Here is a 144,179-nt window from a genome sequence, read left to right as displayed (position 1 = left end):
TGATCAAAAGCACAAGTGGTTCTGAGATGTCAGTTATCGACCCACGATGAAATACTCATATTGGTACGTAGTGTAGCTTCCACTGGCGACAATGCAGGCATCGACTCTGGCAAGCAGTCGATAGTGGGATACGTTATGCCACGCCTGCCCGATCTGTTTACGTAGTTCTGTAAGAGTTGTTGACTGACGAGTTGGACGAGTCACTTCTCGTCTCATCATACCTCACACGTGCTCGATTGGAGGAAAGTCCAGAGACTGTGCTGAACACGAAGGTTGCTGCACCTATTGCAGAGCGTGCTGAATTTCACGCGAAGTGTGCGGGTGAGCATTATCCTGTTGGAGCAACCCATCACCATCCTGTAGCAAGAACGGCAAAAGAACATTCTGCACATACCGAGCGCTGGTTATTCCTTCCAGAAACACCAAAGGTGAACGAGAAGTCCTGGGATGGGGACGAGTGTTTCTTGGACGAAAGCACTTTACGAGGCAGCGCTCACAAGGTCTACGTCACACGCGCGAACGACCATTACTTGTGTGCAGGCAGAATTTGTTTTCATTGATGAAGACTACGGCGCGCCTTTCCATCTTCCAAGTGGTCCTCTTACGGCACCACGCGATCCAAGAACGTCGGCGCTGCGTCCTGAGTGGAAGACGGACTAAAGGTGTATGTGCCCGTAGTCCCTCTGTTAATAACTTGCTCGCAACAGTTCGTTATGACAAGTCTGGGCTCACAAGCGCTCTTATCTGTGCTGGGGTTGGTGTAAGATCTGCCACTGCGGCCCTTACAATACAATGATCCTGTCGGCCGTCTGTGCTATGTGGACATCCAGAACCTCATCTACGGGTCTGAGAACGTTCAGGTGACCTCTGATACCAGCGTCGTTGCACAACTGACGCAGTACGTCCAGATTATATGGCAATTCTCTGAAAGGGCCATACCGCCACTCGGAAGGCCATAATTTGACCCGTTTCAAACTGGCTCAGTTGGCTGAAGGAAACAGTTGCGTCTGCGTTGGGTGGTTACCTGATTGCTTCAAACGTTTGCAACACACTTAGCCCTCTAGCTGTGGAATTTCTCTAGTAAAAGGTAGACAGAGAAGGCACTCTGGTGGCTATGCCAGTACGCTATCTGCTGGCGGACGATGTTGAAACCATTATCATTACATCTACTGTCCCCCAAGTGGCATACGCCGTCATCGGATCAAAATCGACGTCATCTTTGGAGATGTAGTCTTGGTTTTCTCTCCAGATTTGCCTTGTTTAAGTTTCCTTTAATTTACGTCTATGGTCACAATCTTTTCTGTTTAACAGATTACCGGTTTCGGTCTTTAATGACCATCATCAGATCTGTCTCATAAAAAAAAAGTCCTAATGCAGTGCAGCCATAGTGGCATAATCAACTGTTAAATGCAGAATCAGCACCTTGTTTACTTTCATTCCTACTTTGTGGCTAGGCAATGGCCTTGCCACAGTGGATACACCGGTTCCCGAGAGATCACCGAAGCTACGCGCTGTCGGGCGCGGCCGGCATTTGGATGGGTGACCATCCAGCCGCCATGCGCTGTTGCCATTTTTCGGGGTGCACTCAGCCTCGTGATGCCAATTGAGGCACTACTCGACCGAATAGTAGCGGCTCCGGTCAAAGAAAACCATCATAACGACCCAGAGAGCGGTGTGCTAACCACACGCCCCTCCTATCCGCATCCTCAACTGAGGTTGACACGTCGGTCGGATGGTCCCGATGGGTCACTTGCGGCCTGAAGACGGAGTGCTATTTGGTGGCTACGGGGAGTTCCACACGGAGCCCTCGGCTGGGCCCCAGGCGGAGCGTCCGGCGTCGCGGCTGCTGGAGGCCGGGCAGGCCAGCTGCGGTGGTGCCGCCGCCACAGCTGGTGCGCCTCGCAGTCAGTGGGCCATCGAGCCCCAGCTGGGCCGGCGCGCCTGGCCCACGGCGCCGCCTCTTGCCCCAGGTCAGCGCAGACACGGCCGCGCCGCGCGCATGCTCGCGCCAGACTGCCGCCGCGGCCCCGGGCGCAACGACCCCACCAACCAGCCAGCGGCAGGGGCGCCCGGGGCTCACACACATTCTGACGGAATGTCATGCTCAATAGAACAGTGATGATAAAATAAAAGTAACTCTGGTCAAAACTGCACTTTCAGGCCCAGAAGAAGATCACTACAACCATGGAGGAAATATTGGTTTCATCAGTGTTAGTTATTTACAATATGACACGGTACCATACCCAGAAAACGTTTGTGGTAACTGACTCTGACCGCGTTGGGCTACGCAGTTACAAGATCATATGGAATGTCTACAACCTCAGGAACTTTCTAAAATTATATAAAGGGTCAAAGATTTCGTTTACTTCACATAAATGTTCATTGTGTCCTTGAGCGGACGTGCGGCAAACATCCAGACTATAGTTAAGCTCGTCCCATTTTTTGCGAGAATTCCTGGAGTACTGCACACAAGTACCAGAGTCATTCCGAAAATTATGCCTCTTTCACTACTGGCCATTAAAATTGCTACACCACGCAGATGACGTGCTACAGACGCGAAATTTAACCGACAGGAAGACGTTGCTGTGATATGCTTATGATTAGCTTTTCAGAGCATTCACACAAAGTTGGCGCCGGTGGCGACACCTACAACGTGCTGACATGAGGAAAGTTTCCAACCGATTTCTCATACACAAACAGCAGTTGACCGGCGTTGCCTGCTGAAACGTTGTTGTGATGACTCGTGTAAGGAGGAGAAATGCGTACCATCACGTTTCCGACTTTGATTAAAGCTTATCGCGATTGCGGTTTATCGTATCGCGACATTGCTGCTCGCGTTGGTCGTGATCCAATGACTGTTAGCAGAATATGGAATCGGTGGGTTCAGGAGGGTAATACGGAACGTCGTGCTGGATCCCAACGGCCTCGTATAACTAGCAGTCGAGATGACAGGCATCTTATCCGCATGGCTGTAACGGATCGTGCAGCCACGTCTCGATCTCTGAGTCAACAGATTGGGACGTTTGAAAGACAACAACCATCTGCACTAACAGTTCGACGACGTTTGCAGCAGCATGGACTATCAGCTCGGAGATCATGGCTGCGGTTACCCTTGACGCTGCATCACAGACAGGATCGCCTGCCATGGTGTACTCAACGACGAACCTGGGTGCACGAATGGCAAAAGTAATTTTTTCGGATGAATCCAGGTTCTGTTTACAGCATCATGATGGTCGCATCCGTGTTTGGCGACATCGCGGTGAACGCACCTTAGAAGCGTGTAATCGTCATCGCCATACTGGCGTATCACCCGGCGTGATGGTATGGGGTGCAATTGGTTACACGTCTCGGTCACCTCTTGTTCGCATTGACGGCACATTGAACAGTGGACGTTATTTCAGATGTGTTACGACCCGTGGCTCCACCCTTCATTCGATCCCAGCGAAACCCTACATTTCAGCAGGATAATGCACGACTGCATGTTGCAGGTCCTGTACGGGCCTTTCTGGATACAGAAAATGTTCGACTATTGCACTGGCCAGCACATTCTCCAGATCTCTCACCAACTGAAAACGTCTGGTCAATGGTGGCCGAGCAACTGGCTCGTCACAATACGCCAGTCACTTCTCTTGATGAAATGTGGTATCGTTTGAAGCTACACGGGCAGCTGTACGTGTACACGCCATCCAAGATCTGTTTGACTCAATGCCCAGGCGTATCAAGGCCGTTATTACGGCCAGAGGTGGTTGTTCTGGGTACTGATATTTCAGGATCTATGCACCCAAATTGCGTGAAAATGTAATCACATGTCACTTCTAGTATAATACCTTTGTCCAATGAATACCCGTTTATCATCTGCATTTCTTCGTGGTGTAGCAATTTTAATGGCCGGTAGTGTACTACTTTTTTTTTTAAAAAAGAAATAGTGTTATTTACCAAAATATTAGGGCATGTAGCATACACTACCTTACGAACGTATCCAGACACCCCTGTCTCGTGCGAATTGACCACCAGACAGTTAAAAGGAGGCGGAGAATATTGTGCTGTCACTAAAGTAGCAGTAAAAAGTGTCAGTCAGGATAGCTCAGTGATTTCGAAAGTGGACTAGTAGTTGAATGTCACCTGAGTAAACATCTCCATAAGGGATATTTCAACGGTTCTAAAGCGCCCGAGCAGACTGTTGGATACGTGACTGTCAAGTGGACAGAGGTAGGAAGAACCACACAGGAAGTCAAGACTAGGCAGGCTTCATGTAGTGACTGACAGATAAGCGCAGAAGGAGGTTGTAAAAAATTGCATGAAATCAGCTACCAGCAGTGCAGCTGTACTAAGTTCATCATAAGAATAAACCTGATTTAAACAAACACAGAAGCCGTAGCACACGTACACTGGTGTTACACTCTTGGAAACAGTTCCTACTTATGTATTAGATGTATTATTACTATGTTACGTTAAATGAAACTTTATGATATTGAAATGTATTAACAGTCATCAACTTCTTTTCTTAATCACGCTTTAGCTGTGCAGTTTTTATTTCAAAGATCGTGTTCAGTCACAGCCTCTGCACTGTTGCGCTCTGATGTACGAGCTGTTGATGTGCAGTATGATAGCCGGCCGAAGTGGCCGTGCGGTTAAAGGCGCTGCAGTCTGGAACCGCAAGACCGCTACGGTCGCAGGTTCGAATCCTGCCTAGGGCATGGATGTTTGTGATGTCCTTAGCTTAGTTAGGTTTAACTAGTTCTAAGTTATAGGGGACTAATGACCTCAGCAGTTGAGTCCCATAGTGCTCAGAGCCATTTGAGCCATTTTGCAGTATGATAATGGCTTATGCTTCTTCCTGTTCCGCAGCGAAACACGCATGTGGAACACGGTTAACAAGTTCCGAGAAATAGGTTGTTCTTAATGTCTTTCATAAATTTACAGAGACAGTCGGCTTTATAGTTTTCCGAGGGACTGTATTAGACAGAGTTGAGACCCAAATACATAGTTCATGGTTCGGCGGTTCAAGTCTCGTTTGAGTTATTGTCTTTCCTCCTTCAAATGGAAATACCTACATATCATAATTGTAAAATTCATCATAATTTTTTGTGAATAATGCACGTCTTCTAGTTTCTAATTAAGTATTCCACGTGAAATTCCTGTTTTCATTTGACAAATAAATTCTTAATCAAAATATCCACGGGTGTACTGCCGGTCTACAGTGTCCAACGGGCACAATATTTCGGCGATCATACCATGAACCATGGACCTTGCCGTTGGTGGGGAGGCTTGCGTGCCTCAGCGATACAGATGGCCGTACCGTAGGTGCAACCACAACGGAGGGGTATCTGTTGAGAGGCCAGACAAACATGTGGTTCCTGAAGAGGGGCAGCAGCCTTTTCAGTAGTTGCAGGGGCAACAGTCTGGATGATTGACTGATCTGGCCTTGTAACATTAACCAAAACGGCCTTGCTGTGCTGGTACTGCGAACGGCTGAAAGCAAGGGGAAACTACAGCCGTAATTTTTCCCGAGGACATGCAGCTCTACTGTATGATTAAATGATGATGGCGTCCTCTTGGGTAAAATATTCCGGAGGTAAAATAGTCCCCCATTCGGATCTCCGGGCGGGGACTACTCAAGAGGACGTCGTTATCAGGAGAAAGAAAACTGGCGTTCTACGGATCGGAGCGTGGAATGTCAGATCACCTAATCGGGCAGGTAGGTTAGAAAATTTGAAAAGGGAAATGGATAGGTTAAAGTTAGATATAGTGGGAATTAGTGAAGTTCGGTGGCAGGAGGAACAAGACTTTTGGTCAGGTGATTACAGGGTTATAAATACAAAATCAAATAGGGGTAATGCAGGAGTAGGTTTAATAATGAATAAAAAAATAGGAGTGCGGGTTAGCTACTACAAACAGCATAGTGAACGCATTATTGTGGCCAAGATAGACACAAAGCCCATGCCTACTACAGTAGTACAAGTTTATATGCCAACTAGCTCTGCAGATGATGAAGAAATAGATGAAATGTATGACGAGATAAAAGAAATTATTCAGGTAGTGAAGGGAGACGAAAATTTAATAGTCATGGGTGACTGGAATTCATCAGTAGGAAAAGGGAGAGAAGGAAACATAGTAGGTGAATATGGATTGGGGGGAAGGAATGAAAGAGGAAGCCGCCTTGTAGAATTTTGCACAGAGCATAGCTTAATCATAGCTAACACTTGGTTCAAGAATCATGAAAGGAGGCTGTATACATGGAAGAAGCCTGGAGATACTGACAGGTTTCAGATAGATTATATAATGGTAAGACAGAGATTTAGGAACCAGGTTTTAAATTGTAAGACATTTCCTGGGGCAGATGTGGATTCTGACCACAATCTATTGGTTATGAACTGCAGATTGAAACTGAAGAAACTGCAAAAAGGAGGGAATTTAAGGAGATGGGACCTGGATAAACTGAAAGAACCAGAGGTTGTAGAGAGTTTCAGGGAGAGCATAAGGGAACAATTGACAGGAATGGGGGAAAGAAATACAGTAGAAGAAGAATGGGTAGCTCTGAGGGATGAAGTGGTGAAGGCAGCAGATGATCAAGTAGGTAAAAAGACGAGGGCTAATAGAAATCCTTGGGTAACAGAAGAAATATTGAATTTAATTGATGAAAGGAGAAAATATAAAAATGCAGTAAATGAAGCAGGCAAAAAGGAATACAAACGTATCAAAAATGAAATCGACAGGAAGTGCAAAATGGCTAAGCAGGGATGGCTTGAGGACAAATGTAAGGATGTAGAGGCTTGTCTCACTAGGGGTAAGATAGATACTGCCTACAGGAAAATTAAAGAGACCTTTGGAGAGAAGAGAACCACTTGTATGAATATCAAGAGCTCAGATGGCAACCCAGTTCTAAGCAAAGAAGGGAAGGCAGAAAGGTGGAAGGAGTATATAGAGGGTTTATACAAGGGCGATGTACTTGAGGACAATATTATGGAAATGGAAGAGGATGTAGATGAAGACGAAATGGGAGATAAGATACTGCGTGAAGTGTTTGACAGAGCACTGAAAGACCTGAGTCGAAACAAGGCCCCGGGAGTAGACAACATTCCATTAGAACTACTGATAGCCTCCGGAGAGCCAGTCATGACAAAACTTTACCATCTGGTGAGCACGATGTATGAGACAGGCGAAATACCCTCAGACTTCAAGAAGAATATAATAATTCCAATCCCAAAGAAAGCAGGTGTTGACAGATGTGAAAATTACCGAACTATCAGTTTAATAAGTCACAGCTGCAAAATACTAACGCGAATTCTTTACAGACGAATGGAAAAACTGGTAGAAGCGGACCTCGGGGAAGATCAGTTTGGATTCCATAGAAATGTTGGAACACGTGAGGCAATACTGACCTTACGACTTATCTTGGAAGAAAGATTAAGAAAAGGCAAACCTACGTTTCTAGCATTTGTAGACTTAGAGAAAGCTTTTGACAATGTTGACTGGAATACTCTCTTTCAAATTCTGAAGGTGGCAGGGGTAAAATACAGGGAGCGAAAGGCTATTTACAATTTGTACAGAAACCAGATGGCAGTTATAAGAGTCGAGGGGCATGAAAGGGAAGCAGTGGTTGGGAAAGGAGTGAGACAGGGTTGTAGCCTCTCCCCGATGTTATTCAATCTGTATATTGAGCAAGCAGTAAAGGAAACAAAAGAAAAATTCGGAGTAGGTATTAAAATTCATGGAGAAGAAGTAAAAACTTTGAGGTTCGCCGATGACATTGTAATTCTGTCAGAGACAGCAAAGGACTTGGAAGAGCAGTTGAACGGAATGGACAGTGTCTTGAAAGGAGGATATAAGATGAACATCAACAAAAGCAAAACAAGGATAATGGAATGTGGTCGAATTAAGTCGGGTGATGCTGAGGGAATTAGATTAGGAAATGAGACACTTAAAGTAGAAAGGAGTTTTGCTATTTAGGGAGTAAAATAACCGATGATGGTCGAAGTAGGGAGGATATAAAATGTAGACTGGCAATGGCAAGAAAAGCGTTTCTGAAGAAGAGAAATTTGTTAACATCGAGTATAGATTTAGGTGTCAGGAAGTCGTTTCTGAAAGTATTTGTATGGAGTGTAGCCATGTATGGAAGTGAGACATGGACGATAACTAGTTTGGACAAGAAGAGAATAGAAGCTTTCGAAATGTGGTGCTACAGAAGAATGCTGAAGATAAGATGGGTAGATCACGTAACTAATGAGGAGGTATTGAATAGGATTGGGGAGAAGAGAAGTTTGTGGCACAACTTGACTAGAAGAAGGGATCGGTTGGTAGGACATGTTTTGAGGCATCAAGGGATCACAAATTTAGCATTGGAGGGCAGCGTGGAGGGTAAAAATCGTAGAGGGAGACCAAGAGATGAATACACTAAGCAGATTCAGAAGGATGTAGGTTGCAGTAGGTACTGGGAGATGAAGAAGCTTGCACAGGATAGAGTAGCATGGAGAGCTGCATCAAACCAGTCTCAGGACTGAAGACCACAACAACAACAACAACATGTCGCAATCATCAGGCGATGATGGCGACATGTATGATCGCCGAAATATTGTGCCCGTTGGACACTGTAGACCGGCAGTACACCCGTGGATATTTTGATTATCAAATACGCCGGGAGAAACTCAAGAATCACAAATAAATTCTTAACTATCGATATTTTATGAAAGACTTAATAAAAGTTGCTTAAATGAAGGAAATATGACGATTTAATTTTTAAGGCAAAAATGAAGAACCAAATACTCTTTTTTGGGCTATGTCCACCGTTTTATACCATAGATGTAGATAAGTGTCGTAGAAACATGAAAAACTATCAGGTTACCTTCCATTCAGACGGCTGTTGCACGCAGCGACTGTTATATTGACTTGTAAATAATAGATTTCAGCTATCAGTCGTCATTTTTAAATTTTATTGGCAGATCTAGATTTCAGCTAGAATTTAGCCATTCTCAATGCACTATCATATTTGATAAATGCATGTAATTCCTATTGGTCGAGGCTTCATCTACAGTTCATTGAAGACATTGAGTATTCAATGAACTGTGGATGAAGCCCGACCAACAGGCATTACATGCATTGATAAAAAATGATAGTGCATTGAGAATGGCTAGTTTCTAGCAGAAATCTAGATCTGCCAATAAAATTTAAAAAGGACGACTGATAGCTGAAATCTATTATTTACATGAAAAACAATCATTTTCACAGCATTGAGCACACCATACAAATGCTGCATTTTTCATTTGTCTCTATACCATTACAATATGAACCTAACAGCGCTGATCTGGAGCCAAGATACGTGATTTGGGCCGAGAAGTAACAAGACTGCTTAGCTGCCAGACGTACTGGAACTAAAGCACGAAGGTTTTTCACGTGTCACTGTCGAACCCTGGCAGGATACAGAACGGCTCATCATAAAAGAAGAGGATAAAATGCGGCGCCTGGGTGGCTTCGTGGATTCTACTGTTGACCGATTCGTTATCAACGTAGCAGGTGACAGTTCCAGTACTGAAATGTATCTCTCCGATTCAGATAATGAAGGAGCTAAGAAATTACCAGACGACTGACTAATTGATACCTTCAGTGGCTTGAGTATGCACCAGTACAATTAAATTCCTGCAGTATGCTTTTGCATCACACACAGCTCACTCAGAAAAATTACCACGTGTTCAAATTAGAAATTTTCATCACTCTTGTTTGTAGTTAGAATACTACGTCAGGTGAGAACGAGAGCATTTTATGCTTTCCGTCTAGTCATCTAAGAAGCGCGCGGTAATATCGGAGTTTTGCCAAATATTATTTCATTCTCTTTAAAAATTAAATGACATTCGAAGCTATATTGTTTCTTTGCTCGTCTCTTTCTACCTTTGAACTGCAACTGCTTACGTCATAACAGGTCAGATGGACCGCTGGCTGCGCAGTGCTGTTCAAGTTTAATACGCCGGTAAAGCTGTTGTCCCGCATTATCGCTCTGTCTGTGTGCACGTAACGCCGCATAAAACGTATCCTTATGATCATACTTGACTGTCTGGTCACAGCTTCGCTTCCACTCCACGTGAAACGAAACCCAATGAGACTCAAGCAAACTCGGAAGAATACATGGCGTAATGGTTACATCAGGTTTATTCTTACGATGAACAGAGTGTAGCACAGTGACTGCGGGTAACGAGTTGAAAAGGATTTTGTGCGTCGGTCGAGCAGCTCCTGATAAGCCACTACTCAGTACCAAGCGGCGCCTGATTTGGTGTAAACAGGGACACTACTGGACAGCGGACGACCGGAAACAGGTGATTCGGAATGATGAATCACAGTTTGTCCTGCGGCAATCCTATGGAGCGGTTTGGTTTTGCCGAATGCTGGAAAACGTTAGCTGTCACCTTGTACAGTGCCTACAGTGACTGCAGAGGAGTTACGGTGTGAGGGTGTTCCTCCTGATTCGGGTGTAGTCGCATTATTGCACTTAGGAAAACTCTATTGCACAAGCATGTGAACACATATTACGACATTGTGTATTGAGTAGAGCAGAGGAACAGTTCGGAGACGATGACTGTTTGTGTCAGCGTGATAATGCACCTATTGTAAAGAAGGCAGTCTTTCCTCCACAGACTTTAAGGTTAGATTAGATTAGATTTGTTTATCGTTCCATGGATCCGTGCTGAGAAGATCCTCGTGGATGTGGAATATAACAATTTTTTTTAGCTGAAATAGCAATACTAATAGTATGAATATATACAATACATCATTTGATTATATAAAAAATTCGTCAATGGAGTAGAAGGAGTTGGCCACTAGTAAGTCTTTCAGGCTCCTTTTAAACTGATCTTTATTTGTAACTAAATTTTTTATGTTTGCTGGCAAATTATTGAAGATGAGTGTTCCTGAGTAGTGGACCCCTTTTTGAACTAAAGTAAGTGCTTTTAAGTCCTTGTGCAGATCATTTTTTTTCCTGGTATTGTATGTATGAACTGAGCTGTTTGTTGGAAAAAGAGATATATTATTTTGGACAAATTTCATTAAGGAGTAAATATACTGAGAGGCAGTAGTTAGTATACGCAGTTCTTTGAAGAGGTTTCTACAGGACGTCCGTGAATTTACTCCACAAATAATACGTATTACACGCTTTTGGACTCTGAAAACTTTTGTTTGACTTGAAGAGTTACGCCAAAATATTATACCATATGACATTATGGAATGAAAGTAGGCAATATGCAAGCTTTTTCATTTTTATGTCGCCTATGTCTGCTAACACTCGAATGGCAAATACGGATTTGTTAAGGCGTTTCTGCAGTTCTGTGGTGTGCTCCTCCCAACTGAATTTATTATTAAGTTGTAATCCCAGAAATTTAAGATTGTCAACCTCTTCTATATGCTCTTCTTCATACTTTATGCATATGCTGGGTGGAAACCTCTTACAGATTCTGAATTGCAGATAGTGAGTCTTTTCGAAGTTTAATGTCAGTGAGTTGCCTTTAAACCATTTATTAATATCCATGAAAATATAATTAGCAGATCTTTCTAGAACTACACTCGACACACTATTTATTGCAATACTTGTGTCATCAGCAAACAAAACGAACTCTGCTTCTGGCAGTGTAACTGATGAGAGATCATAAATGTACACAAGAAAAAGCAATGGCCCTAAGATGGATCCTTGTGGGACGCCACATGTAATTTGTTCCCATTCTGATGATGACTGATGACTTCATTCACTAGTCCCTTGAATTGACACCCTTTGTTTCCTGTTAGCGAGGTATGATTTGAACCATTTTGCAGCACTGCCCGTGACACCATAGAATTCTAATTTATTTAAAAGGATGTTGTCGTTCACACAGTCTAATGCCCACAGCAGACGTCAAGCTGTCATAAACACGAAGGGTGGAACATCTCATATTAATGTCCGCTAATGCTTTTGATCAGATCGTGCCTAAGCTGCATGAGACCTCAAATGCTTTTTCTAAACGAGTAATACAATGTTTTCAGCGATTGCCCCAACGAATTTTATTTATAATTGATGACAGAAATATATCAAATATATATCTCTAAGTACTAATGAAACGTTTTTGTGTTACTGTACGAGAAAGGGTGTCTCCGTAAGAGCGTGCCAAAATTTAACAGGACATAGAGGATGCTACACTGAACAATTTGAGATAGGAAACCTGGGGTAGTATAAGTCAACTTAAAAAGATAATAGGAATAAATCCACATTACCGTGTACTTTTTTATTTACATTAACTACAGTTAGCTGCAAATACCATCACTGACACAGTGAACATACCATTTGTACTGTATCTTATAAAATTTGCTGAAACTAATGGCCATCAACCTCGATGCAAGCATGACATCGGCGAGCAACATTCTGAGGCACCCTGAGAAATATCCTTCGTGTGTTTCAAATCGCATCACAGACAGCTACAATTGTGGCAACTGATTCCACCCCCGTATCCACTGGGGTCTCATACAAAACTGACTTTAGATATCCCATAGGAAATAACCAAGGGGATTCAGGTCAGGTGACCTCGCAGGCCATGGAATAGGACCTCGCCTTCCAATCCAGCGACGAGGAAATACTGTACTGGTACTGCTCCATCGTCTGGCGTTGTACATCTCTGAAAATCCCTGAGTAATGAATGGGTCTGCCGTTGATTTGTAGCACGTTCTACCACAGGACAATGTTACAACAAAGCCATCTTATGGACAAGTAAAGTAAAAAAAAAACCTGTATCATGACTTCATGGTAATCAGGCCTGTCCTCATTTTTTCGTTGCACGAAATAAAGAATGTACATGTACATAAACAGCCCAATACGTGTAAAATTGTACCCATGTTATTTGAAAATAAGGTGGAAAACAGTAATACTAGACAAAGCGGTAGACTAGTATACTTCCAATCTTCCTAGGCTGGCCTCTTCGACCCCAGATTCTCTGCCTCAAACTGTTCAGTGGAGCACTCTCTATTTTCTGTTACATTTTACACGCACTTACAAAAACACCCTGCATAATGCATTTAGTGCTGTGCGCGAATGTGAAACTCTTACACCCAGGCAACCTAAATCTGCAACGAAGTTTCTGGTTTTTATTCATCATTTCGGGTAGATGCAAGGCATAAAACTTGCTTGTTGTTGGTGATGACACAGACTTTCGTGTTCCACGAGCTTCCTTATCGATAGTGCATTTTGTCATCAAATTCCTTCTCTTTTTCTTCACTGTCTTTTTCCTCTTCCACTCCCTCTTATCACTATGAAAGTATAGGTCATTTCTGAATGTAGACCCAGTGCTACATCGGAGAAAAAAATATCACCGCATTTTTATGATGAAATAAACCATCACTTGATCTATCCCACTCTTATTGAAAATTACTAGAAACAAACAGAAGTTACGTAAATTTCTAAAAGCCTTACTAACATTGCGGTAAACTGCTTTCTTTAACTAGATGCTGCTAGATACTGGGAGCTTGTAGAAACGAAAACAAGTGACGCTCAGACAGAACATGGTGTAAAGTATACGCTAGAATCGGGGACAGGAGGTTTAGTTAATTCTCGAGCTACAAAGAAAAAAAAAGTTGGATGAGTAGCTTATATTGGTGTTGTACTATCTTAAAATTTTCCAGCTGATATCCTGTTGTTTTCGTTGTCCTGCGACAGACGGCACTAGCATAGGAGCGTTTCCAAATCGTCCCTGACGCCGAGTTCCTCCAGTAACACAGATACGACAGTTGAATTCCTAACTGTGTTTAAGATGTTTGTGTAATCGGCCCTACACAGAAATCTGCCAAGTAGTATATGTTATGTTCGCTTAGTGGGAGAGAGTTACTGCAGCCAAATAAGGCACTGTATGGAAACCGTAATGTGCAATATGGGATATAGCTGGCTGCAATACGTAGTTTCATGATCACGCTTTGGTTGTATGGTCGAGTGGTCGATCACTTGAAATGACTCATGAAAAAGTTTTCCTGTATCCAATCGGCTGTCCAGAGCACGTCCTTATAAGTGAGTGTTGCCTTTTTCTCCCCTCAGATACGATCGATTTTGAAAACAGAGATAAAAATGTACGTAGCCAGAGAACCGATTCGTGGAGGTAGCATCTTAGCTCTCTTGGTGAAAAACGCACCCGAACTTCTCGATTTATATGCGCAAAACAGAGAATTAGCGATCACAATGCCGTTATAGCATCACTGAATACAGCTGTAAATAGGAAGGTCTTTCTCCTTGGCAAGCAACTAGACAATGATTTCAGATTACCTACGTGGTCAAAATGAAAATGTCATCTCCAGATCTAACATTGTTAAGCAGCAATGATCAAAGGTTAACAGTACTCTTTAGACCAGTGATTCCCAACTTTTCTGAAACTACTCCTGAGTGTAATCAGATGTTTGCTGGTACCCCCCACCTACCGTCACCATCATCAACATCAGCAGCAAACTGAACTTGGGAGTGAAAAAAGATTACTTTGAATCCTTTTATTTTTAAAGATTTTAAAGATAAATGATATTCAGTGGTTGGAAGTATTTTATTAAAGCACGAACTAGATTAATGAGACAGTTGATAGTGCTTATTTGTAACAACTTTTGTTTAAAGGATGATGAAACAGGTCTGAACGCATCGCGAGTGCTACCTACAACTCCTTCTCAGCAAAGAAAGCTAACAATCCACAGTGAGAATAGAGACTTACTTTCCTCTGCACTACTCGCCTCCCTGCTGGCACTTGCTTCATCTGCACCCCCATTTAAAATTGACCAAGTTGAATTGGATGCACTATATTTACATATTGTAAATCTCTTGATTGCTGGACTCCTTACTTCAGAACTTCGGAAATTGAGAGATTGCTGGCTGCCAGTGCTTTTTGTCTGGTCACTGCCGCCAATAATAATAATCATAATAATAACAATAATAATAATAAACCCCGTGGAGGCCCGGAAAAAGAATAGGCCTCCGATATGTTCTACAAGTCGTAAAAGTCGACGAAAAGAACAAAACACTAATAGGGCTAACCCCCTTTTTAGAGTGATCATTTGGTTCAGGAGAGAACTAATGAAGCCTCGGACAAGCGCCGCCATGGTCGGGGACGAGGCTGGAACCCTATGCCCGTCCACAATGGTAACGACACTGCTAGCCACATGGAAAATGATTTAAATCCATGGAGAGGTGTTTTGCAGGATATGCTTCCTGCAACCACCCTAGAAGGAAAACAAAGACAGAGGATGAGATGGTCAGATGAAGTTAACCGACACCTCATGTTCTGTTATTACCAAGCAACAAACTTAGGAACCAACACAACTGGATACAGATCACAAGTATAGACAACATTTATCACCAGATACCCAGAATTAAAATTTTTAACAGAACAACGACTGGCTGATCAGATCCGTGTAATAATAAAAAATAACAGGATACCCAAGTCAGAATTAGAAAACATCAAACAACAAGTACAACAAATGCTGGAACAAAATAATGGGCAATCACAAGAAAAAGAAAATACGGTAATGGACTCAAACAACCCAGAGCAAACGAACAAAGAACAACACGCATCAATTAAACAATCAGAGGAAAACAAAATCTTAGGACAGCCACCAGAACAAGCACACATAGAACACGAAGTCACACACATGTTAGATATAGAAGAAAAATTTCAGCTGACATATATAGAATACAAAGATACAAATACAGACATTAGACCATTCTTGCATAGACCACCAAACAACCCACAAGTCTAAACAACAATAACAACTATCAACACAATCATACACAACAAAATAACTGAAAATACAACTATGGAAGAGTTACAACTACTGATTTAGATAGGAGCACTCACTACACTAAATATACACACTAGGCAGAGATCAGAACAAACCAACACACATAAGAAACCCACAAAACCAGCATGGCAACGCAGGCTACAGTTCAGAATAGAAAAACTTAGAAAAGACATTGGACAGCTAACACAATTTATAAGAAATGAAATATCAGACAAAAAACAAAAAAGGTTAGGTAAAATCTCAGAACAAGAAGCGATAGAGCCATTAGATGAAAAGAAGCAGAAATTACAAGCATTGGCCAAACGACTTAGAAGATACAAAAAAAGTGAAAATAGAAGGAAACAAAACCAAACATTCAACACATACCAAAAGAAATTTTACCAGACAATAGATAACACAGCCGGCCGCGGTGGTCTAGCGGTTCTAGGCGCGCAGTCCGGAACCGCGCGACTGCTACGGTCGCAGGTTCGAATCCTGCCTCGGGCATGGATGTGTGTGATGTCCTTAGGTTAGTTAGGTTTAAGTAGTTCTAAGTCTAGGGGACTGATGACCACAGATGTTAAGTCCCATAGTGCTCAGAACCATTTGAACCATTTTGAACCATAGATAACACACACATTAAAATAGACAATCCACCAAACATAACAGACATGGAACACTTCTGGAGCAACATATGGTCAAACCTGGTACAAAATAACAGACATGCACGGTGGATACATGCAGAAACAGACAAATACAAGATGATACCACAAATGCCTGATGTGATAATTTTGCAACATTAAGTCACCCAAGCAATTAATTCTACGCACAATTGGAAATCCCCTGGAAACGATAACATAGCGAATTTCTGGCTAAAGAAGTTCACCTCAACACATTCACATCTAACCAAACTATTTAACAGTTACATTGCAGACCCATGAACAGTCCTTAATACACTTACACAAGGAATAACTTACCTGAAACCTAAAGATCAAGCGGACACAGCAAACCCAGCAAAATATCACCCCATAACATGCCTACCAACAATATACAAAATATTGACTCCGGCCATTACACAGAAATTAACGACACATACAACACAGAACAAAATTATAAATCAAGGACAAAAAGGCTGCTGCAAAGGAGCAAGAGGATGCAAAGAGCAACTGATAATAGATGCAGAGGTGACATATTAAGCTAAAACTAAACAAGGGTCACTACACTATGCATACATTGATTACCGAAAAGCTTTTGATAGTGTACCCCACTCATTGTTACTACAGATATTGGAAATATACAAAGTAGATCCTACATTGATACAGCTCCTAAACATAGTAATGAAAAATTGGAAAACCACACTTAATATCCAAACAAATTCAAATAACATCACATCACAGCCAATACAGATTAAGCGTGGAATATACCAAGGAAACTCATTAATTAAGTCCTTTCTGGTTCTGCCTTGCTCTGAACCCACTATCCAACATGCTAAATAATACAAATTATGGATCTAATATTACTGGAACATATCAACACAAAATCACACATTTGCTATACATGGAATATCTAAAACTACTGGCAGCAACAAATCAACAACTTAACCAATTACTAAAGATAACAGAAGTATTCAACAATGATATAAATATGGCTTTTGTAACAGACAAATGTAAGAAAAATAGCATAGTCAAGGGAAAACACACTAAACAAGAAGATTACATATTGAATAACCACAGCGACTGCATAGAAGCGATGGAAAAAAACAGATGCCTATAAATATCTAGGTTACAGCCAAAAAATAGGAATAGATAATACAAATATTAAAGAAGAACTAAAAGAAAAATATAGACAAAGACTAACAAAAATACTGAAAACAGAATTGACAGCAAGAAACAAGACAAAAGCTATAAATACCTATGCTACACCAATATTGACCTATTCATTTGGAGTAGTGAAATGGAGTAACACAGAACTAGAAGCACTCAATACACTCATACGATCACAATGCCACAAATATAGAATACATCACATACATTCAGCAACAGAAAGATTCACATTAAGCAGAAAGGAAGGAGGAAGGGGATTTATCGACATAAAAAATCTACATTATGGACAGGTAGACAATCTAAGAAAATTCTTTATAGAACGAGCAGAAACTAGCAAAATACACAAAACAATCACTCATATAAATACAACAGCTACACCATTTCAATTTCATAACCACTTCTACAACCCTTTAGATCACATAACATCAACAGATACAAAGAAAGTAAATTCGAAAAAGAAAACACTACATGTCAAGCACCTGTATCATCTAACACAGCCACACATCGATCAAGACGCATCCAACACATGGCTAAGAAAAAGGCAATATATACAGTGAGATGGAAGGATTCATGATTGCAATACAGGATCAAACAATAAACACCAGATATTACAGCAAGCATATTATTAAAGATCTCAATACCACAACAGATAAATGCAGACTTTGCAAACAACAAATAGAAACAGTAGATCACATCACAAGCGTATGTACAATACTAGCAAATACAGATTACCCCAGAAGACATGACAATGCAGCAAAAATAATACATCAACAACTTGCCATATAACATAAACTAATAAAACAACACGTTCCAACATACAAGTATGCACCACAAAATGTACTGGAGAATGATGAATACATATTATACTGGAACAGAACCATTACAACAGATAAAACAACACCACGTAACAAACCTGACATCATACTCACCAATAAAAAGAAGTAATTAACACAACTAATCGAAATATCCATACCCAATACAACAAATATACAGAAGAAAACAGGAGAAAAAATTGAAAAATACATCCAACTGGCTGAGGAAGTCAAGGACATGTGGCATCAGGATAAAGTTGACATTATACCAATTATACTATCAACTACATGAGTCATACCACACAATTTCCACCAGTACATCAACACAATACAGCTACATCCAAACTTATACACTCCTGGAAATTGAAATAAGAACACCGTGAATTCATTGTCCCAGGAAGGGGAAACTTTATTGACACATTCCTGGGGTCAGATACATCACATGATCACACTGACAGAACCACAGGCACATAGACACAGGCAACAGAGCATGCACAATGTCGGCACTAGTACAGTGTATATCCACCTTTCGCAGCAATGCAGGCTGCTGTTCTCCCATGGAGACGATCGTAGAGATGCTGGATGTAGTCCTGTGGAACGGCTTGCCATGCCATTTCCACCTGGCGCCTCAGTTGGACCAGCATTCGTGCTGGACATGCAGACCGCGTGAGACGACGCTTCATCCAGTCCCAAACATGCTCAATGGGGGACAGATCCGGAGATCTTGCTGGCCAGGGTAGTTGACTTACACCTTCTAGAGCACGTTGGGTGGCACGGGATACATGCGGACGTGCATTGTCCTGTTGGAACAGCAAGTTCCCTTGCCGGTCTAGGAATGGTAGAACGATGGGTTCGATGACGGTTTGGATGTACCGCGCACTATTCAGTGTCCCCTCGACGATCACCAGTGGTGTACGGTCAGTGTAGGAGATTGCTCCCCACACCATGATGCCGGGTGTTGGCCCTGTGTGCCTCGGTCGTATGCAGTCCTGATTGTGGCGCTCACCTGCACGGCGCCAAACACGCATACGACCATCATTGGCACCAAGGAAGAAGCGACTCTCATCGCTGAAGACGACACGTCTCCATTCGTCCCTCCATTCACGCCTGTCGCGACACCACCGGAGGCGGGCTGCACGATGTTGGGGCGTGAGCGGAAGACGGCCTAACGGTGTGCGGGACCGTAGCCCAGCTTCATGGAGACGGTTGCGAATGGTCCTCGCCGATACCCCAAGAGCAACAGTGTCCCTAATTTGCTGGGAAGTGGCGGTGTGGTCCCCTACGGCACTGCGTAGGATCCTACGGTCTTGGCGTGCATCGGTGCGTCGCTGCGGTCCGGTCCCAGGTCGACGGGCACGTGCACCTTCCGACGACACTGGCGACAACATCGATGTACTGTGGAGACCTCACGCCCCACGTGTTGAGCAATTCGGCGGTACGTCCACCCGGCCTCCCGCATGCCCACTATACGCCCTCGCTCAAAGTCCGTCAACTGCACATACGGTTCACGTCCACGCTGTCGCGGCATGCTACCAGTGTTAAAGACTGTGATGGAGCTCCGTATGCCACGGCAAACTGGCTGACACTGACGGTGGCGGTGCACAAATGCTGCGCAGCTAGCGCCATTCGACGGCCAACACCGCGGTTCCTGGTGTGTCCGCTGTGCCGTGCGTGTGATCATTGCTTGTACAGCCCTCTCGCAGTGTCCGGAGCAAGTATGGTGGGTCTGACACACCGGTGTCAATGTGTTCTTTTTTCCATTTCCAGGAGTGTATATACAACTACAGAAATCTGTAATTATTTTACATGTTCAATTACCCAAATGTTCCTAAATGCAGTTTAACATATACCGTACAGTTAAAAGGAAGTCATGCTTGATCAAGGTCCTCATCACTTTCCATTTTTAACCAGACGCAACGTCTGAGAAAGGAAAGAGGAAATAATAATAATAATAATAATAACATTCAAACAGATGTGAGACAAGGTGATGGACTCTGTCCTAATCTGTTCAACGTAGTTCTAGACAAAGTTATGGAAGAATGGGAAAAAGAACTCAAGAAATGTGGGGTTTGTAAGCCAATGTGATTGGCCATTGCCAAAAACAACCTCTACATACCATACCTTGCATTTTCGGACGATCTGGCGATACTAACAGAGGATGAGCAGATTGCAATAAAACAGTTGGAATTACTCAAAGAATGTGCAGGAAAAGTAGGTTTACAAATTTCATTTGAGAAAACTGAATTCTTTTGTTCAAAAACAGAAATTACAAGCTTGAAAACAAAATGTGGTAAAACTAAAAGCGTCCCATACTTTAAATACCTTGGAGAATTCATCGAACCGACAGGTACTGAAAAACTCTCACAGCAACATCACCTCCAAAAAATTAAAAAAGGATTAGGGTTAACTTAAAACCTCTATAACAAACAATCAATGTCGAGAGGGGCAAAACTTCGACACTACAATACTGTCATAAAACCATCAATCCTCTACGCAAGTGAAACACTAATCCTTAACAGAAAACAACAACTTGAAGGCACCAAAGAAGAGAGAAAGATCATCAGAAAAATTCTAGGAGAAAGACATACCCAAGACGGTTATAGACTACAATCAATCAAAACAACAGAAAAGCTTTTGAACATCGAAATTGATATTAGGAAAAAGAGAATGAAATTCCTTGGCCATCTAAGCCGAGTACCAGAAAATCGATGGTCAGAGAGAATAGTAGATTATTTAACATCACTTAAGAATTCCACACCTTGGCTTGTTGAAACTCTGAGAACCTAAATAATGCAAACATAACACCAGCCAACATTCTAGAAACAGACACCTTCAGACACAAAGCAGAGAAATGGGAAGTTATATCAGAGCAACCAAAAGAAAAACAATACAGAACAAAGTGGTCAGATTAGTGTAAACAAGCCGTTTCGGAAAAAAAAATGATAGCCTATTGGAAGAACAAGAAGAAATCAAAGAAAATTTGATCGATTTATTTGCTTAACGCCTTCATTTTCTGGAGGGAATTCGCCAATAATAATAATAATAATAATAATTTGTATACCCTGCAGTACTGTAGGCCTACTAGCCATTACATAATTAGTATTGTGTTTAACGGTCAATCAGTTCAAAAAAATGGTTCAAATGGCTCTTAGCACTATGGGACTTTACAGCTTAGGTCATCAGTCCCCTAGAATTTAGAACTACTTAAACCTAACTAACCTAAGGACATCACACACATCCATGCCTGAGGCAGGACTCGAACCTGCGAGGGTAGCCGTCGCGCGGTTCCAGACTGTAGCGCCTAGAACCTCTCGGCCACACCGGCCGGCCTCAATTTGTTCATTTGTTGTTGCGAAGTGAATAATGAAGCAATTTCTGGACAATTATTGGAACTATCTACAATTATGAAAAGGCATTTTCACGAGAAAATGAAGCGTATGCGATGCATGTCTCAGTTTCACTATCGTAGAGTCATGGTAGAAACTACAAGTGTGTATGTATTGCACAAGGGTGCTGTCACCGATATCCTTACCAGCGATCTACCTAGCAGCATGTCTTAGCTGGCGAACTTTTACTTCTACCACTTTCTGTCGTTTCGCGCCTTTTCTGGTTGCGTTACGCCGATAACGCTAGTTAATAGCGACCGCGGAAGTGCGGTAGGGTAGTAATATAGAATCTGTCAGGTGAACATCCATTGACTAAGTCAAGAGACAGGAATACTCAAAATTGAGACAGGAAGTGTATAACAGCATTTCAATGAAATGCGAATCTCAAACGGTGTGCGACTTTCCGGGTTAATTATTTTTGAAATTTTTAGTTTCATCAAAATGAATGTGTGAAATTTGGTAGGCATGTTTCCATTGCTGGAAGTTAAATAAAGTTTTTTAAATGATATCATCTTTAATTCCTGAAGAACATTACCGTCTTTTGTGATTAATTTTGTAGTAGACGATGAGAGACACTTCATGGACAGTTAGGCTGCACTTTAGTTTCCGTTGTCGGTCGCGGTCTCCCTTAAACTTTCGATAGAAAATCCTTAAGAACAGCTTAGTTAAAATTATGGGACGAGAGCTTAAAAGTGGGAGCACTATTTGAAGAAGATGATGTTTTTCCATTAGTTTCACAAGCTGTAACCTCCATCACATTGTGTCGCTTGTTTGAGAAAAACGTAATTATTTTTAACTTGTGTAATCGGTACTACAGACTTACGAGATAGTGATAACAGTAATGATATTTTAAAAATAATTTATTTTCGTGATCGAAACAATTACATTTAGTTTTTAACCATCAAGGAATTTAATTTCACCCCTCAGGAATTAATTACTCCCATGTAGGGAACTAGTGCTTTGAGCAGTTATGTGTCTTGAAAAGATGTGAGGGATCACAAAATCGTAAGCAGAAAGAAATAGCAATTTAACCTAACGAAATCTGCACTCCAAATGTTGATTTTTACGTAACGAGAGACTAACAAGAACTGTAATATAATAACCTATCTGGAACCACTATATTACACAATTATTATAAAGTAAAACTACCGGTACAAATTGTTATAGTATGGTAAGGAGATAAAAATTGGCCAAGTGGGAGCAGTACTCGAACACTGAAGGTTCTGTACAAACTTAATTGTGTATATGCGTAGTTCATACATGTCCAGTGGCCTTGCCACAGTGGTAACACCAGTTCGCGCCAGATCACCGAAGTTCATCATGTCGGGCTTGGCTAGCAGTTGGATGGGGTACAGTCCGGGTCTGCCGAGTGCTGTTGGTAAGTGTGGTGCATTCAGCACTTGTGAGCTCCGTTGAGGAGCTACTTAATTGAGGACAAGCAGCACCAGTCACGAAAACTGACAAGCCGGCCGAAGTGGCCGTGCGGTTAAAGGCGCTGCAGTCTGGAACCGCAAGACCGCTACGGTCGCAGGTTCGAATCCTGCCTCGGGCATGGATGTTTGTGATGTCCTTAGGTTAGTTAGGTTTAACTAGTTCTAAGTTATAGGGGACTAATGACCTCAGCAGTTGAGTCCCATAGTGCTCAGAGCCATTTGAACCATTTGAAAACTGACAAAGGCCGGGAAAACGTTGTGCTGACCACATGCTCTTCCATATCCGCTAACGATGACGCTTACGGGCTGAGGATGACATGGTGGCCGGTGGTTACCGTCGGGCTTTCAAGGGCTGTTCAGACTTTTTTTTTTTTTGTTTTTTATAGTTCATACATGCCGGAAATCGATCATGTCGACGATTTTTGCCTGTTATCGGTTGTGGGAATTCCAAAAACGTATCAAAATCTCTACAGTCGTTCCTAAGATTAGACGGAACATACAAAAGAAACGTACAAGGGACTTCAGTTTATATATGTAGAGAGAGAAGATATAATAAAATATTTTCAGTTGCGTACCAAAACATCACTACAATATACGGTACATTTCATGTTTCCCTGCAGTTCTAATTTTCTATTATGCTTTCGACAGATGCTGAATGCAATGGGATATTTTTATACTATATAATTACTGTCAGAGACAGCAAAGGACTTGGAAGAGCAGTTGAACGGAATGGAGACTGTCTTGAAAGGAGGGTATAAGATGAACATCAACAAAAGCAAAACGAGGATAATGGAATGTAGTCGAATTAAGTCAGGTGATGCTGAGGGAATTAGATTAGGAAATGAGACACTTAACGTAGTAAAGGAGTTTTGCTATTTGGGGAGCAAAATAACTGATGATGGTCGAAGTAGAGAGGATATAAAATGTAGACTGGCAATGGCAAGGAAAGCGTTTCTGTAGAAGAGAAATTTGCTAATATCGAGTATTGATTTAAGTGTCAGGAAGTCGTTTCTGAAAGTATTTGTATAGAGTGTAGCCATGTATGGAAGTGAAACATGGACGATAAATAGTTTAGACGAGAAGAGAATAGAAGCTTTCGAAATGTGGTGTTACAGAAGAATGCTGAAGATTAGATGGGTAGATCACATAACTAATGAGGAGGTATTGAATGGAATTGGGGAGAAGAAGGAGTTTGTGGCACAGCTTGACTAGAAGAAGGGATCGGTTGGTATGACATGTTCTGAGGCATCAAGGGATCACCAATTTAGTACTGGAGCGCAGCGTGGAGGGTAAAAATCGCAGAGGGATACCAAGAGATGAATACACTAAGCAGATTCAGAAGGATGTAGGCTGCAGAAGGTACTGGGAGATGAAGAAGCTTGCACAAGATAGAGTAGCATGGAGAGCTACACCAAACCAGTCTCAGGACTGAAGACCACAACAACAACAACACAATTACAGTTAAACAATTTTCTGCTTTTTGCCTTTTCTTGTACTGTGAAGTCTTGCTTCTTGCCAAATTTTATGATTCTAGGTCAATGGAAAGTACACTATAAGCTATTATGAGTGAGTTTGCCAGTATCGAAATATGTGACATAAATGGCGATATCTGTTGAATGCAATGACTTAGAAGCTTAACGTTTTTGCACCTCCAAGAGACCGGAGACCTTAGTATGTGACATTAATATCAACTTGATGTGTCTACCCGTTTCTAAGTAAGAGTGGTCTTATAAGGCAGTCAGACAAATAGACAGACGGACGGACGGGCAATGAACTGATCCTATAACAGTTATGTGTTTAGCGATTGAGGTACGGTATCATAACAAACATAGATTACAGGTTACTGAACATATTTCACAGATAAAAAGAAGGGAAACGTTCATGGCACAAGGCATACCGCCTTTAATTTAGTCTCATATAAAATTACATTTCCAAAAAATGTGTGTTTATTGGTGGTTGACACCTCCGGATTGTTACCCTCTAGAGTGGTAGCTGGTCCAGAATCTGAACCAAGCTTCAGTATTTCCACAAAATTGCTGCAGTTTGATGATTAGCAGCCTGACGTACATGCTCAAGTGGGCTTGGTATTCCCTGTAACAACACCATTTGCTGGTCTTGTGAATAGATCGCTTGCAAGTATGATTTTACTTTCCACAGGCTACATTTTCGTGTCACATTCTGTAAGTCCCATTTTTGATCGTCTAACGTACTTACATTTACTAGACTCAAACGCAAACGTGTCTGAGTGTTCTCACTTTCGCCATTTGCCGAGGAAACATACGTACAAAGCATTTAATTGGTAAATGAAGTGGACAGCACTTGGGCGTTGTGTGGTTCGTGTGCGTGTTAATTTTAATAGAATCTGCGCTGTGTCAGTTATTGTGTGGTATGTTTCGGCATACAGACTTGAGTTCTGCAGTCTTTCATTTCTCCTACACGATGCGCCACGTTACACCAAACAGCAGAATAACAAACACTGTGCAATGTTCCAACATCTGGTCTGCTTCAATATTTTAGATTTAATTCAATGAATTTATGAAAGAAGTGCGCTTCCTGTATCGTCTGTTATTATCATTTTATTTTTACTTTGTGTATTACGACATTTCGACCATGCAGCCACTCTCAAGTAACTACATACATACAAGAAAAACAATAGTTGGAATGAAATTACAAAGCAGTCATTGATGACAGCCAGCTGAATAAAATGGCTCTGAGCACTATGGGACTTAACATCTGAGGTCATAAGTCCCCTAGAACTTAGAACTACTTAAACCTAACTAACCTAAGGACATCACACACATCCATGCCCGAGGCAGAATTCGAACCTGCGACCGTAGCGGTCGCGCAGTTCCACACTTAAGCGCCTAGAACCGCTCGGCCACACCCGCCGGCTAGCCAGCTGAATAAATGAGGCTAAAAGCTAATACAAAATCTTTTACAATTCTTATACCATTAACTGCATATGGTTCAGGTTAGAGTCACATAGTTATTTCATGGGCTGTCCGTAGTTGACTTCATATGCAGTAAAGTAAAATAAAAATAAAATTCAGTTTCCAGTGTAATTTCTATTCTTACTATGTTTCCTTTTGTATATGCAGTTACCTGAGAATGACTACTACGTCGTAATACATAAAATAAAAATAAAATGGAAATGAATAAAAGCTGATGCAGGTAACATATTTCTTTTTAGAAGTTTATCACGGCTGTGCACCCTGTCGCAAATAAATAAATAAATTCAGATCGGCAGCACGAGTCCGATTTTATGCTGTGCTCAGTTGTTTCGTAACTGCTGACACTTTGCGTGCACAACTAAATTACTAGCTGTTATCTCTTGCGTTCTCTCGCAATGTCAACAAGCTACCAGTAAGCATGGCGTAGCGGTCACTTACTGCGTGCGTCTTGGGAATGGCGCTACTGCAAGATTTATGGTGCTTCACGTATCTCCGTCAACATGTAAATCCTGTTCCGTACCCTTGTGATCTAATTGCCTTCTTGGTTTTGACATCACATGTTGTGGAAGATTAATAAAGAAAAAGTTTTCTAGCATACCACTAGAAACGACGCTTCACTCCAGTTGCAGCAAAGCATACAAAACAACTGAGATGCAATGTCAGAGAGATTCCGTCTTCAGCGATATTGTTGCGTTTCGCAGACATGGGCAAACTCCCATAGTTATAGAGATATCAGAGACTAAACAGACATACAGTCGGCGTAAAACTCCATCTTTTTACATCTCCTTAGTCGCGTCATGACCTCGTCCCTATCGTGGCAGTTTGTATGCGGCATTTGCTTGCTGAGTCAGACGTACTCAACGCTTGGCTTAACGTCATTTGGTATGTGTATTTTCGTTCATTATGAAGCCACTGACAGGAAAATAATTGTTAAATTTCACATAAGGACTGACAACATATACAAGAAGTGAATGCAGCTCAGGCTGGAAGGTTATTATTATTATTATTATTATTTATTTGTCACAGTTACGATTCAAAATAGCCCTACATTAAATCACAACAGGACTGATTAGGTAAAGAATGAGCAGATCCTCCGCAGAATCGGTGAAGAAAGTAATGTGTGGAAAACACAGACAACGAGGAGGGACATGATGATAGGACTATGTTAAGATACCAGGGTACAGTTTCCATGGTATTAGAGGAATCTGTAGAAGATAAATACTGTAGGGAAGAATATTGGAATACGTCCAACAAATAAACGAGGACGCAGGGTGCATAGGCTACTCTGAGTGAAGAAGTTGACACAAAAGAGGAATTCTTAGTGGGCTGAATTAGTCAGAAGAAAGGAAGTCAACTGTTACTCATAAAATATTCGTTAACAATCGCGTTACACAACAAGTCCGAACAACTAAAAACGGAGGATGCAGATGAATGGTTGTATGAAAGATAAACTCATGAATTCAGATGTGTTTTATCTAGAATATGACTTATCAAACGCGACATATGTGACACGTAAAGGTGATGAGACTAGAAAGAGAAGGAGGCATGCCAATAATCAAGTTTTCAAACACTGAAGTCATTAACATTGTTATAACCTATCTAAATCTGGTTTTAAGGAACAGAGTGCATCTTTATTTTGTCGAACTAGTTTGAAACATGTAAGGTAAAGTATTACACATTGGAAATGAAAATGACATGAAAAATTGCAAAATTTTATATCTACTTAATCGTAGAAAAAGGTTAAAAGTATGCATACAGATATGAAAGGCCAATTGCCCTCTAAGTTATGGGGCCGTCGTGTAGAGCTTTGCACATCTATGACGGTCTGCCGAAACCCTGCGCTCACTGTGGTTCTATGGATCATTTAAGTCCAGCGAGCAGAAAGTAAGGTAACATACAGAACTTTTCAAACCGAAACTACCTTACCACATGAGGACATACTGCTCAGAAAAATTCGAGAACAAAAATTCTCAGGTAGTTCCGCAAAGTGGGTGGAAAGCTGCTTGAGAAGCAAACAGCAGCATGTTGTGTATGGAAATGAAAAGTCGTCCAGGAAGTAGCACGGTGTCTCAGGAATGCCGAAGGGCTGAGTGTGGGGCCCATTTTTGTTTCATTGTGTGTCGCACGCTCTGTTCTCCTGTAAATATCGTCTGTATTTTGGAGAATTCCAGCTTTACGCAAGTGCCAGACGTGAAGTTATTAACCCTCCCCTCCACATGAATTATAATCTGTATACAATACTTAGGTAGGAGCAAAACCTTATTCTTTAACCAAATGTGAAAAGTGTCAAGGAATTTTGGTACTCTATTAGAAATTAATTAGTTCTGAGTATAACAACCGTCGTATGGTCTTCTCGACGGTATCCCTATATGTAACAGGAAACAACGATGAACCAGAGTATAACTGTGCCTCAAATAAGCAGAAATGCTGTCGCTGTATGCAAGTAGCGTCCACCCACCTCTGTGACGTCCGGAAGTTTCGGAACGTATTTACACAAGATGTACTCGTAAAACGTAAATTTATGTAATCACTCATTCTGTTGAACCTCCGCTATTGCGATGTAATCCTACACAGCGCGAGTAGTTACAATATCAGATGATTAGAATTAACCATGAATGCTCATGTGGTCTATTTGGCTGAATTTCAGTGCTACATCCACGCAGTAAAGTTGGTTGCAGCTTCTCAAGTTGCTTAACCACCATACGATAGGTTTACTTCACCAGCTTGTTAATGTGCATGTACCCCAATACCTTACATCGGAAGTCAAGTACCTGTTATCTCATCATAATCGCACAATGCCTCACTTATCTTGTATCATAGCCGCACACATCCACAAAAAAAAAAAAAAAAGACATTCTCAAACCCCTCCGTCGCTGCTGAATCACGCTTCTGTGCATAGCATAGTTTGCAGGATTAGAGGGCCTGTTGCATCAAGAAAGAGCCACGGCACTTTTTTCTGTCAGTTTTAATAATGTTTCACCAAGAAGAGTGATGTATGTTGTCAGTCTCCCTCAGACCACTGTTGCTCACTTCAGCAGGAATTACCTCTCCATTACCCTGAGGTTCGAATCCTGCCTCGGGCATGGATGTGTGTGATGTCCTTAGGTTAGTTAGGTTTAAGTAGTTCTAAGTTCTAAGGGACTGATGACGTCAGCAGTTAAGTCCTATAGTGCTCAGAGCCATTTGAACCATCCATTACCCTGCAAGTTTCCTCCTAGTGGTACTAATCGAGCAGCAATTGTTAAAGTGATGGTGATCTGCCTTAAACAACCTGTCGGTCAGAGAATAGGAAGGAAATATACATGAAGAGGCCATTCTCAGTGCCCTCAGTTCGTAATATTTGACCTTCAGTATCAACTCTTCAAAATGTTAAAAAATGTGCAAATGTGTGTAAAATCTTATGGGATTTAAATGCTAAGGTCATCAGTCCCTAAGCTTACACACTACTTAATCTAAATTATCCTAAGCACAAACACACACACCCATGCCCGAGGTAGGACTCGAATCCCTGCCGGGACCAGCCGTACAGTCCATGACTGCAGCGCCTCAGATAGCTCGGCTAATCCCGCGCGGCTCATTTTTTCAGCTGAAGATACAAGAAGATAAGCAGAGCAATGAGCGATTGTTCATATCGACCACTGAAAGAACGTTAAATTGACATTGCCTCAATACGAGAAATCCTTATATATCGCAAAATACAACTTCACAGCAGGCTTCCAGGCTTAAAGTTGGTAACTGCTAAGTATTACCCTAAATATTTATTAGCGATTTATATAAGAAGCAATATCATTAACTCTGAAGTCTTGCCATCTACTTCAGATGACAACTTCCTTACAGTCACAGTTACAGCGGACAACTTGACGATACTCAGCCTGTGAAAACCACCACGATGCAGCTGGCCTTCTCCAACGCTGCCTTCACTACAACACCCAGGTATCATCGCTCTCGACTTAAACAGCTACCATATACTCTTATACTCTGTGGATATCAAGAATGCGACGAGAATGAGCAAAACTTGTTGACTGGATGGAATCAGAAAAACCTCAGACTCACATACAACGCAAAAGACAAGACTACCTTCTTTTCCAGTCGATGGAATAAGGACTACACGCCTGACCATTACTTCATCACCCAGTGTCCAAACGTGCCCAAGGAGATGCTGTGCAGAGTCCTAACCGATTCCCCGAAAGCCAGCAGCATCGTGTAATAATTCTCCGGACAGGATTGTGCATACTCAACCGAAGAGGAACTTCAGAATTAAAAAAAAAAGTAAACTAGGCGGAATTTTTCCAACAAACAGAAGCCAACAACTACAACAGATTAAATAGAGTAGAGAAAAACGATGGATATGATGAGGTTACGGCATTCTTTGCGGTAACCTCCTGGCTGGAATGAAGGCGGTGGTGATCTTGCTGCTGCATCCGATCGCCTACAGTCACTAAATGAGGGCAGACAAAACAGTCTGAAAGAACCAGTAGCTTCATTGGAATATACTTGCTACAGTAGGAAGGCCTGGGTCTTAGAAAGCTGGGTACAGTAACACCATCAAACGACAAAAGTGTAACATTAATATAGATGATATGGCCCATTACATGATTCCTCCCCCAAGTCAACACGAGATAAACAAACCAAAAGAGAATTTAGATATGTCTATAAATTAAAGAAACCGTTAGCTCTGCAAACACTTAATTACTCCTTCCCACTTTAGATACAAGAGGCCATAGAAGATATATAGTAACATGGAACCTAGAAAGACAACAGGCGTTGATGGCATTTGTTCCGAGTTTCTGATGCACTGTGGTCTACGTCAGAATGGTAGAACACCTTCTTTTCAAACGTCTTAGAGACAGATAGTCTGCCACCCCTCTTCAAGGAAAGAAAGATCAAAGATCATTGCTGTACCAGGAAAAAAAAAGAACCTTCTCAAAAGATGGAACCTAATGACTCATTGCTCTCCTTAGTGTCATTTCAAGCTTCTGGGGAGGCTCATTAATAACAGAATCTGCTTGGCCATTAACAAAACCGTCCCAGTTGAGCAAGCTGCATTTAAACTAGGAACAAGACGTGAGGAACAGGTAGTAACAGTAGCAACACATATTCTCTTCTCTATTCAAAGCTATAATCAATGAATTTCATATATCAAAAATGTATTACGTTATTTAAGGAATAATGCATTCAAGTAGCAATGAACTATATTCTACTTCAACTAACAAGTTACAAACATAAGTGTATTTCTCATGTGAAGCTAAAAGTCATGTATTACATGTATGAAGTGCTCAAACAGCATTTGATCTGTATAATCTGTCTAAACATACTTTAGCGCAAACCATTTCAGATGAGAATAGCTCGAAGTTGTACCAAGACCTTCTCATCTGAAATAGAAATAGGCCATTACTAACCAACATGCTCTCTCTATATTACAAATAATTCTTAACCATGCTCATTGTGTTATATTTTCTTTTTTCTTCTTTTTTTGGCATTTGCATTGTATAAATTTTATTCTCATCAACTAGATAGTAACAAATTATATGGAAACATTTTAACAATTGTTAAGCATTCAGTTCACTGTAACTTCAGAGAAATCTTTATGTTCTTCATATTATTTTTTTTAAAAGCATTAACAACTGTATACCTATAAGAGTGTAAAAGTGAGAAGTCTTTGCTATTAGATTCAGAAGCATCCGAACCTCATTACATTTCAAGGCGGTTGGTTACTCTGTACTGTTAATGAAATAAATAAATAAATAAATCGAAATTCGGATTTGAGAAGCAGAACGTAAAACTGGGGGTCTTCTTTGGTAAATCAAAGATACCGTCTGGCATGACAGACTCCTACTTAAATTCGTTAGTGTCATTCCGTCTCGGAAACTAACCACTCTAATTGGCAACATGCGGAGAAACAGATGACTCCAGGTGTTTCCAGAGAGCTGTAAAAGTAGAATTCATAAAATACTTAATTGATGGTATACCACGAGGCTCTGTTTTGGCCCCATTTCTTTTTATGTTCTATACGTATGACCTCCCTGAAACAAAGTCAAGGAAATTTATTTACGCTGATGACATCGCTTTGATTGGTCAAGATCAAAGCTTTATGAAAGCTGAAACACCACTGACATCATGCCTGAAGACGTTGGATGAGTAGTTAAAACATAACTATTCCGACAGCATCATCAAAAGACTGTTGTATCAACTTTCTACCTAAAGAATAAACAAGGAAACTACAAATCTAACATCACATTTTGAGATCAGTCTTTCCAGTATTGCAGCACTCCAAAAAGCCCAGTTGCGACCCTACACATTTCTTTGATATACAAAATCTATCTCCAGTATGTGACAACTAAAATAAGAATTTGGAACGATATACTCCTGAAATTAACAGGAACAGCCTGTGGTGCTATTGCAACAGTCCTCAGATCATCAGCTTTACTTCTTCCATACTCAGCCGTTGAGTACTGCTGTTCCATCTGCATAAACAGTGCTCATACTAAAACAATTGACACACAGCGCATTCGAGCAATGCTCCTCATCACAGGGTGTATTATTCCCACAAACACACACTGAATACCGGTGCTTAGTAATATTTCACCGCCATCCATAAAACGATCACAGACATTGTTGACTATATTGACAAGAATAGAAAACGATCCAGAATTACCAGTTCATTCAGAAATTTCATTATCAGTTCCTCAGCGACTGAGGACAAGAAAACCATCGTGTAGTACTGCAATCAGCCTTTGGGACACTAAATTTCAACATAAAAGATGCCCAGAACAATCAAATGCAGTAGCAAACGCGCATGAAGCGTCAGCAAGTAATTAAAACTCACCGGGAGCGACCAGCAGGTTTTCATCTAACCAGACTATATTCCCACGTACTGAATTGGATCAAAATTGACCGAGGCTGATATGGAGCATTGCTGCACCAGTGTGGAAGGAAGTCCTTCCTGCCCTGCATGTGACTGCAGCGAAGAGGAGAAAACAGTACATCACGTAAGGTTTGAATGTTCTCTCAGAGTGTTGAAGGGGACGATGGAGCACCTTCACGACTTGTCTGGAGTATCTTCTGACTGGATTTCCAGTCTAGACTTTGTGCTATGAACCCATTTACGAAATTGAGATTGTGAGTATCTGTGTAGAAATGTGAATGATTGTTATAAACAGCTGTCTAGTATTTTCTCCAGTCACCAACGACAAATAAATAAATAGTTTCCCTCTGTTAAATACTAAATCAAATGCTTCTATCTTATGGTTCTTTCTCTTTTCGTTTCTCAACCGCTCACGCAAACTTCTGTTCCTCCACCTTCATTAATCACGCTTTATCGAGTTCTGTCAACACCCGCTCTTCGTACCCTCCTCTTATGTCCAATGCTGCTAGCACTCACACATAAATTGTCTTTGATGTTCTACTTCTTCATGAATATAAAGCGTGTTTCTCTCTGCTGTAACTGCTATTGTTTCCGATATTTATGTCAGATTTATTTCTAAATGTTGGATCTATAATGGACGTAGGAGTTCTTACGACATTTGTAGTAATAATTCAAAGTAAAATATGCAGAATACCTGTTTTGATCCTCTTAACTGGAAAAGAACACTAATAAAATTAACAATAAGCACTTACGCACGCATGTATAGGCAAGAGAGGCAAACCAAGATAAATAGAAACGCGAATATCTACGTTTTCAACCTTTTCAAAGGAGATAAAGTTCACAAACGCCATACAGATATAGAAATCTGTACTGATGAAATACGTAGTGTAAACAGCAATAGGGGGCACAAACAACCAACACGGTACTATCAGACGACGTGATACCCGCAACAAGTAAAAGGGGAAGCAGGATAAAATAAAGCCCAAGAGAAACAAAACTTTAAGCACCAGCGCATTGCGGGGCGAAAGAATACCGGTGCAGGTGGAATGCGTAAGTGGATTACTTCCTGAAGAAAGTTCTTTCATTCAGTCCGAACGAGGCAACATCCGGAAACTCTAGAATTACGAATAAGACTCATAAAATAGAAGAAGGGGACGGAAATATGAGGAAGTGCGCGATTTAAGAACAGCAGAGGTTTTTAAATAAGATAAAATCATAGTACACAAAAATAACAAAAATGCAATAGAAAGGAGAGCACTGTGTAGGTGAAAAGACAGCAAGATCCACTCAGACTGGGTCGTTTCATTTCGAAGAAAAAAACAGAAACGGAAGGTACTCAACGCACGGAGATATGTGTAAGATAGGAGAGTGAATCAGAGATTAATGGTACAAACTATTTAAGACTAGAAAATGACAACCTTCATAATAAATATCATGCAGACCGGTGAGTAACTAAAACCTTTTAAAGAATATATTTTAGCGGTGGATCTTGATTTGGTGTCACTGTAAGAATGTGTTCCCACGAAGACGAATACCCGATTAAAACGTGATTTTTCATGTTGGTAGTGGATTTATGAGAGAACTACAGTAGTAAAATGAATCGGTGTCACTTCCAGAACAGCGACTGTGCACGTAAGTGGTTGAGCTACGTCCTCGCCTAGGTATAAGAACTGCACTTAATTAACAGCCAAGTGTTCTAGAACAAGTAACAGATTACATAGCAGACTGTTATTCAGAATATAGATCCTAATTCTGCTAATGGGTGTTAGCATATAATATCTGGTACAGACTCTAGTTATATGCTTAAGAAAGAAGATGCTAAAAATGAATCTCCACAGAATCGGCGAGGAAAGTACTGTATTAAAAACACTGTCTAGAAGAGAGGAAGGGGGATAGCTAGTGTGTTAAGACTTAATGGGATGATGTCGATGGTACTAAATGGTACAAAAACTACGAGGGAAGCCAAAGACTGGAATCAGTCCAACAAATAATTAAGGATGTTGACTGTACTACTCTAAAATGAAAAGGTTAATTCAAGATAGGACATTTTGGCACGACGCAACAAAATTTATCTTAAAAGGATGTTATGCATGTTTGCATTGAGACTTATGCCAGTATTATTGGATCTGTCTTCGTGAACACCATAGCTACATGTGGACGAGATTTAAAGCAATCAGAGCCTGTTTAAGATACACTCACGATGAAGAAATAGGCCACGTCAGTTTCTTGGAAGAAAATGTGTACACAGTATTTGGGTGTGGCTCACACCCTATAAATGTACCGTCACATAGGACGTTGTCAGGCAAGTGGTACACTTAGTAGGGAACATGTAATAACGCAAGCACTTCTAGACCAGCAAATTACATGTGATACTTTATGCTAAGAACAAGGACTAAGAGGTGTGGTGTACTGTGACACCACACAAGAAGAGTTTGTGACAGTTGGTGCCAGAAGTACCGTGGGCTTCCTTCTGCAGCAGGGACGTCGCAGCACGCAAACCCCTCACGCTGCCCATGACAGTCATGCCCCCTGGGGCGGCAGTGCCACCAGGAAGAGAAACGCGCGCTTAGGTAACCCTGCACCAGCAGAAGTTGTCAGTCTGGTTGGAGCCCTGAGGGTGTTTACTTGCGAGTACGTGCGCGTCGTTTGTAACGGTCGCGAGTTCTGCTCTGTGTTGCTAGTCGTAGTGCCTGAGTCGACGTTGATCAGTCGTTTCTCTTTTGAGGCGCCGTTGTTATCCGTACGTGCCCCTTTCGGCCTGGCATTTACAGGTGACAGGAGTTAGGGTATTTGTCTGTCGGAACCCTGGCTACGGCAGTCAGGCCGAGGGGAAACATGACTAGGGCTAAGAACAGGAATCCGTGGCTAGGCGAATCTCCCACCGCTCCTTCGCGCGGCAGTGTGACACCGGCTGATCGACGTTTATCCCGGCATACTGCCGAGAGCGCCAGTACCGACACCACCCAATGGGCTATGGACCGAGCGCATCATGCCTCCAGCCACAAGTCACCAGTAACCACTAACAGTGTTACGGATTCACGAGAGCCTTGTCCACAGCCCGATGTGAGGGACCGTGCTTCCACCTCGTCATCCAACGACTACCATGGCTACCTGGTGACAGACCTCTCACCCACTCCATGTCGGTACCAAACACTGATACAACAGATAACCCCATGGATGCACCATTGGGTGCTGTTTCGTCTACATCATTATGTCAGTCCAGCGGGCCTTCTGGGGACTCCACCCATGTCGGTCCCCCTGTGACAGAAAATCTAAATGGTCATCCTCTCGAGTCCATCGCAGCAGGCAACATTCGGATTCGGATACCTCCCCACCAGGGGCAGCCACACAAGGACCAGGACATACGTTCCTGACCCGACATCACTTCTCAGAATTTGCCATCACCACTAACAGAGAAGGAGAAGATGGGACCTAGAGTGGTTTACAATCCCGCGAACTACTTTTAAGTGAACACTGAACTGCAACGCCTTATTACAGGCCAACTGCAGGCAGTTTACCAGAAATAATATGTCAAGTACATGCTTCAGACGAAGGACGATTACTTCCAAGTCCTCAACTCTGTGAAGTCGAGGGCAATGAGTTACTGCACACGTCAGGCTTCTGACAACAGAAGAAAAAAGTCGTTATCGAAGACTTTCCCTCCAAAGTTACAGAAATACGCGTCAGGGATTAATTACTCTGTTTCAAGTTCCTGGACCCTTTGGTCCACCAGTATGACAATAGGGACACTGAGAACCAGAAGTTAATCCCTATGTCAATCTATGCTGTCTCCCTTATTAGGAGAGAAGCCGTCGAACATATTTACCAAACCAGATATGTCTTGTGCACCAAGATGTGTACTGAATCATATGAAGGCCATAATGGCCCATCCATCTTATCACAGGTGTCAACGTTTGCGACACATCAGATATTACTGTTCACTGCCTTTTCGGTATGTCAAGGATGCCAGCCTGCATGTGACGGAGGACTGCAAACTCCCAGCCTATTAAAAACTCACAACCGCCAATGGGCACCTCTCATAACTTCCTACATCTGGTCTCCTGGAAGGACTGTTCTACATACAAGATGGCAATGAAGTCTTCCACCCTCCAAGAAGGAAATCAAGGACGAATGAGCCACCTCTGCTACTGTGTGTTCGTACACAATTCCCCATTTTACAAGGTAAACCCAAAGACCGTCAAACCACAGATGCTCAGTCACCTGACACATCTGCGACATGAGGAGTCCCTCTGGCTCGATCCCCTACAACCACTTCTGACACTGCATCTCTGTATTCTCCTGCTCATCTGTCTACTGTGACGAATACTAACGCCCACCAAACAGAAAACCCATCTGCAGCCTCTTCACGCCAACCTGTTAAAGTGCGCCAGCCCTCCATTGCAGCACCTTCTCCACCTGTCACAACACCAACACTGTCCATCGAAGGGTCAAGCAGCCCATCTGCGATATCCCCACTGTGGTGGTGACAGACGCTTTGTTTTGGGATGACATGCGACAGGTCCTTCAGGTCATCTCTCTGTGCACACAGCTCCACAGCAGGGCTGTCATTCGTAAAAGGGCTCAGAAGATCCGCTGGTCAGAGTATGGGCTCACGAAGGTCGTCGCCCTGATTGATGAACTCAGACAAATTTTATTATAATGGCGAATCGCCCACTGCACGACCACCAGCCCTCTCAGAATCTAGTGGTCTATGTTTTTAATGATAATGGCATCAAGCAGATGAAAACTGAACTGAACATCTTCCTCTATGACCAGCATTTTCGGAAACCCACCTCCAACTGGCGGACGATTTTCGTGTACACAACATGATTTGCTATCGCACAGATTGGCTCCAAGTTGGGGGCTCAGTGGTGTTCCTCCATAAGACACTTGTCCACAGTCACAAGGCTGTCCAACCACTGTAACACATAGAGGCCACAGTAGTTACTGTCTCTAACCGCCTTGGTGCTATCACATGTATTTGTGCGCTAACCTACCCACATCCTGAAGTGGACCTCTGCACACTGACATTGTTTCTCATTGTTGGGGCAGATCTTAATGCCAAGGATCCAGCTTGGCACTCTTGCGTCACTAAACCCAAGGGACGATTCTTCCTCGAACTGGAAGATACTCTAGCACTGTCTGTCTATGGCTCCCATACCTACACACATCTGCTCCAACTGCCAGTCAGGCTTTCTGGGTGTGGCCATTTTCAAGAACATCTCTGTGCAGTTTTTGTTGGAAACACTCTATGAAATGGCCTATGACCATGGCCCAGTGCTCCTGTGGCTTACCACCGAGCGAGGTGGCGCAGTGATTAGACACTGGACTCGCATTCGGAAGGACGACGGTTCAATCCCGCGTCCGGCCATCCTGATTTAGGTTTTCCGTGATTTCCCTAAAATGGCTCCAGGCAAATGCCGGGATGGTTCCTTTCAAAGGGCACGGCCGACTTCCTTCCCCGTCCTTCCCTAATCCGATGAGACCGATGACCTCGCTGTCTGGTCTCCTTCCCCAAAAACAACCAACCAACCATCCTGTGGCTTACCAATGTAGCTGTGTCCCTAGATGTCCAATGTACCTTGACCATAATGGATTGTCACAAATTTAAGAGGGTCCTCGACATCACCAAGTACCTCGACCTGACAACAACTGCCAATCTGGTTAGCGCTTTCGATTATCTAGCCATGAAAATCCAGAATGCAATGAGAGCATTTACTTCGATTGCACCTATGGCTTTAATCCAGTGGATGATTTGCCTCCCATATTGCACAAACTGAAAATCCTTAAGAACCACTTCTGCCAACAGTGGGATCCTTGGGATAAGCGCTGCATGAGGTGTCTCCAACGAGTATTCAGCCACCAAGTTACTGAAAACGGAACAATGGGACGACGAGATGTTCAACTTTCTCCAGCAACGTAAGTCGGAATGCGCCGTTGTCTGCCCCCTGAGGCGCTCCATTGTGAGACCACTGATCCCATTTGAATAGCAGATGGCTTAACTTATGATGCTCCTGTGTGATGGAAACTGTGGCCCATGCATCTGAGACCCAGAATCAACTACTCATCCAGTACCTCACGTCTAGTGAACTCCAGGATGATCACGATATTCTGACCGCCATTGCTGCTTTCCCAAAACAGACAATCTCTTTTTGCCATTTACCTTATGTGCCTGGCATAAGTCCAGTGGGTCCTCTGGTGGAAGTGTGGGCAGTCGGCTCCTGGTTTGGATGTCATCTTCAATGAACACCTCCATGGGATCTGCGCAAGCCACTTGCCTTACTTACCAGCATTCAGAACTGTGGAAGTGGAAACACGCCAAACTGATTGCCATTCGCAAGTCCTCGAAGAGTCCTATGCTCCTTACCAAGAACAGACCAATTAGCTTTCTGAATACATGGCAGAGGTCCTGGAATCTTTGATCCTCCACCACATTTCCCAGCCTCTGGTGGCGGCTGTGTCAGTTCGTTCAGATCATTTCGGTTTTACTTCCCACCTGTTAGTTGAACTACAAGTTCTTAGGATCACATAACACATCAGAAAGGGCTTTAGCTCTACCATGTCGACGCCAGCGGTTTTCCTGGAACAGCAAAACGCTTATGACAAGATTTGATAGGACAATCTTTACAAAATGCTGATGGATACGACCATCCAGGACATATATATACCAAGATCACGGATGATTTACTGTGTGATAGGATGTTCTTCGTTACTCAGCAAGGAAAACGCTCGAGCATACATGTCGATAGGTACTCATCAGGGCTCTGTGTTGTCTCCCATCCTGTTTAACATTTATGTTAATGGTATGCGAGTCATCCCACGCTGCCACCTGGGGAAATACGCCAAAGATACGACGCTCTTTACGACTGGCCACACATCTCACTTCTCGTTTCCAGAGGCAGGTAGACGCAACAGTCACCTGGTGTCGTTCAAACAATATTGCCCTTAATGCTGCCAAAACTATGACGTTCTGCTTCACCAAACGGTGCCCTATCCTCAGCCACAACGTCACTATCGCAGGTGTCTGGGTCCCATGGTACATGGATACCAAATATCTAGCAGTCCTGATTGATAACAAACTGCTGTTCCACCAACATTCGGAATACGTCACCTGAAAGGGCGAAAGCTATCAAAAACATTGAGCACTCTCCTTAACAGCAGGGAACTTCACTCAAACACCACGCTCTGACTGTACCATATGGCTATCCATCCTTCCCTCACCCATTGCTCCACTGCCTGAGCCGTGATTAGTGCCTTCCAGATGCAGACCCTCTGGCAGCTGCAGAATAAGGTGCTTTGGTGAGCCTGCATGCTCCTCCACTCACGAGGATTTTTACCCTATACAAGGAGACAAACATGAAACATGGTAACTCTAAAGGAGTTTGTACCAGAAATGGCAAGACATCGCTACGACGAAGTGCACAACCTGTATGAGACATTCAATGGATTACAACACATTGACACCTCAACTACCCAGCTCTGGTACTGCCATCCTGCTCCTCTTACCAACCTCAAGGACTCGGACGATGGCTAACGATATCCCTGGCACAGCCACTAATATTGTGTCAGTTTTGATACAGACACTCAACATGTGAAATCCATGGCAAGACCACCACTATCACTACCTATGTAGTTCTGTCACCTCTTGCTGGCGATCCTGAACTCCCGCCATAGGAGGTTAGCACAGGACGTCAAGTCCCACTGCCACACTTTCAACATGCTATACAATGATGTAATTGTAATACAGAAAATTTGTATGCCTACCTAAGACAGTAAGACTGCTATACACCAGTTACACTGCACAGGAACCTACCACAAAAAAAAAGTTGTCACTTGCAAGTTGTACGTCAGTCTGAGTCCTGCTAGGGAGTTCCTGCAGAATGTTCGTTGTGTCTTCAAGCCTTCAAGTCGTCGAATGAAGTATAGCAACAGTGAACAATAGGTAGACAGTGGTTAGTCTTCAGCAGAATTTGAACAGTGAATAGAATTATACAGTATGGATAGAGACCACCAAACTTTTAGTTTGGAACTGTTCTGCAAATAGTACACCAAGGCGGAAGATTAGTTTTCTTCTAACTTTAGTTCAGGAAACATTATTTAGTTTGTGTTCACGGAACTGTAGTCAATCCAGGACAGATAGGTTAACCCTGCATTCTACAATTGCTGTAACCAACTTTGGTGTTTACTATTCTGTGTTACTTTCATAGAGGGTGTGCTGCCCAGAAAGCCATACATGTGTCCTACTTTTCTCAGGGGCAGTGATATTTTCATCAAAGTGGATGCCCCCAAGCCACAACAAGAGGAGAAGAGAGAAAAGAGGAACAAGAGAGAAGTGGAGTGGTGGAAGTAGAATGTGAAGTATACACAGCAAAGTGTGGAGTGCAGTAAATTGAACATGATGTGTGGCGAGTGACGTGTGGAAAGTGGAATGTGGAGAGTGAGGAGTTTAGAGTGGAGAGATAAGTGTGGAGAGTGAAGTGTGGACAATGCAGAGTGGAGTCTGCAATGGTGAAAGCTCAGTGTAGAAATTTGTCTGTGGAGAGCATAGTAAGCAGAATGGAGTGTGGAGAATGTAGAATATAGACGCTGGAATGTCGAGAGTGGAGTTTGGAAATCGCAAATTTGTGGTAAAGTCTTATGGGACCAAACTGCTGAGGCCATCAGTCCCTAAGCTTACACACTACTTAATCTAATTTAAACTAAATTACGCTAAGGACGACACACTCACCCATGCCCAAGGGAGGACTCTAACCTTCAACGGGGGAAGCTGTGTGGACCGTGACAAGACGCCTGAGACCGCTCGGCTACCCCGCACGGCAGTGCTGTATGGAAGGTGGAGTGTAGAGAGTCGTGAGTTTAGTGTGGACGGTGGAGAGTGGAATGTGGAATGCTGGAGAATGGAGTGTGAAACGTGGATAGAGGAGAGTGGAATATGGACAGTGGAGTGTCAAGAGTGGAGAATTTTGGGTGGAGTGTGGACAGTGGAATGTGGAGAGTGCAGTGTGGAGAATGGAGCGTGAAGAAAAAATGGCTCTGAGCACTATGGGATTTAAATTCTGAGATCATCAGTCCCCTAGAACTTAGAACTACTTAAACCTAACTAACCTAAGGGCATGACACACATCCATGCCCGAGGCAGGATTCGAACCTGCGATCGTAGCGGTCGCGCGGTTCCAGACTGTAGCGCCTACAACCGCTCGGCCCCTCCGACCGGCGGAGTGTGAAGAGCGGGGAGTTTAGTGTGTATTGTGGAGTGTAGAGTGGAGAGGGGAGTGGGCTGTGGACTGGAGTGGATTGGAGGTGAGTGTGCTACCCCTGGTATTTTCACCAATATACGATTTCATGAGTTCTAGAACATAACCCAAGTGTGTATGATTTTCAGCACAGTAGAAAGGTATTGTAGTTAACGCAGTTGACAGAGTCGCAGTCCATTATTCTGTGCAAAGTGTGAGTAGAAGTTGAATAGAAAGACTTTTATATACCGTCTTTACATTCTTCAACAAATGAGTGCAGTGCTGTGTAGACATCCATATTAATATTGCTAGTGACATACACACATCAACAATAGTTCGAAATATCATAGAGTTTACTACAATGACTTCTTGTAGTACACGCATTGAAGTCTGTATAACATCTTATTGATAAAATAAACATAACAGAATCTGAAAATAGGAACGATCTGATTGGTTACAAAAAAATCATTGCTAAACAAAGAGGCTTTCTCCTAAGTGTACATTTTGAAAACAAAAGCAGTGGCAATCTTTCTCTCACGATGACAATTATCAGTCTTTAGTAATGAGTATGTCCTCCCGGCACACGGATGAGTTCTTCCACTCTGTGAGGCGTGGTCTGAATGAGACCATAAAGTTTACCTGGGGTATGAGGTCCTACTTCTCAGTGGCTACTTCACTGAGATCCTGAAGAGTATCAGGTGGGACGCTATGCAATGGCCACCTTCAAAATATCCCATGCATGATCAGTGCATTCATGTCTGGGGATTGTGCTGGCCAGTGCATTCGGTTGGTGTTGCAACTTTGAGGATACCGAGAGACTGCTAGAATACGGCGCGGTCTTGCATTGTTATCGACTGGGATGAAGTTTTCACCGACTTTGCGTCTGTCTGGCCTCTGGGAGGTATCGAGGACCAGTCAAATTGCTCCAGACGTCCGGTGTTCGGTCACAAACAAATCCTGGTCTCGTTAGCAAACATGAAATTACTCCAATCTGCAATGGTCCAATGTTGATATGCAAGAGACCAGGTCCTTCGACTGCGTCGCTTCCGTTCGTCCAGTGCAAAACGTCTCATTGGTCTTCTGGAATGAAGACCATCCTGATGCAATCTTCTACGCGCTATTTGGTCTGAGATACGAATGCCTGTCGCCCGGGAACAGTCATTTCCAATATTTCTTGCAATTGATGTTGGGCACCTGCGAGCCGACAGTTGAGGGAGACAATTCTGCATTGGTGTTGTCATACGAGGACGACGAATGCGGGGTATATCGTTCACATTTCCCATCTCGATACTTTCTCTACGCCATAGGCACACCATTTCGAGTGATATGTAACCGATAGGCCACATCTTGTTATGTGTGACCTGCTGAAAGACTCTATCAAAGTGATGTTTGCCTCTACATGGCATGTTCTTGCGCTACTGAATACAAACTGAATGAAGCTGTTGTTGATACTGGACTGCTCGCGGTGTGCCGCTGCGGCAGCGGTATGTTTACATGACTGGGAGACTGCCACAAAGCATGCCAGTAGTAAACACCACCCACTATATGGGCTGTAGCTACATAATGCATGAATTGCCTATGTCAGTGAGACTTCTATGAGGGTTGCCCAGAAAGTAATGCATCGCAATTTCTTTCTCCAACTATCCTTTATTGAATGTAATGAGAATTACACACACTAAAGAATGCTGTTTTATCTACATACCACATTTTTTCACGTAATCTCCATCCTGTTCTATGGCCTTCCTCCAGCGAGAAACAAGGGCTTGTATGTCCCGTCAGTACCAATACTTGTCCTGATGGTGGAGCCAGTCCTTCAGTTAGTGAATCACCTCCTCATCGTCCTCAAAATGTCTTCCACGAATGGCATCCTTTAATGTGTCCTCGCAAATCACGACATCTGCTCACAGCAACATGTCAGGTGTGACCTCACCCTCCGTGCTCAGTGACTAACTGTACTTCTGTCGAAACCAGATGCTCTATAGACTTTGCACAAGCTTTTGTGAATATTCCCCACAGTTTCTTTCTCTGCAGTGAGAAATTCAATGACGGCACATTGCTTGTAACGTACATCACTTATAGACGCCATTGTGAAACTGTCCTGCAGCTACACTATCTGTTAGAGGTGACGGAAACTTGGCGAACTCACTCAGGAGACTTCAGATACACTAGACTCTCGCTAATCCGGCCCTCAGTAGTCCGGCCTCTCAGTAATCCGGCGCACATCTATAAACACGTGCACAATGAACTATCGTGCGCAACAATGCTTAGTTAAGAAATGTTTTATATACTGTATTTGAAGTTGTAGCTTTCTTTACAGTTCGGAATTATGTCTTCCAAAAGGAAACACTTTGTGCTAGACTTCAGGCAGAAGCTCGAAATTTTAAATAAGTCATCAAAAAGAAACAAGATGTTATTCGACAATTCTCAACACAAATATAACGTGAATTGGGAAAACGGAAGATTATGCGAAAGTGTGAGAATGAAGAATTGGACGTAGGTGTTTATAGATGGTTCATACAACAATGCAGTAAAGCAGTTCCAGTCAGTGCCTCAATTATAAAGGAAAAAGCAGCTGCATTTTACAAACAACTTGGCGGTAGTAACTTGTTTGCAGCGAGCGAAGATTGGCTATCAAACTAGAGAAAAACTGTTGTGTCGACACGAGAGCCGACACAGTGTTTGAGGGGGCGGAAATGCACGCTATAAGCTCACGTAGGATGGCGTGAAGTCTGAAACAGGAGACGTAATGAATGCTATAAAGAAAAGTACGTAGCTGCGGAAATATTTAACTTTAATCCATCCTTGTGGTACATTGCTCTTGACGATACAAGTGAGACTCTTAAGATACATGCAATGTTACAAATGGCGCCTTGCTAGGTCGTAGCCATTAACTTAGCGGAAGGCTATTCTAACTATCTGTTCTGCAAATGAGCGAGGCTTCGACAGTGTGCATCGCTAGCGACGTCGTCCGTACAACTGGGGCGAGTGCTAGAACGTCTCTCTAGACCTGCCGTGTGGTGGCGCTCGGTCTGATCACTGACAGTGGCGACACGCGGGTCCGACATGTACTAATGGACCGCGGCCGATTTAAGCTACCACCTAGCAAGTGTGGTGTCTGGCGGTGACACCACAAAAATGACATGGCGTGTGGTAGCTGACAGTCACCGAGGAAAGTCGCTCAGCTAACGATAAGGATGCTGATGTAAGCAAGATACGGAAGATGTTAGAGGAAGAAGATTTAACGGCTGATGCCTTGTATAATGCTTATGAAACACGACTCTTTTACAAGATGCTTCCTTCAAAAACATTAGCTGCCAAGAACAAAAAAGAAGCTTGTGGTTACAAGCAACAGAAACATCGTGTAACATTAACGGCGTGTTATAATGCAAATGGGAGTCATAAACTACCGCTTATGGTGATTGGAAAATCCCAACATCCATGTTGTTTTCAACACACTGACGTAAATACTCTACCAGTGCAGTATTGCACTCAGAAGAAAGCGTGGATGGACAGACAAATATTCTCTCGGTGGTTCCGTCAAACGTTTGTACCAGCAGTGAGAAAAGAGCTAAAGAAGAAAAAGCTTCCACTGAAAGCTATCCTTATAATTGACAATGTTCTCAGTCATCCTTCAGATGTTTCTTTAAACTCCGATGGTATACAAGCACTCTTTCTCCCACCCAATGTGACAGCCCCAATTCAGCCCATGGAGCAGGGAATTTTGGAATCAATTACATGTCATTATCGACATTCACTTCTCATCTCCTTGCTGAACGAAAGTGACAACTTCTCTATTGAGACTATGCTGAAAGCGTGGAAAGCAATTAACTTATGTGATGTTGTTTTCCAATCAGCCGAAGCGTGGGATAAATTGGAGAGCGCTACCATAATGAAGAGCTGGAGAAAATTGTGGCCATCCATTGATGCCGAATTGGATCCAGTAGTGAGTGACAGGGATGAGCCAGTCAATTCGGAATTATCAATTACTTTGTACACTGACATGTTCCACAACCTTCCAGGAGCAGAGGAAATTCATGATGAAGATGTTACTAAGTGGATGAATGAGGAAATCTCTGATATGGACCAAACTTTTTTGGTTTTAATAAAGTATATCCTCTATGTTTTAAAATTGTATCCTTCGGTTTAACAAAGTACAGTACACTATATCCCCTATGTTTTCAAAATAAATAAAAATATAAATGAATGGAATAAATTTCAGACACTCAATAATCCGGCACTTCCGCTAATCTGTCACCCATATTCGCCAGGAATAGCCGGATAAGCGAGAGTCTAGTGTAATACATACGTAACGTTTCGCATTCGTAGTATTACTTTCGCTTGAGAACAAAACGTCGGTGCATTACTTTCTGGTCAACCCTCGTAGTAACGTAGATTGCATTTTACGATAGTATTTCCATATTTTGTAGAGCTGTCTAATTGCTATGGACAGAGAGTGTTGTTGACTCTGAATACACATTAAGATATCATATTTCGTAGCACTATGTAATAGGAAATACGAAAGGAGCAATTGTTAGTAATGTATATCAAAATCTCCATCTTTTTTATTTTTTTGATGAAATATTATTTTCTCAGTCTTTCGAACGCTTCCCCAGCCATCAGTGACTTTTTTCTTAATTTGTCCTATCCGCGTTTTATGGTAGCCAAAGATTTGTCTGAGCACAGAGCAGATTTTGTTGCGCTGCTGTATTGAATTTATTAATGTGTTTGCGTCCTTGTCGAAAAAGTTTCTCTTTATTTTCATTGTCTACAATAACAGCAATGAAAAATTAATAATCTTTCAAGACATAACTGCTCTGGGAGGGAAAACGAAGAAAATAACGCTTCAATAAATGAGGAAGACAGCTGAAGTAAAGGTCACAGTCAGGAGACAGAAACAGACAGATAGAGAGGGAGAGAGAGATGGAGACAGAAATATAGGGAGAGAGACAGACAGGAATAAGAGAGAGAGCGGCCCGCATCTCGTGGTCGTGCGGTAGCGTTCTCGCTTCCCACGCCCGGGTTCCCGGGTTCGATTCCCGGCGGGGTCAGGGATTTTCTCTGCCTCGTGATGGCTGGGTGTTGTGTGCTGTCCTTAGGTTAGTTAGGTTTAAGTAGTTCTAAGTTCTAGGGGATTTATGACCACAGCAGTTGAGTCCCATAGTGCTCAGAGCCATTTGAAGCATTTTTAGAGAAAGCGAGAGAGAGAGAGAGAGAGAGAGAGAGAGAGAGAGAGAGAATGTTGTTGGGAGCTCACGGGCTGTCCGCACGTGTGCGAGTTAGCCGCCCCTTGTGTTATAATTGTAAAGTACTCACACGCCATTATCCGTGTGCATCCATTAGAAGTTTCATTATGCAGTATTTTTCTGAGTGCCGCAGTATCAAAGCTGTTTTATTACAGGGCGTTTCACGTTCAGTGAAGGTAAAATGAGATGTACGCGGTCAGTGCCAAGTGCCACAGTGTGTTGACGACAAATGCAGACACTTTAGCCGTAGAGTAGCCAGCAAATGCGCATTACGAGTGCAAGGTAAACATAATAATCATGGCTGGTGTTGCACTTATGTTACATGTTGAACAGTTTTTGAAACTGTTTGAAGGCCGCCACCGTGGAAAGACTAGGGTTCCTTTTTTTATTGTTGAATGAATACAAACACTTCCCTTCCTGATTTTACTTTTATGTGGGGCCAGAGTCATAGAAAACTTTCTGAAAGGTATAACCGCAATTTTACTGCGCAACAGGTTGTATTTCGCAATGTAGATTTCGGCCTTGGGCCATTATTAAGTGTACAACTGCAACAGATTAATAAAAGTACAAGTATCAGACAAAGTATCAGAAAAACAGCAGGCCAAACAGTTAAATCAATGTATGGGCTGCATGATTTGTCCTCTTCCTTACGTATTATAGATCATTAGACGTGAGTAGAACCCATTTCATCGTCAAAACACGTATCTTCGGTTATATAAGCCAATTTAGTCGAAATAAATGCAAGAACATATGTGTAGTATGCTAATATAGTAGCAATTAGCATGACTCAGTTGATGTGGTTGTGGAAAAATAGATGACCAAATCACAGGTTTTAAACTTTGCTACACTGTGTCTAATGTTTATGTCCAGTGGTTGCCAATGATTTATAACACGTTAAGTAACACAACAAATCATGCAGCCCATACATTGATGTAACTGTTTGAACTGCTGTTTTCCTGATATTTGTATTTTTATTGTGCTTTAATCTGTTGCCGTTATAACCTTTGATTGTGAAATAAAACCAGTTATCCAGTAAACTGGCGGTTATATCTTTCAGAAACTTCCCTTTCCACTGCTGAACGAATACAAACACTATGACTTTGAAATTTACTGAGAAATAAACATATACAAAAATGTACCGTCCATTTAATCCTATATCTTCAGAGCCAGTTTTTACCGAAGTGAGTGGCCGTAATGTGTTTTTCTCTGTTTACTCACAAAGCTCTACTGTTACGTGCATAGTGTATATTGATAAGTCTGCTATATTCTCGAACTGTAAGTACAGTAGCTACACGCGATATTTTTCCGTGTTAACTTTTACAATTACTTCTATTTAATGCACTTCTCCAGTGTTTTATGGGTTCTGCTGCTGGTGTATGTGTTTCTAATGGCGTTCGAACGACAAACGATAGAACCACCCCTTTCATAATTTGTGTAAGTCAGACTCACTTGAGCTAGAATGAATGCTTCTGTTAACTAAGTAGTTGAAGACATTTACAGATACTTTTGCTTATCTCTTCATAGGAGGCTAATGTTTCTCCTGTTATTCAAATGTTAAAAAGTTGGGCTTTTTCACCTCAGAAATATTTTTCAGTTTTATCTCAATTTTGGAGCTGAAATTTTGGTCTCCTTAAATTTTGACTAATATTCTTTAAATGTAAAAAAAATTGACAGAATACCTTGCATTGTAGATGAACTTCAGCACGTAATGGGGGAAACTTATGGAACAAATCTGAAAGTAATCCTGAGATTCAGTTGCTATAAAACTATAGTATTTTGTAATCAATAGATTGAAAAGTATATTCTACAAATCACAAACTGATTCGTAGGAATAGTACATCAGTTTTTGTATTTAAAGCGGTTGAAGACGACTGGTTGGACAGAAAGAAATCAATAAAAGAGCGAAAATGATCATGACTCGTGACTGACTTTACTAAACTAATCAAAGCTTACAAAAGTAAGCGCGCATTCTTGAGGCACGGCTGTGACCCAAATCCCCATCTGTTTACACGGATTAATATTTTTCTCGATTTACCCAAATCGCCTGGGACAAATGTCATGATGGTTTTCTTGAAAAGTACACAGTCGACCTTCTTTCCTAATCTGAGCCTCTGCTGCGCTTGTAACGACGTCATCGTTAAAACTTAATGTTCCTTTATTCTTCTTCTAAACCAAATTTCTCATATGTTTGTAACGAGAAGTTTCTAGCAGTTTCTGTTACAATACTTGTATTCTAAGAGACATGGTAGCTTATAGCCATAAATATACAAAAAAAAGTCTATGGTTTACTCAGCAAGATATTGAGAGGGCACCTTGTGGATTAGCAGGGGACACAAGGAAACAAATACATCTATAAGATGCGTTTACGGCAGTAATGAAACTGAAATCGAAGTACATATTACTCTGTCCCCATGTGATCAACAAGCACCCTAATAACCATTAGACTAACGGGAATAATATTTTTGCCGGTCATCGGTACACCTATTATGGCGCATCCTGGTTAAATGACGCCGCAGGGATAAAGAATGTGACGAGCGTATGTTATAATTCCAAGAAAGTGTACTCATTTCAGCTGCTGTTTATTAAATCCTTGTGTCAGAGAAATCTGTCGATGGTCTATAGCAGCGTTCTCAAAGTTTTCCCATCGCGCGCCCCTTCTAAAACATAAATAATTTTTCTATCTCACACTATTTTTCTTTCCTTCCAAAGCGTTTCTCATACTTGGCACCAAAACGGTCCACGTTTTCTGTTTACTTCTCCCTAATTTTGCAGCTGTCAGTTATAATAGTGGTAATAATAGTATTAATTATAATGATAATAACAATATGGTAATAGTAGAAAGTTTTCTTCAAGCACATCAGTGTTAAACAACTTTTTTTTTTAAATTATACTTTTGTATTATTCGAACACTGTGAAATTTAACAATTACAAATAGTTTATAAATAAAAACTGCTGTGTGGCCAGTTAATTGAAAAGAACAAATATGTGTATTTCACTGTATTTTATATTACAAATTAGTTAATTAAAGTATAACTGTTTGTATCTATATTGCTTCTAATTCATTTAGCATGTTTTAATATCTGAAAAATCACAATGTACCAAAGATAATAGAAGAGCAGCCAATATTTAAACGCCAATTTGAAAAGTATTATGTTTAAACTGATAATTGAAATAGGAAATAAACAACATTATAGATGCACACGATTCAATATTCTGAAATTTTCTGGCGTTTGCAGCTTTAGTGTGACGTGTGAGATTGTATTTGTAAAGAAATAAGATTCAATCTGTTGTGTCTAGGAATCCTGCCTACTCGGTTTGCTAGGCAAACAATCAAAAAACTCGTATTAATGAGTTTTATTACAATTAATCAAATACAGTCCTTAACTTTTGGCAATTACACAAATGTGTCGCAAGCGTAGGGCGATATACAAAACAATCAGTCTTTGCAGTGACTGCTGATTTCTAACTGACAAAAGTCTCTCCTGAACTGCTCTCGAAGTGTCCAGACTTGAAGCTGCTATCCAAGTGCCTAACGCTGACGCTGCTATCGAAGTGGGTCGCCACCAGTCGGGTGCAGCGCCTATCTCCTCTGCACATAGGGCGCGCTGCTGTAGCGTTGTCGTCCTGGAACGGACGTCGGGCAACGTGCATTGGCTGACTTCTTCTCACAACCTTCTCTGCTTTGTCTTTCCCGACTGGTGTGCTGGCGCTTGACTTTACGCCGTAACACAATCTTGGTTGTATCTCTGAAACAGCAACTCGCAGATCGCTTACCAGCCGCAGTGGACACCGATAATTCGTTTTCATTACGGCCATTGACGAAGATGTTTACTCACAAACGTAAGTTGATGCAAAGGGTAATAACCTGTACCGGGCCCTTCTTGATTAATTGGGATTAATATTTCGAGTTGACATAACTCATTTTCCTTTATGAAATCATTCAGACAAAATAACACCTCACAGCTACCTGTCTCCATATGTGCTTTACAAAGTTCAAGACTTCTCTTAAACGCAAGCACTATCTCGCTTAGGAAGTGAGTGCTACGCGAAGATCATTCACTTTCTCAAAAACGTTGGCCAAGCACTACAATGTTAGAAGTCATTTTTCACCCAGAAACAGAGCCGTGAGTGTAGGACTGCTGTTCAGTTGGGAAAGACGAAGTTCATGCTTGAGATCCGCAACGCGGCGAAGACCATTACCGAAAGAGAGCCAACGTTCGTTGGTATGAAATAAAAGAGAATCATGAATAGAACCCGTCTCCCAGCAAAGAACAGAAAACAGTTCTATTTTTAAAGGTCGGGCTTTCACAAAATTTACAAAACTGACTGCATTACTTAATTCCGATTGTTCTACTTTGTAACTCAATGCTTCCCTGTGTATCACGTAATGTGCGAATTTATAGAAGGAGAAACAGCACACACTCCCTTGAACCCCTTATTAGTTCCAGTAAATGCTGGGGCTCAGCTGGCCCATGACAAATTGTTGTCAACGAAAGGGAAATTCACAAGAATGAAAATACCTTCGCCTGTAGTTCTCTCTTCGAGAGCTCTACAAAATGGGTAGTCCTTGTGGAGTTCGTTTTCATAACAATAATGTACAAAAAGAAGCTGCAAAATATTTGCACCAGTACTGTTGTCAAGTTGCAGGGCAAATTTTGGCCTGCCTCATCCATGAGGACATAGTAGCAGTTAATACTTCATACCAGAGGCTGTTGCGTCAATACGACGACCACGGATCACGTGAGAGTACTGTCGACTCCAGACTTTCACCAGACTTTTGTCCATGCATTTCGATTGCTGTGGTAAAAAGAAACTCCTCGCCAATAATGCGTGGTGATTCGAATTCTGCGATTGAGTAGGATATGTCTTGAATGTTCGTACGTTTTCTTAGGAAGTTATTTGTTTTTTGAGATCTCTGGCATTTTCTTTTAGATGTTATCACAATGCTAAAAAAATTCATTAGGTTCACTTACAAGGTCAGGATGTTCTGCCTTCGAGTGGCTCTTTAGTTTTATACTCTTCAAGCTATCATTCGCTAAACTATAAAACCCATTGTGGTTGTGCTGGCGCAAGCTGGCGCCAGCCCGCCAGGTGGCAAAGGGTTGCGAGAAGATCGATAGTAGGCGCTGGAGCAGGCGAGCTTATCAGGAGAGAGATCAAGTAGAGACTTGCAGCGCCGCCAACGCCCTCTCGAGCGCCTGTATTTAGATCGCCGCAGCGGGCAAGAGGGCCAAGTCAGTCATTGTTTCTCCCAGTCAGTCAACCAGTGAGTCAACGAGTCGAGTCATCAGTCGCAGCCCACTGGGAGTCACAGTCACAGTTAGCTCAGCCTCTGGCTCAGAATCAGACAGTACCTAGTGACCATAGAAGTGTACCAAAACATAGCGGACTTGTACTGCACCAGTAGTGAGGCTGATGTGGACTATTATGGAGAGTTTGTACCACAAGACCTGTGCTATCTGAAGTTAAGTAGTATCCGGTTTATGTTAATGAAGAATCCTGTTAATACATGTGTGCAGCATGTGTTCTAGAAGAGGATACCGGCCACGAAACATCCTCTCCTTGCTTCCCATGGTACAAGCCTACAGTGACAACTAGACGATACATAAGTGGTCTTCTCGTTATTCAAAAGAATCCTGGTAAAGCCTAACTTCAGATAATCAAGTTGATATTTTCACAATTTGGTTCTGAACTTACGAGGCCTGTCTAAAAAGTACCTGACCTTTCAGCAAAAAAAATATTTCGAATACCTGATGAGGTTGGGCCCCTAATCCCTTCCAAAGTAAGCCCCTTGTGCTGGCACACACTTAGCCCACCGATCCTTCCACTGTCGGAAACACCTCTTCTTTTGGAATGGTGTTCAGCTCCGTCGTCGTGTTCCGGATTATCTCTTCTCTACTCTAAAAACGGGATCCTTTCAGTGGCGTCTTCAATTTTGGAAACAACCAGAGGATTAGTTCAAATGGCTCTGAGCATTATGGGACTTAACTTCTAAGGTCATCAGTCCCCTAGAACTTAGAAATACTTAAACCTAACTAACCTAAGGACGTCACACACATCCATGCCCGAAGCAGGATTAGAACCTGCGACCGTAGCGGTCCCGCGGTTCCAGACTGTAGGGCCTAGAACCGCTCAGCCACCTCGGCCGGCACAACCAGAGGAGGAGCCACGTCTGGAGACTAGGGAGGTTGTCGAACGGCTGTAATTCGATGTTTGGATCAAGTGGAATGAATGTGCGGGGGCGTTGTCGTGATGCAGATGCCAGTTTTTCGGCATCCACATGTCTGGTCTTTTGCGCCGAATTGCGTCATGGAGTCGCTGGAGAACATCTTGATAGTACTCCTTTGTCACTGTTTGTCCTTCCGCTGCGCATTCGTGATTCACAAATCCACGAATATTAAATGAGACAGTCAGCATCGCCTTGATTTTGCTTCGCACCTGCCGCAAAAAGAAAGGTGCAAATAGCTCTGAGCACTACGGTACTTAACTTCTGAGGTCATTAGTCTCCTAGAACTTAGACCTACTTAAACCTAACTAACCTAAGAACATCAAACACATCCATGCCCAAGGCAGGATTCGAACCTGCGACCGTAGCGATCGCGCGGTTCCAGACTGTAGCGCCTAGAACCGCTCGGCCACCCCGGCCGGCGCACCTGCCGCACTTTGTTCGGCCGTGTAAACGCGGGATGCTTCCATTGCGACAACTGCCTTTTTGTTTCTGGGTCGTACCTGTACACCAATGACTCATCTCCAGTTATCACGGTGTTCAGAAACCCAGGATCAGTGTTGGTGGTGTCCAGAAGGTTCTGTGTAACGTCAAAACGGAGGTCTTTTCTTCCGACGACAAATTGGGCACGAATTTCGCAGCCTCTTGGTGCATATTCAAATCATCACGCAAAACTGCATGTGCAGCATCTCTGCTCACTCCAACCTCTTGGTCATACAACGATCTGCCATCACCAAATTTTGCTCCCTCTCAACAACAGCTGCACTCCGAGCAGTTTGGGGCCTGCCTGAACGCTCATCGCACTCCGCTGATGTGCACCCATTTTTGAATCAGTTGAACCACTCCTTGATTTCTGTTACACCCATCGCATCTCCTCCCAACACCTGCTGAACCTTACGAATTATTTCACTTTCAGAATCACAAAGATTTTGACAAAACTTGGTGCAGTATCTTTGCTCAATTCGTTCATTCATCTTGAGAAAATCAGTAATCCGACGAACACGGCGTGTAGCATCTCATTCAGTGACCGACAGGCAGCGACTGACACGCTGGGAGGCGGGGACGAAATTCATGCATGCGCTTGGAGGTCTCTTCCTTTACTGTGTACAGTGGAACCACGCTATCGTGTCTATTTTACGCGGGAAAATAAAAGGTCGCATACTTTTTAGACAGACCTTGTACATTGCTAATAAGAGCAGAGGAAGATGCTCAAGGTGAATGTATTTTTATTAAATACGAATCTTTTTCTTTATTGGAACCACGTACTTTCGATTGACAAGAGACACTTAGTGAATCACTATCATGGGATGCCTTGTTACCATTGCGAACCAGCCACTTAACCATAGCAATGGCGAAACTTGTATCACTCCTTTTGCATCTGGTTAACTACTTCCACCGAACACGGACTATAATTAAACTTCATGCTAACTTAATACCTTTGTACCGACTTCGGAGGTATGGCTGAAATCGAGTGGACAGTCGTAGTGGCTGTGATAAACAATCTGTTATTGTAGTCAGTGCTGCGAGGAAGTGGCGGCCGCGTTGTAAAGTGGTTTATTGTCACTAGTGGTTGTTAAATGTTTGGAAAGTAGCCAATCCTGAGTGTGATCGTTGAGAGCTTGTCAGCTCTCCAGCTGACAAAATCTACCGGTCAGTTCTTGTGAAATAAGACAGTAGATTAACGGTGGAGGAGCTTCCTAGCAAGGTCCACAAATGAGAATCTGACGCTAACAGTATTTATTCCCCGGATGTCTTTTTCTTACATCACATGAAATACAAATATTTCAACGAAAGCCGACGACACCCTCCCTCTCCCCGCCCCCCCCCCCCCCCCCGCTCCCCTCCCCAAGGAGGGACGCCCAACACTTTGAAGACGGCTGATCTAGAGCAAGCTGGTGGCCTGCAAACCCAGTGCGGTCTGCGACTGCTTTCAGTCCGATCCGTGGAAGAAATTTGTGGAAGAGAGAGCGAGGTGCTCGCATTGAACATTTCATACATTTTGCTGTCCTGTATTCTTGTGTTTCACTTTGGGAGTTTCCATGTGTGATGATATTCATGTTCTCTTGAAAATGCGTTTTTTGAACTATAAATTATTGTGACGATATGTCGGTAAGCTTAGCACCGAGTTAAAATACATTATCCACATACATTAAAGTCACTGATCCTCTACCTTCGAACTTGAGCAGTAGTAGCGCTACTATCGCGGAACGGCAGAAACGAGAATATTGTTTCACCTCATTCATAAATTTTAATTCAAATTCAAGAAACCTCCCAACCTAGTACCGGTTACATGAGCTGTGCTACAAATAAGGGGTGTGGTAACCAAAGTTGGTTGCTGTACCCATTATATGTAGCTCAGCGCAGGTAATCGAGAGCACAAATATATTCGCATGCCAAAGTTTTTGGGAACATTTTTAAAGGAGCTGAGGAAGTTAGAGTGAGGCATTTGGTACCCCACTTGTCAGTCAGAGTCTTTTAAATAGGAGCATATTTAACTTTTTGTTCTCCGATACAAGCGTTTTTCCTCTTGTACTCTGTCACTCCCACAAGCTCCCCTAATTGTAACTCGCTCACACCCACTAGTCCATTGCTGTAAGTCGCTCATACCCTCCGAAGCCACTCTTATACGGCCACAAGCCGCGATTTTAAATAATTTCGTTAATACTTTTGTATAATTGTGAATTATTTAAGAATAAAAGTTTCGAAAGAGCAAGTAGTGTACTAAGGACTTCTAGTATAAGAAGTTGTAGGTATGTCAACTTTTGTTTTGTGTAAGTCTATAAACAGTGGAGACAATAGGGCCTCGCTCTCTTTTCCCACTGTGTCATCTTATCTCAGCTCGTCTTGTCTCACGTTATCTGTATTGAGTTACCTCGTGTGAGCGCTTGTGACTTTCAATTGGCAGAGTATATAGAGTGAAAGTATTCAAAAATTTCATTTCAGACGTACCGGTACGTTCAACTTTCTATGAAAGTAATCATCTTTGTGAGGCGAAAAGTTTTAATATTAAAAAGAACTGATAATTAATTTTTTTAAAGTGAATTCAGGGAAGCGAGAGTGAGAGTTAGGTTAGGTTAGGTTAGTGTTTAACGTCCCGTCGACAACGAGGTCATTAGAGACGGAGCGCAAGCTCGGGTTAGGGAAGGATATCGGCCGTGCCCTTTCAAAGGAACCATCCCGGCATTTGCCTGAAACGATTTAGGGAAATCACGGAAAACCTAAATCAGGATGGCTGGAGACGGGATTGAACCGTCGTCCTCCCGAATGCGAGTCCAGTGTGCTACCACTGCGCCACCTCGCTCGGTTGAGTGAGAGTTTCAGAAGACAGGAGTTAATACAAAGCTTACACTGTGAGAACTTTAATTATTTTCTATCGCTACATTACGCAGCGCAGCGTAGCGATGGTCATTTTTTTCATCAAATCGAAGGGTAACATTGGCATAGGATATTTGACTGCCAGCATTAATGAACACTGACTTTATAATCATTCCCAAAAATAACTTTTGACGTGTGTTTAAATTACTTGGAAGAGTGTAAAATTAATTTGAACAGGACTTGCTTAAGGATTATCGTCTTCATTAATTGATTAATCGATGAAAGTTAAAGAATGACACTAAAAATATTCCGTTCCATTACGAACCCTGTTTTACGACGAATTTCAAAGACAGCAAATTGTGGCGTCTTCTCGCAAAGAAAATTAACAGTTACCACGCCCTGAGATCTGAAAGAAACCAATATTAACGACGACTAACCACTACCAACTAGTCAAGAAATTTCAAGATCACGAGAGCCATCACATTACCCACTCCCACTTGCTCATTTTCATTTACTCATTCAACCAAACTCATTGTCATTATATATTTGTGTCTCTCTGTCATTGTCTTCCGTGTCATAGTCACAGCCCCCTTCGTCTGTCCTACTACTACAGTCTCTTTTCACTGTCACTGTCTCAGTCTTGCTCTCTTGTATTGCTTGTACCTCATTCCTTCCTTCCTACTGCTGCGGTCTTTTCTCACTTGTCACTGTCTCTCTCTTCCTCGTTGTAACTGTCATATGCTCTGTCTCTCATTATCATTGGCTGTCAGCCGGCCGCTGGTGGCCGAGCGGTTCTGGCGCTACAGTCTGGAACCGCGCGACCGCTACGGTCGCAGGTTCGAATCCTGCCTCGGGCATGGATGTGTGTGTTGTCCTTAGGTTAGTTAGGTTTAAGTAGTTCTAAGTTCTAGGGGCAGTTGAGTCCCATAGTGCTCAGAGCCATTTGAACCATTGGCTGTCAGTCATTTCTACTTTCTCCTTCTTCTCCCATTACCGCTGCTTCCTTCGCTCTTGTATACCACAACCACTGTCAACTATCTTCCAACATTTATCACTCTTCTACCTCTTTCCACTCTTCTCTCTCAGCATTAAAAGCGCATATATCTTCGCATGCCAAAATTCTTGGGAAAATTTTTAAAGATGCTGAAGAAGGTAGAATGAGGCATCTGGTACTCCATTTTCCTCTCAGGCTTTTACACACGACCATTTTTGCCTTTTTTGTGCTCCGACAACAGCAGTTTTCTGCTGGTTTCCTTGTTTTTACTGATACAGCAGGGCATGTCACTCATATGAAGAGAACTCCATGTGTCAGTAATATTTTGGTAGTTTACCTGTATGAAATTCAAATAACTCAAAACAAATTCTACTCCTCAGATTGTATTTCATGTGCTTCACTACTACAACATGGGGTTCACAAAACCCATCTGACGATAACGGAGACAGCTTGTAGGGTATTTCTCCTTACTACGTCACTTTATAAACTATGATTTCGCCACAAATCCTATTTTGTGTACATAAGTAGGGTACCTTTGAAATTCTGTATCTCGGTAACAGAAAAACACATTAACATATTTTCAAGGTTGTTCGGCATCGGCATCTTAGGAATACGTAGTAACAATTATAGCCATCTACTGTGCAAAGCTATCTTGGAATCCACGGTTTGCTTTGGGTACGAAAATGCCAAGTTCGGGGGTGTTTCTCGATCATGGGTAAATCTTTTTGAAAACGGGAAGATGGTATTTCTAGATAAATGTCTAGCGAATATACCGTTCATATTTGAGCAATTTTCTGCTGTTAGTTGTTTAGATACCGCTCCTGATAACGAAAAATTGTTTAAAACCGCCTTTTTTGTTTTCTCGGGAACTGCCCGTGAACTGCCAGGTGTATATGTATGAAACCGGAATTTGGTTACAATAATTACACGTCTGTTGTTTGAAACTGATAAGAAATATTTTATTCAAAATATTCTCCATTGTCATTTACATATTTCTCCCACCTCTCGGGTAAGCTATCAATGCCACACCAAAACAAAAGCTCTTTTGAAGCGAACCACTCAGGGAGTCATTTTCGTACATTTTCATACGAATTGAAGCGTTGTTCAGCGAGAGCGATTCCCAGTGACGCCAATAGATGATAATGGGACGGAGCAAAGTATGGAGAATAAGCCGCATGCCTTAGTATTTCCCAACTGAACGCCTCGATCGTTTTCCTGACCCGTTTTTCTGTGTGTGTTCGGCATTATCACGGAGCAATATGACTTTGTGTTGCCATTTTCCATATTCCGGTCGTTTTTCACGTAATGCTAGATTTAAATCGATCATTTGCTGTTCATAGCGATCAGTGTTAACGGTTTCAGCAAGTTTTAGCAGTTCATAATAGGTGACACCCTTCTGATCCCACGAAACACAGAGAATTGACTTCTTTCCAAAGCGATTTGATCTTGCAGTGGATGTCGATGGTTTTCCTGAATTCATTCATGATTTACGACACATAGGATTCTCAAAATATATCCATTTTTCATCGTCTGTCACTATTCGATGGGAAAACGAATTTCTTTTTTATCTGGCTAGCAACATTCCACAAGTGGTCTTTCGATTCGCTTCTTGTTTTCCATTCAATTCATGCGGAACTCATTTTCCCACTTCCTGACCTTTCCCATAGCTTTTTACCGAAGAGAAACGGTTTTCTGCGTCACATTCAACTGTTCCACGAGTTCCTGTTGAGTTTGAGTGTCATCTTCATCCAATAAGGCCTGCAATTCGCTGTCTTCGAACCTTTTCGATGGTTTCCCGTGCTCGTCGTTCCTCATGTCTAAATCACCACTTTTGAATTTTATAAACCACTCGAAACCCAGTGTTTTCTCAAGAGCGTGTTCTCCGAAAGCTTCGACATGCGTTCAATGCGATTCTGTCGCAGTTTTCTTCGAATGGTAACGGGAAACCAATGCTGCCCGCAAATCGTAGTTCGTAGGCACAAAACACATGTTTACGGGTTTGAAACAGATACCGATGTATGGAACTTGGGATACTGTGTGCTGACATTCGTCTTCGGTCGTTACAGGAAGCAGATGGCACTGCAGACGCGGTCTCAGGGGCGCTACACTTACTGCTTGCACCATCTGTAGGGAAGTTCCGGTTTCATACTTCTACGTCTGGTATATTTTCCCCCTTAAGGCGCACCGTAGATCACATCTAATGCAAAAAGGACAAGCCGAATTGCTACATTTGCCTTAGCTGGAGGAAGTGTGTAATAGTCGAACGTTGATGGTGTACTGTAGGATAGTTACAGTAAGATGATTCTCGTATTGGATGCCTGCGAGAATCACACCCCCTGGTACGGCAGCTCCACCAGGGAGAGAGACGTCCAATAGCAGGAGTTGTCAGTCGTAGGCTGGAAGTTAGTGGGAGTCTTGCTATGGAGTTTCTGCAGAACGTTCGTCGTGACTTCAAGTCGTCGATTGACCGACAGATGGACAGCGGTTAGTCTTCAGTAATAGTGGCAGGTAGATAGGCAGTAGCTAGTCTCATGGAGAAACAGACCAGCCAATAGAATTATAGTTTATGGACAGAGACCGCCTGCCTAGACATTTAACTGAGTACTGTTAGTTTGGAACTGTTCTTCGAATAGTACATCGAGTCAGAAGATTAGTTTTGTTCCAATTTCAGTGCAGAGGTCATTATTTAGTTTGTGTTCATGGAACCGGAGTTAACGCAGGACATATAGGCTAAACCTGAATTCTGTAACTGCTGCAACCAGCGTCACCAAAGTTGAGTAACATACAGGGTTGTTCTAAATCATGGACCCATTTTCAAAGTCTCGTATTTATTCAAGTACATATCCAAAATGAACAAGTTGTTTACCAATGGAAAGATGAAGTTTCAAAGATTTCATAATGTTTGATATCAGTTTAATAAATTTAGTACTTTGTAATTATTTGTTATTTATTTATTTTGTGAAAATTATTTAATAATTAGAAATGTTTCAAATGTTCATTGTCTCCACCGTTGGCTGCACGGCAAACAATTGGTAGCCAAACTCGTCCCACTCACGCGAAAGCGTATCTGCTGTTACCGAGTGCACGGCAGCAGTGATCCGGTTCCGCAGATCGTTCAGAGTGGTTGGTAGAGGCGGAACGTAAACAGCTTCCTTCATACAACCCGGTGGGAAATAGTCGCAGGGCCTGAGATTAGGAGATCTCGGTGACCAGAAGTGTAGAGTCAGGTCCTCAAGTCCCCTGTGGCCGATCCAGCCCTGAGGAAGGGAGTCATTCGAAAAGACACATACATCACGGTGCCAATGGGGCGGAGCTCGATCCTGTTGGGAAATGGAGTCCTGGGAATCTTCCACAACTTGAGGGAACAACCAGTGTTCCAACATGCTAAGGTACATTGAAATCTGGTTTCGCAGGATAGAGAGGATCAGGATATGGTTGTGTAGGGGGCCGTAATCAGTTAGTTAGTTGCACAAAACACACAAAATTTTATTTCCCTAAGAACCACTTCATTACGCATTGCCTTAAGAGGATCAAATTAAAACAATAAGGCTGAAGGCTTAATTAAGAAAACTTGCGATACCTCCTGGCCTGAAGGCCCAAAACCACACCAAAAACAAGAACGGCCGAAGGCCTGAACACAAGTTATAAAAAGCTGCTTTAAAGAATACACACGGCTGAAGGCCTTATTTTTTAAAAAAAGTATTTCACGTAGATACTCGGCTGAAGGCCACACACAAGACATTGAACAACTCAGGGCTTAGGGCCTGGATAACAAGAATTTCAGACAGAGAAAATTTGAAAAAAATTAATTTCAAACAAATCAGTTTCAAAAATTTTAATTTAAGATGGCTGAAGACCTAATTTAAAATGAAAACAAGCTAAATTAATAGACGGCTAAAGGTCTCGCACAGTACTTCAGACTAAAATGAAAATCAGAATCTAAAATCAACAGAACAATGGTGCTCAGAAGTGTTCGGAGGGTCGGCCTGAGGAGGTATCTCTAACATAAGGTGAGGTGAGACAGGATGCCAAGAGTAAGGTTAAATAATCAAACGGCAACCCGACCCAGGGTCGGCTGAAGCACCGACCAACAATCTAATCAATTCCCTTCCGCCCGACCAATGGCACGACAATGAGAAGTATCAGCCAAGGACGAAGATACCAGCAGCTCTAGTCTTCAAAATTGGCGTCTAAAACAGCCAAGGCACAACAATCGCTCTAAGAAAAAGTATGAACAAACAACTAAAAGGCTGTCGAACTACACGCCACGCACGAAAGCATCAACATGGCGAGGAAAAACATACTGATGGAAAACTACGCTAACGACCAGGGCAGGTAGCTGGAGCGTTAACGGCCACAAGGCAGAAAATACCGCTGGTGCACTTCACTGATAAGTAACAACCAGTTTAATAGTTAATGTCCATACAGAAAGACGGCTTCCAAATATCACCGACCCCAACACACCATACTTTGCTGCTAGCCAGAACGGCCCAGGAAGCAACAACCGGTAATACACAAAGAGATGTGACAGCAGTTGAGGTTTCATAGCAGGTTAACTAATCACTCAACTTCAGTGTCCCGGTTCGGTGGGCAACGAACTTCGTAGCTCTCGCAGCTAGAGCCTTACAATCCGACCTCGTGTGCACGCCGCCAGCGGTCACAACCTGACCACACGCCACGGAAACTTCCTCGCTGCTCTGTCCCAACCAACCAACTCAATCCAGCATGCAGACAGCATTAAAATAACTGCTCAGGCAAAACCACACGAGCTACACACAGTAGCACGAAAATACTTCCACAGACAACTCAACAACACTAAAACGGTCACTGTGGAACAACAAGGACGAATCACAAGTCGACACACACAGAGAACCCAGAAGCGGTCGGCGACCAAATACACGTCGTCCAATGAGACGACCAAGAGAACGACCAACCTAGGTCATCCCCACTCAAGTCATGCGCGTCAGAAACGATCGGGCAAGTCATCGTTGTCTGGACCTCACTGCTGCTATGTCCCGCCGACTGAACTCCCAACACACCACGACCCGGAAATATTAGCGGTCGCTCCAAAGATAGTAAGACAGTACTCTTATCGATAAACGCTGCTGCTACCACTCACGGGCAGGCAAGCCAACAATTTAACGACGCCAGTAAATCGAATAAGAATCGAGACGGCAGTACCGCAAAGACAAGACGTCAAGTAACCAACGGCACGAACGCAAGCTGCGCATGGCTCATACGTGATTCCCGTTACAGTTCTTCCTGCAAAGAAAAATGGTCCAAAAACCTTTGTATAGGATAAGGCACAGAACACGTTGATCTTCGGTGGATCTCTTTCGTGTTGCTACGGTGAATGTGGATTTTACAAACCCCATATGTGAACATTTTGTCTGTTGACTTTTCCACAAGGTGGTACGTCGCTACACCATTAAAAATTACACGCTGTAGAAATGCGTCATCCTCCATCTTTGTTAGCATCTAACCAGAAAATGCGAGACGCTTCTCTTTGTCGTTGGGGTTGAGAGCCTGCACAAGTTGTAATTAGTAGGGCTTATACTGCAAACGCCGTCTAAGAACTATCTATACTGTTGCTTGGGGGTATTCCAAGTTCTCGACTGGCTCTGTTGGTAGACTTACTGGGACTGATCACAAAACTTTCTTGAATCCGTCGGACATCGTCCTGTGACACACGCGGTCGGCCTGCGTATTTTTCCTTCGCACACACTCCCAGTCTGTTTAAATGGCTTAAACCAATGGCTAATGCTTTTGCGACTTGGCGGTTGAATACCGAATTTGCTACGAAATGCCCGCTACACTGCAATTTGCTACTCATTTTTCGCGAACTCAAGAAATCAGAAAACCTTGTGCTCCACAGTCGCCATCCCACTCATAAATGACACTGAAACGGAATGACGGCCCTATTGCCGCGCGAACTCTACCAGCCGCATCTGAAACCATCACCGTCTACCCGCCGCCACCCGCCAAAAACTTTGAAACTTCCTCTGTTCATTGTTATAAAGCTTGTTTATTTTGAATTTGTACTTGAATACATATGAATTTTTTAAAATGTGTGCACCATTTAGAATAACCCTGATTTACCTATTTAATATTATGCGGACTATTTGATGACGAAATCGCGGGTATTTGAAATTAAGGTAAAATCTGTGCTTCTATATGGTTGTGAAACATGGAAAGTGACAAAGCAGACATTCAACAACAGGTGTCCGAGGAACATCCTGGGGTATAGTGGCCAAATGGTCTGACGAAACACGCTGGCAAAGAACCAGCGAAAAGCCGACTGAGCTGGAAACAAGAAGCAGGAAGTGGGGATGGCTAGGATATACACTTAGGGGACCAAATGAACATATTGCGAAGGAAGCACTTTATTGGATCTCGCAGGGAACACAGAGATGAGCAGGCCCAAACTGACGTGGAGACGATCAATTGAAGCAGAAGGTCAACAGCGAGGAACAGAATGGGGAGAAGAGAAAATACTAGCGGAAGATAGAGCAAGATGGCGATCCTTTGTTGCAGCCCTGTGATGCACATAAGGAACTAAGGGAATTAATAATAAATAAATACTAATTCTGTGGTACTTTCATTGTGTGTGTGCTGCACAAGAACTCACGCATTCATTCTACCAGGACACCTTTACTAACTAGTCTTTTGCAGCGGCAGGGAAATTTTCGTCATGTTGACACGCCCAGTCCATATCAGTTATACAAATGGTCCGCTGCCTATTACCAAAAGAACACTAGGTATAAAAAATCCGGTTTCTATGCGCAGGGTTTTGGTACATATTCGTAGCGCATGCTGTCGCATGCTTGCAGATGAATGCAGTAAAAAGAGTTTACATTTATGCTCGGTAGGAGCGCTGTTAGCAGGTCACTCTTCTTATTGGCTCCTCACTGAGTTCACAGTGTCCGGAGTGCTAAATTTGCAGGTTATGACCGTATTTCAGTTTTACTCTTTCGCCTTTTTTTTTCACTGGTTTCGATTTCACTGTTTCCCAGGTGAACATAAAATGAAAGTACTTTCTAAAGTGCGTGTTTTGAGGCATAAAATGTTGGAATGGCTGATCATGTCGAGAAGGGGGTGCCATTCATATCAATGTCTAACGCAATGAAAATTAACATAACAGCGGCTGTAAGTTTGACTTCACGCGCTAGGAGCGTTTGTGTCATGGCACGTGAGGAAACCGCTCCCCGAGATCTTAAGTGAGTATCTGAACCAGGACCGCGATACACCGACGGTTGCCCGTGCATCACCTGGAGGGTACGAAGAAATTATTTACAAAATAGGCTGCATCTACATTAACTAAATTTTCCGTCGGCGATTCGCAGATCATGATGATAATATCAAGAAGCAAACACTTCGCTATGTTTTGCCGATTTACACTAAAGATCCAATGAAACTGGTACACTTGCCTAATATCGTGTAGGCACGCAGAAGTGTCGCAACAACGTGGCGTGGACTCGACTAATGTCTGAAGTAGTGCTGGAGCAAGTTAAAACCATGAATCCCGCAGGGCTGTCCATAAATCCGTAAGAGTACGAGGAGGTGAAGATCTCTCCTGAACAGGACGTAGCACGGCATCCCTGATATGCTCAATAATGTTCATGTCTGGGGAGTTCGGTGGCCATCGGAAGTGGGGTGGTGGCGTTTCGGGTTCCGCTGGATAGGTCAGGAGTCCACTATACGCAGCAAGCGGCTACACGGGTAGCAGGGGTTGTGTGGCGTGGACTGGGCGGTTTTTTAGGTTAGATGGCCTCGGGCAAGTACAGAAAGGGCAACAGCCTCAACAGGTGCGGGGCAAAGTCAGGACATGCGGGGACCAAGCAGCAATCGGTACTGTAAATGTAAACTGTCGAAGCTGCATTGGTAAAGTACCGGAACTTCAAGCGCTGATAGAAAGCACCGAAGCTGAAATAGTTGTAGGTACAGAAAGCTGGCTGAAGCAAGAGATAAATTCTGCCGAAATTTTTACAAAGGCAAAGGCGGTGTTTAGAAAGGATAGATTGCATGCAACCGGTGGTGGCGTGTTTGTCGCTGTTAGTAGTGGTTTATCCTGTAGTGAAGTAGAAGTGGATAGTTCCTGTGAATTATTATGGGTGGAGGTTACACTCAGCAACCGAGCTAGGTTAATAGTTGGCTCCTTTTACCGACCTCCCGACTCAGCAGTATTAGTCGCGGAACAACTGAGAGAAAATCTCGAATACATTTCACATAAATTTTCTCAGCATGTTATAGTCTTAGGTGGAGATTTCAATTTACCAGATATAGACTGGGACACTCAGATGTTTAGGACGGGTGGTAGGGACACAGCATCGAGTGACATTATACTGAGTGCACTATCCGAAAATTACCTCGAGAACCGACTCGTGGAGATAACATCTTGGACCTACTGATAACAAACAGACCCGAACTTTTCAACTCTGTAAGTGCAGAACAGGGAATCAGTGATCATAAGGCCGTTGCAGCATCCCTGAATATGGAAGTTAATAGGAATATAAAAAAAGGGAGGAAGGTTTGTCTGTTTAGCAAGAGTAATAGAAGGCAGATTTCAGACTACCTAACAAATCAAAACGAAAATTTCTGTTCCGACACTGACAATGTTGAGTGTTTATGGAAAAAGTTCAAGGCAATCGTAAAATACGTTTTAGACAGGTACGTGCCGAGTAAAACTGTGAAAGACGGGAAAAACCCACCGTGGTTCAACAACAAAGTGAGGAAACTACTGCGAAAGCAAAGAGAGCTTCACTCCAAGTTTAAACGCAACCAAAACCTCTCAGACAAACAGAAACTAAACGATGTCAAAGTTAGTGTAAGGAGGGCTATGCGTGAAGCGTTCAGTGAATTCGAAAGTAAAATTCTATGTACCGACTTGACAGAAAATCCTAGGAAGTTCTGGTCTTACGTTAAATCAGTAAGTGGCTCGAAACAGCATATCCAGACTACTACGGGATGATGATGGCATTGAAACAGAGGATGACACGCGTAAAGCTGAAATACTAAACACCTTTTTCCAAAGCTGTTTCACAGAGGAAGACCCTACTGCAGTTCCTTCTCTAAATCCTCGCACAAACGAAAAAATGGCTGACATCGAAATAAGTGTCCAAGGAATAGAAAAGCAACTGGAATCACTCAACAGAGGGAAGTCCATGGACCTGACGGGATACCAATTCGATTCTACACAGTGCATGGGGGCTTAATTAAAATAAAATGCAAATAATTTTAATTTTTTTGCTTTAGTAGCTGTCTGTTCGGTTACGAAGTCTCGTAACGGTTGGCCCTGAGTAGTATTATTACGCTATCTGACTGCATAGAACAATAACAAAGAATGAAATGGAAATTTTCATTAACACAATTAATTAATTAAGTCCCCAGCAACTATAAAACCTACGAAACCAAAGCACAAGTGTAACTGTTCTGTGTGTGGAAGTATGACTCAACGTACGCATCTGGCACGGTTCTTCTTCAATAACACAAGAAATTTTAAATATCATTCATACTGAATTAATTAAAGAAAATAAAAATACCATAATTACTCAAGAAAACCAGAATTACACTCTAATACAAGAACACAAGCCAGATGCTTTGTTGACTGAACCTGTAATGACGCATTATTTAAAACATGGAAATAATGAAAAATAAATCAAGTTTCGTTACCTTCATATATTGACCAAAATCACTCTAATCATTACAATATATCTCCACACCGACTCGCTGTTACCACATCTCAACAAGAACTTTTCAGTATCACATCTCAGCAAGCACTCTCTACTAGCACATCTCAACACGAACTGACTACTACGAGTCCTCGACAAGCACTGCCCACCACGACATCTCAATAATCACTGCCAGTGGAGGCGGCGGAACAATGCTCTCTAGCGCGATCTCTGGCGCTGTGGCTCAGTGTAGCCACCTTTCATATGCCCTTCCTCCACGGGCTAGGATTTGATGGTATTTTTTGCCAGCATTGGTGGTGAAAATACCACCAAATTCGTCAAAAAAAATACAGACAAAAATAAAAGATAATATTCATGCGTAAATATCATATAACTAGATAAAATTTTGGCTTTGCACTGACCTTTCAATTACCTAATATATAAAATACAGTAAGCAATACAAATTCTTTCATACATGTGACTTTACATAACAGTTTACACAAGTATTATGTGGTTAAACGGTTCAATCAATAGCGTCAGCAATGACGAATATGTGCAGGTAAGAGTCTCATAACTTTTCACAAACAGTAATACACAAAAAATCATTTTATACAAATATTCACATAAACGCTTTCCATAGCCCAAGAAACAAGTAGTTGACAGTTCCAGCAGTAGCACCCAGCAATGGTCAACAGGTGCAAATACCAAGAAGTGACATTTTTTCAGTAGAAACAGTCCATCAGTGGCACCCAGTAATGTTGAGTAGGTGCAGACACCAACGAGTAACACCATTTCAGTATAAGCAGTTCCATTAGTGGCACCAGCAATGTTGAGCAGGTGCACACAGCAACAGGTGACATCTTTTCAGTAGAAGCAGTCCATCAGTGGCACCCAGCAATGTTGAGCAGGTGCCGACACCAACAAGTGACATCTTTTCAGTAGAAGCAGTCCATCAGTGGCACCCAGTAATGTTGAATAGGTGCAGACACCAACAAGTAACACCATTTCAGTAGAAGCAGTCCATCAGTGGCACCCAGCAATGTTGAGCAGGTGCAGACATCAATAGGTGACATCTTTTGAGTAGAAGCTGTCCACCAGTGGCACCCAGCAATGTGGAGCAGGTGCAGACACCAACAAGTAACACCAATTCAGTATAAGCAGTTCCATTAGTGGCACCAGCAATGTTGAATAGGTGCAGACCGCAGTCCATAATATTCACTTTCACTAATCACACTGTTCATCAGCAGAAATTAAACATGTTCTAGTGGCACCAATCATGTAGAAAAAGTGCAAATAACAGTCCATAATATTCCCTATCACTAATCACACAGTTCATCAGCAGAAATTTAACATGACTAAATGTCACACATCATGTTGAAAAGTGCAGCACCATCACTAATCAGACAGTTCAGGCATGAACAATAGTTTGAATACACATACAATGCTTTTACACTAAACATACAAATCATAACAAACACACAAATGATATCAGATAATTGTCCTATTAACTATTACAATACACAAATACCAGTAAACCTATAATATTTATGGGTGTCAGTGCAAGCCACAACAAACAAGTAAAATAATATTTAGGAGATAGGTTGGGATCACTTCTCTGGGATTATAAAAGGAAAACACACAAAACACACTCACTCATCTTTCATCCACATTTAGTGCTACTGTGTAGTTGAATAGTGTTAACTGTGTAAATGCAATTCTGTCAAAATTTTATGTTCATCATGTGTATCAAGTAGTAGTGGCAGCAATGTATAACCGTCAATAATAGTTAGTCAACGTCATAGTCATCATGTCAAGACCAATGTTTGCCAAGCCAGATCAAAGTGTACGGTTGCTGAACAACTGTCAGTGAGCCAAGATATGCAATTACTTCCTCTCTCCAAAAAAAGTATATACTGCTTAGTGATTTAACAAAGTGTGTGTGTAGACAATCTTCCTTCTACTTGAGTGTTCTAGTCTGCCATCTTTATCCTCCTTGTTCCATATAGACCAACAAAAAAAATATGCTCCTCACTTACTTCACCTCTTATCCACCAAAACTCCAATAACCATCAGCATCACATAATCTCAATACTTCAATAATACCTCTTCAATACGTCGATCATCAATATTATTTACCTTACCTCTTGTCCACGAAAACTCCAATAATCATCAACTTCACATAATCTCAATACCTCAATCATACCTCTTCAATACGTCGATATATATAACCTCATTGCCAATATCATTTCACTTCCATAACAACTCTTTAGTCAGTCTCCTCGAACAAGTGCAGACAAAATCCTAATGCAAACCTCAATTCATCATCTCATACAATCCGAAGACACAATGTCAACACACAACCTCTCGTGTAATCCATCTGATCCAAATCTGCTACTCATTATAAATTATAAGATACATTTTGTTTACCTTGTCCATCATTAAATAAAAGAAATGCGTACATGACCTCTAACAGACTTAGTTCGAATAACTCTCAGTAATTAAGTACGATTACGAAGTGTTAATGATCGTGATATTTCAGTGTGTACACCACTTCAAAAATTATGGCAAACAGAAGCAAACATGTGGAGTATTTCTTGTGTCAAGTGTCACTTCCTATTTCAATTACTCACGAAAAATGTAGTGTAATAACTGACAATGGTCTAACCCTAGTGTTGGTATGTCATGTCGTTAGCTTCCTTCCTATTAGCATAGATTTATACAGCTTCCATAAAACCTCCAGCTCATGTGACTTCTATGCAGTTTCTTGTACCAATGTCGTTCGTAGAATTATAGCAGTTCATTTTCTTATCTTAAAAATATCAGGCACTGAGCGTAAGCAAAACATGCAATAGCGAGTAAATATACCAGTAGAGAACAGAATGTCAACAAGTGGATGCAGCACAATCCCTACAACGAGGCTCTGCCAAGCAAACAATCTATAATTAATACCACAGTGTAACCTAAACTCTATGTTCGTACACAGTATATCAGCATTTCTATATTCTAAATTGAAGAGTAGTTATGACAACAAAACAGAAGTGTGTAATTATGCAATCCATACGCACAGCAGCAAACATATATCTTACGTAATAAACAAGTCATTAGCATTATTCAGCATAAGCAAATAAATGTTCATATGTAATCTTAATAAGTAAACATGAAGGCGCAAGCAGATAAAACACAAAGTGTAACCTACATACCTAACTACAGTCAGCACAATTAATCAGGTGACAATTATAATTTAAATAAATAAGCACAGCAGGCACATAATAGAAAAATATGACATCAGTGAAAAAGCAGTGCAGCCAAGCGATGCATAATATATACAAAGAATAACACTGTTCCTTAATCAATAATTGTCAAAATCAGTAAATGTACACAAGCACGTCACTTCACAAGTAAATTCATAGAACATGAAATTTAGCACAAAGTATGAGTCACGTAATCGCAAGCAGCAAATTACGTCTAAAGTACGTACCTAAGTGGAAATACAGTCCTGGAAATTGAAATAAGAACACCGTGAATTCATTGTCCCAGGAAGGGGAAACTTTATTGACACATTCCTGGGATCAGATACATCACATGATCACACTGACAGAACCACAGGCACATAGACACAGGCAACAGAGCATGTACAATGTCGGCACTAGTACAGTGTATATCCACCTTTCGCAGCAATGCAGGCTGCTATTCTCCCATGGAGACGATCGTAGAGATGCTGGATGTAGTCCTGTGGAACGGCTTGCCATGCCATTTCCACCTGGCGCCTCAGTTGGACCAGCGTTCGTGCTGGACGTGCAGACCGCGTGAGACGACGCTTCATCCAGTCCCAAACATGCTCAATGGGGAACAGATCCGGAGATCTTGCTGGCCAGGGTAGTTGACTTACACCTTCTAGAGCACGTTGGGTGGCACGGGATACATGCGGACGTGCATTGTCCTGTTGGAACAGCAAGTTCCCTTGCCGGTCTAGGAATGGTAGAACGATGGGTTCGATGACGGTTTGGATGTACCGTGCACTATTCAGTGTCCCCTCGACGATCACCAGTGGTGTACGGCCAGTGTAGGAGATCGCTCCCCACACCATGATGCCGGGTGTTGGCCCTGTGTGCCTCGGTCGTATGCAGTCCTGATTGTGGCGCTCACCTGCACGGCGCCAAACACGCATACGACCATCATTGGCACCAAGGCAGAAACGACTCTCATCGCTGAAGACGACACGTCTCCATTCGTCTCTCCATTCACGCCTGTCGCGACACCACTGGAGGCGGGCTGCACGATGTTGGGGCGTGAGCGGAAGACGGCCTAACGGTGTGCGGGACCGTAGCCCAGCTTCATGGAGACGGTTGCGAATGGTCCTCGCCGATACCCCAGGAGCAACAGTGTCCCTAATTTGCTGGGAAGTGGCGGTGCGGTCCCCTACGGCACTGCGTAGGATCCTACGGTCTTGGCGTGCATCCGTGCGTCGCTGCGGTCCGGTCCCAGGTCGACGGGCACGTGCACCTTCCGCCGACCACTGGCGACAACATCGATATACTGTGGAGACCTCACGCCCCACGTGTTGAGCAATTCGGCGGTACGTCCACCCGGCCTCCCGCATGCCCACTATACGCCCTCGCTCAAAGTCCGTCAACTGCACATACGGTTCACGTCCACGCTGTCGCGGCATGCTACCAGTGTTAAAGACTGCGATGGAGCTCCGTATGCCACGGCAAACTGGCTGACACTGACGGCGGCGGTGCACAAATGCTGCGCAGCTAGCGCCATTCGACGGCCAACACCGCGGTTCCTGGTGTGTCCGCTGTGCCGTGCGTGTGATCATTGCTTGTACAGCCCTCTCGCAGTGTCCGGAGCAAGTATGGTGGGTCTGACACACCGGTGTCAATGTGTTATTTTTCCATTTCCAGGATGTTACCTGAAAAATAACTCAATTAATAGTTACCCTTTTTAGTTTATTACTTTTTTCTTCGAAATTACATTCTTCCTGAAATTTTCTCCATAGTAAGTCGTCTTAACGTCGGATATGCACAGAATTTACCTGAAGGTCTTAAATATTTTATACAACCGTATCCTGAAAAATACTGAACGTTAATAACATAATTTATAAAGTCACCATAGCTTTATACTGAATTTAGTCGGAGAAATTAGACTGTGTATTCGTTTACGTCTGTCAGTGCATTCGCACTGAGCGCTCGATCAGCTGTAGACGCGTGATGTAGAAGGTGATTGTTTGCAGTCAACGACTGCCTTGTGTGGCGCGCAGACTTCACTGTTGCTTTGAGTATCTGCCGCCGCCGGAACACGGCGCGGTATCCTTGTATTCTCTGCATGTTTACATGTAGCTGTTAGTTTCTCAAATGTATGTCATTCCACAAAAATTTTAACGTTAGATATGTGATGTATTCCCTTAGAGCGCCGAGATTTAAGAGTTTCTACTTCAACAGTGTTATCATGAATAATTTTGCGAATTCTATATGGACCGTTATAAAGCAGAAAAAATTTGCGACATAAGCCTTTTCTTTTATGAGACAAACGATGAGACTTAATTAACACCTTCTGACCAACTGACAAGAGTTTTAAACGACCAGGACGTTTAGCTGATTTCTCTCTTCTTGCAGCCGCAGATACAATATTTCGTAGAGCCAGGTTGACAACTTCAGAATGCCGCAGTTTCCGTGAAGGCGGAAAAGGAACGATTTCAGAAATGCGATTTGTTGGTACTTTATTTTTTAATATCAATAGAGGCGGTAAAGAAGTTGAGTCATTAGGAAGTTCATTCAGAATGTTTTGAAAAATATGAAGATACTGATCCCAAGTTCTGTGATTCTGATGACAATAAAGTCGACACAATTTATTGATTTCCTTCATCCATCTCTGTGGAGCATTAGATTGAGGGTGAAAAAGTGAAATAAAAATTGGTTTAATCTTACGACGCCGTAGAGTACGAAGCCAATTTTAGAGCGAAACTGTGATCCATTATCTGATACAACCTTATCAACATGACCAACTTCTTTAAGAAAATGATTGATGAAAGCGTTAGATACTGAACGAGCTGTTGCTTTGCGTAAAGGTGTAAAACACACATATTTTGATGTCAATTTCACTGCTACGAAAATGTACGCAAAACCATTAGCAGAACGAACCACTGGACCGAACAAATCGACTGCAGCCATGTCCTTTAATTTCGCTGGAATGATAGGAAACAACGGTGCTCTGTGAGAACCAGTTGGCGGCTTAGCCTTTTGACATAATTTGCATTTGGCAAGAACAGATCGAATACGTTTTTCCATATTACTGAAGTAGCAATTTTCTCGTAATTTATGAAAGCATTTTCTGGGACCAAAGTGCGCATAACTGAAATGCGTAAATGAGGTGTGGCCAAATCGTCCAATTTAACAAAGCGTCTAAGAAAATTACAGACACCAAGGAAACTACAAACATCACGTTTTGTGGTAGGAACAGCATAATTACGAATAGCGTCTAACTTCTCTGGATCGGGAAGAATACCTTCTGTAGAAATAATGTGACCGAGAAATTTCACCTGAGAACGACCAAATTCAGATTTCTCCAAGTTCACAGTAATGCCAACTCTTGCAAAAATGCGTAATAAGTAATCCAAAATTTTGTTGTGCTCACTCCAAGAACGTTTAGCAATACGAATATCGTCAACATATGAAGTAATATTGTCACGAAGATAAACAGGTAAAATTTCGTTTAAACTACGAATGAATGCTGCAGAAAATATAGTAAGTCCAAACGGTAATTTCCAAAGTCACTTTTGGGTAAAACAGTCAAATCCGGTTATTCTTTACCTACTGTCTAGATAGATTGATAGTAGAAGCGTTGTTTTTATAGATGCAAAGAATAGTGAAAGACGGGAGGACGACGGTTCAATCCCGCGTCCGGCCATCCTGATTTAGGTTTTCCGTGATTTCCCTAAATCACTCCAGGCAAATGCCGGGATGGTTCCTCTGAAAGGGCACGGCCGACTTCATTCCCCATCCTTCCCTAATCCGATGAGACCGATGACCACGCTGTCTGGTCTCCTTCCCCAAAACCAACCAACCAATAGTGAAAGAGTAGGCAGCGGTGCAGAAAACTAAAAGGGAAAATAGCACCACTACAGCTCGGGGCCCTGTGAGCGCTACGGCACATATTCACTTAGTGTAGTGAATCCCCTGAGGACTTTAATAGCTGCACATAATTTTCAGTTTGTGACTTAGTGGCAAACTTGGCGGAAGTGCGTACGTAAATTGATCTAACCATGCACATGGATGTATGTCATTCTTAGAATTGCGGAAGATCTTAAATTTCCGAACAGTCAAAAAGTGTTTATAGTCAAAGTTTTCGCCTCGTGGCGACAAAGACCTACCGCGTCTGTCCCAGTCCCAATGTCGATTATTGTCAAGTTCGCGCGCCTGGCGCTCTCTTGTTGCATCCCGTAAATGAAACAAATTATTTTCTTCAAACCCCTCTGGTATCTGTGATTCTAAATTTCTTTTGCCGTCTTTTCCTACGATTTCGCCTTCAATTTGTTTGACTTGCTTTTTTAATGCCTCAAATTCCCTTTTCACGCGTTCATTAAATTTTCCCTGATTTTCAACATGCTTATTTATGTTCTGATACTCTTCGGTTTCTGCAAATGGCAATGGTGCTGTATCATCTGAATCTCTGTCCCCATGTAAACTAAGATTTGTCAATTTATCTGAAATCTCCTCAACTCTTTCCGATAAGTCACCTAATTGCTCTTTCTGTTTATTTACGTCTTCCGTAAGTGTCGCGACTCGGGTTTCAGTATTGACACATTTAGTAGATAACTGTTCATATTGTTGTGTTAGATTATTTATTCTGTCATTTGGTACGGATTCCTCGATTCTCTCAAATATTTCCTCCTTATCGTGTGCACGTTGTAAATTTAACTCTGAAAATTTTTGTACTATCACGCGATCTCTTTCTTCCTGTTCTCTATCTTGTTCCCTTTGTCTAATCTCTACTGCAATTAATCTATTATTGTGAGCATTCAAAATTGGTTGTACTTCTTCTCTGATTTCTTTCTTTAATTCATCTTTCATATTTCTGAAACATGTCCCTATTCGTGAGTCTAACCGTGTTTCCATTGTTTCCATCTCTGTCTTTAATTCAGATCCAAACCGTGTTTCCATTGTTCCCATATCAGTTTTTAATTCAGATCGTAAAGTTCCCATATCAGTTTTTAATTCAGATCCCAAAGTTTCCATCTCGGTTTTAATTGTTCCTATCTCTGTTTTAAATTCAGATCGAAACTGCTCCATTGTTCCCCTATCTGTTTTTAATTCAGATCTCAAAGTTCCCATCTCTGTTTTAATTGTTCCTATTTGTGATCCCAGTGAGTCAAACCGTGTTTCTATTGTTCCCATCTGTGTTTTAAATTCAGATGCCAAATTTAATATTACACCCATCAACTGCTCCGTATTAACTTGTTCGAAATTCCTTTCGCCCCTAACATTTCCCGCAAAACCCGTTTCTTTCGTCATGGCTGTAAAGCTATCTGTGTTCGATACTATTCCAGAATCTTCTATCGTTGATCTCGTATTCTGTGAATTTTCTGATTGAGAAAAATTTTGAAATGGTTCCGGACTATTTTCCCGACTTATTACATTGTTTTCCACTTCATTATTCAACATACTGTTCTCCTGTGTTGGCGAGCTCGCCATGTCAACAATTTCGTCATTCTGACTATCCATCAAAAAAAAATGGTTCAAATGGCTCTGAGCACTATGGGACTTGACTGCTGAGGTCATCAGTCCCCTAGAACTTAGAACTACTTAAACCTAACTAACCTCAGGACATCACACACATCCATGCCCGAGGCAGGATTCGAACCTGCGACCGCAGCGGTCTCGCGGTTCCAGACTGCAGCGCCTAGAACCGCACGGCCACTTCGGCCGGCGTCTATCCATCATTTTTGCCTTTTTCATCGATCGCGTAATCATTTACAAATACAAAACTCGTCACTGTACGAATTACACACAATGACTCCTCATCTCCAACAATACCATTCACACGAAATGTTTCCCTCAAACACGATTAATCGAACAATTGAAATAATTGCACTAAATTGTCAAACGCGTATACAAGACAACAAAATTAAATTCTGAAAAAAAATACCATTAGAAGAATGACAATTACCAAATCTACACATGCAAAATAGACTACAATTACTAAACTACAAATTACTACAACAATACTACTGTCTACTATTTTTACAATCAGAAGATTCCAAGGGACGATCCGAAACAGCGGTCGCCACGTGCATGGGGGCTTAATTATTATGAAATGCAAATAATTTTTATTTTTTGCTTTAGTAGCTGTCTGTTCGGTTACGAAGTCTCGTAACGGTTGGCCCTGAGTAGTATTATTACGCTATCTGACTGCATAGAACAATAACAAAGAATGAAATGGAAATTTTCATTAACACAATTAATTAATTAAGTCCCCAGCAACTATAAAACCTACGAAACCAAAGCACAAGTGTAACTGTTCTGTGTGTGGAAGTATGACTCAACGTACGCATCTGGCACGGTTCTTCTTCAATAACACAAGAAATTTTAAATATCATTTATACTGAATTAATTAAAGAAAATAAAAATACCATAATTACTCAAGAAAACCAGAATTACACTCTAATACAAGAACACAAGCCAGATGCTTTGTTGACTGAACCTGTAATGACGCATTATTTAAAACATGGAAATAATGAAAAATAAATCAAGTTTCGTTACCTTCATATATTGACCAAAATCACTCTAATCATTACAATATATCTCCACACCGACTCGCTATTACCACATCTCAACAAGAACTTTTCAGTATCACATCTCAGCAAGCACTCTCTACTAGCACATCTCAACACGAACTGACTACTACGAGTCCTCGACAAGCACTGCCCACTACGACATCTCAATAATCACTGCCAGTGGAGGCGGCGGAACAATGCTCTCTAGCGCGATCTCTGGCGCTGTGGCTCAGTGTAGCCACCTTTCAAGAGAGTACGCGAAAGAACTTGCCCCCCTTCTAACAGCCGTGTACCGCAAGTCTCTACAGGAACGGAAGGTTCCAAATGATTGGAAAAGAGCACAGGCAGTCCCCGTCTTCAAGAAGGGTCGTCGAGCAGATGCGCAAAACTATAGACGTATATCTCTGACGTCGACCTGTTGTAGAATTTTAGAACATGTTTTTTGCTCGCGTATCATGTCGTTCTTGGAAAACCAGAATCTACTCTGTAGGAATCAACATGGATTCCGGAAACAGCGATCGTGTGAGACCCAACTCGCTTTATTTGTTCATGAGACCCAGAAAATATTAGATACAGGCTCCCAGGTAGATGTTACTTTCCTTGACTTCCGGAAGGCGTTCGATACAGTTCCGCACTGTCGCCTGATAAACAAAGTAAGAGCCTACGGAATATTAGACCAGCTGTGTGGCTGGATTGAAGAGTTTTTAGCAAACAGAACGCAGCATGTTGTTATCAATGGAGAGACGTCTACAGACGTTAAAGTAACCTCTGGCGTGCCACAGGGGAGTGTTATGGGACCATTGCTTTTCACAATATATATAAATGACCTAGTACATAGTGTCGGAAGTTCCATGCGGCTTTTCGCGGATGATGCTGTAGTATACAGAGAAGTTGCAGCATTGGAAAATTGTAGCGAAATGCAGGAAGATCTGCAGCGGATAGGCAATGGTGCAGTGAGTCGCAATTGACCCTTAAGATAGATAAATGTAATGGATTGCGAATACATAGAAAGAAGGATCCTTTATTGTATGATTATATGATAGCGGAACAAACACTGGTAGCAGTTACTTCTGTAAAATATCTGGGAGTATGCGTGCGGAACGATTTGAAGTGGAATGATCACATAAAATTAATTGTTGGTAAGGCGGGTACCAGGTTGAGATTCATTGGGAGAGTCCTTAGAAAATGTAGTCCATCAACAAAGGAGGTGGCTTACAAAACACTCGTTCGACCTATACATGAGTATTGCTCATCAGTGTGGGATCCGTACCAGATCGGGCTTGACGGAGGAGATAGAGAAGATCCAAAGAACTGCGGCGCGTTTCGTCACAGGGTTATTTGGTGAGCGTGATAGCGTTACGGAGATGTTTAGCAAACTCAAGTGGCAGACTCTGCAAGAGAGGCGCTCTGCATCGCGGTGTAGCTTGCTGTCCAGGTTTAGAGAGGATGCGTTTCTGGATGAGGTATCGAATATACATCTACATCTACATCTACATCTGTACTCCGCGAGCCACCTTACGGTGTGTGGCGGAGGGTACTTATTGTACCACTATCTGATCCCCCCTTCCCTGTTCCATTCACGAATTGTGCGTGGGAAGAACGACTGCTTGTAAGTCTCCGTATTTGCTCTAATTTCTCGGATCTTTTCGTTGTGATCATTACGCGAGATATATGTGGGCGGTAGTAATATGTTGCCCATCTCTTCCCGGAATGTGCTCTCTCGTAATTTCGATAATAAACCTCTCCGTATTGCGTAACGCCTTTCTTGAAGTGTCCGCCACTGGAGCTTGTTCAGCATCTCCGTAACGCTCTCGCGCTGACTAAATGTCCCCATGACGAATCGCGCTGCTTTTCGCTGGATCATGTCTATCTCTTCTATTAATCCAACCTGGTAAGGGTCCCATACTGATGAGCAATACTCAAGAATCGGACGAACAAGCGTTTTGTAAGCTACTTCTTTCGTCGATGAGTCACATTTTCTTAGAATTCTTCCTATGAATCTCAACCTGGCGCCTGCTTTTCCCACTATTTGTTTTATGTGATCATTCCACCTCAGATCGCTCCGGATAGTAACTCCTAAGTATTTTACGGTCGTTACCGCTTCCAATGATTTACCACCTATGGCATAATCGTACTGGAATGGATTTCTGCCCCTATGTATGCGCAATATATTACATTTATCTACGTTTAGGGAAAGCTGCCAGCTGTCGCACCATTCATTAATCCTCTGCAGGTCTTCCTGGAGTACGTACGAGTCTTCTGATGTTGCTACTTTCTTGTAGACAACCGTGTCATCTGCAAATAGCCTCACGGAGCTACCGATGTTGTCAACTAAGTCATTTATGTATATTGTAAACAATAAAGGTCCTATCACGCTTCCTTGCGGTACTCCCGAAATTACCTCTACATCTGCAGATTTTGAACCGTTAAGAATGACATGTTGTGTTCTTTCTTCTAGGAAATCCTGAATCCAATCACAAACCTGGTCCGATATTCCGTAAGCTCGTATTTGTTTCACTAAACGTAAGTGCGGAACCGTATCAAATGCCTTCCTGAAGTCCAGGAATACGGCATCAATCTGCTCGCCAGTGTCTACGGCACTGTGAATTTCTTGGACAAATAGGGCGAGCTGAGTTTCACATGATCTCTGTTTGCGGAATCCATGTTGGTTATGATGAAGGAGATTTGTATTATCTAAGAACGTCATAATACGAGAACATAAAACATGTTCCATTATTCTACAACAGATTGACGTAAGCGAAATAGGCCTATAATTATTCGCATCTGATTTATGACCCTTCTTGAAAATGGGAACGACCTGCGCTTTCTTCCAGTCGCTAGGTACTTTACGTTCTTCCAGAGATCTACGATAAATTGCTGATAGAAAGGGGGCAAGTTCTTTAGCATAATCACTGTAGAATCTTACGGGTATCTCGTCTGGTCCGGATGCTTTTCCGCTACTAAGTGATAGCAGTTGTTTTTCAATTCCGATATCGTTTATTTCAATATTTTCCATTTTGGCGTCCGTGCGACGGCTGAAGTCAGGGACCGTGTTACGATTTTCCGCAGTGAAACAGTTTCGGAACACTGAATTCAGTATTTCTGCCTTTCTTCGGTCGTCCTCTGTTTCGGTGCCATCGTGGTCAACGAGTGACTGAATAGGGGATTTAGATCCGCTTACCGATTTTACATATGACCAAAACTTTTTAGGGTTCTTGTTTAGATTGTTTGCCAATGTTTTATGTTCGAATTCGTTGAATGCTTCTCTCATTGCTCTCTTTACGCTCTTTTTCGCTTCGTTCAGCTTTTCCTTATCAGCTATGATTCGACTACTCTTAAACCTATGATGAAGCTTTCTTTGTTTCCGTAGTACCTTTCGTACATGATTGTTATACCATGGTGGATCTTTCCCCTCGCTTTGGACCTTAGTCGGTACGAACTTATCTAAGGCGTACTGGACGATGTTTCTGAACTTTTTCCATTTTTGTTCCACATCCTCTTCCTCAGAAATGAACGTTTGATGGTGGTCACTCAGATATTCAGCGATTTGTGCCCTATCACTCTTGTTAAGCAAATATATTTTCCTTCCTTTCTTGGCATTTCTTATTACACTTGTAGTCATTGATGCAACCACTGACTTATGATCACTGATACCCTCTTCTACATTCACGGAGTCGAAAAGTTCCGGTCTATTTGTTGCTATGAGGTCTAAAACGTTAGCTTCACGAGTTGGTTCTCTAACTATCTGCTCGAAGTAATTCTCGGACAAGGCAGTCAGGATAATGTCACAAGAGTCTCTGTCCCTGGCTCCAGTTCTGATTGTGTGACTATCCCATTCTATACCTGGTAGATTGAAGTCTCCCCCTATTACAATAGTATGATCACGAAACTTCTTCACGACGTTCTGCAGGTTCTCTCTGAGGCGCTCAACTACTACGGTTGCTGATGCAGGTGGTCTATAGAAGCATCCGACTATCATATCTGACCCACCTTTGATACTTAACTTAACCCAGATTATTTCACATTCGCATTCGCTAATAACTTCACTGGATATTATTGAATTCTTTACTGCTATAAATACTCCTCCACCATTGGCGTTTATCCTATCCTTGCGGTATATATTCCATTCTGTGTCTAGGATTTCGTTACTGTTCACTTCCGGTTTTAACCAACTTTCCGTTCCTAATACTATATGCGCACTATTTCCTTCAATAAGCGATACTAATTCAGGAACCTTGCCCTGGATACTCCTGCAGTTTACCAATATTACGTTAACTTTTCCTGTTTTTGGTCTCTGAGGACGGACGTTCTTTATCAACGATGCTGATGTTCTCTCTGGTAAGCCGTCAGGTATTTTATCGTTTCGCCCAAGGGGGGGTCCCTCTAACCTAAAAAACCCCCGTGTGCACGCCACACGTACTCTGCTACCCTAGTAGCTGCTTCCGGTGTGTAGTGCACGCCTGACCTGTCTAGGGGGGCCCTACAGTTCTCCACCCAATAACGGAGGTCGATGAATTTGCAACCATTATAGTCGCAGAGTCGTCTGAGCCTCTGGTTTAGACCCTCCACACGGCTCCAAACCAGAGGACCGCGATCGACTCTGGGCACTATGCTGCAGATATTAAGCTCAGCTTGCACTCCGCGTGCGATGCTGGTTGTCTTCACCAAATCAGCCAGCCGCCGGAAGGAACCAAGGATGGCCTCAGAACCCAAGCGGCAGGCGTCATTCGTTCCGACATGTGCTACTATCTGCAGCCGGTCACACCCAGTGCGTTCAATAGCTGCCGGAAGGGCCTCCTCCACATTACGGACGAGACCCCCCGGCAAGCACACCGAGTGCACACTGGCATTCTTCCCCGACCTACCCGCTATTTTCCTGAGGGGCTCCATAACCCGCCTAACGTTGGAGCTCCCTATAACTAATAGGCCCGCCCTCTGTGACTGTCGGGACCTTGCCGGAGAATCGGCCACTGGCCCAACAGGCGAGGCATCCTGTGGTGGCTCGGAAACTATGTCATCACCACTAGGAAGCACCCCGTACCTGTTGGAAAGGGGTAAGGCAGCTGCCACGCGGCCAGATCTCACCTTCGCCTTTCGGCCAGGCACGCGCGAGCCCACCACTGTCCGCCATTCACCCTGGAGTGATGGCTGACCGGTAAGATGCTCACTGCCGGAAGACGCAGCGACATCAGGGGTTCCATGTGATTCCAGGGCCACCGAAGTAGGCATAGGTCTCACCACAGTTGCCCCAACGCCACTACGAGCCGACGCCTGCGTCTCGAGCTCGATGAGCCTAACAGACAAAGCCTCCACCTGCCCCCGAAGAGTGGCCAATTCTCCTTGCGTCCGCTCACAACAACCACAGTCCCTACACATGACTATGTTTACCCTACTCTATACGGTGACAAATTCCCAAGATAATCTTCTGATGAGCTACTCTGATAATCAAGAAACACTCACTGAAATACGAGACGCGAAAACTACGCTAGGTTTTCCCAGAAAAACTATTTAAAAGCTAAGCGCAGCAAATAAGTACAAAATAAATTTCTCTCCTAACGATCAAGAACTGTTAGTTTCTATGCAGAGCAGATAAACACAAATAGAATCCCTTCCTTAGTGGAAGGTCGTAAACAAAATGCAAAATAAACGCTTTATACAAACAGTACTCGCTGCTGGTGGTGCTCTCGCTCTGGCTGTCACGAGACAACTGCTTCCCCCTACTTACACGTCCCGAGGAGATCACGAATGTAAAATTAGAGAGATTCGTTCGCGCACGGAGGCTTTCAGGCAGTCGTTCTTTCCGCGAACCATACGCGACTGGAAAAGGAAAGGGAGGTAATGACAATGGCACGTAAAGTGCCCTCCGCCATACACCGTTGGGTGGCTTGGGGAGTATAAATGTAGACGTAGATGTAGATGTTTAAACTCAGAAGAGTGTTCCTGGAGCACCTCTATAGTAATTCTAAACGTGTGGGGTGTCGCATAGTCCTGCTGCAAATGCCCAAGTCCATCGGATTGCACAATGGACATGAATGGATGCAAATAATCAGACAGGATGGCTTATAACACTACTAGGACTGCGTGGTGGCGCAATGTTTACGTAGCTTGCGTAATCAAATACCAAGTTTGGTATATTACTTATTATGTCCCAACAGAACAAGTAATCCTGTCAAAGAAAAGCCACATATAACACTACACTCTGCTACTATTACACCATAACCCCAAAGTAGGAGTCAGTTTACAAAACAAAATTATTTTGTTATAATAAATATGGTATTACGCAATCAGAACAGTGTTACCCTCTGAGAGGAATTTTGTTGTTTGACCATGTTGTACCTAACGGAAGTGGCTTATCGGAAATGAAAGTCAGAATTACGTAACTAATTAAACAGTGACTAACGAAGAAATTGCCTTCCTGCACTGTTAAACTGATAATGGTAAAACGGCCGCCAGCCTAACTAGGCAAAAGAATGATCAACATTCTCGTTGAAGAAAATAGTAATTAATAATTTTAACAGATAAACACAACCTATACTTGACCACAAGCGAGTGCAATTAACTCTGATACATATATATACATATGATAAGGTTGAAACCAACAACTAGAGCAGCAGAAGCAATTTGCAAAATTATAACAGCTACCAAAACACACTATTACTTTACACAAAGTGACTTGTCTTTATAACGTTATTATTAATATGCATTTCTAATACACGAGAGAGAGAGAGAGAGTAAACCTGAATATATAATTTCCTACTATTGCAGTTTTCCACTTTTACTGCAGTGAGACACAAAATTAACATATATGCAAGACACTGACTCACCTTCTGCGATTTGCAATAATAAGCAGTAATGTAATCATTTACTAAGCAAGAAACATTATAAGCCTCAGTCTTAAGAACTTTTACTTGAAGTTGGCAACAACACGTTAATAAGCAGTTTTCACTAGGAAAATTATTTTTCAGTTCAAGAGGCTTTAATTAATAAAATCACTCTAGGCTCCAATGTACTTTCAGTAAGGACACTCGGTAATCAGTATAGTCCAAACGGTGAGGATCCTAAGAGGTTATGATGAGGAGAAAAGTCAAGGTAGATACACAAATTCAGATTTAAATTACCTTATATTTCAGCACATTAGCACATCCTTTAAGCTGATCCTTCACCGTACATCATAATGTCACTATGAAGCAATGATTGCGCAATGTGGTGGCAACTGCATGCAGGTAGGTGGAATTGCAGGCCGATTTCTTGATGGCGATGATAGAGACAAATTCCAGAATATTTCCAACTATTCGAGCCCTTGGAGAGAAGCATGAAAATCCTCTCTCGGAAATCAGCACAATATGCGTCTTTCCCATGGAATAGCACGGACTCGTAACTCGTGTCCGTCTGGTGACTCGTCTCCGACGGCTTCCGTCTCCGTCTCCGTGTGCTTTCCGACTGACTTCGTCCCCGTGTGCTCTCCGACTCTTGGCTCGTCTCCGACGGCTTTCCGACTGACTGGCTCGTCTCCGTCTCCTTTCCAACTGACTTCCTCGTCTACCTCCGGTGGCTACCAGTCCCACCTTTTTCCGCAAGGCCAAACACAATTTGCGCATTCTGATGCAATACCGTTCCCGTGGGGAACCACTACACCTTATGGTGCAATAATTGCTAAGATTCCTAAGTGAGGATCAGCAATTTACATAACAACAAACAAACGCATTGGATAACACAGAACATTTGCACATATTAACAAATAAAAAAAATATACAGTTATGTGTTACCCATTCAATCACACACATTTACAGAAGTAACATTAATTAAATAAAAGCAAAATAAATCATTAGATCATTAGAGCTATGGTGTTACACATGCCCCATGTTTCGTTGAAGTTTCCTGTAAGGGACACTTCAAGGAAACATCCATAACACCTAAGTGGTGGTGGCTACAGAAAAGAAATTATACCATCCAACTTCAGTTGGGAAGAAAAAAAAATACATATTACAGACATACAGCATATACATTAAGAAATTTTATACTTTTTTTTAAAAAACATTTTAAAATTGAGACATTTACACTAATTTTCATCCACAGACTGGTTTAAAGAAATTAATTTTCATCATTACACAGGATACCTTTAAGCATGTTCATTTCACACACATATAGTTTAAATAAAAGACAAACAGTACACAAAATAATCTATACATTAGTAGAATAGGTATAGCTTTCAAAAAAAATAAACACACATACAATAGCACAGAACATTTTTACTTAACAAAGCAGAAATTCATCATTCAATATTTTTAAAGGAATGTAAATATTCAAACACACAAGCATGTTAATGATTATAGTACTTTTTCAAGGTTTTCTCAAAATAGTTAACTTTAAAGCTGCTCTTCATTAATAGCAGTCCAAAATGTTTGTTGCACATAAACACATTAACCTATTCAGATCCTATCTTTAATCATCACTGCTGTGATTTAAAACAGACAGTCCAAAACAAACATCTACATCCATTTGAATAAGAATTGATATATATTTTATAACAAGTTCTCACTGACTGCAGAAAGAATAGTCAGTTCATAGCTCACTGAGCAAAAAAAACCTAACTTACTTCACTGCTTGCCTCAGCACTAGCAGTCCAAGTTATACACATTCTGCCCATTTTTGTTTTGGCAGTCTTTATAAACATTTAGGCACAAAAACACACTTTAGGTTTGGCAGTTCATGCCCACGTATCAGCTCCTTGCCCCACAATGGCAAGTCCTTTGGCTACTGCTCAACACAGCATATTTGGTAGTCCTTAATTTCAGGACCACAGCATTTTTATTCATTTATCTTGTTTCATTGCCCAACAACATATTTTTGAGCAGTTCATTATCATCATCTTCATGTTTTTCATCATTCTGTCACACTTTTGGTACAAATTGTATTAATGGTATAAAACATGATACCTGCAACTTTGAAACAGTTATTAGACACTGGAAACAAAAAAATTTCTTTTCAAATGACAACTTCAGAAAATATATACATTGGTCAAGAAAATTTTAAATGACATTTTTGGCATAATGACAATGTTCAGGGATTATTTAAGTCCCTGATTTATAGTTTTTCTCCCCTCTTTCTTACTCATCAATATTTCTTCTAAAGTCAGTATTCAGTATAATTACACATTTAGGTTATCAAATATGTCAAAATCAGAACAGTAACTTTACGTCCTTCTGTAAGTGACTTCTGCCTACTCTTTGTGGCACTAGACACATATATCTCATATCTACTTTACACATATTAATCAGGTTTCTCTCCTCAATTTTGACACAGAACATTTTTCAAAACATTTACATTTAGTCATATTGTGGCATTTATTTACCTTGTTTTCAATATTCTTACCATTTCTCATCCATATTTTTCCTTTTACAATATCCACAATACATACATTCATATTGGTCATTTTCTAGTGTGCCCAATATACTTGTGCACAACCAATACACAGTATCTTACAGTATTTCTACACTTTTCATTTTACTCTGATAGAGAAGAAAGAAAGAAGATAGTAAAAGTTCTGAATGATGAAGAGGAAGATTGGCAGCACGAAAAGAAACGGAAGTAGTGCTGGCAACAACTCGGGTCCCTGGTGCTCATCAGGCACCTGACAATGCAAAGAGTGCATGTCCCCTGAGGCTTACTACATTTTATTCATCATTGGTTTCTGTGTACATACAATTTCAGGTCGACTATATTTCTAACTCCTAAAGGCTTCCTTGACCTAGGGTACACAAGAAAATAAGCATTTGCATGTGGAGTTCCTTGCACTTCAAAAGGCCCATTGTAAACGTATTTGAATTTAGAAATTTCATTATTAATTTCGCTAGATTTTTCATGTGTCTTCACTAAAACATAATCTCCAAGCTTAAATTTAGTTGTTTTGAGATTATTATCATGCCTTTTAGATCTAGCGGTTGCTTTATCTTTCATTCTTTTCTTAACTAACTCTTTTTTATCATGCAGGTTAATTCCTACAATAGGTGGGAATTGCAAGATCTCTTCAATAATACTTTTACTTTTACGGTCCAACAGAATTTCTTCAGGGGTAAAACCGGTGGTTTCATGGCATAAGGTGTTCATGGTCTTTTCAAAGTCCTTTACAAATCTGCCCCAAGCCTTATGGTTACGGTGACAGTAGGTTCTACCTAACCTTCCTAATTCACGCATATACCTTTCGACAGGGTTACTAGCCGGGTGGTAAGCTGAAATATATTTAACTTGAACATCATGTTGCTTCATGCCTTCCTTCCAGATTTTTGAAATAAACTGTGGTCCATTATCAGACAAAACAGCTTTAGGTTTACCAATGGTGTTAAAATACTCAATCATTTTGCCAAAGACTGCTTTAGCAGTGGCTTTCCTAATTGGATATAATTTAACAAATTTGGAGAAAACTTCCAACACTACAACAATGTAAGACCAATTACCTGACGTTTTAGGTAAAGGACCATACAAATCCACTGACAGCAATTCTAATGTGTCCTCTGGTACTGTATTCTGCATGAAACCTTGATTTACTTTATTTGTCACTTTTGCCCTCTGACATACATCACAAGATCTTATTCTCTCAGTAATTTTCTTAGTAGCACCTACATTAATTATAACCACATCAGTCAACTTTTCAATACACTTCTTGGGACCACAATGCCCTAAGGCAAGATGAAAATAATCAATCACTTCAGTCTCAAATTGCCTAGGCCAACACACTTTCCATTCTTCTGTACTGGTATTCTTTCTCCTGTACAAAACTCCATTAAATATCTTGTAAAATTTATTTATTTGTGGAAAATTAGGGTTACTAAAATTAACTTTCACTGATTTCCAAATTTCATCTTCATTCTGGTGGAATCTCATACTTTTACAAATTTGCTCAATTCTTTTTCTACCTGGAACCTCCTTAATATATCTTATATAAAATTTGCCATCTTCATTACATTCCCTTGGTAAGTTGTTCATACCCTCAGGCAATCGTGATAGAGCATCAGCTACATAATTGTAACTACCTTTAATGTATAATATCTCATAATCAAACTGTTGTAAGTACAGGGCCCATCGACTCAACCTGCCGGTAAACAGTCGACAGTTTTTTAAAAAGGTTAATGCCTTGTGGTCTGTATGAATTATGGTTTTATGCCCCCATAAATAAATCCTAAATTTCTTTAATGCCCAAATGATTGCTAAGGCCTCTTTCTCTGAAATAGTATAGTTTCTCTCATATTTAGTTAAAGTCCTACTAGCAAAAGCAATAGTCTTATGTTCTGTTTCCCCAGTTTCTGTGTTTTCCTGAAATAATTCAACACCAATACCATAAGCACTACTGTCTGTAATGATGTGGAAAGGCTCACTTAAAACTGGGTGATATAAAATGTTTTCCCTTACTAACTCAGTTTTCAAATTTTCAAAATCTTTCTGACATTCAGATGTCCAAATATATACACTATTTTTCTTCAACAAGCTATTCAAATGTGGGCTGTTGAAAGCTTGCCCCTTCGCAAATTTGCGGTAAAACCCACAAAGACCTAAAAACGCTTTCAACTGTTTCTTATTCTTTGGAGGAGGGCACTTTTCAATAGCATTAAGCTTTTCTGGGTCCTTGGTAATCCCAGATGTGGTTACTATGTGCCCTAAAAACTTAATTTCTTGTCTCACAAATTCACACTTTTTAAACTTTAAAGTCATGCCCCCTGCTTGAAGAGCAATAAGGGTTTTGTTTAACAGGTCACAATGCTCCTCCCAGTTATCAGTAGCAATCAATAGGTCATCTACATATACAGTCAATCTGGCACAAAGTTCTTTTCCTAATACAGAATCCAAAGCCCTAATGAAAACAGAAACAGAAGTATTCAAACCAAATGGTACAACTTTGTATTGGTAACATTTTCCTGCAAACAAAAAAGCTGTATATTTCCTAGAATCTTTGTGTAATGGGATCTGCCAATATCCAGCAGTAAGGTCTAAACTGGTTAGATATTTTACATTATGGAACTTTTGTAATAAATCATCTAAATTTTCAGGCCTATCTACTTCCTTCCTGACAATTTTATTCAAAGTTCGTGCATCAACAACTACTCTTACACCTCCATCCTTTTTATTGACTATTATAAGTGGACTATTGTATTCGCTATTGCTTCTTTCTATTACCCCCCATTCCAACATTTTATCAATCTCAGCTTGTACTGCTTCTTTCTTAGCTATAGGTATTGGATATGGTCTGACAAAGAATGGTTCATGTTCTAGGATATCCATACGGTATTCAAAGTTAGTTATGACACCTGGTTTATCAGAGAAAACTTTCTTATTATTATTCAAGATATTAAATAAATCACCTTTCTGTTCACATGATATTCCTTGGATAACATCAACAATTTCCCTAAAGCTGTCAGTTTTTTGATCATCCTGCAATAATCCTCTCACATGGTATATTTCATATAGTTGGGATAAACCATCATTTTCAGATTCTATTTTTAACAAAATGGGTTCTACATTCACAGCTTGGACCTGGTTGTCACCTTCAAGTTTAATTTCTATTATTTTGGTTTCCCTATTAATCTTAACAGTTCCACTACTGCAATCTAAAATTACGTTCTCCTTGTCTAGCCAATCAATACCTAGAATCATTTCAGCACTTAATTCAGGGATCACTAAAAAATCATGTTCAAAGTTTTGGCTTCCTATTTCAAAGTCCATCAATACTTGTTTTTGAATAGGCTTGCTGGACCTACCAGTAGCTCCTATAATTTTCACTCCACTAACAGACATTATTACTAACCCTGGTTTACATGAAATATGATCAAAGAATGATTCTGATATGGCACTGATTTGGGATCCTGTGTCTAAAAGTACTTGCAGTTCAGTGTTACAAACATTTACAGGTATTATAGTTTGTTTAATCATCCTCTGTTCCTTTTCCTCCTGTTCTTCCCATAACAAATCCAGCTCAACCATAATGTCTTTCCAGGAAATATTACCTACTGATTTCAGTTGTATATCAGGTGGCTTTTTGGGTTTTGGAATTTCAAAGTCTTTAGCAAGGTACAACATCTCCTGCTCTGCTATTATTTTATCAGGTGGTCCTTTTTGTTCCTGTAATTCACACTCAGTTAAAACATTTATTAAAGCTTGCCCCAGTATAGTATCATCTGGGGGTTCCTGTAAATTATGCCCCTGTGTTACATTATTGAATAATTCATTCGGTTTTGACCCAGTTCTACTTTCTATATCTTGCTTTGGAAAAATGTCACTAATTTTCTCATACCCTCTTTCAGTAAAAGTATATTCACTTTCATTTACACCTGAAAATTCATCTTCACTGGAGTCATCACTACTCCCTTCCTCACCATCAGATTCACTTAAGTACCCAACTTTTGAACAATAGAGAAAGTTAGTATATTCATTTTGATCTATATTCATATACCCTTCATCATCTGAACTATCACTGATTTCATTTTCGTTATCAGATTCTAGTAGGAAAGCAACTTTTAAACAGTGAGGCAGATTATCACTAGATGTTTCAACCACTTCGTTTTTCGACTCATTTTCTACATAATGGACATCATTTGGACAGTCAGACACTTCGGTTATATCACTTTGAACGATTTCAGCCTTAACTTCATATTTAGTATAATCGTCATATATTTCGATAACTTTCATTTCATTTTCTTCCATGCTATCAGTTTCAGGCAATCGTGCGAAATTACCACACCCTTCTACCTCAGAATCACAAAATACCTTTCCATCAACAACAATTTCGTCTGCACTGCTTATAATGTCATGTTCACTAACGTCCTCCTTTACATCATTTTCACCTATTTTTCGTTGTGCACACGTCTTTTGCGTGGCATATTCTACCTCCCTTGCCTCTTTATTCATCATAACTTCCCTCATATCTACGTCTTTTACCTCACACACATCAATAGCAGTGCCAATATTTCCCTTTTTACTCGCCTTTTCTACCTCCCTTTCATTCTTTAATAAAGTCTTTTCGCACGATTCCGATACTAAGTTATCCTTATTATATGACATATTAACTTTATTTTCATTTTTACACTCATCTACTACTGAAACCGGCCATCGGAAGTGTCCGATCCCGCCTCTCCTGTTTCTCTCTACGGCAGGCATCTTGTTCTGACGTCTGCTGTTTGTGTCTGCTGCCAAATACAATGTACGCTGCTCCGGCAACCGCTGGCCCGAGGACGAACGGTCACGCAACTGCGCACTGGGAATGCCACTACGTAACACTCCGCGCCCGTCTGCTATAGGCGCGCCCTTAAACTTCCTGCCCCGTAGTTTACATCTTTCCTTCTCGAATCTAATATTTGACATCTTTTCTTTGGGTCCAAAACCGGTTTCCGCGTGAATCCGACACGTAACACACGCGGTTTTCAGTTTTCCATTTCGTCTCTAGTTTGGAAATTCCGCGTCATGTACCCTCTGCCACGCATCGTATAATTTCCTCTACCTCTCGCGCGACCTCTTTGAACCGTATTTACACGAAATTTATCATTTTCGTGTCGTTCAGCTTGGTCATTACTTTCTCGCGAATAATTGTTGTTATTACGTGGACGGGAATCGCGATTTCTTCGCCAGTCATCTTCATCTTCTACCCTTTCCAGAAATACAGAAAAACTACTATGGGTACTCCCAACATACCGTTTAGAATCCTCAGGTAGTTTCTGCCAAAGAACCCAAACGATCTCGGCTTCAGTCCTTCTTGCTTTCAAATGTATCAGTTTTCTGTACCACGATTCGCAAAACTCTTTCATAGTTTGTCTACCCCTGGTATCATACACCCTGGCCATTAGGAACTCACGCCACAACTGGTCTTGTTTTCGTTCTGACCAGTACTCGTCAATAAATTTTTGTTTAAAGCTTTCAAAAGACATCTGGTTTGTATCCAGATTCAACCCCCACCTTTTTGCTTCTCCTGTTAATGCACTGATTACAACATTAATTTTTTCCTGGTCAGTCAAATATTCAGGAAAATTTCTTTCGCAATTCTTTACAAAATCAAGAGGGTGCCAACCGATATATCTCTTTGCAGGGTCGAATTTTTCCTCGCCCTCTAATATTTTACTGAAAGGCATTTTTTCAGTAAAATGTGTAGGTCCTGTTTGTATTTTTATTTCCAAGTCATGCATTTTGCCTTGGATTTGTGAAGTGTTATGTTCACACTTCTTTTCGCAAGTAACAACCTGTTTGGTTAATTCTCTACTTGTTTCTGTTACAGACTGTTTAATCTGCGCAAATTCCACGTTACATTCAGTTTGTATTTCGGATTTAATACCGAATACCTTTTCGTCCACTTTAGTGATGACTAAGGGTTCTATTTGATCTTGTATTTTAATTACTTCAGTGTCAAATCTTTCGTTAATGTCATCAATTTGTCCTTGTACATTGGCAATATTGCCATTGATGACAGTAATTTCGCTTTTAAGGTTTTTAATTTCATTACTCACAATGTCTACTTTTACATCAACCTTCTCAATCTGTTTACTAAGATTCTTTCCTTGCTCTTGCATTTGTTTACTAATATTGTCATTTTGCGCAGCATTTTGCTGTCCCTGTGCTGCAATTAGCTGTCCCTGTGTTGCCATTAGTTGTCTTTGTTCTGCCATTTGTGCAGACAACATTTTTAACAATTCTATCATATCTTAATTCTTTTCACTTTTAGGTTCTGCTACATTTTCGTGTTCAAGATCTACTTTCCTTTCAGCTTTTGGTGATTCAAACATATCCCGCGATTCATTAGCATAGCCACTGTCTTCCACAACGTCGCTCATACTGTCTTGCTTAGAACGCGCGACACACATAGCTTCGATCTGTTTATTGACGTCTGCGTGAGAACGTACGTAATTTAACTCGCGTGTAGTGGCATCTGTTGGTGTGCTGCCTGAACTGCTTTCGGTTACATTCTGATCTCGCGTATCTAGATTCATTTCTAGTTTCCAGTCCATTTTAATTACTGTTCAGTACTGATACCTTTTATTTTCGATTTAAACTGAACTTTCACTATCCGGTCTCTCAAATAATGCACAGGTTCGTGCCGCTGGACGTTTTATGTTCACTCTATGTTTGTAAAAGGCTAACTACTTATAATTTTTTTCGTCTGTAGGTGCAGACTGAACAACGTCCTGTCACGCGGCGCCACATATAACACTACTAGGACTGCGTGGTGGCGCAATGTTTACGTAGCTTGCGTAATCAAATACCAAGTTTGGTATATTACTTATTATGTCCCAACAGAACAAGTAATCCTGTCAAAGAAAAGCCACATATAACACTACACTCTGCTACTATTACACCATAACCCCAAAGTAGGAGTCAGTTTACAAAACAAAATTATTTTGTTATAATAAATATGGTATTACGCAATCAGAACAGTGTTACCCTCTGAGAGGAATTTTGTTGTTTGACCATGTTGTACCTAACGGAAGTGGCTTATCGGAAATGAAAGTCAGAATTACGTAACTAATTAAACAGTGACTAACGAAGAAATTGCCTTCCTGCACTGTTAAACTGATAATGGTAAAACGGCCGCCAGCCTAACTAGGCAAAAGAATGATCAACATTCTCGTTGAAGAAAATAGTAATTAATAATTTTAACAGATAAACACAACCTATACTTGACCACAAGCGAGTGCAATTAACTCTGATACATATATATACATATGATAAGGTTGAAACCAACAACTAGAGCAGCAGAAGCAATTTGCAAAATTATAACAGCTACCAAAACACACTATTACTTTACACAAAGTGACTTGTCTTTATAACGTTATTATTAATATGCATTTCTAATACACGAGAGAGAGAGAGAGAGTAAACCTGAATATATAATTTCCTACTATTGCAGTTTTCCACTTTTACTGCAGTGAGACACAAAATTAACATATATGCAAGACACTGACTCACCTTCTGCGATTTGCAATAATAAGCAGTAATGTAATCATTTACTAAGCAAGAAACATTATAAGCCTCAGTCTTAAGAACTTTTACTTGAAGTTGGCAACAACACGTTAATAAGCAGTTTTCACTAGGAAAATTATTTTTCAGTTCAAGAGGCTTTAATTAATAAAATCACTCTAGGCTCCAATGTACTTTCAGTAAGGACACTCGGTAATCAGTATAGTCCAAACGGTGAGGATCCTAAGAGGTTATGATGAGGAGAAAAGTCAAGGTAGATACACAAATTCAGATTTAAATTACCTTATATTTCAGCACATTAGCACATCCTTTAAGCTGATCCTTCACCGTACATCATAATGTCACTATGAAGCAATGATTGCGCAATGTGGTGGCAACTGCATGCAGGTAGGTGGAATTGCAGGCCGATTTCTTGATGGCGATGATAGAGACAAATTCCAGAATATTTCCAACTATTCGAGCCCTTGGAGAGAAGCATGAAAATCCTCTCTCGGAAATCAGCACAATATGCGTCTTTCCCATGGAATAGCACGGACTCGTAACTCGTGTCCGTCTGGTGACTCGTCTCCGACGGCTTCCGTCTCCGTCTCCGTGTGCTTTCCGACTGACTTCGTCCCCGTGTGCTCTCCGACTCTTGGCTCGTCTCCGACGGCTTTCCGACTGACTGGCTCGTCTCCGTCTCCTTTCCAACTGACTTCCTCGTCTACCTCCGGTGGCTACCAGTCCCACCTTTTTCCGCAAGGCCAAACACAATTTGCGCATTCTGATGCAATACCGTTCCCGTGGGGAACCACTACACCTTATGGTGCAATAATTGCTAAGATTCCTAAGTGAGGATCAGCAATTTACATAACAACAAACAAACGCATTGGATAACACAGAACATTTGCACATATTAACAAATAAAAAAAATATACAGTTATGTGTTACCCATTCAATCACACACATTTACAGAAGTAACATTAATTAAATAAAAGCAAAATAAATCATTAGATCATTAGAGCTATGGTGTTACAGGCTACGTACATGTCACCTGTCAGAGTCGTATCTAGACGTATCAGGTGTCCCATATCACTCCAACTGCACACGCCCCTCACCGTTACACATCCTCCACCAGCTTGAACAGTCCCTTGCTGACATGCAGGGTCCATGGATTCATGAGGTTGTCTTCATACCCGTACACGTCCATTTGCTCGATACAATTTGAAACGAGACTCGTTGGATCAGGCAACATGTTTCCAGTCATCAACAGTCAAGTGCTGGTGTTGAAGTGCGCAGGCGAGGCGTAAAGCTTTGTGTTGTGCAGCCTTCAGGAGTACACTAGTGGGCCTTCGGCTCCGAAAGCCCGTATCGATGATGTTTCGTTGAATGGTTCCCACGCTGACACTTGTTGAAGACCCAGCATTGAAATCTGCAGCAATTTGCGGAAGGGTTGCACTCCTGTCGCGTTGAACGATTCTCTGCTGTCGTCGCTGATCCCGTTCTTGTAGGATCATTTTCCGGCAGCAGCGATGTCGGATACGTGATTCCTGACTTCACGATGCACTCGTGATATGGTCATACTGGAAAATCCCCACTTCATAGCTACCTCGGAGATGCTGTGTTCCATCGCTCGTGCGCCGACTATAACACTATGTTCAAACCCACTTATATATTGATAACCTGCTATTGTAGCAGCAGTAACCGATGCAACAACTGCACCAGACACTTGTCATCTTATATTGGCGTTCCCAACCGCAGCGCCATATTCTGCCTGTTTACGTATCTCTCCATTTGAATACGCGTGCCTATACGTTTCTTTGGCGCTTCAGTGTATACTTGTTTGTTCGCGAACCGGTTTCCGGCTCCTTACGCAGTCGTCGGGTGACGATGTTCTGTGAAGTTAAACGGTTATGTCTTTCTAAGACGCGTCAGATGTAACTGACATAAATACACTTTAGTCTGCCTTCTACTGTGATACACACGTCCAACAATAATGAAAATAAACCAGTGGAACAGAATTGCCCGATGTGTGTCCTCTGCAAACCTCCTGATGTATACGGAGATTTGACTTCTTCGAAACTGCTTCTTCACGTTTCTAATCGATATACGACTATATTATAGCTCCAGAATGAGATTCTCACTCTGCAGCGGAGTGTGCGCTGATATGAAACTTCCTGGCAGATTAAAACTGTGTGCCCGACCGAGACTCGAACTCGGGACCTTTGCCTTTCGCGGGCAAGTGCTCTACAATCTGAGCTACCGAAGCACGACTCACGCCCGGTACTCACAGCTTTACTTCTGCCAGTATCTCGTCTCCTACCTTCCAAACTTTACAGAAGCTCTTCTGCGAACCTTGCTGAACTAGCACTCCTGAAAGAAAGGATACTGCGGAGACATGGCTGAGCCACAGCCTGGGGGATGTTTCCAGAATGAGATTCTCACTCTGCAGCGGAGTATCCTTTCTTTCAGGAGTGCTAGTTCTGCAAGGTTCGCAGAAGAGCTTCTGTAAAGTTTGGAAGGTAGGAGACGAGATACTGGCAGAAGTAAAGCTATGAGTACCGGGCGTGAGTCGTGCTTCGGTATCTCAGATGGTAGAGCACTTACCCGCGAAAGGCAAAGGTCCGAAGTTCGAGTCTCGGTCGGGCACACAGTTTTAATCTGCCAGGAAGTTTTATGTTATAGCTGGTGGTACCAACATAAATTTTCTTTATAGTAGCCCATCCAGCGTGAAATTTAAGCGGATTCTTTCTTTTTCAAATGGATCACTACTTTAACTCGCTCCTACCCTTCGTACGAACATTAGTCACACTGTCATAGATATATTTGCAATAAAATCCCCAAACAGAGTAATTCGTATCTCTCAAATATCTGCACTTGGCATGTAGGCCCATGACATAATGTTCGTGACGTACTCGCAAGCTTGAGCCAGAAAGAAACCGCAACCGACTACATACCGAGACTTCAGACACATTATTTGAACTTTCAAGTGAGGTGCAAAAATTAGTCAGCGCGGCGTCCTCCACCACATTTTCTGACATAAACGAAAAACTTCGTAGATCTCCTAGAAAACTTACTCAACCGTATGACAAATATGCCCCCCCCCCTAAATACAAGAAAAGTAGGAAGTAAACCTGCACCTTGACTAATGGAAGAACTTAAACAGCTCCTTAATATTAGACGCAGCACGTCGGACATAAAAACTGTGCCCCACGCCTGAAAGTATTGTTTACAAGCAGAAGCGGGACAGTCAGTCATTAACTGAGAAATGCAACACTCAGGCATGCCCGTACATTAACCTATAACAGAAATAGTCCAGCTGTCCTAAGGAAAAACCTGCGTCGTCGCAATAGTCAAAGTAATCGCCGCAGCTGACCCCATTGTTCCAGTCGATGAATTGAACCGACACATTACATAACCTAGAATCACAATTGAACCTCTAATGTAACAGAAACAGAGACGAAGTGATTACTTCGTGGAGTAGAAGACTGCAGCAATGAAAAATTCTGTCTGAAGCATGTTACTTGCAACAACGTCAAAAAAGCAATCATGCGTATTAGATTAGCATCTACTGGACACGATGACATAATAGTGAAAATTGTGAACGTTATTAACGACCAACTACTGCCCTCTGTAACAGATATCTTGAATCATTCCCTCATAACAAATGTTTTGCCTGAGGTCTTGGTTCAAATGGCTCTGAGCACTATGGGACTTAACTTCTGAGGTCATCAATCCCCTAGAACTTAGAACTACTTAAACCTAACTAACCTAAGGACAACACACACATCCATGCCCGCGGCAGGATTCTAACCGGCGACCGTAGTTGTCGTGCGGTTCCAGACTGTAGCGCCTAGAACCGCTCGGCCACAACGGCCGCCCCCTAAGGTCTGGGAACAGGGTCATTATCAAAGAAGGACGTTGCCTCAGCATCTTCTCATCACCGACCTATGCGCATTCTTCCTGCACTGTCAGAGGCCTTGGAATATATAGTCCACGACAAGCTAATTCACTAGTTAACAATAAACAACCTACAAGACGAATACCACTCAGACTTCCGTAAACACTTTAACGCAAAATCTGCGTTAACAAACGTGGCAGATGATCTGACGCCTGCCATTGATGCACTGGAGGTAACCATCATCCGCTTCTTAGACTTCATCAAAGCTTTTGACACTATCGACTATGATTTTACCAGCCAAACTTAGCAGACTAGATTTCTCGCCAAGTGCAGTGAAATGGCTTCACTCATACCTGACGTCACCAGCAATGCGTCATATCCGGCAGCATAAGGTCTCAATGGAGGCAGGCAGTATTAGGGGTCCCCTAGAGGTCGATATTATGTCCTGCACTCTTTTCATAGTACGTAATTTATGTGTCATCAGCTTTGTCCTACTGCAAATACCATATGTCCACTGATCACCTCCATTTGTGTATCTAAGGGAAAAAGTAGCAAACCTCAAGCCTGGCATCGAGAATCTCAATATCGTATCAAAATGGGCGAAGGGTATAGGGCTCAACCGATCCAAAACCCAAGAAATATTAGTTGGTCGTTCTAGGTCCATTAGTCCGAAAAACCGGGAATCCTTATCATCTTCTACCATATGTGGGACAAATGTCAACTTTTCTCCTTCAAATGGTTCAAATCGCTCTGATCACTATGGGACTTAACATTTGAGGTCATCAGTCCCCTAGAACTTAGAACTGCTGAAACCTAACTAACCTAAGGACATCATACACAACCATGGCCGAGGCACGATTCGAACCTGCGACTTTAGCAGTCGCGCGGTTCCGGACTGGAGCGTCTAGAACCGCTCGGCCACGCTGCTGGCTTTTCTCCTTCAGCAGTGAGTCTGGGAGTAATAACAGATGAAACGGGATTAAGCACGCAACTGCAGTGTATAAGAAGGCATCATCATATCTCCACGATACACAAAAATATAAGAACTCTTCCCTACTGACCTGAAAAATAAACTTTCACAGACACTTATACTTCCAGTTATTGATTACAGCTATGTTATCTTGCAAGGCATTTCTCAGAAAAGCTCACGGCACTTAGAATTGGCTATGAGCGCTCTGCTCGTTATACGTATATTCTGACGCGCCAAAGAAACTGGTGCAGGTATGCGTATTCAAATACAGAGGCATGTAAACAGGCAGAGTACGGTGGTGCGGTCGGCAACGCCTGTATAAGACAACAAACGTCTGGCGCAGTTGTTAAATCGGTAACTGTTGCTACAATGGCAGGTCATCAAGATTTATGTGAGTTTTCATCAAGATTTATGTGAGTTTGAACGTGTTGTTGTAATCGGTGCACGAGCGATGTGACACAGCATCTCTGCCGTAGCGATGAAGAGGGGGTTTTTCCGTATGACCATTTCACGAGTATACCGTGAATATCAAGACTCCGGTACAACAAATGACCGACATCGCTGTGTTCGGAAAAAGATCCTATAACAACGGGACCAACGACGACTGAAGAGAATCGTTCAACGTGACAGAAGGGCAACCCTTCCGAAAATTGCTGCAGATTTCAATTCTGGGCCATTAACAAGTGTCAGCGTGCGAACTATTCAACGAAACATCATTAATATGGGCTTTCGGAGCCGATGGCCAACTCTTGTTTCCTTGATGACTGCACGACACAAAGCTTTATGCCTCGCTTTGGCCCGTCGATACCGACATAGGACTTTTGATCACTGGAAACAAGTTGCCTGGTCGGACGAGTCTCGTTTCAAATTATATCGAGCGGATTGTTGTGTACGGGTACGGAACCAGCCTCATAAATTCATGGAACCTGCATATCGGCAGGGCACTTTTTAAGCTGGTGGAGGCTCTGAAATGGTGTGGAGCGTGTGCAGTTGGAGTGATACGGGACGCCTAATATGTCTAGACACAGCTCTGACAGATGACACGTACGTAAGCATCCCGTCTGATCACCTGCATCCATTCATGTCCATTGTGCATTACGACGGTCTTGGGCAATTCCAGCACGTCCAGAATTGCTACAGAGAGACTCCAGGAACACTGTTCTGAAGCTGAACACTTTCACCAAACTCATCAGTGAACATTATTGAGCATATCTGGGATGCCTTGTGTGATGTCACCGCCAGACACCACACTTGCTAGGTGGTAGCTTAAATCGGCCGCGGTCCATTAGTACATGTCGGACCCGTGTGTCGCCACTGTCAGGATCGCAGACCGAGCGCCACCACAAGGCAGGTCTCGAGATACGTACTAGCACTCGCCCCAGTTGTACGACGACGTTGCTAGCGACTACACTGACGAAGCCTTTCTCTCATTTGCCGAGAGACAGTTAGAATAGCCTTCAGCTAAGTTAATGGCTACGACCTAGCAAGGCGCCATTTGTACCATTGCATGTATCTCAAGATAGTCTCACTTGTATCATCAAGAATGCTGTATACCAAAGGACGATATAAAAGTTAAGTGTTCTAGTAGCTACGTTCTTTTCTTTATCACATTCATTACGAATCCTGTTCCAGATTTCGCGCCAGTCGGCGTGTGTGTACGCGTGCCCTTTCGGCTACCCGTCTCTGTGGACTGGCTGCCTTGTCAGTCCACTGCACCTTGCAACGTGCTGTTCAGAAGAGATCTCCACCCCCTCATACCTTTACCGACTTATGGACAGCCGTGCAAGATCCATGTTGTCAAGTCCCTCCAGCACTTCTCCAGACGTTAGTCAAGTTCATGCCATGTTGTGTTGCGACACTTCTGCGTATTCACGGGGACCCTTAAAGCTATTTGGCAGTTGTACCAGTTCCTTTGGCTCTTCAGTGTTTTGTGCTCTTCGACTATAAGACCAATTTCACCATCATATTCACAGCTATCTTGGCGGCGTGCAGACAAGCGCAGTGATTTCCATACCCTCTGTCTTATCTACTGTCTTATCAATGAACTCCGGTGCTCATATCTCTCCTCGACATTAACGCTCTTGCTTGAACAACATGCCAGAACACCCGTTCCCTCCGAGCGAAATCCTGTTTGTCTCACTCCATCGTTCAGCCATTTTCTCCAAGTCCTTCTCAGTAGCAGAAACCCGACTCTGTAATAACTTCCCGCATTGTGTCAGTGAACTGCCTGCCAGGTTAGCCGAGGGCATTAACACCCTGTTTCCTGGACTCAGGTAGACGCGCCTGCCATAGATCAAATCCGTCCGGCGGGTTAACGACGAGGGTGGTCTGCCGGCTAGCCTGGATGTGATTATTAAGCGGTTTTCCACATCCCACCAGGTGAATATCGGGCTGGTCATCACGTCCTGCCTCAGTTACAAAAGTTCCAATGTGTGTGAAATCTTATGGGACTTAACTGCTAAGGTCATCAGTCCCCAAGCTTACACACTACTTAACCTAAATTATCCTAAGGACAACAACACACACCCATGCCCGAGGGAGGACTCGAACCTCCGTGGGGACCAGCCTCAGTTACAAGACTCGCAGACATTAGAACACATTCGCAATATTTTATGGCTTACACTAGACGCAGACAGCTGGAGTACACTAATTCCATCCTGGGTGGTCCGGTGTGGCGACAGGAAGGGCATCTGGCCACCCCCTGACACTAACTTTGCCAAATCCATAGTAACAGGTCCGACCCCGCCTTCAAGTGGGACAAAGGCACAGCAAATGATGAATGATTATGTTAGTGAACTGAATAACATCTCCAGCTACAGGAGACACTTAATGACATGTACACTAAAGCCACAATAAGGAATACCACTGTCCCCATATGCACTCGTCACCCCCTCTTTTCAACCTAATCTTCCTCATTCCCCAGTATTCTTAGACGATGCATTCTCCTTAACTTTCCTTTTCTCAGAACTTGCTATGTCAGATAAAATCTACTTTGTACACCTGTAAATTACTCTAGCATCTACCACTATTATTATAGGTATTATTATCACTATTACCACTATTAGTGACAGAGCTGCAGTAGTAGAAGTACTGCCAGTATTGAGTTTATTAGTTCACAGTCAACATTACTTACTCACACTGCCGTATCAGACTATCAAATCATTTTAATACTAGTTGTGACATTAAAATTATTTCTTAGGGAAGTACGATGTAAAAAACGTACTGAATGTGTGGAGCCCTGGTCCAATATAAGAGAGGGGCTGATGGTCCTACTCAGATTAGTTTAAATAAATAAACCAAATAAATAATGATGGCCTAAGAACCCAAACGCTCGTTTGTGTCCAAATAAATTTAATAGTCCAAAACATCAGAAAGTGTTCGTTACTTGATATTAATATCTACAGCTACTTGACTACTCTACGTTCTATACCTATGTGCTTTCCAGAGGGTTGATCGAACCACTTGCAGACTTTCTATACCCTTCCACCGTCGACTGGCACTTGAACGAACGGTTACATCTATACCTGGGAGCCATAATTTCTCTTATTTTTTGACGGTAGTTGTTTCTCCCTTTGTAGGTGAAAGTCAATAAAATATTTTCGCATTCGGAGCAGAGAGTTGGCGAAAACGAGCTGCCCTTTTGTTAAATTTTCGGATGTCCTCTCTGGTGATGGTTGGGTACCGTGCAGAAATACTCTAGAGCAGGAGAGACAAGCACAGAGTTTTGCATCTTCTATGTTTTCTGCGAATAAAACGCAGTCTTCGGTGGGCCGTCCCCGAAACATTTTCTATGTGATTGTTCCAGTTTCATTTGTTCGTAATTGTAATTCGAAGGTATTTAGTTGAATTGACATCCGCAGTGTGATTTATAGTGCTACCGAAATTTATCGCATTCCTTTTGATATTCCTGAGGTTGACCTCAAACTTTTTGTTGTTACAAGTCAATTGCCACTTTTAGCAGCGTACGGATATCTTGTCTATACCATTTTACAATTGGTTTCGGTCTTCTGATCGCTTTACGGGACGATAAAAGATAGCATCATCTGCAAACAATCGCAGTGGGCTGCTTAGATTGTCTCCTAAATCGTTTACATAGATTATGAACCAAGGGGGGTCTGTTATACTTCCTTGAAAAACAGTTGATATCACTTCTGTTTTTATCGGTGACTTTGTGTAAGTACCTACGAATTGTGACCTTTCTGCAGGAAGTCACGAATCCGAACATATAACTGAGACGATACTCTACAGGTACACAATTTGATTAGAAGCCTCTTGTGTGGATATCTGGGAATATGTAAAGAATATTACACCCCTCGTCTATAGCACTCATTAAATCATGTGAATAAAGAGCTAGTTGTATTTCGTCAGAACGACATTTTCTGATTCCATGCTGACTGTGTGTCAATAAACCGTTTTCTCAGAGAGCATTAATAATGCTCCAACAGAGCTTATGTTCCAAAATCCTGCTGCAAATCGATGTCAGTGATGCCGGTCTATAATTCAGAGGATTACTTCCGATTCTTTTCTGGTGTTTTGATGTGACCTATACAATTTCCCAATAATGAAGGTGTTCTTAAAAATTACTGTGCCGTTTGTTGTCGCAGCCATAGCTAGAAACTTAAATGCGATGTGTCTTCAGACATTAACTTTCTCTATCAGAATCTTGCTTTCGAAACGATGAACTGCACTAATTGTTGTCCACTCACGAGCCCTGCCCATAGTTCTCTAAACAATTTGCTTTTTTTGGATTAAGTCATATGTTTAATTTACGAAAGCTGTTAGGGCAGTTTCTTGCTGGCTAGGAGGCAGCCGTGCTGATTAGGATTTTACTGGTGCGCAGCACACATTTCACGTTGAAATGTTGCTGGTACTTAAACGTTGCACTGTGAAGAATGAACACGTTTGTAAGGAGCAGTAGGTGCGCAAAAACTATTTATTTCACTCTGTCCTCTCTAACAATCGCGCGAAACACGCTACTGTGAGGCGATGCCTATAGAAGTAACGAAGTTGTGCATTAGAAAACAGCAATGGATCTGATGTGACGACCAGAACGTTAAAAACCACTTCTGTTTAACTGCTATGCAATTTCGGCAGATTTAGAACGTAATAACAAGGAATATGTTGTTTATTGTTCAGTTAGAGCCGCGGGAGTGCTACGGTCGCAGGTTCGAATCCTGCTTCGGGCATGGGTGTGTGTGATGTCCTTAGGTTAGTTAGGTTTAAGTAGTTCTAAGTTCTAGGGGACTTATGACCTAAGATGTTGAGTCCCATAGTGCTCAGAGCCATTTGAACCATTCAGTTAGAGCATTCAAGTGTTTGAATTACACGACGAGGAAAATGCCACATTAGGAATGAATTTTAGACGAAACGACACATACAGGTAGCCAGATAATGCTAAATTTATAAGTAAATTCGCTACAACATTTGATGAACGTTGTGCACAGTTTTTGCAGCATGTGAGAAATAAACAGTTGCAGAGTATGTCAAATTAAACGCCTTTCAACCGTCTATTTTCAGCCTTACTTATTGGACAACCCGTTTCATCGTTTTACTACACCATCTTCAGGCCCCTGACCGACGTGTTGGAATAATTTACCTCGCTTGTGATCTAAACGGGGGACAGCAATACTGGTATTAGTAGATATTTATTGCAACGACCACTTCAAGCGTCACGTCGGTCAGGGGCCTGAAGATGGCACAGTGAAACACTGAAACGGGTGTTCCAATAAATTAAGGTTGAAAATTGACGACTGAAAGGTGTTTCATTCGACATCCTGTATCGAACAGCCGAGACCCGCAACTATTGCTAAAAAGATGGACATACAGAAACAGCTGCAGTTCCTATCTTCATGGTGACCTCCGCTGTGAACGCCAGTGTGTACTGTAGTTACTGCTATAGTACACTGAAACACCAAACAAACTGGTACAGGCATGCGTATTCAAATACAGAGATATGTAAACTAGCAGGATACGGCGCTGCGGTCGGCAATGTCCGTATCAGACAAGTGCCTGCCGCAGTTGTTAGTTCGTTTGCTCCTTCTACAAAGGCAGGTTATTAAAATGTAAGTGAGTTTGAACGTGGTGTTATAGTCGGCGTACGAGCGATGGGACACAGTATCTCTGAGGTAGCGATGAAGTCGGGATTTTCCCGTACGAGTGTACCGTGAATAGTAGGAATCCAGTAAAACATCAAATGGCCGGCCGCGGTGGTCTCGCGGTTCTAGGCGCGCAGTCCGGAACCGTGCGACTGCTACGGTCGCAGGTTCGAATCCTGCCTCGGGCATGGCTGTGTGTGATGTCCTTAGGTTAGTTAGGTTTAAGTAGTTCTAAGTTCTAGGGGACTGATGACCACGGCAGTTGAGTCCCATAGTGCTCAGAGCCATTTGAACCAAAACATCAAATCTCCGACTCGATGCGGCCGGAAAAAGAATGGGACCAACGACGACTGAAGTAAATCGTTCGTGACAGACGTTTAACCCTTCCACAAATATCTGGGCTATCAGCAAGTATTAGCGTGCGAATCATTCAACAAATCATCATCGATATTGGCTTTCGCACCCGAAAGCCCCCTCAGCTACCCTTGATGAATGCACGAGACAAAGCTTTGCACCTCGCCTGGGCCCGTCAACACCGACACTGAACTGTTGATGACTGGAAACATAATGCCTGGTCGGACGAGTCTCGTTTCAAATTGTTTCAAGGGGATGGACGTGTACGGGTATGGAGACAACCTCACGTATCCATGGACCATGTATGTCAGAAGGGGACTGTTCTAGCTGGCGGAGGCTCTGTAATGGTGAGTGGCGTGTGCAGTTGGAGTGATGTGGGACACCTGATACGTCTAGATACAACTCTGACAGGTGACACTTGCGTAAGCATCCTGTCTGATCACCTATATCGATTCATGTTCATTGTTCACTCCGACCGACATTGGCAATACTAGCAGGACAATGTGACACCCCACACGTCCAGAATAGCTACAGAGTGGCTCCAGGAACACTCTTCTGAGGTTAAATACTTCCGCTGGCCACCAAAATCCTCAGAGAGATCTCCAACCCCTCTTACTCTTTCGGATTAATAGACAGCCCTGCAGGATTCATGTTGTCAGTCCCCTCCAGCACTACTTCAGACATTAGTCGAGTCCATGCCACGTCGTGTTGCGGCACTTACACGTGCTCGTGGGGGCCCTACACGATATTAGGCAGATGTACCAGTTTCTTTTGCTCTTCGGTGTATAATTCATGTACCCAGAAGCGGAAGTAACACACGTGAGTCGGTGACAGAGTGTTCCTGATGGCTGCAGTGGACTTGGTGCGTTTGCTTCGCGCATCTTTCTCAATCAATCACTTAAGGCGACTTTGTGAACGTCTCTATGGCTAAGTTTTCGTCTGAAGCCATTTGCACTGCAGAACTGCCTGCTGTGTTATACCTTGTTTCTTTTCGTACAACAGTATTGTCCCTTTCACAGCAGTTCCGTTCGGCAGCTACGCGCTGGCACAGTCTTTGTCGCCTGTCTTTGTAGCAGCGCTGAAAGGCTTCAATGGTTGGGCCTTTACCATATTGTTGAAATTCTGTTGAATGTTGTCAAGATCCCTAAACGACACCCTTGTGACACATTTTTCCATTTCTGGGAAAAAAGGTGACAAGGACTCAGATCAGCTGAATAAGGGGATTTTGGAAGAACAGGGATGCCTTTCGTCGTCAACAATCCCATGATGGAAGTGGCTCCGTGACATGGAACGTTCTCATGATGCAGCATCCACTTGACTGCAATGTTAGGTATCACTCGATTCGGCCATTTTCCTGACACTTTCAAGGACATCTCTGTAAACCATTGGTTGACAGTTTCTCTGGGAGGAACAATCTCACAAGAGCACGCATGTTTTCGTCGGGGATTTTGGAACCTGTGCGTTCTCCCTGAGCGCGGTTCATCTTCAACGTGTTCTCAAGCTTCCAAAAATGATTCGTGCCAGCGAAAGACTTGTGTTCTTGATAGGGAGTGTTCCCCATACGCTTTTTCCCACTTTTCATAGGTCACAATCACGATTTTCTCAAGTTCAACACAAAATTTCATCGCTTAACGTTGCTTTAAATCCCCCATTTCCATTTTCATAACTCACAACAAGAGCACAACTTTACTTGTGGCGCTTTAAAGGGTCACATGGTGGCTATGTGGAGCTGAAGCTCGGACTGAATATCTGGAAGGGATGAACTCACGGTCTGCTAAAGCAGAACAATGCAGTGTTGCCAGATCTCTTGCACTGTTGTCAGCATCATTAGCTTTTCACACACCTTGTAAAACAGCTCTAAACGTCTGATTGGTTTACAAATCTGTTAATGTATTAAATATTTGACATGAAACATGCGAAGCTCTTGTGGTTGAAGACGAAAAACGCAAAAATGTTGGTTTTATTAATTTCGGATTATTCACTCACAGACTAATGAAAACGTCGAAAGCGAAAGTGTTAAACCAAGAAAGTGATAACCCCTGTATATTTTCATGTAAGATCTTTTTAACAAGTAGTCCATAGCGTCTAATCGTTTATTATATGCTTGAGCATACCAAAAGTAATTTATAAATGTTTTGTCCATGGTTACACAGGATGGCAGAGTACACTACAGACTTTTAAAAATGAATAAACAACATATTTATTTATATTATTTTTAGGATAAAGAATTAAATATATACCTTTTGATGGTTTGATTCTCTGCTCCAGCAACGTCTCTGATTCAGGCACTCGCTAGCTGGTACAATGTAGGTAGAGCCAAGCCATGCTTTCCCATTCTCTCTGCGAGATCGATGGTGGAGCTCGGTGTGCGGCGTCTTTCGGCTGTTTTACACGAAGGACTTTCTGGTCTAAACAGAGTATCCGAAGTGCGTGCACCTTTCGTACATGTGTGTTAATCAGCAGCCAACCTTGTAGCGAGTGTGTCTATGATGTTAGTCGTCCATACATTGTGGTGAGTGTGGAGTTTCAATTTTCCAAATGTGCTCTACACTAGGGCTGTTGATAAAATACCGATGTATCGATTTACCGATACTTTTTTCATAAAATATCGAGATACACAATATTGTCTCCCCCGATAATCGATATCAAAACGGCACTAACGAGTGCCGATAATTTTATTTTGTATTATAACTGTAGCAGAACATAATTTTACTTTCACTGTCTGAAGGAGTCTTACTATTTTTTGGGCTTTCATCACGTCCAAACTTTCTCTTTGCCTGTGTGAAGCAATTATATGTGGCACAGAAGAAGAGCTCCGACTGCACTGGGGGGATGGCGGTGTGAATAGAATAACAAGATTTTCGATATGAAGAAATAGCACACCAGTTGCGTTGAAAAAAACAATGCTTAACACAGCTAGTGTGCTATTTCTTCACATCGACATTCTTCAAGAACCGTTGTTGAAAATTATGAACAAAACTCTAAAAGACAAGATTGGTCGTTGCGGTGGCCAGAGATATGTAAGGGGAAATGCTGACGTAATCGACGTTCGGCGCTACTAACGGAAACTACATCTCAGTTTCACCACGCAAGTTTTAGGCTACAACTTCTAGGTCGCTGCTGTTTACAGAAATGAAAAAAAACAGAGATGTCCACAAGAAATGTTCCGCACAAATCCGGTATGTGACGAAACCGAACGATGGACACACAGACACTTTTTATTGTACCACTAACGTGCAGTTACCATTGTTAGTAAAGTGGTTATTAGCAAGCTTGAGCGTGCACTGTTTTCCCTTCAATTCTTACTCTAAGGGGGACAGGCTGCTAGCTTGTTGACTGGTAGAATATCTGATAATAAATCAGTAATTAAATATACAACGTAAATACCAGCAGTATATTTAGAATGCGCAGCCGATATTTTTATTGCCAGGTACGTCGATATTATCCCATCAATATATCGATATACGGATACATCTTTCGATATATCGAGAGCCTGATACAAGATCTGTTTAAATATCGATGTATCGGGTTCCCGATATATTTAAAAATGTGAGCAGTTTTGCCCCAAGCAGTGAAAGCCTAGAAGCAGGCACTGCGGCAACGTCAGCTGACATCGGAAGTTAACCTACTCTGGCCAAGCTCGCGGCTACTACAGAAATTGATTTCGTGATTTTGCATCTTCTTAGTCTTTATTATGTGGTCTGCTTTGTTTTCGTGATACACTGAAAAGTTTGCATGAGGTCATGATAATTTTCCTACTAGCACTCTGCAACAGAGGCGAAACACCTGAAAGCAAGAAAGTACTCACGTTTTAGAAACGAAAAGCCTACGTAACGACACAAACGCGTTTTAATGAAAATTGTTTCAAGATTGAAACTGTCAGAATTATTTGAAGATAAAAATAATTTTCGATTTTTTTGGCACTTACTATCAGCAATAAAACAATATACAAAGGATAAAGGGAAAAATCGCTAATTACAGCGTTCTATATATAGTTTCAAGTGTTTGCAAGTACATATTTTCTCAAGCAAATAAATATAAATGTTCGAATATGTTGCCGGCCGAAGTGGCCGTGCAGTTAAAGGCGCTGCAGTCTCGAACCGCAAGACCGCTACGGTCGCAGGTTCGAATCCTGCCTCGGGCATGGATGTTTGTGATGTCCTTAGGTTAGTTAGGTTTCACTAGTTCTAAGTTCTAGGGGACTAATGACCTCAGAAGTTGAGTCCCATAGTGCTCAGAGCCATTTGAACCATTTTTCGAATATGTTGGCGTGACACTTTTTCTACACTTTCAGTTCTCATCAGTGTAAATACACTAATGGCGATTAAAATTGCTACACCAAGAAGAAATGCAGATGATAAACGGGTATTCATTAGACAAATATATTTTACTAGAACTGACATGTGATTACAGTTTCACGCAGTTTGGGTGCATAGATCCTGAGAAATCAGTACCCAGAACAACCTCCTCTGGTCGTAATAACGACCTTGATATGCCTGGGCATTGAGTCAAACAGAGCTTGGATGGCGTGTACAGGTACAGCTGTCCATGCGGCTTCAACACGATACCACAGTTCAAGAGTAGTGACTGGCGTATTGTGACGAGCCAGTTGCTCGGCCACCACTGACCAGACGCTTTCAATTAGTGACAGATCTAGAGAATGTTCTGACCAGGGCAGCAGTAGAACAATTTCTGTATCCAGAGAGGCACGTACAGGACCTGCAACATGCGGTCGTGCATTATCCTGCTGAAATGTAGGGTTTCGCATGGATCGAATGAAGGGTAGAGCCACAGGTCGTAACACATCTGAAATGTAACGTCCACTGTTCAAAGTGCCGTCAATGCGAACAAGAGGTGACCGAGACGTGTAACCAATGGCACCCCATACAATCACGCCGGGTGATGCGCCTGTATGGCGATGGCGAATACACGCTTCCAATGTGCGTTCACCGCGATGTCGCCAAACACGGATGCGACCATCACGATGCTGTAAACAGAACTTGGATTCATCCGAAAAAATGACGTTTTGCCATTCGTGCAGCCAGATTCGTTGTTGAGTACACCATCGCAGGCGCTCCTGTCTGTGATGCAGAGTCAAGGGTAACCGCAGGAATGGTCTCCGAGCTGATAGTCCATGCTAGTGCAAACGTCATCGAACTCTTCGTGCAGATGGTTGTTGTCTTGCAAACGTCCCCATCTGTTGACTCAGGGATCGAGACGTGGCAGCACGATCCGTTACAGCCACGCGGATAAGATGCCTGTCTTCTCGGCTGCTAGTGATACGAGGCCGTTGGGATCCAGCACGGCGTTCCGTATTACCCTCCTGAACCCACCGATTACATATTCTGCTAACAGTCATTGGATGTCGACCAACGCGAGCTGCGATGTCGAGATACGGTAAACCGCAATCGCGATAGGCTACAATCCGACCTTTATCAAAGTCGGAAACGTGATGGTACGCATTTCTCCTCCTTACACGAGGCATCACAACAACGTTTCACCAGGCGACGCCGGTCAACTGCTGTTTGTGTATGAGAAGTCGGTTGGAAACTTTCCTCATGTCAGCACGTTGTAGGTGTCGCCACCGGCGCCAGCCTTGTGAGAATGCTCTGAAAGGCTAATCAGTTGCATATCGCTGCATCTTCCTCCTGTCGGTTAAATTTCGCGTCTGTAGCACGTCATCTTCGTGGTGTAGCAATTTTAATGACCAGTAGAGTAATTTACGACATCATCTCTGACAAGAATATCCGCTAAGAATTTGCGTTTTGTCATTTGTAAACTATTACCGTTGCGTATTCCCAGAGTAATGCAACCAATTTTTTTCTGAAAGCCGGTTGGTTTTTTTCGGTATTCCAATACAACATATTATTTTCCATTCTTTTAGCTACAAAACCCTATTTTTAAACATACGCTGCGTTCAATGCGACAGCCTTATGCCACCTTACCAGTAGGGCCTGTATACCCAAATGGTGCCATTTTACAGGTTGACGTCGGAACCAACGCCTTGCTGCATGAGTTACCTCTCAGTTATCCATGTACTGCTTCCTGCGGAGTGCATCCTTCATGAGACAAACAGGCTGAAGTCGGAAGAAGAGGATCCCAGTAAGCACACTTCTCTGAGAACCCCAACTGATGGACAAGTGTGTCAGGACCTACTAACAGAGACGCCCAGTTCAGCAGCAAAGTGTTTGGTTTTGAACTTTCGATGACCTCGAATGAAAGTGTCCGAACGTTCCAACGCTACGGGAGTCACAACTGTGTGTGGCCAGCCGGCACATGAAGGAGGGGAAGCAGATTAGTGTTTAATGACCCGTCGTCAACGACGCCATTAGAGACGGAGCACAAGCTAGGATTAGGGAACGACCGAGAAGGAAAGCGGCCGTCCCCTTTCGAAGAAACCATCTCGTTATTTTCCTTAAGCGATTTTGCGAAATCACGGAAAATCTAAGTCAGGATGGAAGGACGCCGCCACGAGGGAGATCGAACAGGTTTGCGCGACCTTGTTGTGATGACAGGTGCCACACCGAACGACTCACCGTGCTTTTGTTCCCTGCGAATACATTGAAAGAAAGATCCCTTATCATTTAGCTACAATATAGCAGGTCAGCAACAGAAAGCAGTTAATTCCGTAAATTATCTGGGAGTACGCATTAGGAGTGATTTAAAATGGAATGATCATATAAAGCTGATCGTTGGTAAAGCAGATGCCAGACTGAGATTCATTGGAAGAATCCTAAGGAAATGCAATCCGAAAACAAAGAAAGTAGGTTACAGTACGCTTGTTCGCCCACTGCTTGAATACTGCTCACCAGTGTGGGAACCGTACCAGATAGGGTTGATAGAAGAGAGAGAGAACATCCAACGGACAGCAGCGCGCTTCGTTACTGGATCAATTAGTAATCGCGAAAGCGTTACGGAGATGATAGATAAACTCCAGTGGAAGACTCTGCAAGAGAGACGCTCAGTAGCTCGGTACAGGCTTTTGTTGAAGTTTCGAGAACATACCTTCACCGAGGAGTCAAGCAGTATATTTCTCCCTCCTGCGTATATCTAGCGATGAGACCATGAGGATAAAATCAGAGATATTAGAGCCCACACAGAGGCATACCGACAATCCTTCTTTCCACGAACAATACGAGACTGGAATAGAAGGGAGAACCGATAGAGGTACTCAAGATAGCCTCCGCCACACACCGTCAGGTGGCTTGCGGAGTATGGATGTAGATGTAGATTTAGGTGCCAGGTCTTCGTAGATATTCTGCAAACACGTATGTATATCTGAATTGCAGTAATTTTCCGCCAAAAGAAACTAAATGACAGCTCACAGCTTGGAACGCACCTCCATTTTGAAGGCTACGTACAGCGCCGACATCTATCAGAACTTCATGAAACTGTAGGGGCTGAGCGGAGATATTCCATCATGACCCAGAAGAAATTCCGCATTTTTTTCAGCCGAAATTGGAGGAAATAATGTGTTGCGTTACTTATTGAAAGCCCCTGATATATTTCCATTTTTTCGTAAAAACGGTAGTCCCTCATAACCTCACTTCCACTACTCACTTCGAAAACTGAACTGCAGACAGCTCACACAGCACACGCAGTTTTGACGCTGACGTGTAAACGAAAATGACCATTCGAGACAGTCGAGCGTCAGAACAAGAATAACACGCCAGGGCACTTCTCTGGTGGCGTCCGATGTTCGTGTAGCGCGTTGGCGATCTTCATAACGTTGCTCTAAATTCATCTGCTCTATATTCGTAACACACGGCAGAAATGAATCTTGTTCCTCGGAGATGTGAGCGTCGAGATGCGTACCGTGTTCGGCCGACAAAGACGCCGTAGATACCGCAATAAAAACATTTTCCATTTTCAAATTCTGTCAATAAACATGTGAAGTCGTGGCAAGCCAATTATATTGCCTCTGGAAGCTATTAGACAGACAACTACACTCCTGGAAATGGAAAAAAGAACACATTGACACCGGTCTGTCAGACCCACCATACTTGCTCCGGACACTGCGAGAGGGCTGTACAAGCAATGATCACACGCACGGCACAGCGGACACACCAGGAACCGCGGTGTTGGCCGTCGAATGGCGCTAGCTGCGCAGCATTTGTGCACCGCCGCCGTCAGTGTCAGCCAGTTTGCCGTGGCATACGGAGCTCCATCGCAGTCTTTAACACTGGTAGCATGCCGCGACAGCGTGGACGTGAACCGTATGTGCAGTTGACGGACTTTGAGCGAGGGCGTATAGTGGGCATGCGGGAGGCCGGGTGGACGTACCGCCGAATTGCTCAACGCGTGGGGCGTGAGGTCTCCACAGTACATCGATGTTGTCGCCAATGGTCGGCGGAAGGTGCACGTGCCCGTCGACCTGGGACCGGACCGCAGCGACGCACGGATGCACGCCAAGACCGTAGGATCCTACGCAGTGCTGTAGGGGACCGCACCGCCACTTCCCAGCAAATTAGGGACACTGTTGCTCCTGGGGTATCGGTGAGGACCATTCGCAACCGTCTCCATGAAGCTGGGCTACGGTCCCGCACACCGTTAGGCCGTCTTCCGCTCACGCCCCGACATCGTGCAGCCCGCCTCCAGTGGTGTCGCGACAGGCGTGAATGGAGGGACGAATGGAGACGTGTCGTCTTCAGCGATGAGAGTCGCTTCTGCCTTGGTGCCAATGATGGTCGTATGCGTGTTTGGCGCCGTGCAGGTGAGCGCCACAATCAGGACTGCATACGACCGAGGCACACAGGGCCAACACCCGGCATCATGGTGTGGGGAACGATCTCCTACACTGGCCGTACACCACTGGTGATCGTCGAGGGGACACTGAATAGTTCACGGTACATCCAAACCGTCATCGAACCCATCGTTCTACCATTCCTAGACCGGCAAGGGAACTTGCTGTTCCAACAGGACAATGCACGTCCGCATGTATCCCGTGCCACCCAACGCCAGCAAGATCTCCGGATCTGTCCCCCATTGAGCATGTTTGGGACTGGATGAAGCGTCGTCTCACGCGGTCTGCACGTCCAGCACGAACGCTGGTCCAACTGAGGCGCCAGGTGGAAATGGCATGGCAAGCCGTTCCACAGGACTACATCCAGCATCTCTACGATCGTCTCCATGGGAGAATAGCAGCCTGCATTGCTGCGAAAGGTGGATATACACTGTACTAGTGCCGACATTGTGCATGCTCTGTTGTCTGTGTCTATATGCCTGTGGTTCTGTCAGTGTGATCATGTGATGTATCTGACCCCAGGAATATGTCAATAAAGTTTCCCCTTCCTGGGACAATGAATTCACGGTGTTCTTATTTCAATTTCCAGGAGTGTATATAGGCCGCACTCAGCTTTCATGACTAGCCCATGAGATCAGTACAACGAAATCATTTGCTGCAAGATTGCTGGGTGCCTACAAGTACAAAATTTCTATGACTTGTCTTTCGTTGCATTGTTTTCTCCAAGCTGCGTTGTGTTTCCCAGATTCAAAGTTCAGCGCAGCTTTTACGTATTAATGGCCTCTGCAGTCCCGTAAATAAATGATAATGCAATTATACTGGTAAATATCTTGATTTATTCACTGATAGGTTGACGGCTATCCAGAGTGTACATTGCGCCAATTCCTCTAGTGTTGCACAAAAGTTAAATTTACAGAGCAATTTTCATACATATCTAGTCTCTAGCACGTACACATTTCAAGTCAGATTTACCACTGAAAAGTTGGAGGTCATTGGAAAACTCCCAGTATCAAACGCTATCTTACAATATTACTTTCATTCATCGATGTTTAGTGAAACTCAGTGCCAGTGGGGATAACTAGCGTGAAAATTACGTAAATTAAATGACATAACATCTCTGCATGAGTATGGAAATATGAATTAGCTTTCCAGTACATGTAACTTGACTACAAAGTGAAATTTTGTACTAGCTCGTCAACTTTATAACTTAAAGTTATTTTCCTTAAAGTTGTGGTTTTTCTAGTGCCATTAGATTTTTTAACATTATAAAAATGTGAGTGGAATTTTACTGTTGATGTGGAGACAAATCAGCTTTTCCGATATGTTATATACGACACAGTTTAATTAGTACTTACTTCGAATAATTCTCAATCCAGCAAGTTTAATGGGAAGTGGGTGCTTCCCTGGAGCTTTCTATTAAGCCACAAATTTCTGAAAAGGTAAATAGTTCATGTATTATGAAATTTCGTAAATTGTGTTTCTTGAATTTAGGCGTTGCTTCCAGGTTTCAGTGACTTTGAAGGTTATTTACTAGATGTGGTTAGTAACAGACTACATTGAGAATCTTGCGCCTTAAATTGCTTCGTTGTTAACGGTATTGTTTCATTAGGCAGTTTAAATCGTGGTATTAATTTTGGTTTGTCATGAAACGTCGATCATTGTGACAGATTCCAAATCTGTCTCTATATGATTGCTCTGTAATTCACAATTAATCGCGTGGCGAAGGATTCATCGAACCACCCTAAAGTGATTTCTCTACTACGAAACGAGCGGGGAAGGCGAACATTTAAATCTTTCCTTGCGAGCTCTGATTTCTCTTAATTTATTACGATGACCATTTCTCCCTATGTAGGTGGGCGCCAAAAGAATATTTTACAAAATATTTTCACTCTCTGGGCTAAAAGCTGGTGTTTCAAATTTCATGAGAAGACCCTGCCGCAAAGTAAGACGACTTTGTGTTAATGATTGTCGTCCCAATGACCATTTCTCCCTATGTAGGAGGGCGGCAAAAAAATATTTTACAAAATATATTCACACTCTGGGGAAAATGCTGGTGTTTAAAATTTCATGAGAAGACCCTGCCGCCGGCCGAAGTGGCCGAGAGGTTCTAGGCGCTTCAGTCTGGAACCGCGCGACCGCTACGGTCGCAGGTTCGAATCCTACCTCGGGCATGGATGTGTGTGATGTCCTTAGGTTAGTTAGGTTTAAGTAGTTCTAAGTTCTAGGGGACTGATGACCTCAGATGTTAAGTCCCATAGTGCTCAGAGCCATTTTGAAGACCCTGCCGCAAAGAAAGTCGGCGTACAAATATCTTGTCTACATCATTTTGCAATTTGTTTTGATCTTCCGATGGCTTTTAAAGACGGTAAATGACTGAATCATAACCAAACCATTTAAATGGACTGCTTAGCTTGTCTCCTAAATCGTTTATGTAGACGAGGAACAGAAGAGGGCCTATAACACTTCCTTGGGGAACATCAGAAATTACTTCCGTTTTACTCGATGAAATTCCGCCAGTTACTTCGAACTGTGAACTTCCGGCAGGAAATCGTGAAACCAATCACAAAATTTGATATGATAAGATATCGCTCGTGAGGAACGCTGTTAAAAACCTTCTGGAAATGTAAGAATATGGAATGAATTTGACGTCCGAGGTCGATAGCGCTCACTACTTCGTGAGAATAGAGCTAGTTGCATTTCACAAGAGAGATATTCTCTGTATCAGTGTTCGCCGTTTGTCAATGAATAGTTTTCTTGGAGGTAATGTTCGAACACAATATATGTTCCAAAATCCTACTGCAAATTCACATTAGCGATATGGGTCTGTAATTCAGCGGATTACTCCTGTTTCCTTTCTTAATTATTCGTCTATCACATTAGTGAATCATCATCACGGATATATTGGAGAAGGTTCTTGATGTTTAACCCGTACCGTGGAATTATCAATTGAACTTACTGATACCTAGTGCGATGGGTTTTGTTGTTCGACTACCGATCAAGATGTGTAAGGATCGATACCATGTTAAAATTATTACAAACAGCAGCTGGTACAAGTGGTTCTTTTCCCATGTAGTGACAAAGACTTGTTTCAGTCCTGTAATTTAGTTTTCGCCCAACCCAGCGCTTGCCTTTAATCCATTTTCTATCCATTACCTGCCCGCCGTGCCATTCTCTGTCATATGGCGTCATGTGGAAGCTGCATCGATGATCATGGTGTAACCATACTGCTCTTCAGGGCTTTGTTGACTTTGCAGACCACAGAACCGCTCTTTCCCACTGGACCAGCTCCTCAATTGGCTTAACGAGGATGGGTGTACAACGTTCCAGTCTTCCCATCAAGGAAAAGTCCCTGTCATTACCGAGAATTGAGTCCTGTTCCTATGTATGACAATGGATACACTCACAACTACTTCATATTTTTTTATTTTTTTATAGACCATCTCAGTTACGGAGACAAATGTGGCTTGAAAAGCTAAACTACGACCTACATTTATAGGTTGTTCTTACGCATTCAGTGTTGGCACTCAACTTGCATACGTAGATAGTTCCCAACACGTTGGTATATACACTGAAGTCCCAAAGAAACTGGTATATGCATGCGTATTCAAATACAGAGATATGTAAACAGGCAGAATACGGCGCTGCGGTCGGCAACGCCTATATCAGACAAAAAGTTTCAGGCGCTGTTCTTAGATCGGTTACTGCTGCTACAATGGCAGGTTATCAAGATTTAAATGAGGTTCAACGTGGTGTTATAATCGACGCAAAAGCGATGCGACAAGCAACTCGAGTAGCGATGAAATGGGGATTTTCCCGTACGACTATTTCACGAATGTACCATGAATATCAGAAATCCGGTAATACATCAAATCTCCGACATCTCCGCAGCCGGAAAAAGAACCTGCGAGAACGGGACCAACGACGACTGAAGAGAATCGTTCAAAGTGACGGAAGTGCAACCATTCCGCAAATTGCTGCAGATTTCAATACTAGACCATCAACAAGTATCAGCGTGCGAACCATTCAACGAAGCATCATCGATATGGGCTTTCGGAGCCGAAAGCCCACTCGTGTACCCTTCACGACAGCACGACACAAAGCCTTAGCCTCGCCTGGGCCCGTCAACACGGACTTTGGACTGTTGATGACTGGAGACATGGTGCTTGGTGGGGCGAGTATAGTTTCAAATTGTATTGAGCGGATGGACGTGTACGGGTGTGGAGACAAGCTCATGAATCCATGGACCCTGCATGTCAGCAGGGGACTGTTCAAGCTGGTGGAGGCTCTGTGATGGTGTGGGCGTGGGCAGTTGGAGTGATATGGAACCTCTGATACGTTTAGATACTGATAGGTGACACGTACGTAAGCATCCTGTCTGATCACCTGCAGCCAGTCATGTCCATTCTGCATTCCGACGGACTTGGGCATTTACAGCAGGACTATGCGACCCCCTCCCCCCCCCCCCCACACACACACACGTCCAGAATTGCTACAGAGTGGCTCCAGAAACAATTTTCTGAGTTTAAACGCTTCCGCTGCCCACCAAACTCCCGATACATGAACATTATTGAGCGTAACTGGGATGCCTTGCAACTTTCTTTTCATAAGAGATCTTCACCCCCTCGTACTCTTACTGATTTATGGACAGCCCTGCAGGTTTCATGGTTTTAACTCCCTCCAGCACTACTTCAGACATTATTCGAGTCCATGCCACGTTGTTGCGGCACTTCTGCGTGTTCGCGGGAGCCCTACAGAATATTAGGCAGGTGTACCAGTTTCTTTGGCTCTTCAGTGTGTTATTGTCAATTTCGAAACTGTTTGTCTTTTGTGAGATTACACACTGGAAGGTGCTTATGTTCTACAGAACCTGCGTCCCGTGTCCTTACAATCTTGCGACTACTCAACTACGCTGTGAACTGTCAAGTAAACTATGGATGTCATTGACGAAAGCAGCAAGCTGAGTTTCGCTAGATCTCGGTTAGTAGAATCAACGTTGATGTTCTTCGTTCTCCAAGAAAGCCGTAATGCTTGAGCGTAAAAAATATTACACGATTCTACAACAGAGTCAATCCAATGCTGTCGGTCCTTTATAACGGGCGTCTGTCCGACGATCTTTCGTAAAAACGGGAATGATTTGAGCTTTTCTTCCAGTCGCTGAGAACCCTTCGTTGCTCCAGATGACCTACGTAAACTGCTGCTGCAATAGGGACAGGTTCTTTCGCATAATATGCGGCACTAATCTGCATTTTCGTCATTCCACTCTACAGCTGATGGTAGTCCTTATTCCCAATTGCGAATTCATTTAATGGACTCATCTTACATCCATCTTACACATTCATAGGCAAATGTGGCTACACGCTGAGCACAAACAAGTGTTCTTCTAGATGCCGATCTCAGGGAAGATCAGTTTGGATTCCGCAGAAGCACAGGAACAAACGAGGCAATACTGATACTACGACACAGAAAAAATGTTAAGGAAAGGCAAACCTACTTTTACAGCATTTGTAGACTTAGAGAAAGCTTTTGACAATGTTGGCTGGAATACTGTCTTTGAATTTCCTTAAGGTAGGAGGGGTAACATACAGACAGTGAAAGGCTATTTACAACTTGTATAGGAACGAGACGGCAGTTATAAGAGTCGAGGAGCGTGGAAAGGGCGCAGTGGTTGGGAAGGAAGTGAGACAGGATTGTAGCGATGTTATTCAATCTGTAGACTGAGCAAGCACTAAAGGAAGACAAAGAAAAATTTGGAATAGGAATTAACTTTCAGGAAGAAGAAATAAAAATCCTGAGATACGCCGATGACATTGTAATTCTGTTAGAAACAGCGAAACACTTGGAAGAGCAGTTTAACGGAATGGACGGGGTCTTGAAAGAAGGATATAAGACCAACACCGTCAAAAGCAAGACAAAAATTAATCGAATGCGGTAGAATTAAATCAGGTTATGCTGAGGAAATCAGTGCATGGTTTTAGCTATTTGGGCAGAAAAATAACTGATGATGGCCAAAGTAGAGAGGATATAAAATGTACACTGGCTACGATAAGAAAAGCTTTTCTGAAGAAGAGAAATTTGTTAACACAGACATCAGTGTTAGAAAGTCATTTCTGAAGGTATTTACATGAAGTATACCTATCTACGAAAGTGAAACATAAATGATAAACAATTTAGACTAGAAGAAAATAGAAGGTTTTGAAATGTGGTGTTACAGAAGAATGCTGAAGATTTGGTGGTAAATCATGTGACTAATGAGGAGGTACTGAACAGTATTGGGGAGACAAGAAATTTGGGCAAAGCTTGACTAGAAGAAGCGATCGGTCTATAGGACACGTTCTGAGACGTCAAGGGATCACCAATTTAGCACTGCAGCGAAGTGTGCGGAGTAAAAATTGAAGAGGGAGACCAAGTGATGAATACAGTAATCAAATTCAGAGGGATGTAGGTTGCAGAAATTAAGAAATTATTCGAAAATGCACAGGATAGGGTAGCATGGGAGTTGCATTAAACCAGCGTCTGGAGTGAAGACCACAACAACAATATTAATTTCCTTAAAATACATATATGATTAAGTAGTTCACATTCACAGCCATCCGCACATTAGGAAAATAGGAATTCTATGGAACACAAAGAGTTATCAAGGAGAAACTTTTCATTTTGTTTTTAAATTTGACTTTGCTGTCTGTCACGCGTGCCATATTATTGGGTAAGTGACCTCAATTTTTGGTGGCTCAATTGTGCGTCCCCTTCTGTAATAAAGAAGACTTTAATGTTGAGTAATGAACGTCTGTTTCCTCTGGTATCATAACTATATACTTCATTGCTTCTTTCGAATTGTTATGGGTTATTTACAACAAACTTCAAGAGACAATAAATATACTGCGAAGCAGTAGCCGAAGAGCCCAATTGCTTTAACAAATGTCTGCCTGATGATCGTGGGTGAGCACCACATATTATTCTTACGGCATGTTTTTCAACAATGAAGACTTTCTTTCTGAAAGGCAAATTACTCCAGAACATTACTCCATATGACATTACTGAATGAAAATGCGCAAAATATATTAACATATTGATAAGTCTCTCCCAAAGATTTACAGTGATTCAGAGGCCGGCCGAAGTGGCCGTGCGGTTAAAGGCGCTGCAGTCTGGAACCGCAAGACCGCTACGGTCGCAGGTTCGAATCCTGCCTCGGGCATGGATGTTTGTGATGTCCTTAGGTTAGTTAGGTTTAACTTGTTCTAAGTTCTAGGGGACTAATGACCTCAGCAGTTGAGTCCCATAGTGCTCAGAGCCATTTGAACCATTTTTTTGATTCAGAGGAAATGTGGCTGTACTAAATTGTTTCAGAAGTTCATAAATGAGGTTTTATTGTTCTGTTTACATTCTCGTTAGTAAGGATATATACATAGTTTCTTGTCCACATTGTGGTATAGTAAATTCTTGGCGCATCGAAATCGTTTCACCGTGCCGGACAGTTGTGAAACGCACTGTGGATACGGACACACCTTCCAAGCAAATCTGTGGATAATTTCTCACCTTTCCTCGATAGTATATTGTGGGGGTTATCGAGGAGATGAATCACACATTTTGAGAGAACACTCTGATGTTCTTTTTGCAACCGCTGTGACATTTTTCGACATAAAATGAATTTTATGTCGAAGAATGTCACAGCAATACTCTACGTTAAACGTATATTGTCCGTTTTCAGAAAATGGAGGTGGAGAAACTTCAGACACATCAGAAACTATTTCCCCACCTGTGCCAGCACTGTATCTTGGAGTTGCACGCCTTGACTCAACGGTTCTGGGCAGAACCTCCTCACTTCTCGCAGTTCACCTAACTCCCAGCATCCTTACATCGCAGCTGTTTGGACTCTTTGAGTCCCGGAACCCAGAAACATTTTACAAGGAACGACGGTAATGGACACATGTGGATGTTTCCTATTGAGTCTTTGCCACTGAAATTTACATTGATTGCGGTGAATTCACTGTCCATTTCAGAAAATAACACGACCTAGAAAGCTGTTACTTTCCTTTCAAACCGCTAATAGAGTTCAGAATACATTTGAGCACGATTTGAATTGTCTCTCTAGGACCTATGTCGAACACACTGCGCAAAAGTCAAGCTTTCATAGATAACTGAACACGTAATTACAACAGTAACTGTATTCAAATTAGAAGCTGCTACAGTTTTATTTGTCTGTTTTGAAAATGACTATTCTTCGATTCTTTTAGTACATCAACCAGCATTTCCTGTAGCATCTTGAATAAGGCTTTTAGTCAGATTCCGATTGTACACTCCACTTAACGTTTTGTTCTCATGCAATAAACAGTTGCCGGCCGGTATGGCCGAGCGGTTCTAGGCGCTTCAGTCTGGAACCGCGCAACCGCTACGGTCGCAGGTTCGAATCCTGCCTCGGGCATGGATGTGTGTGATGTCCTTAAGTTAGTTAGGTTTAAGTAGTTCTAAGCTCTAGGTGACTGATGACCTCAGATGTTAAGTCCCATAGTGCTCAGAGCCATTTGAGCCATTTGAATTAACAGTTTTCAAGAAACTACAACCCTCTCGAGTAATTTCAGTCAGTCTCAAACATTCACTACGCGTTGCTCTTTTGGGTTGCACCTTTCTAGAGATTATGTGCGTTTTGTGACGAAGAAGAGATTTTTCGTTGCGTTTATCCCCTTCAAACAGCAGACTGAATTTGTCCCATGTTGAAGGATTGACCTACGGATAATAAAAGGAAATGTTCGTAAATTTCTCCATTTCTTAAAGTTGGGATGGTGACAGTTCACGGCAGCGAAAGACTTTCAGAAAAAAAAGCAGGACCAGTTCCGGAACGCGGACTTGCAACATCAGATAGTCATTGAAAAACAAGAAACACAATAACTCTTTGAGAGTAATGTTTACTCAAAAGTACAAAACAACAAATTTAGACCAGACTGTCCGAATCATTCAGCCATTTCCGTAAGGGCGAGTCAAGAATTATTTTGCGTGAAATAGTCGTTGCAATACCTGCCGCCAAAGATCGCTTAGAAATTACTACAAAGGCTGCGACACATTTTTAGAATTGAGCTGCACGTGAGTTTCTGGATAGAGGGAAAATAATTCTACTATTTGAATTGCAAAAAGTAAAGAGAATGTTTCTCTTCAAGCACACATGCTTAAATATTATAATATTAACAAAAAAGGCGTACTAGAACTGATATAACAAACACACACAGATTCCCAGACGTTTGGTTTCGTAACTCCCAGCAGCAAGGAAATAGATGATTGCCCAACACAAAAGGAAAGTAAATTTTTATTTGACAGTACAAGCCGCAAATAAAAGCTTTATGGTCCAGCAGTTTCAAACCCTCTAACCGTCACCAGCCAACATAAACATTGTTAATGTAGCCTATATGACACCGTTATTGTCGTTACGTTAATAATAATAACTGAAGCAGTAATAAAATGTTAAACATTGTTGTACACGTTTGCATAAGAACTAGCCAACATAAATTAGAGGCTAGCCAACTGAAATTAGAGGCTCAGTTCATCTGAGCTCTCCTCACAAAAGCAGCGAATATGAAAATGGACATGTCTTAAGATTATACGAGTGCAAAAAGGCATTTTACTGTTTTATCGACATTAGCTCATTATGGCATATTACAAATTAATTTTTGTTGCTGACGCTACAGATGCCGTATATGCTACGCAAGGAAAATGATGTAAATAGTCTTCACGTGTGTGCCGCCGGATGAGGTTGTGCTAATCCCACAATATTTCTTCGGAGCAACTGTCCGACATCATCAGGTGGTTGAACCTCACTGGTGGCTAGGTACGACTGACAAGATCCGCATGTCGACGCCGCTGTATATAGAGCACGCGCGTGAAGATTGCTCAGGCGCGGAAACCACGCATGCGCAAAAATTTGCAGATAGATGGCGCCAGACTCAAATGCCCTCTGCCGGGAGACGCAGAGCGGCCGTTCTGCGCGTGCACTGACGCTGTGTTTACTAACATGCTGCCAAAGTTATGACGGGTCTACTATCGAAAGCTCTTTGCTTTCTCGTCGTGACTTAACAGCAGCCAATGCAGGGTTCCAGGCTGTACTCAATTGAAATCCCGCATCCCTGTTGATAAGATTATCAGCTGTACGGATATGTATTGCCTCCTTTATGACGGAATCCCAGAAAGAGGATGCTGGGGATAAAACTTCCGTCTTTTCATAAATCATGTGATGTCCTGTGTTCAGACAGTGCTCTGCAATTGCCGACTTCTCCGGTTGGCGTAGGCGTGTATGACGCTGATGTTTATCGCAACGTTCTTGTACTGTGCGACATGTGTGACCTATATATGCCGCCCCACACTGACAAGGAATCTTGTACACATCACGTTTCCTCAGACCGAGATCATCCTTAACCGAACCTAACAGGTTCCTCAATTTTGCAGGTGGTCGGAAAACACACTTGATGTCATATCTTTCGAGAACTCTTCCGATTCTTGACGACGTGGCACCAAAGTACGGCAAGAAGGCCAAGGTGGTGGGTGTCTTCGTATCTTCATTCTGCTCCATATATTGAACTCGCTTGGGCCTGAATGCATTACGTATTTGTCTCTCAGAGCCGGCCGGTGTGACCGTGCGGTTCTAGGCGCTTCAGTCTGGAACCGCGTGACCGCTACGGTCGCAGGTTCGAATCCTGCCTCGGGTATGGATGTGTGTGATGTCCTTAGGTTAGTTAGGTTTAAGTAGTTCTAAGTTCTAGGGGACTGATGACCACAGCTGTTAAGTCTCATAGTGCTCAGAGCCATTTGAACCATTTTTTTGTCTCTCAGAATAACCGTTTTGACGGAAGACTGTCTTCAAACGTTGCATCTCGCTCGGCAGGCTTTCAGAGTCAGATACCACACCCGCTCTAAGAACTAGCGTACGTAATGCATACCGCACTGTGCTGGATGATGGCAGCTTGTGGCAACCACAAAAAGTCGAGAACTATATAGTGTATTGGAAACCTGAAGCAAACCAACTTTCTTTCAGAAAGAAATTTGTTCCATTACTTATTGCACGCCCCTTGTATATAATACGGCATTCTTAAAGCAACATGGTTTTAACTAAAATGTTAATGTTAGATTTGTATACATAATAGTTTTGTTTTATAACGAGATTTTTATAACCAGATTTTACGAAATTTATAAAATAAGAGCAAATAATAATATGACAACATGAACCGTTATCAGACCACTGTATCTGTACGGCATGATTCATTGTAGCCATTGGAAATTAATGATAGTAAGTTTTTAATGATTTTTAGGGACTTCTGATAACACTGGTGGAAAGCTTGTGTTTAGGCCTTGCAGTGGTTCAAAAATGTTCAAATGTGTGTGAAATCTTATGGGACTTAACTGCTAAGGACATCAGTCCCTAAGCTTACACACTACTTAACCCAAATTATCCTAAGGACAAACTCACACACCCATGCCCGAGGGAGGACACGAACCTCCTCCGGGACCCCTGGCAGTGGTGTCACGTTTCCCAACTCCCAGTACGGGGCGTTGCACGTCACTTCGCTGGCCGAATAGCGAGGGAAGTTACTGCAATGACGACGACACGAGCTTATCTGCGTCTTCTGTGTCCACCGTTTGGGCTCTACATTACACATTCGCTGCTCAACAGAATGGGGCTTTTCGTACCATTTACCAAGATGACGAAACAGTACGTAATAGTTTATTTAACTAGGTGACACACAGCAGTATATATTTACAGCCGTAAAGATGCTTTATTGCAATTTTTTTTAATTTTTCATGGTAATTTTAGTAAGCAGATTGAGTATGCATGCACGTATATGGTTGCCTTTACACACAGCATAACTCTGAGTATTAGGCGGGACACATCGCTAAACTGGCCCGCCAGCTGGGGAAGTGATGACTGCGACGGCTGTACAAACGGACTTGACGACCGTTGGCCCCCGGTGCAGCGTGGTCTTTGCTTACTTCAATGGATCGCTTATGCTAGACACTTCGAGAGCGTACACACAATGAGACAGTTTCGCTTAAATACATAACACAGGGTAGTGTGAGATTACTTTATTTTACAACTATGTCTCTTTCATGCCAGTTTTAAAGTGAAAATTTTTTGCCATATGTAGATCATATCTCATACTTTTCAGAGCCCCTGGTCTGAATACTGTTGTAAAGACCGAAACAGTTTTCGGGATTAGAAATAAACAAGTGTATTGCGATGTGGGTTTTTTTAAACTGTAATTTACGATCTTAGTGTATCCTTAATGATGTCATAAATTATTTTGGGAGTGAATTTCATACCATAATTTCGTCCCGTTGGTGCAGAGTATCACGGATATGAGTGAAGACGTATCTCTCCTCATTTTCGCTGAACAAGAGTCCTTCCCGCTACATGTTTATAGTGAGCCCGGTGTGGGCGCTCCTGTCTTCCAGGACGACGGCAGCCGTGTTCACGGTTTGACGGACACTCAGGCACACTGCCGCATCTCGACCGACTCGTTTAATCGCCCAATGTTAATCCCACATAAAAGTCTGGGACTCTTTGGAAGACTGGATAAAACACGGAAATCAACATCTCTCCAGTATGGTGTCTCTACGGGATCCAATCGTGTCAGTGTGTAATATCCCCACGGAAAATGACCCTCTACCACGCACTAATTAATAATGATTAATCAAATCATCCATATTTATTTACGTTTAAAAAGTATCTGATCAGATTTTCTAGTAAGATATGCGCCGACAGCTCGTCGACGCCAAGGTAGTTTTCTAGTACGTTTATTCTCTGGAACAACAGAGGTAGAGATATGTATGCTCCATGGTTATTATAGTTGGGATAGAGAGAGAGAGAGAACGGAACTTTTTCCAAAATCGGATTGTTAAAGAAGTTTTTGGGTACTCTTCTTCGCATTAAAGCGAACAAGGGAAATTTGTGCCGCTAGCGGGATAGATAAAGAAATGATAAACCTGTAAAAAAGTAACTTTCCTGAGACTTAAAATACACGGAAACGGAACCTGTAATCAACAAGAAGTTCAATATACAAAAAAAAAAATAAATAAATAAAATTCGTTCAGTTTACGACAGATCTAATATTTCAGATGTGGACGAAGAGAACCTGCAATCTATGAGTTTTACAAATCGTCCAAAAAGGCTTCGTCCACATCTGAAATATTAGATCTGTCGTAAATTGAACGGATTGTTCAAACGATCGATTTTCCCAACTGAATGCAGCGCTTAATAATAATAACAAACGTAAAGATCTTTTCTAGCAAAACTGCCGCTGAATATTAAGACGAGGGGCTCTACCAGAGATTCGACGAGGCTGATCTCAAGTAATATATTTTCATTGTACACAGATAAATTATAGAGAGAGAGAGAGAGAGAGAGTGAATGTAATTCTAGAAATTACTTAGAATCCTCCAGTAGTATAATTGTTTGTCTGTCCTTTTACGGATCAGCCAATCATAATACACGAAGCCCTGACTTTACTGTACTGATTCAAGTGTGAGAGTGAAGGAACGATAAAGACGACAGATACACTTCTGTACAGACAAACATTACACCAAGTTAGCGGCAAGCTGCATTCAACACACAAAGACTTTCATCACGATTCAAAACATCACAAAACAATAATAAGAAAGAGTTTTAATTAGAAGTGGCTTCAGGTGGACTTGGTGGACGGCTTCCCTCGCCGAACTGGGAGGACAATACAAGGCATAAATGTGAAGTCATCTGGATGTGATTCTTGTCACGGCAATCTTGGGAAAAGATGGATAGCGCTTAACGTTATTTTTTTTTCTGGTTCTTCTTTTCCATGTCGAGCGATCTGTGTGGCTGGAAAGAAATTGATGTACTGGAGGAACCTTATACTTTGAAGGGAAGTATTTAGACTTTTTTTTTTTTGAGCGTATTTGACAGATACTTCCGATGAGTGATGTGCGTTCTCCCTTTGGAAGACATCACGTATGAATCTTGAGGGTATTTTTGTTCTATCGTTGCAACTACAAAAATGCGTGATTCTTTTTAACCAGACGCGTTTCGCTTTATTGAGGTAAAGCAAACATCGGTGGTCTGTAATTAAGTTAGTTATATTTTGATTTGCCTTAAGATCGAAAAACAGTTCCTTAAGAATAAATTGACTTGTACTCACGGTGTCTTTCGGTTGATTTCTCGCTTACATCGGGAAATGCCGTCTGCTAGCACATCGTTGTTTTTATGCGTTAGACATTGATAATTTTTGGACTAATTTTTGGATTTTCTGCAGCACTATGCATTTCTTCCGTTTTCCACAACACAATTCTATGCGCACCACTGTATTCTACTTGTTTTTGTACTTCAGACAAATTGAACACAGTAGTGTGCATAACAGTGTGTTGTGAAAAACATATGAAATGCAGACACAAGGTGTGTGATGTGTTGAAGAAGGAAACCCTGCATGCTTCATTATGTTGAGGAGTTAGCATTGGAGGATTGTGACAGGCGGATGGAATATGGGGAATTATGATGTCACAGCATAAGGACTGATGAGGCGCTGTTTCAAATTGGGAGATTCGTCAGTCGACAGAACTGCCATTATTTGGCGGAAACAGTTCCAGGAATGACACTTGTAAATTCACAAGGTCAACCAAAATTGACTGTCTGGTGCAGTATGACCGCAGATCGTCTCACTGCGAGACACAAGGAACAGCGACCAGTATCGCCAAATTCTGAAAGAATACGTGTGACACTCGATATCACAATGGGACGACTTGCGAATACACTTTTTCAACAAGATGAAGCACCTTCTTATTTTGCGTTCATCGTTCGTGACTGACTGGATGAGCACTTACAGGATGCTGGCTGGGACGGCGATGACCCTGTGAATTGCCTCCAAGAAGTCCCGACCTTTCCCTTGTAACTACTTGTGCGGTTGGGCCAAATGAGAGGTGTAGTGAGCAATTCCTCTGGATGAATTAGCGGAGAGTATTGCTGTTGTCCTCGGAAATGTACCTGTGACTTTCCTATACGTTTACATCGTTTGGTTGATAACACAGGAGAATATCGATGGTAGGCTGTGGAAACCTTGTAACTCCGTTCTGTTAAATTTTGCAAGTGAAGTAAAAATGGTTTCTTAGAAAATAATGTAAAATGATACAGGAAGTTGCTAGAGGTGTAACTGTGTAGTACAAGCCTAGTTATTGACAGACTATATAGGGTGCTTCTGCAAGAGCGTGCAAAAATTTAACAGGACATACAGGATGCTCCACTGAACAATTTGATTAGGGAACCTGGGGCCGGAGAAGCCAGCTTAAGGTGTTAATAGGAATAAAATCGCATTACCGTTATAGTTAACTGCAAATACCATCACTGACACAGTGAACCTCCCATTTGTAGTGTATCTTACAGAATGTGCTGAAACTAGCGGCCATCAACCTCAATCCAAGCATGACATAGTCGAACAAGATTCTGACGCACCCTGACAAATATCTCTGGTGTGTTTCGAAATACATCACAGGCAGCTACAATTCTGTCAACTAATTTCATCTCCATATCCACTGGGGTCTCGTACAAAAGTGACTTTAGGTATCGCCATAGGAAACAATGAAGAGGATTCAGGTCACGTGACCTAGCAGGCCACGGAATAGTATCTCCCCTTCCAATCCAGGGACCAGGAAATACTGCACTGAGGTGGTTGCAGACATCCACACCAAAGAGAGGCGGTGCAGCGTCATGTCGTATGGACATCCTCTCACGAACCGTCAAGGGTACGTTCTGCAGCAACTCAGGTAGAACTCTTTGACCGAACCTGAAGTACATGTGACCACTCAGACTGCCAGGTAGAAGATATGGCCCACTGAGACTGTCGCCTACAACGCCGTCCCAGATAGTCACAGCAAAACGTAGCTGACGGTGTGACTCTGCTGCAGAGTGAGGGTTTCCCTCATCCCACACATGTCTAGTCCTGCTGTTCGAAATACCATCACGATCAAGTGAGGCCTCGTCTGCAGACAGCAAGATTTGGAGGAAATCTGGTCGATCAATCCATTGTTGGAGCATGGACTCGTGTGTGATATGGGTGTAATTGTTGTTGGTTGGGTACTCGTCACACGCTAGTACGTGCAGCACACATTTCACCCTCAGTACGACGAATACTTGTAGTGAGACCCGCTGCAACATGTTACAGCGCCTCCTCTTCAAAATCAGGTGTGCGAGTGGTTCCCAGGTCCCTCGTTTCTTCTTTGCAATGAACCAGTCTCCCGCATTCGTCGATCGAGAGAAATCAAGACCCGTCGTGGCGGATGATGCCGGGTGGGAAATCGTTCCCTGTATAGACTTTCAGCAACGAGAGCTTTGCAACGTAATTCTGCATAAATAGGGTGCATGTTAGGAAGTTCTGCGAAACCGCACTGGTATTGCTCCATGGTATTGTACGTCTCTGAATAGCACTGAGTAATGAATGGGTCTGTCGTTTATTTACAGCACGTTCTATCATGGGACAATGTAAATACGATACAACAGAGCTACCTTATGGACAAGGAAAGGAATCAAAACCTGCGTCATGGCTTCCTAGCAACCAGTCTCGTTCTTTTTGTTTCCTTGCAGGAAATAACGAATGCACATGTAAATGAACAACACAGTACGTGTAAATCTGTACGCATGTTAACTGTAAATGAGCTGAAAAACATTAATGCTAGACAAAGCGGTAGATAAATTTGTGTATTGTGTATTCAACCGGGGACCCAGAAACGACGAAGAGGCTTCGTCCCGCCGTAGCCCTCAGTGGTTCACAACCCCACAACAGGCCACAGAAGTCCATCCACCTCACCGTCGTCCCACACCGAACCTAGGGTTCAGGAATATTGTGGGGTTCGCCCCCCCCCCCCCACCACACACACACACACCGGGGAATGTCTCATACCAGACGAGTAGTACAACCCGAAATGTTTGTTTGGTAGAGTAATTTTGGTGTACAAGTACGTGGAGACAGTGTTTGCGCAGCAATCGTTGACATAGTGTAACTGAGGCGGAATAATGGGAACCAGCCGCATTCGCAGAGGCAGATGGAAAACCGCCTTAAAAACCATCCACAGGCTGACTGGCACACCGGACCTCGACACTAATCGGCCGGGCGGATTCGTGCATTGCGTTATATCGCGCGGATAAGCGAGCGCGCTGGATAAGTTTACTTCTAAATCTCCTCAAGCTGGCTTCTCCGACCCAAGGTTCCCTGCCTCAAATTGTTCAGTGGAGCATTTTTACGTCTTGTTATATTTTTGCACGCTCTTACGGAAACGCCCTGTAGAAATCCATGCACTTTCAAATCTCTCTTTAGTTATGAAGTTACTGATTGCTCGTATTACGAGTTTTCTAAGACAGATAGAGTTACGAGGTTTTCATTGCCTACCACTAATACGTTGAATTGTAGTATTGCAGACATATTATTGTTGTTATTGTTTTGGTCTTCAGTCCAGAGATTGGTTTGATGCTGCTCTCCATGCTACTCTATCCTGTGGAAGCCTCTTCATCTCCGAATAACTACTGAAACCTGCGTCCTTCTCTATCTGCTTAGTGTATTCATCTCTTGGTACCCTACATGCTTCCTTCCAATACTAAATTGGTAATAGTTTAACGCGTAAGAAAGTATCCTACTAACTGATCCCTTCTCGTAGTCAAGTTGTACCAAAAATTTCCCTTTTCTCCAATTCTATTCAGTACTTCCTCATTAATTACGTGATCTACCCATCTAATCCTCACCATTCTTCTGTAACACCACATTTCGAAAGTTTCTATTCTGTTCTTGTCTACACTGTTTATCGTCCGTGTTTCACCTCCATACATGGGTACACTCCATGCAAATACCTTCAGAAAAGACTTCCTTCGCTTAAATTTATACTAGACGTTACAAATTTCTCTTCTTCAGAAACGCTTTCCTTGCCATAGCCAGTCTGCATTTTACATCCTCTCTACTTCGACCATCATCAGTTATTTTGCTGCCCAAATAGCAAAACTCATTTACTATTTTGAGTGGCTCATTTCCTAATCTAATTCCCTCAGCATCACCTGATTTAATTCGCCTACACTCCATTATCCTCTTTTTGCTTTTGTTGATGTTCATCTTATATCCTCCTTTCAAGACACTGTCCATTCCGTTCAGCTGCTCTTCCAAGTCCTTTGGTGTCTCCGACAGAACTACAATGTCGTCGGCAAACCTCAAAGCTTTTATTTCTTCTCCATAGATTCTAATTGGTGCTCCGAAAATTTCTTTTGTTTCCTTTACTGCTTGCTCAATGTACAGATTGAGTATCATCGGTGATAGGCTACAACCCTGTCTCACTGCCTTCTCAACCAAAGCTTCCCTTTTATGCCCCTCAACTCTTATAACTGCCGTCTCGTTTCTGTACAAATTGTAAATAGCCTTTTGGTCCCTGTATTTTACCCCTGGCACCTTCAGAATTTTAAAGAGATTATTACAGTCAACATGGTCAAACGCTTTCTCTAAGTCTACAAATGCCAGAAACGGAGCTTTGCCTTTCCTTGCTCTATTTTCTAAGATAAGTCGTAGGGTCAGTATTGCCTCACGTGTTCCATCATTTCTACGGAATCCAAACTGGTCTTCCCTGAGGTCGGCTTCTACCAGTTTTTCCATTCGTCTGTAAAGAATTCGTGTTAGTATTTCGCTGCCGTGACTTATTAAACTGATAACTCGGTAGTTTTCACACCTGTCAGCACCTGTTTTTGTGGGACTGGAATTATTATATTCTTCTTGAAGTCTGAGTGTATTTGGCGTGTCTCATACATATTGTTGACCAGATGGTAGAGTCTTGTCATGGCTGGCTCTCCCACGGCCATCAGTAGTTCTAATGGGATGTTGTGTACTCCCAGGGCCTTGTTTCAAGACATTACGTATATGAAGGTAGCAAAATGCGTATTTTACACGTGGTACAAATTGTGAATAGCCTTTTGCTCCCTGTATTTTACACCTGCCACCTTAAGAAACTGAAAGACAGTATTCTAGACATATTCTTATGGTCCTGGAAACCTCCTGCAAGTTGTTTCGTGTGCAAATATTCGAAAACAAAAACAAATTTTTGCATTTAAAGCTAGGGAGAGACTTGTGGTCCGTGTTGCAGGTGGCACCGTGGCGTTCGGGAGAAGCATATTGACCGGCGGGGGTGGCCCGGCGTCGGCCCGTGACGGCGTGACAGGCGTCGCGACGCGCCGCGTCCCAGTTCGGGGTCGGCCCGGCCCGGCGCTGTTAGGCCGGCTGTGGCCCGGGCGGATCGATGCGGCCGTCTGGTGGCCCGTCTGGCCGCAACGCACTGCGGGCCGCTGCCGCTGCCGCTGCCGCAGACGCAGACGCAGCGCGGGGTCGCGGTGTGCACGGTAGCGCACAGTAGTGCAGCGCACAGTGGAGCCGCCGCCGCCACCGGCGGATCCCGGCCGGCCGGCTGGGCCAACGGCCTCAGCTGCCGCCGCCGCCTGGGCTGACCTAAGCCAACGGCGACGGCGTTGCCCTGCAGGGCAGACGCCCGCGCCGGCGGGGCGCCGCGTGGGAATACAGAGGGCGTGGCACCTCTGCAGCGAAGCTCCCTGCACCGCTGTCTGTCTCTGAGCAATACGTCCGACACGCCATTACAAACTAACAGTCTGACACAAAGTCGCAAGACAAAAACTAGTCATTGGTCCAGGTATGTGAAACTACACATACGAAACGAGCACTAGATGGAACTGACACCATGAATCCTTCACGGCAGTCCATAAATCCGTAAGAGTACGATGGGTTGGAGATCTCTTCTGAACAGCATGTTGTAAGGCATTCCAGATACGATCAATAATGTTCATTTCTGGGGAGTTTGGTGGCCAGCAGAAGTGTTTAAACTCAGAAGAGTTTCTGGAGCCATTCTGTACCAAGCCTAAGCGTGTGGGGTGTTGCATTGTCCTGCTGGAATTGCCCAGGTCCGTCGGAATGTACTATGGACATAAATGGATTCAATGAAATGATAACATCAGCGGGGACACTCATTACTCGCGGCAGATAATCTTACCGAGTCCCGTAAGAGTTCGGCAATGCGTGTGCATCCAAAACAGAAGAAGAAGGTCAATGGCCGGTTAGCCTTAACTATATGGAGATAGTATCTGAACAGATACCATTGGTGACCATGCGGCTCTCTTAGAATGAAATGATAATCAAACCAAGGCCATAAGCTGTCGAAAGGCTTTGATATACATCATCGGTGCAAGTCAAAAATGTGTGCCCCGACCGGGACTCGAACCCGGGATCTCCTGCTTACATGGCAGACGCTCTATCCATCTTTTTTTGTCGCTTTTGTTCGTTGCATCTGCTCGGGGCGGACGTCGTAAGACATCCGTTTGTGTTCGTTGTTGATCGATTAACTCAGTTTTCTTTTTTTTTTAAATTTCAGAGGGCAGCTAACCCTCTGACTCAAATCCATATGAGCCATCGAGTGCACAGAGGATAGTGCGACTGCAGAGATTTATCCCTGGCACGCTCCCCGTGAGACCCACATTCCCAACTTAATGTCCAGACACTACATTCGTAGTGCCGCTGCTACATTACACTCATTACTAGCAGCAGAACATCTTACTGAGTCGCGTAAGAGTTCGGGCAATGCGTGTGAATCCAGCACAGACGAATAAGGTCAATGGCCGGTTAGCCTTAACAATATCAATATGGTATCTGTTCTTTCGGACATGGATTCAGGTGATCAGACAGGGTGCTTACGTGCGCGTCACCTATCAGAGTCGTATCTAGACGTATCAGGAATCCCATATCACTCCAACTGCACACGTCCAATACCATTACAGAGCATCCACCAGCTTGAACAGTAACCTGCTGGCCTGCAGGGTCCATGGATTCATGAGATTGTCTCCATACCCGTACAACTGCTATAAACATAGGATTGCCCTTTCTTTATCTATCTTCCATGAGAAGTGGTAGGGTCAGTCTCGCCTCGCGTGTTCCTTCCTATCTCCGGAATCCAAACTGATCTTTCCCGAGGCCCGCTTCTACGAGTTTCTCAATTCTTCTGCAAAGAATTCTTATCATAATTTTCACCGAGCGAGGTGGCGCAGTGGCTAGCACACTGGACTCGCATTCGGGAGGGCGACGGTTCAATCCCGCGTCCGGCCAGCCTGATTTACGTTATCCGTGATTTCTCTAAATCGCTCCAGGCAAATGACGGGATGGTTCCTCTGAAATGGCACGGCCGACTTCCTCCCCCGTCCTTCCACAATCCGTTGAGACCGATGACCTCGTTGCCTGGTCTCCTCCCTCAAACAACCAAACCCAACTCAGAATTTTGAAACCATGACTTATTAAACTGTTGGTTCGGTAATTTTCACACCTGCCAGCACCTGCTTCCTTTTGAATTGAAATTATTATATTCCTCTTGAAGTCTGAAGGTATTTCGCCTGTCTCATACATCTTGCACACCAGATGGAAGAGTTCTGTCATGTCGACTTAGGTCTTCCAGGCTCTGTCAGATTTTCCCACCTTTCTGCTTTCCCTTCTTTTCTTAGCACTCGTTTTCCATCTGAGCTCTTGATCTTCTTAAAGGCGGTCTTTTTTTCTCTAAAGGTCTCTTTAATTTTCCTGTAGGCGACATATATCTTTCCCCTAGTGATATATGCTTCCAAATCCCTACATTTTTCTTCTAGCCATTCCTGCTTAACCTTTTGCACTTCCTTTTGATCTAATTTTTTAGACGCTTGTATTCGCTTTAGCCTGCTTCATTTATTGCATTTTTATGAGGGTATGTCATGCAAAGAGTTGGCCAAAATTAATGTTTGGTATTTTCTGTACTATGAGATCCTAGAGATTACATTTGTAGGATAATAATGTATTTGCATTCTTCATAACATGAAATGAAACAAAATTACGGTATACGGTGTTTTTATTACATTATTTATTTCTTAACTTCAGTACTATGCATTATTCAGATTATGCGTCCCAGTCTTGTTCATCTGAGCAGTCTGTTTCTATAGGGGATTCCTCTTCGACATCTTTTTCAGCTTGAGGGACCTGCCTAATCCATCCTTCGTTTGAGAGCAGTAAATTCTTTGGCTTTGGTCTCATACCTGTTATTAATGAATCAGATGTCAGTAGTAGCCTGTTTATTGGGTCCAGATTGCATTTTTCTCGCGAGAATTTCCTGGCAAACGTTTGTCTGTACAGACGGGAATGCTTATTGCGGGCCGCGGCTGTTTCTTCTGAGAATCTGCCTGTGGGTAAGAGGGTATCTCTAATGACAGTTGGGACATGCTCCAGACTCTTGTGTACAGTGGGAGACATAGGATACAATGGATTCAGATCAACATAGAGCCTTGCTGCTTCAAGAGTACAAGAAGAACGTTTGTCTATCTCTACCTTATGTCCACTGGAAGTAGCTTCTAGAACAATCCTGAATCGATAGACGAATTGCAGACCTGCATCTGCTGATGTTTCAGAGTCTTCAGAAAAAATTGTTGATGTTACCAGCTTGTGCTTGGTAGCATCAACAATTAATCCCAACAGATCTCTAAACATTTCCTGTGTGAATTTTTTCCTCTCTTGAACAAGTTTCTTTTCCTCTTTCAACCAGATTTGACACTTCTTGATGTATATCTTACAAGACGAAATACAACAAAAAATCGATAAATGTAATTTGGACATGGAGGATAGACAGGTCGAACTGAAGAGCTTCTGTATTTACTGGGTTTTGAAAAGTCACCGAAGTCTTTTGAGGTAGCCTTGTAATGTGGCACCTCCCTGTCGATGCTGTCTCTGTTGCTGCATTGGATACTTTTACATCTACCCTAGTGATGAGCGATGTGTTTTTCATGGATAAATCACCCTCTGCTCTAGCAAATTTTGTTTCTTGTTACGCTTCAATTTACCTGTTGATATAGCCAATTTCTTCATTAGTGACATGAGCTGTTTCATGAACAAATGTAATTCTTATTGATCAGCAAAAACGAGGAGATGATGGTGTAAGATTTTTCCAAACGATTAGGTCTCTATTCGTGCGGCTAATAAGTTAGAGAGGAACTAAAGATGATTGCAATATCTTCGCTTCAAAATCATGATTGTTTTCAAATTTTTGTTTAAACTGTATTTGCTGTGAACCATCACAACACCATTTATAGATAAGTTTTGGTGCATTTATGTCATCATTTGGAACATCATTTAAAACCCCTTCCAAATATAATATTAATTATTCACATGAGTGATTAAGCAAGGCTTGAGGTTGAATCCTCATACATGTGACAGTCAGCTGACAGGCTTCAGTCGTAGTGTAGTACTCTTGAAGTATATTGTAACAGGGACAGACTTCCTTATGAACTGTTCGGACATTATATTGTTTCTTTGTCAGCGAGACTTCCACGAAGATTGATAAGCCTTGGATATGTGGATGTCTGTATTTAGCGTCTAGTGCAGGTGATGAAGTAATGTCTTAAACCACTTTGGAACTCTCAGCATTTCCAGATTCTCGGAGATTCTATGACTGGCACACGTTAGTTCTGTGGCTCCAAAACTGAATTTTCATGAATTCCAATCGTTTTACAAAATTTTTTCAGAACATCTGTTTATCAGGTCATGGAAACCTTTTCTTGTCATAATTTTGACTTTTGAAGGACCTAGGATAAAAGATAAATGCGTTCTAAAGTAATGTAGAACATTTTTACAACTGACACCTCATTAATGTAAAACAATCGTACGAAATCGAACTGCGTATTCAGCGGCAACTATTTTAAATTTCCAGTAGAGGAATTGTTTTTCTATTGCACTGTATTAGCAAATATGCTGGGAAACATCCTGAACAGTATTGAAAAGAATGATTACTAATAAAAACAGGAAAAACTATTAATGAAAATAATTATAAATAGCGGCACGTAACTGACTCTTCGGAAAGTATATTACTTTTCACCACATGTCAAGTAAAACACTGGAATCAAATGGAGAAAGACTTTTTTCGATTGGTGCGTTCAAGGGAGTGATTCTAGAAACCTCTGCGCTAGATCTCGAAGAGGGAAGGCACATTAGGTGTAGTTCTTGGAGAAGCCAGACCTACCATTGGTGTCTTACGGGATATGAGTGAGTGATTAGTTTTTGCACACCTTGGATGACAATTTAACTTGGGTGTTAGGCCACCACCCTCATAACGCGCTCAACGCAACTTTACTTTATTTGAATGGTTTTTTTCCGCCTGTTTGTAATTGGATTCGTAGGATTCTATTTACTTGAGATGTACCTTTCATGAATAAACATTATTCAAAACAATTATCTGTCATCTAAACCAATTACAGATGATAGAGTAGAATCATTTCTATTAAATTATTCATTTACCTTTTAATTAAAATTCCTGCGTATTTAATTAATTCGCAATTGTAGCCAGTGCATAGAGTATTTGACTGCAGGACCTCAGCTACAGATTATTACATGCAGCATGTTAACTACTAGGCGTGAAAACAGACGTGTGCGGCTCAACAATATTACTACATCGAGCTACTCGTTTTAAGTACAACCGTGCACAGCCGAATTACCAAAGGCAAGAGCAGTATCAGGTAACGTCGCAGTTATTTTGCTCATGTGGACTGGTGATTAGAGAACTACTACTCAGCAGAAAACCGAGAGGTAACGTCACACGTAAGGAGGAAATACCTTCGTCTCTTCCTCGGTGCTTCCGGTATCAAAGATGTGTGACTTACAGTTGTTTGAATTGCTTACAACAACTGTCAAATTTCCCTCTAGAAGAATAGTTGAGGAAATACCTTCGTCTCTTCCTCTGTGTTTCCGGTATCAAGATGGGTGACTTACAGTTGTTTGAATTGCTTTCAACAACTGTCAAATTTCCCTCTAGAAGAATAGTTCCATTTTCACACAGGATTTCCGCCGCTTCTTCGCAAATAAACACCAGGACTCTTGTGTCAGGAGGAGACGCATCGCCGCCATAGTTCTGGATCGTCCCAGTAGCTTCCCTTCCTGCTTTACGCAATACAGTCTTGGAGTTCTCATAACTTGGCATACTTGCGATGAAATATGAACTTCTGTGCTCCAGATCTTGAATTTCCTCTTTAAAAATTGGGAAAATAGGCACTGTCTTTTCTTCGTGGACTTTTTTCCTGCAGTTACGCTTTCATTCTATAATGTGTGCATCTTCTTCGTCAGGTGATTCAGCCATCATTCTGTCATTTGTAGTTTTTAAACGGCATTGGCGCTTATACCGTTGGGAAATCAAGGGCAACCATTTCGTATACTCATCACATTTTCTGTGGACCCAGTAGCGACAACCGTCTTTGAAGAGATACGGCTTCCCTTTCCATTATTCGCAGTGTATTGAACTCAAGCAGCTTAGGCCTACAAAACTATACGGAAACGAAGGCTGTCGGCGAGGGCAGTGCCTGACCCATATTGGCAACACATCCAGTGCTCCTGAACGACAGGCGTAAATCAGCAATGTGGGAGCCACTGGTCGGAAAACCCATCGCTTAAAGCTACTGGGTCCCACAGTTCCTGCTGCACCCACAAATGGGTTGAAAACAGGGCGTTCGGGAAAGACGCTCAGCCATTGTTCAAAGATTACCAGCCCCGGTGCTAGGGACTTATTGTACTATGCGTAGGCTGACATTAACACCACAGCACAAACGGCAGAGTCTGGTGTGGTGTCATGGCCTGGAACCATGGCTGCTGATGAGTGGCATCGTGTTGTGATCAACGGCGCATCGCGGACCTGCGCAACCCCGGATCATCATCGTCAGCGAGTATATGTGGCCACCTGGGTAGAAATCCTATCCATCCTATACGCTGTGGTACTGTAACGCTACCGCACTTTAACGGACGTACGTTAGCTGTATAAAGCCTGTACTATAATAAGTTCACGGGCTTCACCTTATAAACAAGGATTTTCGTACATAAGTTGACCGCGTGTACCTAATAGAAGCAAGATCGGACTTGTACTCAGTTAATAACTACAGTGATGCATCAAGCAAATGTAAAGTATAATTGCGCGTTCGCATGGACAAGAAGTACACACAGTAGATGCTACCTTTGATTAATAATTCGGTCGCCAGCCTACTTAGGCAATGAGTGAGCTTTTCCTTGTACAAGTTGTTACATGTACAAACATAGTCACGCGTAGTAATGATGCGTTATATGGCAAAGTTTGGACCCGGAAAAATCCACTGAACTAAAGCTTTCTATCTTGGTACTAATTTGGACGAGACAAATTCACACAACACCACACATCAATGATTACTACAAATTGCATTTTTGTATATTGATCAGACTGAAATCGGGCATAGATTGCCCTAGGATACCCAGTTTTGAAAGCACACATACAATGTCACTATTAAAAATGGAAAAACAACACTAATGCACTTATGATTTTTGTAGAATTTAACTTTACTGGTCAAATCTGATCAGCACATTTTAAGGTTTGAAAGAATGAACAAGAAAAGGGGGGGGGGGCCCTGAAACTGTTATGGTCGTTATACTGAAACTGTTAATTACTAAAAGTCAAATTAACACTCAAATTTCTCAATCAATGGATAACTAATCTTTTGTTTTACTTCTGAATAATTTAACTGTCATTAGTTCTGTCTCAAGTTAATTAAATAGCATCGATAACTCAATTCAAAAGACTATCTTTCAGTTTATTTATACTTCTACCAACATTTGCAATAGTTCACGGCGGTTGGCGGGCAGCGAGGTTACGGGCAGCACGGCACACATACAAGCGCGGCTAAGGATCACGCTACATAGGCACTTTCCATCTTCTTAGCGTCGTAATCTTTCCAATATTGTGCCTCAGAATATAGCCATGCCAGGTAGTCGTCGGAATCGGTGTACCCGAGGCTCAATGTAATCCACTTTTCCTAGGTAGCCTCCTCGGTACAGTACTTGTTCCTCGGATCAATTTACCACTCCGACTCTTACTGTTGCTCGCCTCCGACTGACTACTGTGCCCGTTGCGCCGAACCGCGCCCAGTGTGCGTTTTCCCGCGCTCGCCTGCCTCCACCTTTTCCCGCTCCCCTACAGGTAGGGTATTCACCACAGGTTTTCTATTACACATATTCTAATGCATTACCTACGTATGGACCAAGTGTTTAAATTACAATTTCCACATTTTACAATATTTTTAACATTAAGTACACTTTCTTTTGATTATCACATTCTCTGAAATCTAACATAAATAATAATATTCATTACAAAAGTTACTCGCAGTTTCTTTAACATCACTATACGAGCCGAAAAAGAAGTTCAAAACCTTGCCAACATTAACTTATCTAAATTCATAAAGGAAAAAATTATTATAGATACAGTTGTCGTTACACATGCCCCTGTTTCCAGTAATTTTCACAACGTGTAAATTTAATGGGAACACTAAGTATTACATTTATACAGTTGTTCTGAATCCTTTTACGTAAATGTCCAAATTTTTATACCACCTACTTCCTTTCACTCACATTATATAGGTCTATATTTTTTTAACATTCCAAAAACATTTACTTGTTATTTACTCAAGTGCCTTTTGCACAGTTCAACTTATCATCATAACATTACTAAATTAGTAATTTAATTATTTTTCCTAAATTTATCAAAGAAATAATTTAAAATTATGGAATACAAACATTTAATTACAAAACAATTGCATATTTTGTACACACTATAAAATAATTTGTCGCTGCTTGTTTTGAATAGCAGTCCATTTCCTTACTTATTAAACAAAGTACACACACATATATTAAATAAATTTAAATACACCTATTTGCTGCCTATTATGCGGATTTGGGCAGTCCTTTTCACTTCATATTGTCACTTCTTCTGGATCATATTTACAATTTTCCATCGACTATTTATCTGCCCTCATTAGTATTTGGCAGTCCTTCACATCATGGTTCATACACTGCCCATTTTCCTTTTTGACAGGCCCATCTTTTATCTGGCTTATAGCCTTTATCCTTTCTCCATACATTTTTACAGTTACGGTACAAGTGGTAATCTGAAACTTACATAACTACATTAGCACACTTTCAAGGGTATACAGACATTTACAAAGATTAGTTACTTTTAGAATAACTTGGGTTCAGCATAAGATACAGCACATTTATTGCCAGTCGTTTTCTGATTATTCTTATTTCACTCATTTCTAGGAACATACAGTTTCAGGTCCACAATATTTCTTACACCTAAAGGTCTTTTGGATTTTGGGTAGATCAGGTAGTAAGCATTGTCGTGTGGAATATTCTGTATTATATATGGTCCATTATAAATATATTTAAATTTTGAAATTTCATGGTTTAGTTCACTAGACTTTTCGTGGGTTTTTAAAAGAACATAATCTCCAATTTTAAATTTTGAAACTTTTAAATTTTTATTGTGTCTTTTAGATCTAGCTTCAGCTTTTTGCTTTGCCCTTTTTATCACCAATTCTTTCTTTTGATCCAACCCCAAACTTGTACAAGGTGGAAACTCTAGTTTTTCTTCAATTAAACTTTTACTACTTCTGTCTAACAAAATTTCTTCCGGTGGAAATCCTGTAGTTTCATGATGTAATGTATTCATGACATTCTCAAAATCCGATATAAATCTGCCCCAGGCTCTATGATTGTGACTGCAGTATGTTCTACACAATCTCCCGATTTCTCGCATGTACCTTTCAACCGGGTTGCTTGCAGGATGGTATGCTGAGATATATTTAACCTCCACACCAACTTTCTCCATTCCCTCCTTCCAAATTTTGGATATGAACTGGGGTCCATTGTCAGATAGTACTGCTTTGGGTTTCCCGATGGTCCTGAAGTATTCGACCATCCTACTAAATACAGCTTTTGCTGTCGCTTTTTTCAAGGAGTATAATTTCACAAATTTTGAAAATACTTCCAAAATCACTAAAATATATACACAATTTCCCGAAGTCTTTGGGAGGGGACCATATAAATCCACCGATAATAAGTCTAAGGTGTCTTCGGGCAACGTACTTTGCATTGGTCCCCTACTAGTTTTGTTCGGCACTTTGGCCTTTTGACAGACATCGCACGACTTAATTCGTTCCTTTATCTTCTTACTAACACTACCAACAATCACTACTACATTATTCAATTTATCCAAACACTTCTTTGGCCCACTATGCCCCAATGCTAAATGAAAATAGTCTATGACCTCAGTATCAAACTGGTGTGGCCAACATACTCTCCATTCCTCAGTGGCTAAATCTTTCCTCCTATATAAAATGCCTCTAAAGATTTTGTAATACTTCTTAATTTGAGGATACTGCACACTGTCAAAATTTACCTTCACTGATTTCCAGGTTGAATCCTCATTCTGATGGTATCTCATATTTTTACATATCTGCTCCATTTTCCTCATTCCTGAAACCTCTTTCATATACCTTATCTGAAAAGTACCCTCTTCACCATTTTCATTTGGCACTTCACTCATACCATTAGGCAATCGAGATAAAGCATCTGCCACATAATTCTCAGTACCTTTGACATAATAAATTTCGTAATCAAATTGTTGTAGGTATAACGCCCAACGAGTTAGTCTACCATTTAGTAAACGGCAATCTTTAAGAAAAGTTAAAGCTTTGTGGTCAGTATGTATGACGAGCTTATGGCCCCACAGATAATTTCTAAATTTCTTTAGTCCCCATATAATGGCTAAAGCTTCCTTTTCCGAAATAGTGTAGTTTCTCTCGTATTTTGTTAGAGTTCTACTTGCAAACGCGATAGTCCTGTGT

This window comes from Schistocerca nitens, chromosome 7 (assembly GCF_023898315.1).
Source record: "Schistocerca nitens isolate TAMUIC-IGC-003100 chromosome 7, iqSchNite1.1, whole genome shotgun sequence".
NCBI lineage: Eukaryota > Metazoa > Arthropoda > Insecta > Orthoptera > Acrididae > Schistocerca > Schistocerca nitens.
This window is presented reverse-complemented; position numbering follows the sequence as displayed.